Source organism: Schistocerca cancellata, chromosome 9 (assembly GCF_023864275.1).
Source record: "Schistocerca cancellata isolate TAMUIC-IGC-003103 chromosome 9, iqSchCanc2.1, whole genome shotgun sequence".
Taxonomy (NCBI): domain Eukaryota; kingdom Metazoa; phylum Arthropoda; class Insecta; order Orthoptera; family Acrididae; genus Schistocerca; species Schistocerca cancellata.
The window spans coordinates 181144788-181288966 of record NC_064634.1 but is presented as its reverse complement, the minus strand read 5'-3'; positions in this window follow the sequence as shown (position 1 = coordinate 181288966).

The following is a 144179-nucleotide window of genomic DNA, read 5'->3' as shown; positions in this document are numbered from 1 at the left end:
GTTAATTATTTCTATCCCAGGAAATTTTGGTGGCAGGACATGGTATTAAAGTTGTGAGTTATTGTAAAATGTTAAATGGTTGTATTTTACTCTGATTTATTTTTTTGGCCACTGTTTAAAAAGGTTAAGTTTGCCTTTCATTGGTGGGTTTTTAAAATTACGTGGCTTTAAAATTGTTAATTATTGTAAAAGGTGAATCACTGTATCTTTACTTTGATTGTTTTAATCTACTTGACACCCTTTGAAAATGCTAGTTCTGCTTCCCTGTTAATATCTTGTTGTGCCAAAGTTTAGAAGAAGTTAACTCCCTACATGTTCGGTAGCGAAATTGTATGCAAATTGGTTTTTTTGTGTTTCATTACTTGGAAAGTTTTAATTTTGTTATTAAATGCTTTATCAAAGTTTTAAGTAAAATGGCATGGCTATTAAAGGTAAAGTTTTTAATTTCGTTAATTGGAAAATTTTGATTTTTTATCAAATGTTTTATCAAAGTCGGTTTTAAGTAAAATGGCTTGGCCGTTAACTGTAAAGTAAATTGTTTTGAAAAGCCACTCATGCCTACTAGCTTTTTGGATCTGTTCCTGGTCAAGTGATTAAGAAATAACTTTTAATGGTTGAAGTAATCAATAAAGAAATCGTAAATTGCAACTCGACAGTAACCAACTAATTTTGGCCCTGTTTCCCAACTGGGGGTTTTCTACATCTACATTTACATTTATACTCCGCAAGCCACCCAACGGTGTGTGGCGGAGGGCACTTTACGTGCCACTGTCATTACCTCCCTTTCCTGTTCCAGTCGCGTATGGTTCGCGGGAAGAACGACTGTCTGAAAGCCTCCGTGCGCGTTCTAATCTCTCTAATTTTACATTCGTGATCTCCTCGGGAGGTATAAGTAGGGGGAAGCAATATGTTCGATACCTCGTCCAGAAACGCACCCTCTCGAAACCTGGACAGCAAGCTACACCGCGATGCACAGCGCCTCTCTTGCAGAGCCTGCCACTTGAGTTTGCTAAACATCTCCGTAACGCTATCACGCTTACCAAATAACCCTGTGACGAAACGCGCCGCTCTTCTTTGGATCTTCTCTATCTCCTCCGTCAACCCGATCTGGTACGGATCCCACACTGATGAGCAATACTCAAGTATAGGTTGAACGAGTGTTTTGTAAGCCACCTCCTTTGTTGATGGACTACATTTTCTAAGGACTCTCCTAATGAATCTCAACCTGGTACCCGCCTTACCAACAATTAATTTTATATGATCATTCCACTTCAAATCGTTCCGCACGCATACTCCCAGATATTTTACAGAAGTAACTGCTACCAATGTTTGTTCCGCTATCATATAATCATACAATAAAGGATCCTTCTTTTTATGTATTCGCAATACATTATATTTGTCTATGTTAAGGGCCAGTTGCCACTCCCTGCACCAAGTGCCTATCCGCTGCAGATCTTCCTGCATTTCGCTACAATTTTGTAATGCTGCAACTTCTCTGTATACTACAGCATCATCCGCGAAAAGCCGCATGGAACTTCCGACACTATCTACTAGGTCATTTATATATATTGTGAAAAGCAATGGTCCCATAACACTCCCCTGTGGCACGCCAGAGGTTACTTTGATGTCTGTAGACGTCTCTCCATTGATAACAACATGCTGTGTTCTGTTTGCTAAAAACTCTTCAATCCAGCCACACAGCTGGTCTGATATTCCGTAGGCTCTTACTTTATCTGTATCAAACGCCTTCCGGAAGTCAAGGAAAATAGCATCTACCTGGGAGCCTGTATCTAATATTTTCTGGGTCTCATGAACAAATAAAGCGAGTTGGGTCTCACACGATCGCTGTTTCCGTAATCCATGTTGATTCCTACATAGTAGATTCTGGGTTTCCAAAAACGACATGATACTCGAGCAAAAAACATGTTCTAAAATTCTACAACAGATCGACGTCAGAGATATAGGTCTATAGTTTTGCGCATCTGCTCGACGACCCTTCTTGAAGACTGGGACTACCTGTGCTCTTTTCCAATCATTTGGAACCTTCCATTCCTCTAGAGACTTGCGGTACACGGCTGTTAGAAGGGGGGCAAGTTCTTTCGCGTACTCTGTGTAGAATCGAATTGGTATCCCGTCAGGTCCATTGGACTTTCCTCTGATGAGTGATTCCAATTGCTTTTCTATTCCTTGGACACTTATTTCGATGTCAGCCATTTTTTCGTTTGTGCGAGGATTTAGAGAGGGAACTGCAGTGCGGTCTTCCTCTGTGAAACAGCTTTGGAAAATGGTGTTTAGTATTTCAGCTTTACGAGTGTCATCCTCTGTTTCAATGCCATCATCATCCCGGAGTGTCTGGATATGCTGTTTCGAGCCACTTACTGATTTAACGTAAGACCAGAACTTCCTAGGATTTTCTGTCAAGTCGGTACATAGAATTTTACTTTCGAATTCACTGAACGCTTCACGCATAGCCCTCCTTACGCTAACTTTGACATCGTTTAGCTTCTGTTTGAGAGGTTTTGGCTGCGTTTAAACTTGGAGTGAAGCTCTTTGCTTTCGCAGTAGTTTCCTAACTTTGTTGTTGTACCACTGTGGGTTTTTCCCGTCCCTCACAGTTTTACTCGGCACGTACCTGTCTAAAACGCATTTTACGATTGCCTTGAACTTTTTCTCTAATCACTCAACATTGTCAGTGTCGGAACAGAAATTTTCGTTTTGATCTGTTAGGTAGCCTGAAATCTGCCTTCTATTACTCTTGCTAAACAGATAAACCTTCCTCCCTTTTTTTATATTCCTATTAACTTCCATATCCAGGGATGTTGCAACGGCCTTATGATCACTGATTCCCTGTTATGCACATACAGAGTCGAAAAGTTCGGGTCTGTTTGTTATCAGTAGGTCCAAGATGTTATCTCCACGAGTCGGTTCTCTGTTTAATTGCTCGAGGTAATTTTCGGATGTGCACTCAGTATAATGTCACTCGATGCTCTGTCCCTACCACCCGTCCTAAACATCTGAGTGTCCCAGTCTATCTCTGGTAAATTGAAATCTCCACCTAAGACTATAACATGCTGAGAAAATTTATGTGAAATGTATTCCAAATTTTCTCTCAGTTGTTCTGCCACTAATGCTGCTGAGTCGGGAGGTCGGTAAAAGGAGCCAATTATTAACCTAGCTCGGTTGTTGAGTGTAACCTCCACCCATAATAATTCACAGGAACTATCCACTTCTACTTCACTACAGGATAAACTACTACTAACAGCGACGAACACTCCACCACCGGTTGCATGCAATCTGTCCTTTCTAAACACCGTCTGTACCTTTGCAAAAATTTCGGCAGAATTTATCTCTGGCTTCAGCCAGCTTTCTGTACCTGTAACGATTTCAGCTTCGGTGCTTTCTATCAGCGCTTGAAGTTCCGGTACTTTACCAACGCAGCTTCGACAGTTTACAATTACAATACCGATTGCTGCTTGGTCCCCGAATGTCCTGACTTTTCCCCGCACCCGTTAAGGCTGTTGCCATTTCTGTACTTGCCCGAGGCCATCTAACCGAAAAAACCGCCCAGCCCACGCTACACAACCCCTGCTACCCGTGTAGCCGCTTGTTTCGTTTAGTGGACTCCTGACCTATCCAGCGGAACCCGAAACCCCACCACCCTATGGCGCAAGTCGAGGAATCTGCAGCCCACACGGTCGCAGAACCGTCTCAGCCTCTGATTCCTTGATTAATCGTATCACCCGTCTCATTAACAAACATGCATTCGATTTCGAAGTCGAGTGTGACTGACGTAGTCAGTAGCAGCGCCAGAATCAGGAAAAAGTGTCCGGCTAAGATGTTCCGCAAACACGAATGTGTTCCCCGGCGATAGAATTATGTGACACAAGAATAGAGAGGTGGATCCCACAGAGTGAGAGTTGTCTTATTTCCGGAGTCCAGTCTACTGAGAGGCAGTTTATCGAGCGACGGCGTGCTGTGGTTAACACAATCTACTCGTAAAGATTTCCAGCTAACCAGCTGGCCTTATTAGGTTCCCCGAAGTTTCCGTACACGGCTTCAGGTGAATGCCGAGGTCGTTTGTTTGGGAAGGACCCAGTCGCGTTCCTTCCTCTCAAAACATGTGCTCCGTGTGTAAATATGGTACAGGTGATGGGACGTTATACGCCAAACTTACGTCTGTCCTTGACGTTAGCTCCGTTTGTTCCAGAAAGGTTTCCAAACGGCTGTGCTTGCTTTCGTTTACAGGCCTTCAAAAACTAACTTTCTAATTAATCCTCGTACGAAACTTGTGCCTTCATCTCACAAGTGTCAGTACATTGTCAGAAACTGCAGACAAAAGTAGTTGATTGACAGAGAAAAAGGCATTGGCAGTTAAATACTTCTAACCTTGGCTTTCACTTGAAGCGCCTAGCTACTTCCTCTTCGGAAAATACTTGAACAATAAAGAGAAAGAACTTACAGCGGCCTCTGGTACACGGACTGATTTAATTAAGTTTACGACCGTCGTAAAAACATTTTCTGAGCAGGGATCGACAGGAGAGAATTACACAATGTCAGGCAATAAGAAGAAAACAAAGGAGCGGTATGAATTAACCTCACAGTACGCTACGTACTTTTATACTCCTTTTCTGAATCCTCCATGATACATCTAAACTCAATGATTCATACAAAGAATAAATAGCAGCAGTTTATATCATTCCTGCATGCTGTATTTTGAGGAGTTGTTGGTGGGCTGCTAAATTTCTGATCTACTCCTCAGCGCCTTCTGATGAAAATTCCTTCATGCAAGTGATGAAAAGCTATTATGCGCTATCATATATAATTATTATCCAGAAACTCTGTTATATCATAAGCACCTGTGGTAGAAATAATCCGTTCAGATTCTTTTCATTGGCTCAAATTACAATGTACTAGATCCTGAGTAGATATGTCGACTACACGGCTTCTGTTAGAAATAGTTCTGTATTTTTCTGTATAGTGCTATACACGGGATTCTGCAAGTTCCTTTAGCCAGTAATGTGTATACCGCGCATGAATGGAGATGTTTATATTACAAAGATGACACAAATTCTTCATTTAAATCTTCTAGACTGAGATTCTGTAGTCAACATATATAAAAAAAATTAGGACAGAAAAGATGAGAATATTACGAAAACCTAAGATAGTAGTTCTTCAGAACCGGAAGGCGCTGCCGAATATTAATGCGGATAATAACATAATTGTCCTTAGCCGCAATCTTGAAGTGTTGGCTAATAAGAACGTATACAGTCATTGGGATCCGGTTACTTACACACATATTCTGAATGTTCAAATGAAAGTTTTAAGGTTTATCAACTGACTGGTAAAAGTGTCATCTTTCTCTCCGGCCGATGGGAAACAACATTGCAGGACAGAAGCTTATTTACCCAGACTGTATCGTTTGCCAAAAGTGCACAAACCAGGTTCCTTTGAGACCTATTGTTGTATATGGTCTCCACCATCAAAGTGCTCAGTTACATCATTTCCTCATTGCTGCAATTCTTCGTTAATAGAACTGAAAGTTCTCAGCGTCATTTATAGGAAAACTAAAAGATAGATCGCGTTTGATATTTTTTCCTTTATACACGATGATTTCTGAGGACGAAGTTACCTGGTAAGTAATAGATTTTTTCTAACAGATATAATAGATTTATTTAAATAATATCCCATCATAACTTATTTCCAGTTCAGCAATCAATTTTACAGGCACATTGAGAGATGGCCATGAACAGTCCTCTTCGTGCAGCTGTTGCTAACTTTTTTATGAAGAATTCTGAACAACAGGCACTACAGACACCCAATAAAAGACCAGTGAAGTGGCTCGGTTACGTGCATGATACGTTCGCAGTGAAGTTGGATATCTTCTCAGTACACTTCAGTAGTTTCGCCCGAAAAACTCAGTTTCGATGGAGAAAGCGACCAACGGGAAACTTAATTTTTTGGATGTATTAATAATCAAATGCGTGAATGGAATTATGGGCTATAATGTGTGCAGAAAGCTATGTTCTCTGATCGGTACCTCCATACGAACCTCAACCAACATCGAAGACAAAACAAAAAGAAAACATTAGAACGTTGTTGAACAGGACAAATAAATATAATTGCTAGTGTTCCGCGGCCAGAGTCAATCGATATAAAAGTTTTCTGTGTATGGTACCGCGTCATATTGTCCAGTAGACGCTGGTTTTCTCCAGCAGGAGTTTTATAAAATATGACGTGGTACCATACCCAGAAAGCTTTTGTGTCGAAGTACTAATAAAATTTTTGAGGCGGTTTATTTCTAACTTATGGTGAGCTCTCAACCAAAATGGTTATTCCAATAAGGAAGTGGATCGAATTCTCAGTGCAAGAGGAGAGAAGATCAGAACTAGCGAGAAACAACTCGAATTTTTTCCTCCTTTTCAATAACAAAGTTATCGATAGCATCTGAGAACTGTTGGCTAAATGTGGGATTGAAACGATCTCTTTCCGGCTGTACAGGATATACAGATATGTGAACTGCTGGTTGTGGTACAGAACCTGGTGCCGGCCGTGGTGGCCGAGTGGTTCTAGGCGCTACAGTCTGGAACCGCGCAATCGCTACGGTCGCAGGTTCGAATCCTGCCTCGGGCATGGATGTGTGTGATGTCGTTAGGTTAGTTAGGTTTAAGTAATTCTAAGTTTTAGGGGACTGATGACCCATAGTGCTCAGAGCCATTTGAACCATTTTGAACAGAACCTGGTAGCATTTACCGAATTATTATTGCGTTATTCAGAACAAGCTGCTGATTGCGACCAACACCAGTGGAATACAGGACGGCGGTCTACTGGACATGGTGACTAATGTAAAAGGCTCCATCCTTATCCTTACACGACTATCACGAACGACATTCAGTAGGTGCCCATAGCGCTGCCGCAGTGACACTCTAAAGCGGATAAGGTTACTATCGAATCCTGAAACTGCCGTACGATCCAATTTACAGGAAGTGCAATTGAGAAACCGGAAATCGTTAAAATTTCTTCCGTATCACCGGATCTACAACGCGAGTTTCCCGTAATTTTACTCGTTTTCTATTGTGATCCAAAGAAGCTAACTCCCGTGGTAGTTAGGTGAGCAGTACGTAACTCTCATCTCACTCATGTACATGTGCTGTGAGCTGTTTATCAGTTGCTACCATCGTTCGGTCATGGAACAACACATCACCATCATTATCATTAGTTATCATTATCTCTTCATTGTCGAAACCAGAAACCAACAGAAGGTCATCTTGGCACTGCTAAATACAGTAATGTCTCGTTATTTCTGCTCGAGTTATTGTTGTATGCTATTCCCTTTTAATGCCAACGACCTTGCCATGGTAGTAACACCGGTTCCCGTCAGATCGCTGTTGGGCTTGGCTAGCAGTTGGACTGGTCACCGTCCAGGTCTGCCCAGCGCTGTTGGCAAGCGGGGTGCACTCAGTCCTCGTGAAGTCAATCCGGAAGCTGTCTGATGGAGACTTAGTCGCTGTGGTCAGGAAAACAGACAACAGCCGGGAGAGAGGTGACCCTCCATACTCGCATCCAGTGAGGGCTGTTGTTGTTGTGGTCTTGAGTCCAGAGACTGGTTTGATGCATCTCTCCATGCTACCTTATCCTGTGCAAGCTTCTTCATCTCCCAGTAACTACTGCAACCTACAACTTTCTGAACTCCTGATAACTAAGTCCTCCTGAGTAGTCCCCGCCCAGAGATCCGAATGGGGGACTATTTTACCTCCGGAATATTTTACCCAAGAGGACGCCATCATCATTTAACCATACAGTAAAGCTGCATGCCCTCGGGAAAAATTACGGCTGTAGTTTCCCCTTGCTTTCTGCCGTTCGCAGTACCAGCACAGCAAGGCCGTTTTGGTTAGTGTTACATGACCAGATCAATCATCCAGACTGTTGCCTCTGCAACTACTGAAAAGGCTGCTGCCCCTCTTCAGGAACCACACGTTCGTCTGGCCTCGCAACAGATACCCCTCCGTTGTAGTTGCGCCTACGGTAGGGCTATCTGTATCGTTGAGGCACGCAAGCCTCCCCACCAACGGCAAGGTCCATGTTTCATGGGAGGGGCTATCGGAAGTAAATGACACTGTGGTTGTTCGGTACCGTTGAACCTTACGAAGAATGTTTGGACGGAGTTTTTCTTATTTTATTTTAATGTATCTGAATTTCAGACAGTCACAAGTTTGATGATGGTTCAAATGGCTCTGAGCACTATGGGACTTAACATCTGAGGTCATCAGTCCCCTATAACTTAGAACTACTTAAACCTAACTAACCTAAGTACATCACACACATCATGCCCAAGGCAGGATTCGAACCTGCGACCGTAGCGGTCGCGCGGTTCCAGAGTGAAGCGCCTAGAACCGCTCGGCCACACCGGCCGGCACAAGTCTGACGAATTTAAAGCTATATGCTGATGAGCTGCTAGCAAACCTGGTCGAACATACGAGTAAGGAGGGGAGGACGAAGGAAATGACATAAAGTGAGAGCTAAAAAAATGAATTCAAATATTTCTTCCACAGCTAAAATGAATCACAGATCAACGGAATACTTAATTTAATGTTACTGGTTTTCATGAGAAATTAAAAAAAGTACTATTAATAGATAGTCTAGATTTTCGTGTTTTGTTTCATTTTTTGTTACGGCGGAAAACTTTGAGCAAAATTCGGCACATAATAACTGAAATAGATCTGAAAATAACTGGAGTTAATACACCTTATTATCTTTTTACTCACAATACTTCCACACTCAAATATTTACAGAAGTGACATGGAATAAGTAGCCAGCTTTTTACATGTGTGTTATACTATCAGCAGGTGGATTTTAGGTTAATTCTAACGTTTGTCACTGTGCTGTTTTTCCTTTCGTCGGCGGTTTGGAATATAGTTATGCTTACGACAGCGTCTTTTACTTCAACGTTCTACCAAAGACGAACTAGATTTAAACGGATCCAAGAAAATGCTAGTATGCCGCTAAATCTGTGAAGTTTCTCCACAAGCCATACATGCAGACATAGCTGAAATACCACGGGAAAATAAACTTAACTTTTGTTTTCGTTACAACACATATTCACCTTCTTGCTGCAACGTGATAGTCACGATGCCACGCAATGTACAACCGCCACACTTATACATGCTGTACAAGACACGCAGAGGTCATTCTGCGCCTATATCTTGGCTTCTCGCTGGAATCGTCGCATGTCACCTCAGGCTGGGAAGTCCCCTGGACGCCGATTCACCTCGACGGAAAACAGCTTCCTTACTCCTACCCGCTTACAACAAGCTTGTCCTCTGGAATATAGGTGTGCGGTGTATGGGTTCCGCCTCAGATGTGAATGAGAGAGGACAAGTCCAAAGAAGGGTAGCTCGTTTTGTATTATCGTTAAGTAGGGGAGGCAGAGTGCAACAGTCATGATGCATGAATCGGGTCGGCAATCATTAGAACGAAGACGTTTTCCATTGCGGCACGATCTTTTCCTGGAATTTTAATCACCAATTTTCTCCTGCTATTGCGAAAATATTGTGTTCGAATTCACTTACATAGTGAGAAATTATCGTCATTAAAAAATAAGAGAAATCAGAGCTCGCAGAGAAAGATTTATGTGCTCGTTTTTTCTCGCGCGCCGTTCGAGAGTGGAACGGTAGAGACATAGCTTGAAGATGGTTCGATGAACCTTCTGAGAGACATTTAAATGAGAATTGCAGAGTAATCATGTAGATGTAGAAGTTGATGTACGCTATGACCTAGCCTATTGCTTTATGATGCAGCGCCACAGATCTGTGTTTGTATGATCGATCCTCTCCTTCAGCTTAGGCCTCGTGCTCTCCAAGGGCGTTTTATTACAAATTGCGTTCCTGCTGTCACTTTTGGTTTTACCTCCAGTTCTTCTGGAGTGTAGTAACGACTGAAGCTGTACAAAGATTAATGCACTGAATGCACTTTCAGGAGGATCTCGATTCGACGTCACTGATCTCTTTGTTTCGTAGGTTCGCTTACTCGCCTGAGACATAGGTTGGGATGACTCCTTGGTACGGGTCACAGCTGATTCTGAGCTTTAGCCCATGGATGGGATGCTGAAGAATAATCTTTCGCTTCTTTATATTCGTATAACAACTGCATGAACTTTCTTTGTGTCTGTCAACATTACTTCGGTTTCTTGTGCCCTTTTAAGGTACAACAAAATTTGGTCGTCTGACTTTTGCATTTACTTTTTCTCCACGATTTCAGGTAATTACGCATTAAGACCTTCACATTCACTTTTTCTCGTTTAGAAATTGTTTGCCAAAAAGGCGTTTAGGTCGCTTACATCTGTGGTGAAGCTCTCTCATAACATGAGTATGGAAACAAGGCGGATCTTTCCCATCCCTGACCACATCGTTTGTCACATACTAGTCTAAGGAGTTTTTTACAATGCATTAACCCCACTTACAGCACTGGAAAGGCATTGTCAGATCGGAGGGAGGTGACACTCAGACAAGGCAGGTGGTTAAATGTAAGATTTTAAAAAAAATGGTTCAAATGGCTCTGAGCACTATGGGACTTAAGATCCTCTAGAGCATGGAACTACTTAAACCTAACTAACCTAAAGACATCACAGACATCCAGGATTCGAACCTGCGACCGTAGCGGTCGAGCGGTTCCAGACAGTAGCGCCTAGAACCTCTCGGCCACCGCGGCTGGCTAAGATTTTCACAGAGAGTACTGAACGAGTTGGCAAAGAGCTGACACACTGGATTCATGCGCAGGAGGATGTCGGTTCAAACCCCAGCTTGCTATCCATATTTAAATTTTGTCCCTAAGCCTCTTAAGGCAGGTACCAGGATAGATGCTTTGAAAAGGCCTCGACAATTTTCTTCCCTATACTTCCCCAGAGGAAGCTTGTGATCCGTCTGTAATGAGCTCGTAATAGGCGGCGTCTTAAACCTTAATTTTGCTTCTGTCTCACATATAGTGATAATAGTCCGAACCACTTGTTCGACATGACGTAGGTACAGCAACGGAGTGGCTTGACTGACGACGATCGCTAAATACTGTCGTTTGTTTCTGCGCTATGAAATCCACCACGACGCCGTCCCACCTGTGGACTGGCCTTGCTATGGCCGCCAGGAAGGCCGCATCGTAGACGACCACATCACGATGGAGCTATGCAGGTGGGCAGCCAGCCAACTATGCACCACCCATAGCGCTGGACTTGTCATTTTATAGAGACGGTTTCAAATTCCCATCAGCCTATCCGCATTTTATTTGTCTGCAGTTTCTCTGAATCGTTTTAGGCGAATGCCTGGTTAGTTTTCTCAACCAATCCACAATCGATTACTTTCACTATCCTTATCCTCTGACATATTGTTTCGTTACAGATGAACTCGACGCCCATGATAAGCTAAATTCTGCCCTTCGTTGCACCATATTTCTTAAAGGAGGTCAATGGAACACAGATCTGTCAATTGAATCTCCGTTTACACAGCAAAAATATTGTAGATATGAATTTAGATTTCGAAAGCCAGGCCCCGTTATCTTTTATCACAGATACGTCAAGACCCATGTAATGTGCCGCAGCGACGCACGGATGCACGCCAAGACCGTAGGATCCTACGCAGTGCCGTAGGGGACCGCACCGCCACTTCCCAGCAAATTAGGGACACTGTTGTTCCTGGGGTATCGGCGAGGACTATTCGCAACCGTCTCCATGAAGCTGGGCTACGGTCCCGCACACCGTTAGGCCGTCTTCCGCTCACGCCCCAACATCGCGCAGCCCGCCTCCAGTGGTGTCGCGACAGGCGTGAATGGAGGGACGAATGGAGACGTGTCGTCTTGAGCGATGAGAGTCGCTTCTGCCTTGGTGCCAATGATGGTCGTATGCGTGTTTGGCGCCGTGCAGGTGAGCGCCACAATCAGGACTGCATACGACCGAGGCACACAGGGCCAACACCCGGCATCATGGTGTGGGGAGCGATCTCCTACACTGGCCGTATACCACTGGTGATCGTCGAGGAGACACTGAATAGTGCACGGTACATCCAAACCGTCATCGAACCCATCGTTCTACCATTCCTAGACCGGCAAGGTAACTTGCTGTTCCAACAGGACAATGCACGTCCGCATGTATCCCGTGCCACCCAACGTGCTCTAGAAGGTGTAAGTCAACTACCCTGGCCAGCAAGATCTCCGGATCTGTCCCCCATTGAGCATGTTTGGGACTGGATGAAGAGTCGTCTCACGCGGTCTGCACGTCCAGCACGAACGCTGGTCCAACTGAGGCGCCAGGTGGAAATGGCATGGCAAGCCGTTCCACAGGACTACATCCAGCATCTCTACGATCGTCTCCATGGGAGAATAGCAGCCTGCATTGCTGCGAAAGGTGGATATACACTGTACTAGTGCCGACATTGTGCATGCTCTGTTGGCTGTGTCTATGTGCCTGTGGTTCTGTCAGTGTGATCATGTGATGTATCTGACCCCAGGAATGTGTCAATAAAGTTTCCCCTTCCTGGGACAATGAATTCACGGTGTTCTTATTTCAATTTCCAGGAGTGTATAACAGATGTGCACAGATTCATGTAAATAATGGCTGATTTTTAGGCAGAGGCATTTAGAGTCCAGCAGCAGCTGCACAAGACCAGTGCCATACCGACTGGGCATCGTCAGCTGCGGTCATAGGCTGGGGACAGCGACCGGCCAGTGGCTCCCTCCGCTGAGCTTCATTGTGGGACTTGGCGCCGCAGCACCGCTGACCTGCCATCTGCGCCTACCGCCAGCCGACTCCTGCCAGCAGTCTGCTTTGCCTTCGCGGTAGACGTCGCCTTGCCTGAGACACGAAGGTGCGAGCATCAGCCAATGGAGAACGCCGTCTCAGAGCAACATGGAACGCCACTGACATCGAGGCTGTGGTCCGCTGTCAGGCCATAGGCCGACACTGTGCCCGACGTCATCATAGCACAGCAAAGACTGTTCCTTCTCTCCAGAGTGGAAACTGCCAGCTACGAACCTTCATCAGCCTAGGTTGCGAGAGTGGGCCGCATCTTCCTTACGCTGCTATCGACGTACTGAGTATCTGAAAGTAATAAAGTAAGTACTGTTTCTTGGTCATCCGTGTTTCTACAGGGCCCCATCAGCACTCATCAGTGCTTTGGAGATATACAGGGTGTGAAAATTAATACATAAAGCTGGACCAATGACAGTAACTATAAGTTGGCTAGGCATAAGATCTAACTGAACTGGGATGACAGATATGGCTACATCTCTGCACGCTGCTTCACCTTTATATCATCGTGCTGGCCTTGGCTACAACTCGAGTCCCGTCTGAATCGATCTAGGGCAGGGGCGGGCAGGAATTCTGCACGTGTGCGGTGCACATGCACGTGTGCAGTTAACAGGTGTTCTGCGCGCACACAGGGGCAAGCTGGCCACCCGCTTCTCTCCCCTCCCCGCCATACCGTCTCACCTCTTCTTCCTTTGTAATGCGTCTTGTTTCCTGGCCTGCTTTATTGAATGAAGGAATAAGGTTAGTAGGAGTGCTTGAAAGTAATCGTGGTTTGAAAGAATACCTATTACCTACGATACGTTTTAATTGTCACAGGTGGAGTTTACAATACGTTTAATGTCTGCAACAAAATTTCTACATAGAGACAAACGCAAACAGTTACGTAAATTTTCATTACTGATGTTTGCTCTTAACCGAGACTTTCATAACAGAAAAAAATCTCCCACAAACGTATGTCGAGCCAAACATTGACATTATCTTCATGGCTTCACGATGGAGACGAGGAAACTCTTGCTGTGGAAAATCGCGAAAAAAATCTATTACACGTCTTGCCAAAAGGAAATTGTCTCTCAGACGAGAATTACGCTGTAGATCTATTAATTCCATTTGCAAACTGGGATGAATATCATCTACAGAAACAGCAGATTGTCTCGAGAACTATTCAATACCTTGGGATAAGTAAGATATATCCCCAAATCGCTTGAGAAATTCCTCTTTTATTGCACCAAGAACGGCAACATACTGAAATTTATTATAATGGCGTTCAATATTAAACTTCCGCTGACCAGCCAGAATACTGTCACATATTATACATTTCCAATTTTCACGTTTTTGCACAGAGAAAAAAATGATTCTCCCATTCCTTTCTAAAAGATGGCATATCTCCAATTCTCCGTTTCCTTGATTCACTCTGCATTTTCCGGTTATTGATATAGAACGTTCACTACGTAGTGGTCGCTTCGCTTCAAGTCAGCTTCTTAGCCTGGTACTACACTGCCGCAACCTGCTGGCCGTCGCCACTGCCCCTGTCGACGATTGCACGCGAGCAGCACACGTGCAGCGCTGTGTGCTCATGAGCCGCGTGCAACGTTTGCCCGCCCCTGATCTAGGGTATGATAGTACGTGAAACATACGGATTCATGTTTCTGAAGTGCAACATGAAAATGTCTATGTTAAGACATGACGACTTGTCTTTACGTGTCAGAATTGTAAAGACTGCTATCCCAAACGCCATTTCCGGGAGCTAGACTTGGTTATCTTGTGCACCCAATGACACCACATACTATCACTCCAGTTACCGAGCCATATGATTATAATGACTGCATTAGAGCAACATTAGCTGTACTCGGAGCATCCACACAGGGATCCGCCCATTTTCAAGCCGTATACAGAACCGAAACTTGTTTAGAAGGAAGATGTGGTGCCACTGCTACATCCGGTGAACACCACTGACAATGTGCCACTCCCTGCTGTTGCGTCAACAGAAGAAGCAACAGCGGTCGCTGAGCTGGCAGCCGGTCAGGCTCTAAACTTGGTCGTGCTGTCTTTGCGGATACTTCTCTTGCTTGAGACAAGACCATTTCTTGATTGAAGGTACATTTCATTGGTGTATCATTCTGAATAGCCGATAAACAATATGTCTGTCCTCTTGGGCGCCAGTCAAGTCTGGCTGTTGTGAACCCACATGGCCCCTTCTAAAACCAACGATTCCGTTTTCACATACCAGTTGTGTGATTTCGATCAACACGAACAGCAACGTCTTGGAGCAACAAACTCTGTCTTCATATACCATGATATTGCCGCTGTCTAATTCCGACACGTGCGGGAAAACCTTACTCCTTCATACACGAGGCGTAAAACGACCATCATTCAAATGCGACTCCTGAATGAGGAACCCACTTTAACACATTATACTGATGGTATTCCTCCTGTCTGTCTCCTGAAGCTATGCTGAAATGCTACCTATTTCAATATCCAAACATACAGTACAAGTCATGTGGATTTGATGATTTTGCTTGTCATCTTTACGATGTTCGAATATTAATGACTAGCAGTGTATATGTGCGCATATTGCTTACAATGAAGACGACGTGACGTCTATATGACCTAGTGACGAAATACAGGGTGTCCGAAAAGTCATTCCCTGATTACATAAATTGATAACTCAGGCTAGAAGTAAGATACAAACTTGAAACTTGTGTCGAATTGTTTGGCCGGCTGAAGTGGCCGTGCGGTTCTAGGCGCTACAGTCTGGAGCCAGCGACAGCTACGGTCGCAGGTTCGAATCCTGACTCGGGCATGAGTGTGTGTGGTGTCCTTAGGTTAGTTAGGTTTAATTAGTTCCAAGTTCTAGGCGACTGATGACCTCAGAAGTTAAGTCGCATAGTGCTCAGAGCCATTTGAAACATTTTTTGTTGAATTGTTGACAACTATCAAAGATTTTTGTTTTACGTTCGCAGTACGTAAGTAGTAGATAAGGTGCAGTGCCCAAAAAGCCATGTTAACCAAACAGGAGAAGGCACAGTGTCTCCTGTGGTACCATGAGACACGATCACCAACCACAGTTAAGAGACACTTCCAGACAACATTTGGAAGGAATCCACCTGATGTCAAGAGCATTAAAGCCTGGTATGAGAGGTTCAAGAACACAGCATCGGTTGCTGACCTACCGAGGTCTGGTCGACCAAGAACCTCAGCAGACAGGGTAGAAGCTGTAAGGCAGTCTTTTCTACAAAGTCCGAAGAAATCGGTGCGCAGGGCCTCACGTGAATTACGGATGCCAAAAAGCTCTCTCCATGACATTTTACACAAACGTTTATTGTTTCGTGCATACAAAGTGCAAATTGTTCAGGACTTGTTGCCCAATGACAGCACACGTCGATATGACTTTGCGGTCGAAATGCTATCACGTGTTGAGGACGATGGTGGTTATCTCAGACGAACTGCCTTTTTCGATGAAGCGACCTTTTTCGTCAGTGGAGTGGTGGAGCGCCATAATGTGCGCATTTGGGGTTCACAACCCCCTAGCGAGGTCATGGGAGTGCACCAGAGGCAGTCCAACGTTGAATGCTTGGTGCGCGCTATTGCACGATTGAATTGTCGGGCCATTCTTCTTCTCTGAGGCTACCATCACATCTGCAGTGTATCGGGACCTGTTGCAACTGTATGCTGTTCCTCAGCTGCTTCAGTAACACCCCGATGTCTTGTTTTAGCAAGATGGTGCACCGCCTCATTGGGGTTTGGACGTCCGTCCCTATCTCGATATGACCTTTCCTGGGAGATGGATTTGTCGTGATGGGCCAACGGTTTGGCCTCCACCCTCTCCTGACATAACCCCATTAGACATCTTTTTATGGGGTTATGTCAAGGACGAGGTCTACCAGTTCTTGAAACCCTGCGGCAACGGATAACCACAGTCGTTGAATCGATCCCTCCAGTGATGTTGGCTAATGTGTGGACGGAAATTGAATATCGCCTAGATGTGCTACGTGCTACCAAGGGTGCTCATGTGGAAGTTTACTGATGCGTGAAAAAAACTTTAATAGTTTGTAAACAATTAGACACCAGTTTCATATTTGTATCTTACTTCTAGCCTGAGTTATCAATTTATGTAATCAGGGAAAACTTTTCGGACACCCTGTACTGTACGGTCCAGTCACATTATAGGCACCACTGTCTACGTTCAACATCAACGTGCAATAACTATTCTCAGATAGCAGGTGGCAGCACAAGCAATGAATATAAAAAGTATTGCACGCGGCATGTGTCAAACAGTGCAGTCGATGTCGTAATGCGGAAATGAAGCCATTTATCTATCGTCCAAAAGGGCATAATCACTGGCTTTCGGGCCAAGGTAGAAGCATTCACGAAACGTCGATGTTTGTATACTTTTCGTATGCTGCTATGGGTAAGGTATACCGTGCGTGGAAAGATGACGCTACCCAAAACTGGCGCCAAGACAACTGCGATGCACCATAGATGAAAGAAGTAAACGACGGTTGCGGGCAAGTGTTTGGGCGCATGGACTGAAAGTGTTGAGCATCTGAACGCCTAGATGAAACAAGGGGCTACCAACAATTTATCCTCAGGACCGTTCAGTACACACTACTGCATGCGGGCTTCCACGGCAGGAGTCTGGTTATGCACCGATGTTGACTGCTGTTCAGCGGCGAACAAGGCTGCAATTAACACTCCCATTCCGCAGCTGCACGACCACTGGGTGACGACAGGTGGCCTTTTCAGATGAATCACGTTTTATATCCCATTGGACAGATGGTTGACACCCTTCATCAATCGACACAAAGGTCCAGAACAGGGGAGAGGGCGTTACGGTCTGCTTCTTGTCGTTCTATAAATCACAATGAATGAACACATGCATGCCTCTGTCTTTGGGGCCCTTGTTCACCTCTACACGCAGTTTGTTTTCTCTCAGCGCAACAGCATCTACTAGCATGACAATGCAACGTGTCGCACAGATCGCAATGCATTTCCATGCTTCGAACCATGATGGGTTTACCATACTCCCCTGGCGACCAACCTCACAAGATTACAGCGCAGTCGAGAATCTGTGGGACCAACTCTGTTTGTGCCACGTATCGTAACCAAGGAATGTAATGCAGCTCTGTTTGTGTCCATTAAGTTAAATTTATGTGGTGGTGACATTACCAACGGTTCATAAAATTCATGATTAAAGCTAGATATGTACTGCGCCTGTGGATGGATGCTGGGGGTATTGGCCACTGTCTGTACACAGCTGGAAGCTGTGTTGGCCACGGTCTACAGGTTTCATGCTGCTGCCTGCGACATTTGGTCATCAGACAAGAATGGCGCCTCTGGAACCTGTAGCGTCACCTGGGATCGCTGATGCCTCCACGTATTCCGGTTTGTACGTCCCAGCTGGTCGCCACTAACCCGAAAGTGAACGGCTAGCTGTGCCAGGGTAACCAGTCTCTCAGCGAAAGGTGAAAATGGGTACCAGCCATACAGATGCCACCTTGCGTCCTCAAAACAGGTCTGAGGTATTGCAGCACAGGACGGTTCACCTGTTGGTACTGTTGCTGATCTTCCTGAGGGGTCCGAAAAGGCGCAGAGGGCTGGACCGCTTGTCCTTAGGAGCTCCAATGTTAGTCGAGTGATGGAGACCGTCAGGAAAATAGTGGCAGCTCAGGAAAGAAAGCCAGTGTCGACTCTGTTTGCCTCCCATGGTTCTTGTTCGAGATGCTGAGGAGGCTCTGCTGGCAGCGACGGAGCACAGTCGGTGCACCTGCCTACAAATCGTGCTCGTGTGAGCACAAATCACGCCTTCCGCCTTGGTACAGAGGCCATTCTCAGTTCAAAAAAATGGTTCAAATGGCTCTGAGCACTATGGGACTTAACTTCTAAGGTCATCAGTCCCTTAGAACTTAGAACTACTGAAACCTAACTAACCTAAGGACATCACATACATCCATGCCCGAGGCAGGGTTCGAACCTGCGACCGTAGCGGTCGCGCGGTTCCAGACTGAAGCGCCTAGAACCGCTCGGCCACTCCGGCCGGCATTCTCAGTTCCTACAGACTGTAAGGGGTTCACCACCCTACTGGAGCAAATGTAATTTTGATGCATTGCTCACGCGCTGCCTGCGGTAGAAAATATCTTTGCTGAAATAGTCGCAGGTCAGAGCAGTCTCGGCAGTTGTTGCAATCGCTCGCTGTTACGGAGTTGTTGCAGTCGCTCGCTGCTACAGTTCAGTTGTAGTCTGTCGCTGGTACAGCGCAGTTCATAGTCGTGTATTGTAAGGTAAAGCCGGCCGCGGTGGCTGACGGTTCTAGGCGCTTCAGTCCGGAACCGCGCGACTGCTACGGTCGCAGGTTCGAATTCTGCCTCGGGCATAGCTGCGTGTGATGTCCTTAGGTTATTTAGGTTTAAGTAGTGCTAAGTCGAGGGGACTGATGACCTCAGACGTTAAGTCCCATAGTGCTTAGAGCCATTTGAACCATTTTTGTAAGGTAAATTTTATTATTTTTATTGGCATACGCGTAGTTAAGTCACTTGTCTGAGATGTTAATATCAATTTGTTTCAACCTTTTTTTGTGATTCGTCAGCACCAGTTGACCCAGATTTGTAATATTCAATTTTTCATGTAATGGATTGCAGATCTTTATCAATAACGTAAAAGATTTTCAGAATATAATTTTTACCAGTCAACAAAAAAAAGGAAGGAATAATTTTGTCTTAAGTCATTTCCAGTCCCGATCCAGTAATTTATTTCAATTTAAATATTTCAGAAATTTTCTCATATCATAGTCACGTGTTCTTTAGCAATCAGACGACCAGCTGTAAGCAAAGTCAGTTTTTCTAATAAATCAGTTCTCAGACAAATGTTGTCCAGTATTTGTAGATAGGCCAACATTGCACTAAACTGTGCCATTCACGAACAGATATTCAGACAGCGTTATCCGGCGACACCATCATGAGGTAAGAATTTTTTGCCACTCGGGATTAGCCGAGCGGTCACGGGCGCTGCAGTCATGGACTGTGCGGCTGATACTGGCGGAGGTTCGAGTCCTTTCTCGGGCATGGGTGTGTGTGTTTGTCCTTAGGATAATTTAGGCTAAGTAGTATATAAGCTTAGGGACTGATGACCTTAGCAGTTAAGTCCCATAAGATTTCACACACATTTGAACATTTTTTAAGAATTTTTTAGTTTATTCAGATTGATTTCACAAGGCCATGGCGTAGTGCTGCTTGCGTCAAAATTTATCAGTTTTCATGAGTTAAGATATTAACAAAAAAATATCATTTTTTAAATTTTATACGCGAAGGTTACACTTGGCGTTATCCGGCCAGGATTGCTATTTTGAGAATTTTTTGAGAAATAGTCAACTATATATCTGCTCTTGAATGGCTCAGCTTAGTGCAGTGCGCCGGTCGGAGTGGCCGTGCGGTCCTGGGCGCTACAATCTGGAGCCGAGCGACCGCTACGGCTACAGGTTCTAACCCTGCCTCGGAAATGGATGTGTGTGATGTCCTTAGGTTAGTTAGGTTTAATTAGTTCTAAGTTCTATGGGACTGATGACCTCAGAAGTTAAGTCGCATAGTGCTCAGAGCCATTTGAAATTTGAAGTACAGTGCGGGGGGTATTATAGAACCATTACTTTTCACAATATATTTAAATAACGTAGTGAATAAAATCGGAAGTGGGATAACGCTTTTCGCGACGCTAGAAAATTGTAGTGAAAAGCAGGAAGACCTGCAGAGGGTCGACACCTGGTGCAAGGAGTGGCAATTGACAATCAACATAAATAAATGTAAAGTACTGCGAATTCAGAAAGAGGAAGATCATGCACTGTATGATTACATGATTACAGAACAGTCACTGGAAGCAGTTACTTCCATAAAATACCTAGGAAATCGAAAGAGCACATAAAATTAATCGCGAGTAAGGCAGGTGCCAGACTGAGATTCATTGGAAGAATCCTCAGGTAACGCAGTCCTTCAACGAAGGAAGTAGCTTACAAAACACTCTTTCGACCAACACAGTACTTAAGTATTGCTCGTCGGTATGGAATCCGTACCTTACAGGACAGACAGAAGAAATAGAGAGGAGACAAAGAAGAGTGACCTGTTTCGTAACAGGCTCATTACGTAAGCCTAAAGCGTCACAGAGATGATCAACCAGTTTCAGTGGCAGACGCTACAAGAGGCGTTCTGCGTCACGTCGTAGTTTTTTGGTAAAGATTAGAGAGCGCACATTCCTATAAGAGTCAACAAATAAATTGGTTCATCCCACACGTATCTCGCGAGACGCGCATGAAGATAAAATTATAGAGATTCAAGCTGACGCGAAGACTTACTGGTAATCGTTTTTCCCGTGAACTCTTCGCGACTGGGGAAGTAACGGCGGTACACAAAGGAACCCAACCACCCACCGAAAAGTATATATGCACACTATGTGATCGAAAGTATCTGGACACCCGGCTGAAAATGACTTACAAGTTCATGGCGCCCTCCATCGGTAATGCTGGAATTCAATATGGTGTTGGCCCAAACTTAGCCTTGATGACAGCTTCCACTCTCGCAGGCATACGTTCAATCAGGTGCAGATGCTGGAAGGTTTCTTGGGGAGTGGCAGCCCATTCTTCATGGAGTGCTGCACTGAGGAGAGGTAACGGTCGGTGAGGCCTGGCACTAACCCCGCGTTCCAAAACATCCCAAAGGTGTTCCCTAGGATTTAGGTCAGGACTCTGTGCAGGCCAGTCCATTATAGGAATATTATCGTCGTGTAACCACTCCGCCACAGGCCGTGCATTATGAACAGGTGCTCGATCGTGTTGAAAGATGAAGTCGCTATCCCCGAATTGCTGTTCAACAATGGGAACGAAAAAGGTGCTTAAAACATCAATGTCGGCCTGTGCTGTGATAGTGCCACTCAAAACGACAAGGGGTGCAAGCCCCTCCGTGAAAAACACAACCACACCGTAACGCCACCGTCTCCGAATTTTACTATTGGGACTACACACGCTGGCAGACGACGTTCACAAGGCATTCGCCATACCTACGCCCTGTCATCGGATCGCCACATTGTGTGCCGTGATTCGTCACTCCACACAACGTTTTTCCACTGTTCAATCGTCCTATGTTTACGCTCCTTACACCAAGCGAGGCGCCGTTTGGCATTTACCGACGTGATGTGTGGCTTATGAGCAGCCGCTCGACCATAAAATCCAAGTTTTCTCACCTTCCGCCTAACTGTCATAGTACTTGCAGTGGATCCTGATGCAGTTTGGAATTCCTGTGTGGTGGTCTGTATACATGTCTGCCTATTACACATTACACATTACGAGCCTCTCCAGCAGACGAAGTCGACATGTACGCTTTTGTACTTTACGTGTGCTTTCACCTTTCCACTTCACTATCACATCGGAAATAGTGGACCTAATGATGTTTAGGTGTGCGGAAATCTCGCGAACAGACGTATGACACAGGTGACACCCAATCAACTGACCACGTTCGAAGTCCGTGAGTTCCGCGGAGCGCCCAATTCAGTTCTCTCACGATGTCTAATGACTACTGAGGTCGCTGGTATGGAGTACGTAGCTGTATGTGGCAGTACAATGCACCTAATACGAAAAACGTATGTTTTTGGGGATCTCCAGAAACGTTTGATCACATAGTTCATATATAGTTGTGGACATCCCTATCGGTACCTTCCAGAAACTCAGTGACTCTCTTCCTATACCTCTCTCAGTAGTACACGCTGCCAAAGGTGGTTTTTCAGGCTCTTGACAGGTGGTCACATTAATCTGAGTGAATGCTGTATTTTTATTATTTAAAAGATGAACCAGCAGCTAAGTTTCTTTTTCTATTTTATTTTGATGTCATCTTGTTAATTAAGGCTAGCGAATGGAAATTAAAACGTATGGCGCGTGTTAGAGATTTTTTTCGAGAGGGTTTTGTTGTTCGGATTCTTTAGCCACACTCTTTTGCCTCTTGGGTAGTAGCACAGCAAGAACACATTTGTTTTTCTTCTCACAGTCGCCGTAATTAAAGATGCCGCATATGGCTGCATGTGCAGTACAGATACTAAATTTTCCTGTAATCTACCAAACTGACTTACAATAGGGAACCGCACTGCTTTCTTAATATTACAAAGTCCAGTCTTTGATTACTGAGCCGGTTTCGACTCGTTTCATTAAACTGACACTTACCAAGGACAGAACGATTCTCTGTCAGTGTGGAGCGCTTTGCCACAGACAGCTACTCGTATCTCAGACGTTGTTTATTGCGCTACACTCTTGGCAGTCGGGTTGTGTATGGCACGAGGTGTTGCGTTTATTTCTGCTGTAAATACTTCATATCAGCTTCAGTACATCTGTTACCTTACGCAAGTGTATCATATTCGCCATATGTGTTGCAGTAAATATGGTCTCGTACTATCGTGCAGGTTAAAGTAACTGTGCAAGTGAACGAGTGACAAACGACTATTCTGGTATTTGCTTACGTGCTTAGGATTTCACACAGCAGATAATACAAATCACTCAATTATCTAAGTGAGTGTTCACCTAACTGACAGTTTGGTTAAATTGTTTTATCGGACGTTCAGAACATTAGTTATCGACTGGATTTTGTACTCTCTTCGTAACATATATTAAGGCTCTTTAAAGCCTTCAATTTTGGACAGGTTATGCTAAACGTTTTCATCTGTTGAAAGCTCGTTAGCGTTAAGGGCTCGTTTTATTTCCATCCTTATGCCACCTCGCTACTATCCCAAGGGGCGCAATGGGAATCTCCTTCCCCCACCCTCCACCGCCCGAGTACTATTTCACCTAGCAGGCCACATCAGTACCACGTCTCACTGACATTTCTTTCAAAGCTATGCTGTGTCTCTCTGTCTCTCTCTCTCTCTCTCTCTGTCTCTCTCTCTCTGTCTCTCTCTCTCTGTCTCTCTCTCTCTCTCTCTCTCTGTCTCTCTCTGTCTCTCTGTCTCTCTCTCTCTCTCTCTCTCTCTGTCTCTCTCTCTCTCTCTGTCTCTCTCTCTCTGTCTCTCTCACACACACACATACATACACATACACATACACACATTTGTGAAGTATTATACGATAAGCCGATGTAAAAATATTTGATTTGGCAAGGAACTGTCATTCGTTAGCGTGATTTTTTTTTGCTGTTTATGAATTCTAGTGTCACTAAGAGCCGGCAAAGGTGGCCGAGCGGTTCAAGGCGCTGCAGACTGGAACCAAGCGACCGCTACGGTTGCAGGTTCGAATCTTGACTCGGGCAAGGATGTGTGTGATGTCCTTAGGCTAGTTAGGTTTAAGTAGTTCTAAGTTCTAGGGGACTGATAACCTCAGAAGTTAAGTCCCATAGAGTTCAGATCCATTTGAACCATTTTGTCACTAAGGCCACATAACAAGAAGTGTTAGAGATAGATACGTATGAAGTGTATGTAGTGAGCAACTTTCTTGTATTTTAAATTGTATAGTGGTGATAGTGGTGATTATGTCCTACATAAAGGTTACCCTTCCTACAAACATTAATAAGCTCCCAACTATCATGACGCAGTTTTACTACTCTGTTATCGTTATTCAGACAACGATAGATAAACAGCGCAAAGATGTTGTATTTGATACCTGAAACAATTTTGTATTGTCCGTTGTCCACCGGTTAGTTTTCAGTTCACTAAAACCAAGCTGAACACTCTTTAACGACATGTAGTTTTTCTCTAATTAGCGAGATCGAGATTTGTACATTCATATATAAAGCGATTATACTTCGTTATGGCGAGCTTGCAATACCATCATATCACAAACCATATAATTAGAATGTGCTGCAGCTACGTTCTCGAAGATCTCGAGCCGAACTTATCTTTCGTGACCTAAAAGCAGCTTAATAGGGCGAAAAGTGCCTTATTTCTGAACATTCGGTACGAGCAAATGCGATGCTGGGTGAAACATTAACTGAATTAGCCACGAAAACATTTAGTTACTTCCTCATAAGGCATTTGTGTAATTCCTATCACATCCATCATCTCACAAAAGCTGTACTTCACTCAACTGAATACATGAGTAGTATGGATTTGTAATAATGGCAAAAGATTTTCGTTAACTTAGGATTATTACTATTGTGCTTAAAGCATAGAATGGTTTACATAGCCCACATCAATTAAAGTTACCTGAAACACGCGCTGTCCTTAGCACACCCACACGAAGATTCGTTCTTCAACATACATTTGAAAATCATGTAAGACACTCAAATGATTTGGTGAATGAAACACCGACTTGCTCAACGGGATTACGAGACAAATGAAATTCATAAGCAGAACGCAAACTGCTCCGCTGAATCGTATTTGCGAGAGCCCCTCTGTGAAGCCGGTGCTGGGTTGTCGTGGTCTTGTCTTGACTGTAGATGTTTTACTGTGTGCTTCTCTTGGGCTCTGGCGTCCTCGTTTGTGCAGATCCCTACGTGAATCGTATATAATGTTGCCGGAGTATGCTAGCTCTTATTTTGTTTTGTTTCAATAATACGGCAATAAAGCTTCAATTCAGTTATTATACGCTGGTCACTTATAACAGCACAAATCAAGAACCTACACATCGTTTCAACAAGAAAAAGCTCGTTTACATTTCATTAAATAGTTTATAGCCACTGCGTGCGGTAGTAATTATACTCGAAACAGGACAGGCTGCGTCGACGTAATTATCTGGATACACGATTGATTCTGATTTTTAATTATAGGTTAGCAAGGTTTATTGTCTTCCTACTTTTTTCTTTACATAGGCCAATAAATAGTCATTAACAAGTCACCAAAATATTCCAGCTAGCTCAGTTTACGTCCGACCAGAATTCTAACAGTCTGTAGTACTGAAATTTCATACTAACGCTTGAAAGTCGATATCGATAGTGTTAACTTTTGTAGATATTGACACTAAAATGTTGTTAATTTCACCTTTTATTTTTCGCCTGATAATTTAATTTAATATCAAATATCACAAATCTAATCAGTAAAGAAACTATCTTCCTTCCTTTTTAAACAAATTCAAGTCCTGATTTGGCACAGGTAATACTTTTGTAAAACAATGGGTACACTTTTTAAAACAACTTGGGATATTTTCAGTATTTCACTCTACACAACACGCAGTGTCATCCGTCGCAACAACAGTAATAGCAGTAATTACAGGACAGGAATCTGAATAGTAATTAGAATAGTTACGTACATACATAGGCAAACACAAACTACGGTACTACAAATTTGTCCTCTTATAAATTCACGTTCTTAGTCATTTTATTTCCTTTTAATTCAATTTTTTCTTAAATATTTTGAATAATGCTAATTAAAAATTGTTATGAAAGTAATAATGACTTAAATATTTCCCTAACACTGACAGAAGTGCGAGAGTGGTCATATCTGTTACAACGCTCAATAACTGAATCAGATAAATCTCGGAAAGCCAGCATGGCTCACGGTACATTTAGTAATGCAAAAATGTTACCTTTTGTCCAGAGACGTCGGGTGTGAGGAACTTGGTTTCAATAAAATCTCTCTCTATCTCTCTCTCTCTCTCTCTCTCTCTCTCTCTCTCTCACACACACACACACACACACACACACACACACACACACACACACACACATACACATACACATGCTACTTGCAAAACCTGCACCAAATCCCGATTCGATTCCATCCTCACACGAAGAAGCAGTGAAAATAATCAAATCAGTTATAGACAACAGAGCACCTGGCGAAGATGGAAAACAAAGAAAAACGCAAAAGAATGGAAGAGCGGCTTGACGCACGCAGTCCACAGGCAAGGAGACAGAACGTATTCGATTAATTTCAGAAGAACCTCACTACTTCCAGCAACATATAAAATTTTTCCTAAAGGTTTGCTGAACCGACTCGAGCCGCAAGCAGTCACAGATTGGTGAGTATCAGGCGGCATTCAGGAAAGGCATATCCTGCACTGAACCTCAAAACCATACTAGACATCAAATGAAGCCGGATCTTTACAGTCACATTTATGGATTTCAAAGAAGCTCACAGTTCTGTTGACAGATAAACACTGTTTAATAGCCTAGAAGAATTGGGAGTCGATAGGAAGACCAGAGCCATCATTCACGAAATCCAATCAGGAACAACCCTAAAAGTGAAATTTCAAGGAGAAATCTGAAAATCATTCGAAATTCACACAGAAGTCCAAGAATGTGACGTCGTATCGCCAATCCTATAGAACATCGTGCTGGTAAGAATAAACAGAGCATGGGAAAAGCATGTAAAAGGTTCCAAATTGGAGAAGAGAAAGTAAAAAGAGGCAGTATTAAACGATTGGCCTTTACAGACGACCTGTCTATATTCACGAATATAGCACTGATAATTTACATCAAAACTCCTGTTAAAACTGGGCTCCAAATTTCCAACGAAAAATCTCAATATATTGACAGAAAATCAACCGCAAAACTCCTACTGAAAACACAGAATGAAAAAAATCTCACAGACCACCCACTTCAAGTACTTAGGAGAAACAGTCGAACCCACGTGGCTCAATATCCAACACAAAAAGAGAATTCAAACTGCAAAGGCGTACAAACTGACATGGACGCGCTACAACAAAAAGGCGATATCTCTTAATGCAAAAAAACTGCATCACAACACAGTTGTCTTACCAGAAGCATTGTATGTGGCAGAAATCACATTAATTAGAAAGATGACAAAAGTTCATTTCGTAGAGAAACAAGAACGAAAAATTCTTGGAAAAATCTGCTGCTCTATTCTCCGAGACTGAACTTGGGTTAGATGACCTGCAAAGGAACTCTACGAAAACAAAGACAACATCACAGATAAACTTAGGAAAAGATGACTACAGTTCTACTGACATCTATTTTGGAAGGATTCATTAAGAAAAAAATTAACATCGTCAATGGAAGCAAGTTAAAGACCAATTGAATGAAGAAACATAACAACTGAAAATTTCATGAGAATAAACTGAGGGCAGATAACAACTCAGAAGTAAAATTAAGAACAAGAACAAGCCTCTACGAAAAGAACAAAAGGAAGGAGACGGACAGACGAAAGGGAGACAAAAACACAGTGAATTAATAAAGAAGGATGGGAAGAAAAGAAAACAAGTGAAACATATATCACGGAGGTAATAATAATCCTGAGATGCCTCCTATTATAGTGTTGGACCTCCTTGAGCCTGGCTCAACAAGTTGTTGGAACTTCCCTGCAGAAATGAGCCGTCCGTCCATAACTGCGAAAGTGTTGCCGGTGCAGAATGTTTTGCACGAATTGTCCTCTGGATTATATCCCACGAATGTTCGATGGGATTTATGTCAGCCTGTCTGGATGACCGAACCATTTTCTCGAATTGCCCAGAATGCTCTTCAAACGAATCACCAACAATTGTGCCATAGTGACAAGACATCGGTGTTTGAGAACATGAAGTCCATGAATGACTGCCACAAGTAGCCGAACATGTCTTGTCAATGACTGGTTCAGTTTGACCAAAGGTCCCAGTACAGATCCATGTGAACACATCCAACAACGTAATAGAATCACCACCAGCTTGCACAGTTTCTTGCTGACATTTTGATCCATGGTATCAGGGGTTCTGCGCCACACTCGAAACCTACCGTCAGCCCTTACCAGATGAAATCGGGACTCTTGTGACCAAGCCACGGTTTTCCAGTCGTCTAGGGTCCAACCGATATGATCACGAGCCCAGGAGAGGCGCTGCAGGTGATTTCTGGCGTTCCCCAAGGTAGTGTTATAGGCCCTTTGCTGTTCCTTATCTGTATAAACGATTTGGAAAACAATCTGAGCAGCAGTCTTCGGTTGTTTGCAGATGACGCTGTCGTTTATCAACTAATAAAGTCATCAGAAGATTAAAACAAACTGCAAAAGATTTAGAAAAAAATATCTGAATGATGCGAAAAGTGGCAGTTGACCCTAAATAACGAAAAGTGTGAGGTCATCCACATGAGAGCTAAAAGGAACTCGTTAAACTTCGGTTACACGTTAAATCAGTCTAATCTAAAAGCCATAAATTCAACTAAATACCTAGGTATTACAATTACGAATAACTTAAATTGGAAGGAACACATAGAAACGTTGTGGGAAATGCTAACCAAAGACTGCGTTTTATTGGCAGGACACTTAGAAAATGTAACAGACCTACTAAGGAGACTGTCTAAACTACGCTTGTCCGTCCTCTTTTAGAATACTGCTGCGCGGTGTGGGATCCTCGCCGGCCGGTGTGGTCGAGCGGTTCTAGGCGCTTCAGTATGGAACCGCGTGACTGCTACGGTCGCAGATTCGAATCCTGCCTCGGGCATGGATGTGTGTGATGTCCTTAGGTTAGTTAGGGTTAAGTAGTTCTAAGTTCTAGGGGACTGATGACCTCAGATGTTAAGTCCCATAGTGCTCAGAGCCATTTGAACCAATTTTTTGGGATCCTTACCAGATAGGACCGACGGAATACATTGAAAAAAATTCAAAGAAGGGCAGCACGTTTTGTACTATCGCGAAATATGGGAGAGAGTGTCACAGAAATGATACACACATTGACATCTGTGGTTATTTCACGCAGTGTTGCTTTTCTGTTAGCACTGACAAATCTGCCCAATCGCCATTGCTCTGGGCCGTTAAGCGAAGGCCGTCGCCACTGGGTTGTAATGCCTGAAATTTGGTGTTTTCGGCAACTCTTGACAATATGGATCCCGAAATATTGAATTCCCAAGTCAAGTGATGCACGTGAAAAGGTTTCCGGCATGGTTATGGACGCACAATGGGAGTTAACATACTTTGAACGTGGAATGGGAAGTGGAGCTAACGCATGGGACATTCCAACTCAGAAAGCAAGGTCCCATGCGTTTAGCTCCTACTACCATTCCGCGTTCAAAGTCCGTGAGTATGCGTCGTGCGACTATAATCAGTTCGGAATCTCTTTCACACGAATCATCAGAGTATAAATGACAGCCCCGCCAATGCACAGTCCTTTTGTACTTCGTGTACACGCTACTACACTCTTCTGTATATATGCGTATCGCTATCCCATTGTCACCTCCAGCTCTCTCTTTCTCTCTCTCTCTCTCTCTCTCTCTCTCTCTCTCTCTCTCTCTCTCTTCCTAGGGATGTATAATTGCAGCCATGCTCAGTAACACATCATTCCATACAATAAGAAAGTACATCTTTTTTCTACCACAGCCACGAGCGGAATAGGAAGAAGAAAAGTTACAGCTCACCTTGGAAAATTGCAAAGCATGAATAATGACTGCCATCCAAGCACCTCATTGGATAGACCAGTCAGGCGCCAAAGGACCTCAACAGATACGCTACAGTAAAAGACATTGTAACGAAAGACGACCAGTAAGATAAGAGTAAACGTTGTTCATCGATTTTCGACATGGAACAAGGTGAATCTGTAGAAGATGGGAAATGTGCAAATACAACATTAACTATCAAATGTTGGATGGGAGGTGAAGTGAGACGCTTGCGGCTTTAGCAAGTCAAGGTGCGGCAGTGTTCAGCACTATGGACACGCATTGTAGAGTAGGGGCATCCTCTTTTACGTTTGCCATAGTTCTACTAAATCGCTCAAGGAAATGCTTGTTTTCTTTGAGAAGGACATGGCCGATTTCCTTCTTGATTCTTCTCTCCCTTCTTGCACTCCACCGCTAATGACCTGGCCGTCGATGGGACTTTAAACCCTGAACTTGCATTCTTCTGCATGACACTTCCAAAATGTTACAGATATATAGTGCTCCAGGGACAAATTGTGTTTCGTCACGAGTTTGTTTATTCAGCACATGAGCGTCACAGAAATTTTCAGTGACAAACGATACAGAAAAGACGTTGTATCTCACATAAAGAAATAATCTAAAAATTCTGAATCTGGGCTTTACAGATCATCTCCAGTACTTACCATGACGATATACTTAGGGAAATTCGTATTAATTTGGAACCATGAGTATTATTGTCGAATTCATACTAGCAGGAAGAGCATAAATTTGTACTGCAATAGCTCAAATATCACCTCAATACACACCTTATAGCATCAAGAGGATTTCAGTTGTAGGTATGAAATACAAGTTTCAGACTGCAGAGGAAGGGGGTCTCTTGAGAATGCGGAGGTGGACAGATCAACAATGAAAAAAAGAATGGATGATCAATATTGTTACTAAAACAGAATGTCACAAATTAATAAACTGCACCTGAAAGTGCATGCACAGACCGTGCTCTTTCCAATAAGCCACTGTTAGTTACTTTGTGTGTGAAGTCTTATTAAACAGTGTGGTTCTAAATAGGCAGTCACTTCATTATTCAATGAATTTCTTACTTATTGACCTTGCCAAGCATTCCATTCTCGAAACGAGAATACGAACTAGCCTGCATAACAAGGTCTCATCTTCCTTTTTTTCTGGCAAAGGTTCTTTGGCATCATGAAGTTGATTTTATGTGAGTGGGCGCATGTGAAGTGATGAACCCAACAACGAAAAAGAAACGGTAGAGGAAGAAGAAGATTACTGGTTGCTGCCCGTTGAGGACCAAGAACACGTAATTTCACATTTATGACCAACGAGTCTGTGGTTTCTGCGTTGCGTAACTTAGTCTGACAGATGAGCGTTGGTTAAGCTCGATTTCAGACAATTTTCATTAAGCGTAACTACTTTTGTTATCTCTCGCTCACACACACACACACACACACACACACACACACACACACACACACAATAAAGGAATCAAAAATTATTCTGAACCCTCGGTTCCGAACTAGGTTTTAAGGATGTGGCAACCTTCTACAGTTTATTCCCATTTCAGAACCCATCTGCCTTTGCCTGGTATTTGACTAAAACAACGAACTCTCGATTATGGGTGTACCCTGTCCCTCGTGATAGAGAAAGGAAAGTACAAGAAAAAAGTTGTAATGGATGCTCTGGTCTTCGAAAGCACTCTGCAAATGTCGATCAAATCACATATGTATTGTTCACGAACATACAAAGAAATTCACAGACATAAATAGACATAAGTAATTATGCCTAGGACTTCAGCTACCCGGTTTCGAACAAGGATGTCGAGGAGTCCACTCTACCCTTAAGGGCTAAAGATGAAGAGAATTTTAACAAAAGTAATAATGGACAGCACTCGGGATCAAACTGAAAATAGCAGTATTATCCCGGTTTCGATCGAAGCATTCGGAAGGCTTTCATTTTGTATCTTCTGAATACTGCTAATAGTGACCTCAAAAGTATGTTACACATATCGCCCAACGCCATTCTACTGAGCTATGAGAGTAGTATATTGTCACAAGAGAATACATGTTCCGGGGTTCTTTCAGACACAGTGCTGCATTTATGTACTAATTTCGGCAGAGATCTCCTCTGCCATTGTTAGTGGACGACTGTCGCTTTTTTTAATTTTTTTTTTATTTACTGATTCTCAATTCCTTCCGGAGGGGGCGGGCTGACAGCAGCTTAGTACGCTGCTCTACAGCCTACAGACTTTTTTTTAAAAATGGAAGAAGAAAAGAAACAAGAAAAACGGGCGATAAAACGGTGACTTAAAGTGTAAAATGGCGGAAAAATGCGGAAAGTTAAAACAGAAAGCAAAAGGGGTTGGCAGTGTTAATAAAAGACACAGGAATCAGACAAGTAACATAGTACACACACAACTAAAAAACATGGTGACAGTCTGGTTTCTGTTCGCAAGAGATAAAAAGAACACCCAGCGACAGTATGATGGCCGTTCGCAACACTTCCCAACAAAAAAAAAACAACAACACGGAACACTCACTGTAAAACACTGCAGGAAAATGGCGGCACAAAGATGACACTCCCGGTCCAAAGGCAGATGGGGGGGGGGGGGAGAACAAGGAGGGAGGAAGGAAAAAACGAAAAGGGGTGGGGACCAAAGAGGGAGAGGACTCATAAAGGGGGAGAGGGGCAGGGCAGACGTGAGAGGGAATGAGACTCAGGGAGAGAAGGGGGCAGAGAGAGGAGGTGGGGAAAAAAGAGGATGGAAGGGGGGAGAGGAAGCCCGGGATAAGGACAGAGGAAAGGAGGGGGAGTGAGGATCAGAGTTGATAGGAGGGATAAATGGAGGGAGAGAGTGCATCATCCGGGAGGGGGAGGTGATGGAAGCCACCTTGGGAAAGGAGATGGTGTAGAGATGGAGGGTAGGGGGGACACAACAGTGAAGACGTGGCAGGGGGCGGGAATGGGAGAGGGGAGGAGAAACCAGGGAGTGAGGGGGATCAAGGCGGCGGGAGGGTTAGAGGATGCGGATATGTTCGAGGAATAGGAGCAGATGGGGGAAAGGAATGAGATCATAGAGGATTCGCATGGGGGACAGAAGGCATATACGGAAGACGAGGCGGAGTGCATGACGCTCAAGGATCTGGAGGGACTTATAGAATTTCGGGGGGTCGTGTGGTTGTCATTGCCGTGATTATATAGCCGCGCCGTCGCTCGTGACGTCAGTGGTGCTCGGTCCTGCACCATATATGGTAATGTTTTGGCCGCGTGACCGCCGGTCCCGCTTCAACTCCCTCAACATCGTATCCCACTCTGTATTCAGCTGCAGTCCACCGTCTCTATTCCAATCTCTATGGCCTCGTTTATCACGCTATCCTAGAATCCATTAGTCCGTTAAATAATAGACGTCTCATCGAATGCAATCCTGTGTCCGTTTTCCAGAGCACGTTCTGCTACAGCTGACTTTTCGGGATAGCGCAGACGGTAACACCTTTCATGTCCTATGCGGCGCTGTTCAATAGTGCGAACAGTCTGGCCTTGCAAATTCCTGGCGTTCTGAGGCCTACATCGTCTTTCACAGATTTCATTAGTTGTCGGACCTTTGCCAGGGGCCTGAAAATTGTTTCTATTTTATGCCTCTTCAGGAGCCGACTGATCTTCCCTGTTGTCGAACCACAAGACGGTAAGAATGCAACCTGCTTGGTGTCTTCTTCAGAGGTCTCCTGCCTTTGAGGCTTGGATGACACTGCTTGTGAGATCTGTTTGTTGTTGTAACCATTTTCCTTAAAAACTTTGCTTAAGTGGCTCAATTGGCAAGTTTTCAGCGTCTGAGACGGTTTCAGCACGATGTACTAAGGTCCTCAGAACTGACTGTATCTGTGTAGGGTGATGGATACTGGTGACGTGCAGATACCGATCCGTGTGGGTGGGCTTGCGGTAAAGTCTATGACCTAGAGACCCATTGGGTTTACGGCGGACAAGCACGTCCAAGAGCGGCAGGAAAACTTCCATTGTGAAGTTGATGTGGATGCTGTTGAGGTGCTCCAGGAACTCTTCTATCTTTTCTTTGTCCACGTGGCCAAATGACGAAGCTATCGTCGATGTAGCGATAAAAACAGCTCGGCTTTGCAGGAATCGTGGCCGAGGCGATGTCTTCGAAATGCTCCATAAAGAGGTTGGCCACTACTGGAGCTAATGGACTTCCCATCGCGACGCCGTCAGTTTGGTTAAAATATTCTTCAACATGTAAGAAATACGATGACGTCAGAGTGTGCTTAAATAAATCCACGATGGTGTCGTCAAAGAGCTGGGACAGCAAGTCAATAGAGTCTGTGATGGGGACACACGTGAATAAAGAGACCACATCGAAGCTAACCGTAATATCCCCTTCAGCAAGTCGCAGACCTTTAATCCGATTGATGAACTCCACTGTATTCTTTATATTGTGTCCACAGTGTCCAACGTGCGTAGACAGGAGGCTGGCCAGATGTTTAGCAAGTTTATAGGTGATGCTGAGAGCATTAGATTAGGAAATGAGACATTTAAAGTAGTAGATGAGTTTTATTATTTGGGGGATCAAAATAACTGATGATGGTCGAAGTAGAGAGGATATAAAATGTAGACTGGCAATGGCAAAAAAAGCGTTTGTGAAGAAGAGACAATTGTTAACACCGAGTATAGATTTAAGTGTCAGGAAGTGTTTTCTGAATGTATTTGTATGGAGCGTAGCTATGTATGGATGTGAAACACGGACGATAAATAGTTTATACCAGAAGCCAATAGAAGCTGTGGAAATGTGGTGCTACAAAAGAATGCTGAAGATTAGATGGGTATATCACGTGACTAATGAGGGGGTACTGAGTAGAATTTGGGGAGAAGAGGAATTTGTAGCACAACTTGAATAGAAGAAGGGATCGGTTGATAGGACATATTCTGAAGACACGGAAGGAACTAGTAGTGCCACCACATCGAAAGAGACTACAAACGTGGTTCACTGGTGACCAGCGCCTCGAAAGGTGATGGAAGGCACCCTCTTGGCCGCACAGAAAATTAACTTCTTGGAATTCACCGAACAGATTCCGTTCTGGTGTCACAAGGAAGTTGGATCCCAGTGCAGAATCTCATGCATCATGCAGGACCTGGCAGAAGCTACAATCAGTGCACTTGAGATTACTAAGTTCTGATTGCAGTTTTCTAATATTTTTGATGTTTATATTTTGTTCTTAGTTAAGTTGCGTATTTAAGAGGTGTACGCCATTTTCTTGTAACTCGATAAATTAATAAATATTTCAGGAACCATTGGGAGCAGAGCTGGGCACAATTTTTTTGCTTAAAAAGTTCTTATCTATCATGTACTGAAATACTGACCTTTCTTCCAGTTGCATCTTGTACAACTTCATTTGTGTGTTGTCGATTTGCCAATCGAAGTGGCTGTTATTTAGGGCTTAGACCCCATCTATTTTACATATAATTTTTATTTTTATATCATTCTTTACATGGTTTGCAAACTTTTTCTTTGGTATTGTGTCGAACAAACATAAATGCTTCTTATAATGCTGAGTCTTCACCGTGAGAAGAAATACTATGTAGAATGTTTTCGTGGACGTCATTCCTAAGACTGATTCATGCAGCTCTACGCTAGTCTGTTCTGTGCAAGCCTCTTTGATCTCTGCACAACTTCTGCTACCCGCATCCATTCGAAACCGCTTGCAGTAGCCAAATCTAAGTCTCTCTCTACAATTTTTACCCCTCACCCTTCTTCATTCCCAGACTGACAATTGTTTGATACCTCATGTTATGTCCCATCATCTAATCCCTTCTCTTAGTAAACCTGTGCCATAAATTTCTTTCTGCCCCAGTTGGATTCAATACATCTTCATTAATTAAGCGACTTACTCACCCAAACTGCAGAACTGTTCTGCAGCACCATATTTCAAAATCTGTCTCCTTGCCTGAACTGCCTGTTGTCGATATTTCTCTTCTGTACAAGGATATTCCTTACACAAATAGCATTAGGATAGAGTTCTTAACAATTTATGCCCGTCTTTAATATAGTTCTCTTTTTCAGGAACTCTTTTCTTGCCATTACCAGTTCACATTTTATGTCGTCTCTCCTTTGGCCATCGTCGCTTAATTTGTTACCCAAATAACAAAACTGATCTACTATTTGTAGTGCTTCATTTCCTAATTCCGTTGCCATCGTCTTATGTAATTCGCCTACGTTCCTTTGTTTTTTTTTTATTATTGATTTTCATTTTATAACCTCTCTTCAAGACACTGCCCCCATTCAAATGACTATAGAACTGTGATGAGCCCTTTTCTCATTTTAGTACACCTAGTAACAACAATAATTAAAGAAGTTCTGGATGTATGAATTTCAGTGATGGTGTAACCATACGCTAGACTCCAATGATATTGTGCCTACTCCGCTGATTCCCTGTGTTCTGTACTTATCGTATGAACACGATATCTGCTATCACAACTTCAGTGTTAAGCCACTTATTCTTGAAGGGAAATTATTTTGCTTAGAATTATACGTCGGTACTCGAATATTTCGTTGTCGAAGAAAATGTTTGCTGGATTGAAACAAAGTGTTGTTGAAGTTTGGGTGCAATTCGTTCTTCTTGACGCCAGAACTGATTCTAGTGATCTATTTCACTAAAAAGGTCTTCCACTACGTCGAAGTTGTAACTGTTCCCCTTGACGAGTCTAAGCTGTAGCAGATTAAATTACTTTCATTGAGGAGATACCTGGGGATACGTTGATGACTTCACATATATTTTTATTTGCTCTTTCCTTTAGAAAGCCGCCACAGCTTTGGACCTACTAGCAGTGTGTTCTATTCCCAAGGACGTCATAATTTCTTCTTTAGTGCTCAGCTCTCTCCAAATGTACTTCTAAACGTTTTCATCTTTTTGTTAGTTGATTTCGAGTCCAGTAACGTTGTAGCATTTAATTTCTAACTGCCACGCTTTAGTTGTCACTTGATCCTTTTAACTTCATTTAATACCACCTTTAACTCTTTATTTTATTTACCGTGCCTCACGTGATTAGAGCGACGGCTCTTGTGTAACTAGTAGCTCTTCCGATCTGGCCTCCCGGTGGAGTAAACCGGCTCATCTTTATACTGCGTAACAACACTGATCTTATACGACATTGAGTTCACTATCGCTTCTGTCAACAAACGAACTTGTGTTAAACATTCTCGAAAGGCACAAGGAGTAATTCTTAATTAACTGGTAACTATTGTTGTCGTACTGAGCGGCTTGTTTAGTATTTTATAATAAAAATACGTCCACTACGCTCATTTTGCTTTGCCTAAAAATACTGAAACTTCGGTCACAAAGAGAAATGTCTCACCAAAACCAGGGGCACATTTTGTGAGTCCTTTCGTTGTACGCTAGCAGCGCAGTTGCCTGGCGGAAACGTTGCATAAGATTGTTGTTCCTGTATTCCTTGTATGACGCAATTACAGATCACTGACGTGATATGGTACTGTCATCCATTAACATGCTCTGCACGTGTCACTACTTAAAGTGTATCACGTAGTCAGTAGATGAACCTCTTGGTGTCACGTGTAACCAGGAGGAGGGGCGGATTAGTTTAATTTTAACTCATTTTAGAGGCTTCTGCTGCTACATTTACTGGGCGCTCCAAAACTTTATCATCCAATATGTAACATAAATGGTGGAGAACGTTAAATTCACTACCTAGGTAAGGTTATAATGATACGAAGTGAACGCCATCGGGGCTCAGTTCGAAGCGGGACTCATCACTGAAGACAATTCTGCTGCAATCAATGAGATTCCAGGCCGGAGACGTGTTGTCTGGAGACGATCCGGACAGCGGTGGATAGCAACCTGACTGCCACCATCCATATGGCCCAAGAACTGTGAGTGACGGTACGGGGTGCGTTTTCTTTTCATAGCAGGACTCCTCCTGTTGTCATCCGAGTCACACTTACGGCGGACCGGCACGTTGACGATGTTCTACGCCTCGTTTTGTTGCCATTCACGGCAAGCGATCGTGGTCTTACATTTCAGCAAGGTTAATTTCCTCCTGCACACGGCGAGAGTTTCTAATGCTTGAGTTCGGGCTTGCCAAATCTTACTTTAGTCAGCAACGTCGTCGAGTCTCTCCCCAGCTGAGAACTTTTGAACGAGAGCCCTCCAGGCAGCTCGGGATTTTGACGATCTAACGCGCCAATTGGAGAGAATTAGGCACGATATCCCTCAGGAGGACATCCAACAACTCTATCAGTCAACGCCAAGCCAAACAATTGCTTGCATAATGGCCAGATGTGGACCAACGTGTCATTGACTTGCTCAATTTGTGAAGCTCTTCCCCTTGAACTAATCATCAAATTTTTCTGAAATTGTAATCATTTCATTTGTCTGTACATATACACTCCTGGAAATGGAAAAAAGAACACATTGACACAGGTGTGTCAGACCCACCATACTTGCTCCGGACACTGCGAGAGGGCTGTACAAGCAATGATCACATGCACGGCACAGCGGACACACCAGGAACCACGGTGTTGGCCGTCGAATGGCGCTAGCTGCGCAGCATTTGTGCACCGCCGCCGTCAGTGTCAGCCAGTTTGCCGTGGCATACGGAGCTCCATCGCAGTCTTTAACACTGGTAGCATGCCGCGACAGCGTGGACGTGAACCGTATGTGCAGTTGACGGACTTTGAGCGAGGGCGTGTAGTGGGCATGCGGGAGGCCGGGTGGACGTACCGCCGAATTGCTCAACACGTGGGGCGTGAGGTCTCCACAGTACATCGATGTTGTCGCCAGTGGTCGGCGGAAGGTGCACGTGCCCGTCGACCTGGGACCGGACCGCAGCGACGCACGGATGCACGCCAAGACCGTAGGATCCTACGCAGTGCCGTAGGGGAACGCACCGTCACTTCCCAGCAAATTAGGGACACTGTTACTCCTGGGGTATCGGCGAGGACCATTCGCAACCGTCTCCATGAAGCTGGGCTACGGTCCCGCACACCGTTAGGCCGTCTTCCGCTCACGCCCCAACATCGTGCAGCCCGCCTCCAGTGGTGTCGCGACAGGCGTGAATGGAGGGACGAATGGAGACGTGTCGTCTTCAGCGATGAGAGTCGCTTCTGCCTTGGTGCCAATGATGGTCGTATGCGTGTTTGGCGCCGTGCAGGTGAGCGCCACAATCAGTACTGCATACGACCGAGGCACACAGGGCCAACACCCGGCATCATGGTGTGGGGAGCGATCTCCTACACTGGCCGTACACCACTGGTGATCGTCGAGGGGACACTGAATAGTGCACGGTACATCCAAACCGTCATCGAACCCATCGTTCTACCATTCCTAGACCGGCAAGGGAACTTGCTGTTCCAACAGGACAATGCACGTCCGCATGTATCCCGTGCCACCCAACGTGCTCTAGAAGGTGTAAGTCAACTACCCTGGCCAGCAAGATCTCCGGATCTGTCCCCCATTGAGCATGTTTGGGACTGGATGAAGCGTCGTCTGACGCGGTCTGCACGTCCAGCACGAACGCTGGTCCAACTGAGGCGCCAGGTGGAAATGGCATGGCAAGCCGTTCCACAGGACTACATCCAGCATCTCTACGATCGTCTCCATGGGAGAATAGCAGCCTGCATTGCTGCGAAAGGTGGATATACACTGTACTAGTGCCGACATTGTGCATGCTCTGTTGCCTGTGTCTATGTGCCTGTGGTTCTGTCAGTGTGATCATGTGATGTATCTGACCCCAGGAATGTGTCAATAAAGTTTCCCCTTCCTGGGACAATGAATTCACGGTGTTCTTATTTCAATTTCCAGGAGTGTAAATCACGTCTACCGATTTCCGTCTCATGCTGATGATTGCTTGGTGTCGCGTCTTCTTTTTTTTTGCGTTAGTGTGTACAACTGTTGCCTGTTGTAAAGCGAGATTATCAGCTACTGCTCTGTAGAACAGAACACTCTCTTCTGCATTCTTTTAAGTGTGCATTTCACGTTGTAGATGATGTGTACTTATTGATGATTTGACTGTGTGGACAGTTCTTTTCTTTTTCTGTGGACTCAATGATCTATCTTCTCAGAAATTTGCGTCCATAGAGGTATATTTTTTCCACTTAGGATGACTTAGGATGATAAAAGATTAAACTCTACGCACCCGAGAGGAGCTCACAGATCCTCATTGGATTGTTGTTACTCATCCACCTTGCAGTCCGGACCTCGCACCTTCCGACTTCCATCTGTTTAGGCCAATGAAGTAGAAGTAGTACGCAGTTGATGGCCCGGTTATTGATGCAGCAATATGTTCGCTTCAACGTCGACCAGTGGAGAGGTACCATGCGGGCATACAGGCGGCGTAAGACCGTCGCATTGAACGGAGATTGTGTTTAAAAACAGGATTTTGTGTCCAGAAGAGTGGGGATAATATGGTCTTTGGAATCCTGACTAAAACCAACCTGCCTTCTCAAAGAAAATGGGTAGCAATATTTATTGAACGTCCCTCGTAGATTTTGATGTTGTGACACCCCTACGATTATAATAATCAAAATATTCTCATACCCTCATGCGACTTTTGCACACAGTGTTGTCGAACGCAGACGCGTGGATCAATTATGTTACAACGTCGTGCCTAAACTACACTAATCTAATTTCCCCGCGGTGGATGCTCTATGCTGCTCCCTCTGACAGCTAAAAATAGAATCATTGCTGTGCCGGGTTGGGAAAACACTCATACAGTGAGGAACATAAATTCCTGGTCGATTCTGTATATTCTGGAATGAACTCATAAAATGGGCACACTGACATTATCATGTGATCCACGCTATTAATTATTTTCACTTCAGCCACGTAATCAGTTGAATCTTTTATATATACTATTTTTCAGGCTTCTGGGCACTACTACCTTCCGCACCATACTTTTAGAAGTACGTATGGAACGGCAGAGTGAAGTGGCCACTCTAAGAGGAACTAAATTTCTTTTATCTGAAGGCTTACATTGTGGCTAGCGTTACTCACTTAGGCCGGTAATGTAGCCAGTGTCAGCTCAACAGCATTCCATATTTGTTGTTCTGGTTTTCTACGCATCTTGATGCCCTAGTGCTTGAGACAATACCAAGCGGCTGGAGCAGACCGTTTTCTATCAGGTTTCTGTACTAGACCAAATACACCAGAGCAGAAGTTTTTAAAATAATACAAATCAATTCAAAATCATCAGAAAGGCATAGAATCACGGAAGATGGAAGCGCGAAGCTTACAGAAATTAGCACCGTCATACCATAGCAATAGATCTTGTCGAGAACCCGAGAAAATTCGGCGCCTAATTAAAATCGCTAACTGGGTCATAGGCTTCTAGCCAGCCACTCGTTGAATAGTCTGGTTTGGCGGTAGAATATGGTAAAAGTAAAGCAGAAGTTTTAAATTTCGCATTTAAGAAATCGTTCACGCCGAAGAATCGTACGAACATACCGTCGTTTAACAATCGCACAGACTCCCATATGAAGGACATAGTAACGCGCATCGCTGGTGCAGAGAAACAACCGAAAGAGTGAAAGCAAATAAGTTGCTAGATCCTAATGAAACACTATTTCTGTTTTACAAAGAGCACTCTACGGCACTGGCCCCTTGCTTAGATTGCATCTGTCGCGAGTCTATCACCCATAGCAAAATCCCAAGCGTCTGGAAATAAGTGCAGGTGAATCCTGTATATAAGAAGGGTTAACAGAACGAGCCAGCAAAATGACAGACCTATATCCTTAACATCGGTTTGCTGCAGAAATCTAGAATATATGCTGAGTTCGAAAATAATAACTTTCCTTGAGGGGAGAAGCTTCTGTCTACAAATCTGCACAGTATTTGAAAGCGTGCGAAGCTCGGCTTGCCCACATGAGATCTTGCGAACGATGGATGAATAGCAACAGGCCGATTCCATATTCCTAGATTTCCGTAAAGCATTCAAGACGGTTCCGCACTGCCGACAGTTAACAGAGGTACAAGCACGTGGAATAGGTTACCAGGTATGTGAGTAGCTCAAACACTTCTTAAGTGACAGAACTCAGTATGTTCTTCTCGACAGGGAGTGTGCATCAGAGACAAGGGCATCGTCAGGAGGGCCCCAGGGAAGTGAGCTGGAACCGCTGTTATTTTATGTACACCTAAATGATCTACCGGGGAGGATAAGCAGCACTATGTGGCTGTTTGCTGATGACTTCGCTAATGATGCTGTGGAGTGTGGAAAGATGTCGTCGGTGAGTGATGTAGGAGGGTACAAAATGACTTAGACAAAATTCTAGCAGGTGTCATGAATGACAGCTAGCTCTAAATGTAGAAAAATGTGAGTTAATGCAAATGAGGAGCAAAAACAAACCTGTAGTGTTCGAATACAGCCTTAGTAGTGCGCTGCTTCACACATAGTTATAAAATTTAAACATCTAGGCGTAACGCTGCAAAGCTTTATGAAATAGAATGAACGTGTAAGGATTGCTGTAGGGAAGGCGAATGGTCGATTTCAGTTTATTGGGAGAATTTTAGGAATATGCGGATCATCTGTAAAGGAGACCGAATAGGACACAAATCGAGCCTTTTTTTAGAACTGTTCGAATGTTTGGAATCTGCACCAGGCTGGATTAAAGGAAGACATCAAAACAATTCAAAGGCGGGCTCTTAGATTTTTCACTGGTTGGTTCGAACAACAGGTATTACCTAGCTGCTTTGGGAATCTCTGGAATGAAGGCGACGTTCTTTCCGAAGAGCGCTACTGAGAAAATTTAGAGAACCAGCGTTTGAGGCTGACTGCCGAACGATTCTACTGCCACAAAAGTACATTTCGCGTAAGGGTCATGACGATAAGGTTAGAGAGATTAGAAATTATACAGAAGCGTGTGGACAGTCGCTTTCCGTCGCTCTGTTTGCGAGTGCAACAGAAAAGGACAAGTAATGGTACAGCGTACCCTCCACCACACACCATACGGTGGCTTCCGGGGTATGTATGTTGATGTAGCTGTAGAAGCAGGTAGATTTTATATAAAAGGGTTTAGAAAACAGTCCGATCTGTAGCATTATGTGTGATTCATGGAAGTAACTAACTCTTATTGTGAAAACACCTCGCCCACTTACCCTGACGAATAAAGTGGCCAATTTTACTTATACGTTGTAATGTCGACATTGGTGGTTCACAGAACAAACTACTCAATGGAAAGAAACAACAATGAAATATGTTTACAGGAGAAAAGGCGTTGTTTAAAGATTGAGATGGTAAAAATAAATTACTGTACGTAAGAGTGAGGTAACAAGAATAATATAAATTACTTACCCTACATCAGACATTAAAAATAAGGAACGCTTTTGCTAAAAAATAAAACCAAACAGTGAAACTCACTGACAACAATGACGGTGTACAGTGGAGGTAGTTTGACCACTTATTGGGAGGTAGCAGCACTATTCAGGGCAAAAATGTGCAATGGCCGCTTTTCCCGCCCTGGACACTCTACCGTATGCATTAAACGACTAGCGATAAGCTCCACTGAACACAGCAGAAGCGATTGTGTGTACTAGGGGTACCTAGAAAAAATCAGGAATAACATTGCCGTGGACGGAGCTTGCGTAGAACGCATGCTAGGCGTGTATAGGGCAACTCATTGCCAGTTCAGTGCCATCTGTCGTTGTTGACGTGGCTTGTTTTGTTCATCTATTATGATTGTTTTGCTAGCTCTGTTTTGTTCTTGTTCCGTTTTTTATGATGACAAATTTGGTAAAAATGCTGCTGAAACTGTTTTAATGCTGAAAACAGCTTACCAAGATAACGCTACAGGACAAACTGAAATGTACAAGTGGTTTGCTCGATTTAAATATGGCGACATTTCGATTGATGAGGAACCTCGTTCTGGACGTCCATCAACTGACCCGGATTTTCTGTCAGAGGTCATTATTGGTGGTGAGTCATGGTGCTATGGTTACGACTCAAAAACAAAGCAGCAGTCAAACTAATGAAAGGAGACATCGTCACCCCATTAAAGGAAAGGTCATTAAGTCAAATCAAGACAATGGTGATTTGCTTTCCTGATGACAAGAGCATAGTTCATTCAGAGTTTGTTCCTCGAGGTCAGACCGTCAATCAAACATTTTACGTATTTGGAAGTTTTAAGAAGATTGCGCAACAGCACTCGACAAAAAGACTCGATTTGTGACAGACGGGCGACTGGCTCTTCCAGCACAGCAATGCGCCTGCACACACAGTCACTTCTGTTAGATACTTTTGGCTAAAAATGGCATGGTTGCGCTGCCACACGCACCCTTCTCGCCTGACCTGGCTCTTTGCACCTTTTTCTTATTTCCATGCATGACAAGGGGCATCAAAGGAGCCGCGCGGAGTGGCCGCGTGGTTAGAGGCGCCATGCACGGATTGCGCGGCCCCAACCGCCGGAGGTTCGTCCTCCTTCGGGCATGGGTGTGTGTGTGGTTCTTTGCATAAATTAGTTACGTTAGTTTAAGGGGTGTGTAAGTCTATGGACCTATGACCTCAGCAGTTTGGTCCCTTAGGAATTCACACAAATGGTTCAAATGGCTCTAAGCGCTATGGGATTTAACATCTGAGGCCATCAGTCCCATAGACTTAGAATTACTTAAACCTAAGTAACCTAAGAACATCACACACATCCATGCCCCAGGCAGGATTCGAACCTGCGACCGTAGCAGCAGCGCGGTTCCGGACTGAAGGGCCTAGAACAGCTCGGCCACAGCGGCCGGCAATTCACACACATTTGGACATTTGAACATTCCAGCATCAAATGACACCGATTTGACAACACTGAAGAAGTCAAGGAGAAAAACGAGGGAGGAGCTGTAAGAAATTTCTAAAGATGGTTACAAAAAATGTTTCGAACAGTGGAAGCACTGTTGGGACAAATGTGTTAACTGTAATGCAGAGTATTTTGAAGGGAATGAGGTTGTTTTGAAAGTAATTTAAAAATGTATAGCTTTTAAAAAATAATTTCATCTTTTTTGGGCACTCCCTCGTACTTATCACAGGTAACACTGTAAACATGTTTTAAGTAATAATTATTGAAAGGAAATTAGCTGTAAAGACAGATTTTTCTCAGTTCATGTAATTACTTTGAGTTTTCTACAATACTGGATTCCGTAGAACACTTTTCACAACGGCAAGTTAGCAAAACACTGTACACGTAAGCGAAATTTTCTTGCCCAAATATTTTTTTATATCTATATTTCGGGATTTTCAAGCAATTGAAATCGGATGTTTTGAAACTTAGGTAATGGTTATTCTAACATATTAAATTTTACAGAAATGATTAAAAGTACTCGCTGATGATAGCACGGAGTTGATGAAGCATGTATGCCGATTTATAAAAAAAAAACAGTTGTTTGCATAATAGTTGGACCTGAATTCCATAATTTTTATGTTCAAACAGGGCCACTTCTGCAGCTTTAAACCAAATATTGAATAGTATTCCTCAGTTCTCAAATATTTGAGGAAAATTCGTATTAGCTAACAACAGACTGCTTCAAGAAAATTCATTGTGGAGATTAATTTCCCTCAAAAAATTGTGTCGAATGGGCGGTTCGTTGCAGTTTCAGATCACAAAAAAATATTGTTGTGAACACACAACCGCGTTGTACCTGTTTTATATTTACTGCAGGATCTATTTTATATGATTTAAAGCAAATACGTCACCTCGAGGACTATATCTTCTTCATGAAAATGACTCCTGAAGGATATCCTACAGCCGTTCTCCGAAAAACTCAAGAAAGTCGAGAAAGGTGTTCACTTGAAGCCAGACAGAGATTAATAACTTGTTTTGACCAATATATCGTGTTATATGGATGCTGTTTTGCATACATATACAGCTAATACCCATCTCATTTTGAGTTCTTTATTGACTTAGTCCAGGATTTTATAAGCAGTGTACATTTCCGTATGACCACATGGCTCAGAAACGTAACACTCTTAAATTACTAAGTTAACAAAATTTTTTGCTGTGGATCTCAAGAAGTAATGTACTTAAGCCGAGGGTCTGAATCTCTCATGCTGCTCAGTACTGCACCTGGATTTGACTTCCTGATTTGTCACACCAACTGCAGACGTAAATTATACTAAAAGCGCCCTTCACAGAGTTTACTGTCTCCAGTACTAACAGGTATGGCAGACAACGACATACAGCAAATGGAGTTTCGATGCTGGCAACTCGCTTGTCGTAACCGTCTTCCGGGGAGCGGTTAATGACTTCCCAGAGCGCGTGATCGGCAGATGGCGTGTGCAGACAAGAACAAACACGCCGGGGTACTTCCCAGGCGTATAAACAAACAGACGTGTTCTTCACGTTACTCTATTCACTCGATTATCGCAAACGACATGACTTTGCACATTCGCATCCATATTGGCAGCATTATTACAAATGTGCCAGATTTACGAAGTTTATTTTACTAAATTATACTACAAGAAGACTTTTAAAATTCTAGTTTCAAAGAATCTAGGGACTAAGGAGCGTGAATGTTACAGAACCGTCAGTATGGTAAGTCGTATTCGCAAAATACTGACACGAATTATTTACAGAACAATGGAAACTCTAGTGAACGTCGACTTCATGCAAGATCAGTTTATGCTGTGGGGAAACGTAGGTACACGTAAAGCAAAACTGGCCTTACGACGTATTTTAACAGATAGACGAACAAAGGCAAGCTACTTTTATAACATTTGTAGATTTGGAGAAAGTTGTAGACAGTGTACACAATAGTCTTTGTAGGGACAATGTAAGGGAGTGAAAACGCATAATCTCCTCTGTTTTATTTAGTACAATGGACTTTCTGGAGAAGGTAGTCTTTCTGTTAATTCCAGAGGTTATCAGAAGTTTCACAGTATTCCAGATGCGGACATCGATACAGAATTAACAAAAACTGGAACTTTTCGTTGAACTGCATGTTTCAGACAATTATTGCCTTATACAAATTTAACATTCCTACAGTTATTACATTTTGTTTGATCTGTCGTTTTTATGATCCCGTAATGTTCAAATATTATTCACCCACGTACGCCAAGTATGTTTCGCATTCTAAAGTTAATATGAGTACGTAAGTTTCCTACAGTTTTAACTACATTATGTTGAAAAATCAATGCTGACTGCAAATTCAGTTTCAGGTACGTAATTAAATTTGTGTAAGGTCTGTCAGATAATATTGCAGAGAATTACGATAACTCACCCACACGAACAAAAATATAAGAATACGGGAACATTTTAACGAAGACTTGCAGAGGAAATGCATATGTCTATTTTATTACTTTTCATTTCTTTGAATCATCAGTCTTGTATGTTGTGGGCCGCTACGAATACCTCTGATGTGTTATGTCTTCATCTCAGATTAGCAGTTACACTGGGTCATTAAGTCTGTATGCGATCCAGTCTCTGTCGTCCCTTATAGTTTCTGCACTCGATACTTCCCTTTAGTACCATGGAAGTTACACTACTGGCCATTAAAATTGCTACACCACGAAGATGACGTGCTACAGACGCGACATTTAACCGACAGGAAGAAGATGCTGTGATATGCAAATAATTAGCTTTTCAGAGCATTCAAACAAGGTTGGCTTCGGTGGCGACACCTACAACGTGCTGACGTAAGGAAAGTTTCCAACCGATTTCTCGTACACAAACAGCAGTTGACTGGCGTTGCCTGGTGAAACGTTGTTGTGATGCCTCGTGTAAGGAGGAGAAATACGTACCATCACGTTTCTGACTTTGACAAAGGTCGGTTTCTAGCCTATCGCGATTGCGGTTTATCGTATCGCGACATTGCTGATCGCGTTCGTCGAGTTCCAATGATTGTTAACAGAATATGGAATCGGTGGGTTCAGGAGGGTAATACGGAACGCTGGATCCCAACGGCTTCGTATCACTAGCAGTCGAGATGACAGGCATCTTATCCGCATGGCTGTAACGGATCGTGCAGCCACGTCTCGATACCTGAGTCAACAGGTGGGGACGTTTGGAAGACAACAACCATATGCACGAACAGTTCGACGACGTTTGCTGCAGCATGGACTATCAGCTCGGAGACCATGGCTGCGGTTACCCTCGACATCACAGACAGGAGTGCCTGCGATGGTGTACTCAACGACGAACCTGGGTGCACGAATGGCAAAACGTCATTTTTTCGGATGAATCCAGGTTCTGTTTACAGCATCATGATGACCGCATCCGTGTTTGGCGACATCGCGGTGAACCCAGAATGGAAGTGCGTATTCGTCAACGCCATACTGATGTTATCACACGGCGTGATGGTATGGGGTGCCATTGGTTACACGTCTCGGTCACCTCTTGTTCGCACTGACGGCACTTTGAACAGTGGCCGTTACATTTCACATGTGTTACGACCCATTGCTCTAGCCTTCATTCGATCCCTGCGGAACCCTACATTTCAGCAGGATAATGCACGACCGCATGTAGGACACAGAAAATGTTCGGCTGCTGCCCTGGCCAGCACATTCTCCAGATCTCTCACCAATTGAACACGTCTGGTCCTTGGTGGCCGAGCAAATGGCTCGCCACAATACGCCAGTCACTACTCTTAATGAACTGTGGTATCGTGTTGAAGCTGCATGGGCAGCTGTACCTGTACACGCCATCCAAGCTCTGTTTGACTCAATGCCCAGGCGTATTAAGGCCGTTATTACGGCTAGAGGTGGTTGTTCTGGGTACTGATTTCTCAGGATCTATGCACCCAAATTGCATGAAGATGTAATTACATGTTAGTTCTAGTATAAGATATCTGTCCAATGAATACCCATTTATCATCTGCATTTCTTCTTGGTATAGCAATTTTAATGGCCGGTAGTGTATTTTGTGATGTTGTTGCACATGTCCTAATTCAGAATTATTAATGACACTAACAGCTGGCTAAAATCCGAAGTTGAAACTCTGCGATATTTAACGAGGCATGGAACGTACATCGGGAAGACGGATTAGACGCCATCGGAAGGTGAAAGGGACTGGGCTAGTGTGGGAGTCAGCACCGACATAAACAAGGAAGGAGAGAAGTTGCGATGGACGGTGACAGGAATTCAAAATGAACTGTATATAACACTTTCAGAATAATAGAGCTATTTATTTCTGAAAAGGAAAGAAACAAAACGTCTTGTTATGAAGTTGCTTGAAATGCTTCCTGTGCTTCTTGCGCCTCCTACATGCAGTTACATTTACTCTGTATTACCATTGGCAGAACGCAAGCTAAGTTTTCTCCTCCTATCACTCAGTGCTGGTGCTCTCGGAGTCTGCGACCGAACTGGGACGACCAGTGATGGGCGGCTGGTTAAATCAGCTTTGACAGGAGCACTGTCTTCCTGGAGGTGTGGCGCCGCCTACTCTTTCCGTTGTTGCGCGAGTCAGCGCCTGCTTGGTGCCGTTTGGCGGCGCTGCGCTGATCAGTGTGCTGTCGATGCTCTAGATTGCACAGGACGGGAGAGGGAGGGGGTTGTTCACTGCAGCTGACAAACATATTGTCTCTGAAACTTCCTGGAAGATTAAAAATGTGTGCCCGACCGAGACTCGAACTCGGGACCTTTGCCTTTCGCGGGCAAGTGCTCTACCAACTGAGCTACCGAAGCACGTTGATTTAGGAGTCGACGGCATTGAAGTTAACTGGTCGCCTATAACAGGTACATATGAAACCAAGGTAATTCTTCGATGTTTTTATCGATCGTCCGATTACGCTGTGACAGTTCTAGAGCCACTCAAAAAATGTGTATGATCAGTAGCATGCAAATACCCAGATCATAAAATAATAGTTGGAGGTGACTTCAACCTACCGAATTTCCGACTAATGGTAGGGCCGGCCGGGGTGGCCAAGCGGCTCTAGGCGCTACAGTCTGGGACCGCGCGACTACTACGGTCGCAGGTTCGAATCCTGCCTCGGGCATGGATGTGTGTGATGTCTTTAGGTTACTTAGGTTTAAGTAGTTCTAAGTTCTAGGGGACTGATGACCTCAGATGTTAAGTCTCATAGTGCTCAGAGCCATTTGAACCATTTGAACTAATGATAGGGGGGAGGGGGCGGGGGACACAGTCATGCGATGTACTTTTGAATACGTTTTCCGAAAACCGTCTTGAACAACTAGTTCGGTAGGCCAGAGTCAGCGGAAATATCTTGGACCTTGTAGCTACAAACACAGCGAACATAGCGTCAGTATGGAGAAGTGAATTATGATAATTCCATTATAGCAGCTGTAGTTACGTAAGTTAATAAATCAATCAAGATGGTTAGGACAGTGTTTCTGCTATAGGGAGCAGATAAGCAGTTGGTAACATCTCACTTAGAGAGCCACATGACCTGTGAATTGACATGTTGAAGGGTTGTGTAGCATGTAAGTTATTTATTGTCTTTGCACTATTGAAATATCCATGTGTTTTATCATGTTCTCTGAAACTTGCAATACCATCTTGGAAAACTGTGTTTATTGATATACCGTTCGAAACAACATGTGGAAATTAGTTCACTGTGATGTCATATGGAAAAAAATCTACGTATTTTCTTCTGTAATTGTGTATGTTGTCTACTATACTTTTGCAAATACAACTTAAGAATGCACTGTAACGCCCACAGGTGCGTTTCTGGTGTGTCAACATCGCAGTTAAAGTTCTTACATAACAACCAAAGCCCAGATGGTACATCTACGGCTACGAAATGTACGAGTGGTGATCAGAAAGTAATGCACAATAAGCTTTTTTTCCCCTGATATTGAAGGTGGAATGTTGAAGTTTCACGACGACATAGTTTGAAGTTTGCGCTGCAGGGGGTATTTTGTTTCATGTACAGCCTAACTACAGAAGCCTGTACTTCGAAACAAACATGGCGCGCATTTTACTGTCACAACTTGTGAAGAGTAGCGAGACGTTGTTCGATATTTGTGGGCCAAAGGGCAAACATCGAGTCGCATTCACAGGGACATGCGTGGCGTGTATGGGGACGACTGTATGGACCGTAGCAACGTCTATTACAGTTGCTGAGGGGGCTGCAATATGCTGAAAATTCCGTAGCAATGTCTCCCGGTGGTACGCTTTCTTCCAAGAGGGCTGTGTGAACCTTAGTGATTTGTAACGCTAAGAGCGACCGGTAACAGCTGCAACCCCGCAGAATGTCGGTGTGTGCAACTGCGGACCTTATCGTAGCAGTTCAACATTTCCTATGGTACGGTATACGATATTGCACATGACACGTTGAAATTTCGAAAATTTAGTGGCTATGAACATGACGGACAATCACGAGAGCCAGCGAATGACTACAAGCTTGAATCACTTAACGTGTTGCACACCAGAAGTGCATGGCTCTCTGAAAGGAATCACTAGTGACGAGTCGTTAGGGTACCGCTAAACGCTCGAAACCAGCCAGGCCTGTATAGAGTGGGAACAATATGGTTTCCCAGTTGAAAAAAAATAAAGTCACTCAGTCTGGTAGGAAAGTGCTAGTGACAGTGTTCTGGGATGTGAATGGTGTGTAACTGATGGACTTTTCTGAACGCGGTACCACTGTGGATGCTGCAGCCTACATTAAAACTATGGCTAAGTTGCGTCGCGCCCTTCGTGACAAACGCCACAGAATTAACGCTGACGGTGTCGAACTTCTTCATGACAATACTTACCCCCATGCTGCTGCTCCTGTTCGTAGGAAAACGGCAAAATTCTGGTGGGAGGTGCTCCAGCGCGCACCATACAGTCCGGACATCGCACCGCCGGACTTTCATCTGTTTGGCCCCATGAAGAAATTCCTGGCCTGTCAACGTTTTGCGACAGATGAACAAGTGAAATCAGTAGCCCGCAGATGGCTATGCTGCAACGAAACGAGCGTCTACGAACAGGGCCTATTGAAACTGGTACGGCGATGGAAGAAACGTGTCAAGAATGTTGTTGACCATGTCGGTGAAAGATGTAATTTCACTGGCGACTTTTTTGTTTGTTTTGTTACTACCTGTTTGGTAGTAACATTATTGTCCCTTATTCCCTCGTAATTGTCATAGTAAAAACTGTCTCGATTTTGCGAAGAATGGTCATTATAAATACCATAAAAAAGAGAAATAACTTGTTTTTTTTGTTTCGTACTTTTATGGAAACAAAAATAACTCATTCATCTCTACTGCGGAATAAAAACTTCGCACGAAGATGGGTGAAGACTGGGATGGGAAATAATGAATCAGCATCTGTCGGTTTATTGCGATAATGAATGACAACATTACTGTGGTACGTTAATAAAACGACTGAAGCACTTGGACGTGAGTGAACATCAGGTTTTGATTTTACAGCTTTTATGGCTCTTTTGTCTCGACCGGAAAAGCACAAGTTATGGCGCCGTCTAGTGTTCCGCGGGACTTCCCAGTTAACGCGCAGGGGCATCCCAACGCCTCGGGCTAGGCCTGGCACGTCTCGCAGTGTATCTTACAGCAGACTCTGTGGGAGGGGGGCGAGGCAGATACTGCCCAAGGTGAGGCCTGACGAAAGGAGGGTATCACCTATCGCAAGGAATCTCCAGCTTTGGTGCAAAAAGAGACCACCAACATGAGCGCTCCTTCGATTCGTTACAGAGTAAACATCCACCGCTTTGCATTCCGAATATGTATTTCACGAAAAGCGACACCTGCCAACGAAAACAGGTTTATACGTATTACATAGCCAGACCAGCGACTGGAATGAGGATTTCTAAACAGGTAAAACGTAACCTGTTACGCTGCATGGGCTGCAATCCACCGATAACGATAGATTTGTGCACAGGAAAAGATAGCGAGGAATATACTTATACAAAAATTCTACAACTCTGCCACATATAAAATCACGTGAGTTAAGTCAAGTAAGATGAAAATACATACATACTGCATGCCAGTAAAAGCGAACCAAACCTCTTGATATTGACTAATACCCGTAGGCTTCCGAAAACACCAAAGCAAATCAAACACATTTGTGAACTACATGCAGCAGGCCCTTTGACCATTTTTATATTCCTTTGTTTCAGCAAGGCTTTTGATAACTCTGATATACACTACTGCCCATTAAAATTGCTACACCACGAAGATGACGTGCTACAGACGCTAAATTTAACAGACAGGATGAAGATGCTGTGATATGCAAATGATTAGCTTTTCAGAGCATTCACTCAATGTTGGCGCCAGTGGCGTCACCTACAACGTGCTGATATGACGAAAGTTTCCAATCGATTTCTCGTACACAAACAGCAGTTAGTCAGCGTTGCCTGGTGAAACGTTGAGACGGCTCGTGTCAGGAGGAGACTTTGATAAAGGTCGGATTGTAGCATATCGAGATTGCGGTTTATCGTGTCGTGACATTGCTGCTCGCGTTGGTCGAGATCCAATGACTGTTAGCAGACTCTGGAATCGGTGGGTTCAGGAGGGTAATACGGAACGCTGTGCTGGATCCCAGCGGCCTCGTATCACTAGCAGGCGAGATGACAGGCATCTTATCCGCATGGCTGTAACGGATCGTGGAGCGACGTCTCGGTCCCTGTGTTAACAGATAGGGACGTTTGCAAGACAACAACCATCTGCACGAACAGTTCGACGACATTTGCAGCAGCATCGACTATCAGCTCGGAGACAGTGACTGCGGTTACCCTTGACGCTGCATCAGAAACAGGAGCGCCTGCGATGACTCAATGACGAACCGCGGTGCACGAATGACAAAACGTCATTTTTTCGGATGAATCCAGGTTCTGTTTACAGCATCATGAGGGTCGCATCTGTGTTTGGCGACATCGCGGTGAACGCACATTGGAAGCGTGTATTCGTCATCGCCATACTGGCGTATCACCCTGCGTGATGGTATGGGGTGCCATTGGTTACACGTCTCGGTCACCTCTTGTTCGTTTTGACGGCACTTTGAACAGTGGATGTTACATTTCAGATGTGTTACGACCCGTGGCTCTACCCTTCATTCGATCCCTGCGAAATCCTACATTTCAGCAGGATAATGCACGATAGCATGTTTCAGGTCCTGTACGGGCCTTTCTGGACACAGAAAATGTTCGACTGCTGCCCAGGCCAGCACATTCTCCAGATCTCTCACCAACTGAAATCGCCTGGTCAATGGTGACCGAGCAACTGGCTAGTCACAATAGGCCAGTCACTACTCTTGATGAACTGTGGTATCGTGTTGAAGCTGCATGGGCAGCTGTACCTGTACACACCATCCAAGCTCTGTTTGACTCAATGCTCAGGCGTATCAAGGCCGTTATTACGTCCAGAGGTGGTTGTTCTGGGTACTGATCTCTCAGGATCTATGCTCCCAAATTGCGTGAAAATGTAGTCATATGTCAGTTCTAGTATAATATATTTGTCCAATGAATACGCGTTTATCATCTGCATTTCTTCTTGGTGTAGCAATTTTAAGGCCAGTAGTGTATTACTTACGAAAACAAAAAGCTGGAATTTTCAAACTGTGTGATGCAGTGCTTCTGCAGTTATCTTAAAAAAAAAAAAAGATATCAACGAGTCTGGTTGGAGATGCTATCGTGGAAACCTGCGCCCTCGGGAGTACCTCATGTTTCAGTCCTTGGTCAACTATTTTTTTCACTGTATATCAATTATATTTCAATTGTGTTACATTGTTGGAAGAACAACACGTACGTACTAACGACATTCATTTGTACGAAAGCACCAGCTCTAAATACATTGCTGACGCCGTAACAGATATAAATGACAATTTCTGTTCAGCATCATGATGAGTTCAAAATCTGTGTCTTATACTCCTAACATCCCCCCCCCCCTCACCCTTGTTACATGTATGTAACGTAAGGTTTATGTGGATTTTGCTGGTCTTTAGTTTGTGCAAGTTCTCCCACTGCCCACTGTTACACATTTGTACAGGCCATGCAGCGCATTCTGTGAGGAATAACTGGAAATTTTGTTGACTTTAGCGCCGTGTTGGCGCATCAGTGCAGAAATTGGTTGCCATCATGTCGCACAAGGTATGTGAAACACTTTATTCATGCGGGTGGTATGATGTTATCAGCACATATTAAAATTTTTATTAAATTTTATATATAAATAAATATTAAAATAAATAAATAATAAATAAATATTAAAAATTTTCTCTGTAAGTAAGGACTAACAGACCAATTATTTGAATTCTTTTGGTTCTGTGTATTGAAATAGACAAGAAATTTTGAAATGAACTCATGTTACATATCCAGAATGAGATTTTCACTCTGCAGCGGAGTGTGCGCTGATATGAAACTTCCTGGCAGGTTAAAACTGTGTGCCCGACCGAGACTCGTACTCGGGACCTTTACCTTTCGCGGGCAAGTGCTCAAGTGCTCTACCATTCTGGAAACATCCCCCAGGCTGTGGCTAAGCCATGTCTCCGCAATATCTTTTCTTTCAGGAGTGCTAGTTCTGCAAGGTTCGCAGGAGAGCTTCTGTAAAGTTTGGAAGGTAGGAGACGAGGTACTGGCAGAAGCAAAGCTGTGAGTACCGGGTGTGAGTCATGCTTCGGTAGCTCAGATGGTAGAGCACTTGCCCGCGAAAGGCAAAGGTCCCGAGTTCGAGTCTCGGTCGGGCACACAGTTTTAATCTGCCAGGAAGTTTCATGTTACATATGTTAAACAGTGGACTTTTAGGGTTATGTTTATGAATGTTCGTCTCTTTGACGTTCAGGTATTTGCTTTTATATTCAGTTAACATTTGATGACTTTCTTGAAGTTGTAAAGGTGATTTATCTCAACTAGATAAATAAGAAATACGACAAATTGTCAGCAACTTCTACGACGGCAGAGAAACTTGTTCTATCGCAGAAGTGTTGCAGTAGTCAGTAGTTTTTCATTCAGTAAATCCTGAGTATGTTCTACAAGATACAGAGTTGTCATGGATCGATTGTGACTTTACTCTAGAAATTCATCCGTTTGCACATCTTCCATCAGACGAACCTGAAGGTGTGGTCATCCCATTGCTGTTCTTCAGATCACGGAATGTCTTCAACAAGTTACTATTTATAGCGCTCAGAATTTGGGTACAACTATTAACATTACTATGACCGAGCTAGAGGAGTTTTCACGAATGTTTGCAAATGGGCTTGGCTCAAATGCCGAATGTGCGATGATACTGGGAAAAAAAATAAGACGTACAATTTTGTTTCCGATATAATGGCTCGAAACCGCTTTCTGAAACTATTATCTCTGTTGCATTTTCAAGGCAGTCTTCGTGTTTCTGAAATGAAAAAAAGAAAAAAGTATGGAAAATTCGACCTTGGCTTACTATGTTCTCACAAGTTTGCCTATGAAAATTTCCTTATCAAGATCAGTGCGTTGACGAAATAATGGTCCCTTTTAAAGGACGCAATAACCTTCGGCAGTATATTGAAAACAGATCAACAATACATGGCTTCAAACTGCAGAATAGATACGGTTCCTCAGGGTATTTGTATCATTTTGACGCTCATCAAGGTGCAACTTCTAGGACAACAGAGTAAGTACATGAAAAAGGTCTTAGTTACTATGACGCGATAAAGCTAACTGAAGCGCTGGAAAACAATAACCTTTAGGTCTCAAGCACACATTTTCTTCACATCGTTCCATGTTGCTCAGAGCTATTGAAGAGAAAACCTGGAAGACTTAAGCAATGTACTCTTCCTGACGAAAAGCATAATAATGAATGCACAAGGTCGTGGTACTATGGCACAACAGGCAAGTTCGTCAGTGCGAAATGGCATGATAACAAATGGGTTAAACTGATATCTTGGCTAACAGGCGGGGAGACAAAGGGCATGGCACAAGACTAAGAAATAGCATATTCTTCTTCCAAGATTATCCATTATTCAAATGTACAGCTGCAATATGGGAGGAGTAGGTCTTCATCACGTATTGACATCGCTACACAAACATTCCATAAAGTAAAGACTGTAGTATCGCTATATCTTTTGGCACACAGTAAATAGTCGTTATCAACAGGTGGCTGGAATATGCATGAAAAGCATGTTTCTCTCAGGGAGTTTCAAGCTAATCTTGCAGGTGCATTAATATCCAGAATGAGATTTTCACTCTGCAGCGGAGTGTGCGCTGATACGAAAGTGCATTAATATCTGCTGGGCAAGGTAAATTCAAGAGGGGAAGTCCAGGCACTGAAGACGTGCCTAAAATTTAAAGATACCTGCTACTACAGTAACTCCAATGTTAGAGTGCAAAAAGGATAAAATTGATCGATTTTCTCGTTGGAATAAAAATAGACGACGATGCAACATTTGCGAGAAACAGTTTTTATCCAGTGTCAAAATTGCAAAGTTCTTCCGCGCTTCAACACAAAGACTGAGACTGCTATAGAAGATTCCATTACTAAAATGAAAGTATGTCAATAACTTTACTATCCATTATTGAATGCGCTATTGTGACGAACGATTTAGAACGCATAGAATATATATAATTGACCTAGTAGATAGCGTCGGAAGTTCCATGCGGCTTTTCGCGGATGATGCTGTAGTATACAGAGAAGTTGCAGCATTAGAAAATTGTAGCGAAATGCAGGAGGATCTGCAGCGGATAGGCACTTGGTGCAGGGAGTGGCAACTGACCCTTAACATAGACAATGTAATGTATTGAGAATACATAGAAAGAAGGATCCTTTATTGTATGATTATATGATAGCGGAACAAACACTGGTAGCAGTTACTTCTGTAAAATATCTGGGAGTATGCGTGCGGAACGATTTGAAGTGGAATGATCATATAAAATTAATTGTTGGTAAGGCGGGTACCAGGTTGAGATTCATTGGGAGAGTCCTTAGAAAATGTAGTCCATCAACAAAGGAGGTGGCTTACAAGACACTCGTTCGACCTATACTTGAGTATTGCTCATCAGTGTGGGATCCGCACCAGATCGGGTTGACGGAGGAGATAGAGAAGATCCAAAGAAGAGCGGCGCGTTTCGTCACAGGGTTATTTGGTAACCGTGATAGCGTTACGGAGATGTTTAACAAACTCAAGTGGCAGACTCTGCAAGAGAGGCGCTCTGCATCGCGGTGTAGCTTGCTCGCCAGGTTTCGAGAGGGTGCGTTTCTGGATGAGGTATCGAATATATTGCTTCCCCCTACTTATACCTCCCGAGGAGATCACGAATGTAAAATTAGAGAGATTAGAGCGCGCACAGAGGCTTTCAGACAGTCGTTCTTTCCGCGAACCATACGCGACTGGAAGAGGAAAGGGAGGTAATGACAGTGGCACGTATAGTGCCCTCCGCCACACACCGTTGGGTGGCTTGCGGAGTATAAATGTAAATGTAAATGTAGATATTTGACTATAGATTTATCCCTCCCACGGCAATATCGTTACCTTAAATATGAATGTTACACATGTGAAACACATCGTAAAAAGGAGTTAAAAATGAAAAAAGATAGCAGCTTTTTATTTCTTCATGACCACTCGAAGTAGACGAGACAGCACAAGAATGAAACTTGAGAGACGCTGCAGTAGACTCACTTGCCTCAAGTAGTCAACTGAGACAAGAGACAAGAAAGTCCATCGTGAAAATGGGACTTAATGACCGGGTGTGGGGGGGGGGGGGGGGGCTGCCGCACAAGGCTATGTTACTGACGGCAGCCGGCACCCTTGGGCGCAGAGTGTGCTGAGTCACACTGCCGTCTCTGGGCGGCAAAACGGCCCGTACGAGAGTCGCTGGAGAGAAGCGGCTCCCCCGAAGAAAACCAGAGGCCCTACTGATCAAAGACACCTAGTTCTCTCCATCTGGCATCTATGGTGGCACTACTCTTAAGTCGCCAGGGTGAGACTTACTGTCTCATAAAAGCGGCTAGGCACGTTGAAACGGTACAGTAGTTTCCGTTCTATAAGCAGCAGGTTTCGCTGCTCGCTCGCACCGGGAAATAGAAACAGAGGCGGCTCCGCAGCCAATTTTATTACACGACGCGGCCGGCCGCGGGTGCAACAGAACACATGTGGACGGGTGGAAAGAAATGTGTCAGGCTTTTTAATACGTATTTATATGTGTCGTGTATTATGCATTTCTTGTACGTGAATGTGAATCTGCACATGAACTTTCCTAATCCTCCTCACACCTCTCCGTAAAGCGTGGCCAAATCTTTGTTGGGAAGTAGTTCTGTAGTATAGTAGCGCCAACCTTACTCCTGGGTAGGGGATTAGAGAGACAGCACAGGCAGGTAAAAGTCAAAGACTTTCCAGTGTCACAAGAGGTGGAGAGGTTGGTCGCGGCCAAGTGGTTCGACCACCCCCTCCACCGGGGCCCAGGAAGACCTCCGGGTGCCCGCCATATTCTTGAGGGGTGACAGAAGACGGGTAAGTGAGCAGACGTGCCCTCAGTGCGTCTGTCTCAATGTTCACGCATGGAAGAGAGGTATTTGAATATTTTTACTAATTCTTTTATTTCCAGCTTCGGATTGTGTAAGGAAATGAATGATTTCGTTAATTTAGGAAATTTGACCCCCTGTGTTAATGTATCTGGTCCCCGGTTTGCCCGTTATCCTCCTCACATAGTGGATGTCCTATGTAAAATATTGGGAGACTTTGGTGGTATACATAAATACGTAATCAATTGTCACCAATCTTTAACATACCTTAAAAATCACATAGGAATCCAGTTAAAGGAATTCATTTAAAAATAGAAGATACAGAATGCAGGGACCCAAACATCAGCGTGTGAGCCCTCCGGCCCCTTTCCTAGTATCGTACAGAAAGGGCACGCTCTCTAGGTAGCGCTCTCAAGCTCCCCTCCCCAGTTATCCGTTGCGGAATTTTTCATTCAGGGCTTGACGACATCAACTTTCATCTGGCGTTCCTAGGTAAAGGGGTTAGACGGTAAACTTTCAACCTAGAGAAACAGATGGTGGACTGACGTAAGTCCCTCCCCTTGGCTGGTTGGCTGCAGACTGACATAGCTACACTGTAAAATGACCAACATCAGTAAGAGAGTGATCCATGCTTGTTATGTCCCTTTACTTGTTTCTTCATCATAGTTCATAACATTACTGGGGATTGAAAATGGTGAAATCAGACCATTCCACTCGTAGCTGTATTTTTGCTGTGTCCCTAGTTCATTGCCTTGGGTCGCCCAGCTCAGTTGTGGGGTCAGGTAACAGGCTCGTGGTGCGTCATACCGTGACATCAGCGGTCCCTCGCCGTTGAAATTCTGCTCTGTCCATATGGCTTGATCTGTTTCCCTCCACTTCTTGTATGCCAAATAAGGTGTCGGAATTTTGCTTGGTAGTATAAAATATATTATTTTGCAATGCAATCGTGTCAGGCCCTCATCATTTGTCCTTGCACACATTATAAAAAAAAGAGTCTAAAAACCAGAACTGAAGGACATACGCCAACGGAAGAAGTAGCAGCTGATGAGAGAAATGTGTGGAAAAGTCTACGTAGGTGAGAAGGCGCAATAACACTAGCGTGCTTTTACAACGTAATTATTCCACTTTTTTGCATAAAATGCAAGTCAAAGAACTAAACGTACGTTACCAAGGTCAGCTACAAAGATGTTAAACGCACATACATATGCATTGTCTTCCGGTTTGCAGTTTCAATCACTGAATCGATCTTTCCAGGTCGTTGCCTCAATAATGTAATTAACAGTAATTAACATTTTAGCTGAGGTAGCACACAATCTACATGTCACCAACAGGAAACTTGAATGCGCGAATGGCATCAGCCAAATGAGTATTTTGGCAATATTGCATTACATACTTTTCACATTTTATTCATTCAACAAATTCATGTCATTGTCTTTAAAAATCGATTAAGTTTATCTGAAAGACGTATACTGCCGCCTGATGCTAGGTTTTCACGCAAAATTTTGTTTATGGATAAAGCGTTGTCTAAAAAACCCTGGGTAAATCAATCTTCGCATTATGCACAGTTGCAAGTCCACGCTGACAGAGAGAAATGTCTTTTAAAGGTTGGTGCAGTCTTCTCACGAATCGCTTCATTGAGCCTACGTTTGTCGATGGAATTCTAAATAGTCGTAAGTATGTACAATTACTGATGTCTGGCCACAGCTATTAGAACACATGCCACTCGACATAAAATCTATGTGATACCTATACGACGGATGTCCATGGCAGGCCTAATCAACAGAACAATTGGAAATTGTTAGACCAGTCATCTGAGTAACATCAAATGGCTGTAAGCTCTCCAGTCATGCCATCTCTGTAAGGAAAAGTAAAACAAGAGATTTACAGAGAAACGCCAACGATTAGTGTCTGTTCTGCGATAAGACAAGATGAAGTTCGACATGCTGTATTATCTATCCAGAATCGCGTTATAGTACGTATCAATCCTCAAGGTCAACATTTTGAGCACTTGATAACCAGTCATAATAATAAACACACAAACGATAATTGAGCGTAGGTCTACCAGTACAAAATCATTAATATACATGCAAGTAATTACAATTTCAACGTATCTGACTTATTCTACTGTCACAGAGATTTCTCCGTTTTCAATTGGTAACTTAAATGTATTAGTAATTCTTTTGAAATGATTATAGTATTCGGTAATAAGCACAGCTTAATCTCTTTTAACGTATGTATAATTAAAAGAAATTATTTGTCTATAAATTCTTTTACAGTCCTATCTAGGGTTTCTTTTACGGTGAAAAGTTGCTTAAATGCTTTAAAAGCTCGCAGTGCGAACTGTATATCACACCTTGGTATTCGTTTATTAGCGGAAAATCTATCCCGACTGCAGCAGTTCAATATTTAAGATAAACGGATGTTAACAGTAAAACATTTCTGTCAACGTTATTAAACCAGCAGGAGTAGCGAAAACTACTTACGTAAACTTTTATCAATAATATTTTCACCCAGCGAAAATTTTCTTCTTTTGTTCGGTAAAATTTATCACCGCCTCGCAGAGATTAAGCTGCGAGTCAGTGATATATTCTGGTACCCACATTGGCTTACTGTTATTTCCTGTTATGAAAATATCTGTTTTCTTTTGTTTCTTATCTCTTGAAAAATGCAGTTAGCTTTGTAATATCTATGACATTATCCGAATATAGCTTTGAATTTCAAGTTATTATCTTTTATATGCACATTTTTCTTTCTTCTTTAGACGAGTTAGTCGTAATGTAATGTTGCGTTATATTTAATGCGATTACGACAACCTCGGGCATCTTAAAAATCTTTGTGTTCATTTAAATGAAAACATTCTAACTTTTATTTCTCATTTATCTTTAGTCTTAGACTGACAGAAGTCAATCAAGAGTAATTTACCTCAACTGTAAGTCGGCAAGCCAATATTAGTTTAAGTACTGGAACTTTGTTTTCCTTTTATCTATAATATCATGTACAGCAAATGCACCGAAAGTGTAAGAGTACCAGCAAATACTCTTAGTCCTTACTATCACACTTATCTATACATAAAATTTTATGGAACCATCATTTTGGTACAGAAAATTAAACAATTGAAACAAAGTTCAGTCCTCAATCTCTAACTGAAAAGCTCACTCAACCCTGGTAAATCAGAATTGATAGTTTTTCTCTTCAAGTGCCTCAATAATTGATACTCAAAATGACTGATATCTCTCTTACTATTTCAGAGCACGTGCCCATCTTCGTTGTAGGTACAAGATAAGTTTCCACTATCCAGCCGCGCGGAGTAGCCGCGCGGTTTGAGGACCCTTGTCACGGGCTGCACGGCCTCTCCCGCCGGAGGTTCGAGTCCTCCTTCGAGCATGTGTGTGTGTGTGTGTGTTGTTCTTAGCATAAGTTAGTTTATGTAGTGTTTAAGTCTAGGGAGCGATGATCTCAATAGTTTGGTCCCATAGGAATTCACACACATTTGAACATTTTTTCCGCTATCCTTTGCTAGGATCTGTCACCGTAAGTACCGTATACTTGAGGCTTTACCTCTCTCGAGACCAAAATTCCACCTATACACAACCAGCAACAAAGTCAATTAACTTAAAGTGTGCTACCAGAACTTCTAGAAACACTTCTCTGAAGAGTAGGGATACCAGCCCACTACCAAAATTCAACAATTCACGATCACAATCATTAACACTCGTTGCTTACATCCCCTAAAAATATTATTATAACAATGAATAATCACTCTTGCCCGGTAAACAAAAACATTACAGAAGATCTCTGTAATTGTGTTAATCACGAAACCTATGTCTCCACAACATTATCTAGGACGGATGTGCAAAGCGATGAATTTCGGCTGTAGGTTCTTCCCATTGCGACTTACCGCACCCACCAGCTCGCTCCCGACAACAATCTTTGCTAAGACTTCCTTTCAAGACTCGAAACGAATACTAGCTCGGCTGAGATGGTACTGCCACCTGGACCATGTTAAAACTGATTGGAATCATTCATTTTGGCACATGCACAGTGACATTATTTCTTTTAACACTTTTAATATCGTTGATGACGGTCGTCGGCTGAATTCTCAGCGGCCAGCTCTGAAGGTAAGCAGAAACTTCTCTGGATGGCATGGTGACAAATCGAAGGGCACCGAAGAAATTCTTGAGCACTTGCATACAGTATTTCGAAATTATGACTTCTGCAACCCAAGTACAAATAGGCCTACATATAATAAAACTTTTACAAGCATTTTTTTCATATTTCCTTGGATACGAAAAATACACTCCTGGAAATTTAAATAAGAACACCGTGAATTCATTGTCCCAGGAAGGGGAAACTTTATTGACACATTCCTGGGGTCAGATACATCACATGATCACACTGACAGAACCACAGGCACATAGACACAGGTAACAGAGCATGCACAATGTCGGCACTAGTACAGTGTATATCCACCTTTCGCAGCAATGCAGGCTGCTATTCTCCCATGGAGACGATCATAGAGATGCTGGATGTAGTCCTGTGGAACGGCTTGCCATGCCATTTCCACCTGGCGCCTCAGTTGGACCAGCGTTCGTGCTGGACGTGCAGACCGCGTGAGACGACACTTCATCCAGTCCCAAACATGCTCAATGGGGGACAGATCCGGAGATCTTGCTGGCCAGGGTAGTTGACTTACACCTTCTAGAGCACGTTGGGTTGCACGGGATACATGCAGACGTGCATTGTCCTGTTGGAACAGCAAGTTCCCTTGCCGGTCTAGGAATGGTAGAACGATGGGTTCGATGACGGTTTGGATGTACCGTGCACTATTCAGTGTCCCCTCGACGATCACCAGTGGTGTACAGCCAGTGTAGGAGATCGCTCCCCACACCATGATGCCGGGTGTTGGCCCTGTGTGCGTCGGTCGTATGCAGTCCTGATTGTGGCGCTCACCTGCACGGCGCCAAACACGCATACGACCATCATTGGCACCAAGGCAGAAGCGACTCTCATCGCTCAAGACGACACGTCTCCATTCGTCCCTCCATTCACGCCTGTCGCGACACCATTGGAGGCGGGCTGCACGATGTTGGGGCGTGAGCGGAAGACGGCCTAACGGTGTGCGGGACCGTAGCCCAGCTTCATGGAGACGGTTGCGAATGGTCCTCGCCGATACCCCAGGAGCAACAGTGTCCGTAATTTGCTGGGAAGTGGCGGTGCGGTCCCCTACGGCCCTGCGTAGGATCCTACGGTCTTGGCGTGCATCCGTGCGTCGCTGTGGTCCGGTCCCAGGTCGACGGGCACGTGCACCTTCCGCCGACCACTGGCGACAACATCGATGTACTGTGGAGACCTCACGCCCCACGTGTTGAGCAATTCGGCGGTACGTCCACCCGGCCTCCCGCATGCCCACTATACGCCCTCGCTCAAAGTCCGTCAACTGCACATACGGTTCACGTCCACGCTGTCGCGGCATGCTACCAGTGTTGAAGACTGCGATGGAGCTCCGTATGCCACGGGAAACTGCCTGACACTGACGGCGGCGGTGCACAAATGCTGCTCAGCTAGCGCCATTCGACGGCCAACACCGCGGTTCCTGGCGTGTCCGCTGTGCCGTGCGTGTGATCATTGCTTGTACAGCCCTCTCGCAGTGTCCGGAGCAAGTATGGTGGGTCTGACACACCGGTGTCAATGTGTTCTTTTTTCCATTTCCAGGAGTGTATTTCTTGATGCTGAAACAATACATGAAGGCGATACCAAAGAAATCATGCGTTTACGACTTACCACAGCACAGTTAGTAACGTAACCTGATTTCAGAGATATCAAATGTCGTAAGTCTGTTGTACAGTAATAAGGAGTGTCATTTACCTGCACAAGTTTCATAAGCTGATATATTTCCAGCAATTGTTCAAAGCGGCGTCCTCCAGCGTCCAGCGTCAAAGCAGACATGTCATTTTCACTTTAAGCTCTATCGTATCCGTTATAATGTCCCAGAGTCATTTGAACAGTGTTGCAGGTAGAGATAATTCGAGGAAGGAGTTCCTCTTCACTCTCGACAGGCATCTCGTACATAAGATTTGTAACGTGACCCCGCATGAACAAATCAAGTGAGATGATATAAGGTGAACGTTCTGTCAGGAAATGTGTGGTCCATGTGTTCACGAACATTCAGTCCAAAGTGAGGTGCGGTTCCATCCGTTGACGAATAACGAATGGAATATGTCCCATGATCCTGGGTAGTATGTCTCTGAAAAATACTGTGTATAATGGTGCCTTTAAGAATGGCAGAAGAGGAAACGGACCTGGTACGAGGTCGTTGTCTAAGACTGCCAACATACTGACTGATAATCTGTCTTGGTAGCTCTTCACAACTGTCGCTTGGTGTTTCTCATTGGCCCACACACACTATTGGTACTATTTAACATTCCGTCTCTGGTGAAATAGGCTCCATCCATGTAAAGTACACGCGCAGGAAAGCGACGATCGATTGTAGGGCGCTGCAAGAACCATTCGCTGAACACGGCTTGAGGTCCGCAGTCAGCAGGAGTCAAAGCATCCACTTCCTGTGGATGATAGTGGTGTAACCACATTTTCCGTAATACTCGCCACACAGTTCTCTGCGATACATTCCTTTCACGTGCATATGATCGAGTGCTGATGGCAAGCGACTCATACACTCGAGCCAGCACTGCATCTTCTAAGTTGGGAGTCGAGAATCGTTCTCCTTGAACGTTGTAATGTGGTACCTATTTCCCTGCTTCGCTTAATCACTCTAACAGTCTTGGAAACATGGTGTGAGGGATGTCTTCTACGCAGATATTTGGTCCTGTGCAACTTTTACCGTTCTCAGCTGCTTCCATTTGCTTGCACATATACGAAAATCATGTCTGTAAGTTTCGTCAACCTAGTACAACTCCTTTTGGTTAAGGCTGATCTATGTTCAACGTGAAAAAAAAAGCCGACGGCAGTCTACTAAGTAGACATTGTACCCCAAGAGTGGTCATGTCAGTACACAGTAGACCATATGCATTGGATTAGTTGCTATTGCAGCCTTTACACCTATGTGCTTTTAGGGATTGTCTACCCTACAATCACAGTAACAACAGTACCGGAATATGTGGTACGCTATTAGAGGCCGCGCGGGCTACAGCCGTGAGGTATAGGGCGCCTTGCCAGGGGTCGCGCGGCTACCCCCGTCGGAGATTCGAGTCCTGCCTGGGGCGTGGGTGTGTGTGTTGTCGTTAGCCTAAGTTAGTGTAAGTTAGATTAACTAGTGTGTAAGCCTAGGGACTCATGACCTCAGCAGTTTTGTCCCATAGGAACTAAACACAAATTTGCAAAATTTCCACTAATAGAGGCATCAGAAATATTTTCGCTTATCACTTTCGGCTCCGTCCTTTCTGGAGCACGGTCTCTTCCCTCAAAATGGTGCATTTACCCATCATCCTGAAAGTGCGTAACATTATCACACACTCGCTCTATACAGGTTAAAATTCATTGCTTACGCTAGAAATTCGACACAGTGGCTGCAATAATTTACTGAAAACCTCACTTCATATATGTACATGCTCTAATATATTTTAAGCAGTCTGTCTTAGATGCCTCACTGTGTAGACCATTCTGGAATATTCTGGTTGTGGCGAAGTAAATGTGATATCATATCAGTCAAAAAGAAAAAGTCTGTCATTCAGCTAACCATCAAGAGGTTTGCATAAAAATCTTTATTATAAACAAATCTGTGTTTTCTTTCTCTTTAGGAGCACCATGTAGAATTCGTGGTATCGTTAGTTATTAGTGCAAACAGCCACATGATTACCCGGAACGTAGAAGTAAGCACCTGATTCTCCATAGAGAAGAGATGTCAAGCTACAAAGGTAAACTTGTGCCGTCGTTTGGCTAGACGTGACTTCATTCAGTGCTGCCTACCGTTATTTGTGTCGCAGGCACTCTTGCGACACTGTGGCAGCGACCTCCAGAGACGCTAACAGCCAGCTAGCTGTTGCGCCTCCATGTTTGGACTTTCTGTAGCCGGATCGTGGAAAGTGTGAACTGGTGGCAACCGCAAACACCTCCTCCGCCAGCTGATCGCCTCTATGCCGCAACGCAGTCTGCACTTTGTCCTTAGCGTCCTCGCAAGGCAGTCTCGCCGTCAAACTGTCGTCTGGACGTGTTAACACTCGCTCATGCTCAGAGGCTCGGTGTTAGCGGAGTTGTTCTGCCAGCGGATGGAAGAGAGTAAGATTGGGTTTAACATCCCGTCGACATCGAAGTCATTAGAGACCGAGCACGAGCTCGGATTGGGTCAATGATTGGGAAGGTGTAGTGGGACGAAATTGAAGCGTCACCCATCCACCAGTGTCAGCCCAGTTTGCAGGTGAATATAAGTTTAATTTAGTTTTTGTTTATGTATTTTTGTAATATTTTGTAATGGTTGTGAATTGCCTAAAGTTTTGTATTTTTTTTATGTTTCATGTACGGAGAGGGCGGCGCAACGAACGGAGACAGCATCTTCGCTGCCGCGACCAGAGAGAAAATTGCTGGCCACTATACGTCGCGGGTCGACAGCCAAAGAGCAACAGAAGATCCTGGAACCGAGTTGTTGCGTCGTGCTTCTAAAAATTGATAAATGAAAATATGTAATTTTTTTTGTACAACAATGATATCATAGGAAGTTTAATCTTATTGAAAATGTTAGTCCTATCTTGTCAAGGCTCAGGTTCACGTCTGTATGTAGGAAGATAATAAACTGGTGGATGCTATTAAAGTTGAAATACGTGTTCTGAGGATTTATTTATGAAGAATTATGTGAATGAATTAATAATATATTTGAGAGATTATTGAATTTTGACAGTGTTCATCGCGACTTTGAATCTCAAAGTTTATTTAATGTGGTTCTAATATCGATTAAATCAAGATAAAGTGTATCAATATAATTTCTGAGGAGAAACAAACGACGTCTAAAAATTGAAAAAAAGTTCACGCAAACCAATTGGCCCGAGTGACGTAATTCTGTGCATACGACTCAAATGATGTTTTACAGTTTCGTTCAAGAACCATTCTGAGACAATTTAAAAAGAATATAAATAATTTTGGAGTGCGTTGTAACTGACGTAGGTGACGAAGTCTGCACATAGTCATATGTCGAAAGAAAATCATTTATAAGAAACTTACGTCGTTACACCACAAAGGAAATCAGTCCTGCCCTTTAAAAGAAAATTTCCCGGCATTTGCCTGGAGCAATTTAAGGAAATCACGGGTAACGTGAATGTGGATGGCCGGAAGCGGGTTTGAACCGCCGTCCCCCGACTGCATGTCCAGTGTGCTAGCCACTGTGTCGGATTGTTCTGCCACTACAGGGCGAACTACGAGACCTTATCTACACCGTCTTCCTGGCTGAGCGGTTCTAGGCGCTTCAGTCCGGAACCGCGCTGCTGCTACGGTCGCAGGTTCGAATCCTGCCGCGGGCATTGATGTGTGTGATGTCCTTAGGTTAGTTAGGTTTAAGTAGTTCTATGTCTAGGGGACTGATGACCTCAGATGTTAAGTCCCTTAGTGCTTAGAGCCATTTGAACCACTTTTTTTGCCCCGTCTTCACAACTACGTGCCTATTAAGATTGGTTGGTTGGTTTTGGGGAAGGAGACCAGACAGCGTGGTCATCGGTCTCATCGGATTAGGGAAGGATTGGGAAGGAAGTCGGCCGTGCCCTTTCAGAGGAACCATCCCGGCATTTGCCTGGAGTGATTTAGGGAAATCACGGAAAACCTAAATCAGGATGGCCGGACGCGGGATTGAACCGTCGTCCTCCCGAATGCGAGTCCAGTGTCGGCTACTAAGAATTGTAGGGCATAAACTGAGGTGACGAAAGTCCTGGGATAGCGACATGCACACAAACAGCTGGTGTTAGTATCACGTACACAAGGTGTAAAGGGGCAGTGCATTGACGGAGCTGTCTTTTGTACTCAGGTGATGCGTGTGAAAAATTTACCGACTTGTTTATGGCCGCACGACGGGAATTAACGTCGTCGAATCCGGAATGCTAGTAGGAGCTACATGCATGGGACGTTCCACATCGGAAATCGTTAGGGAATTCAAGATTTCGCGATCCACAGTGTCAAGAGTGTGCCGAGAATACCACATATCAGGCATCACCTCTCACTACGGACAAGCAGTGGCTGACGGCCTTCACCTAACGACCGAGAACAGCGCCGTTCGTGTAGAGTTATCAGTGCTAGCAAATAAGCAGCAGTGCGGAAAATGACCGCAGAAATCAATGTGGGACTCAAGACGAACTTATCGGTTAGGATGGTGCAGCGAAATTTGGCGTTAAGGGGTTACGGCAGCAGATGACCGAAGCGAGTGCCTTTGCTGGCTGCATGGCAACGCCTGCAGTGCCTCTCCTGGTCTCGTGACCATGTCAGTTGGACACTAGACGACTGGAAAACCGTGGCCTGTTCAGATGAGTCCCGATTTCAGTTCGAAAGACCTGATGGTGGGTTTCGAGCCTGCAGCCCCCACGAAGCTAAGGACGCAGGTTGTCTTCAAGCACTGTGAAGGCTGCAGGTGGCTCCATATCATTAGTTCGAGCTATATTTATAAGGAACTGACTGGTTTCCTGTGGTACAGCTGAATCGATCATTGAATGTAAATGGTTATTTTCGGCTACTTGGAGGCAATTTGCAGCTATTCATGAATTTCATGTTACCAGACAACGATGTCATGTCACCGGTCCAGAATCGTTAGCGATTTCTTTAAAGAATATCCTCGACAATTCGAACGAATGATTTGGCCGCCCAGATAAAAAAATGTTCAAATGTGTGTGAAATCTTATGCTACGGTCATCAGTCCCTAAGCTTACACACGACTTAACCTAGATTAGCCTAAGGACAAACTCACACACCCATGCCCGAGGGAGGATTCGAACCTCCGCCGGGACCAGCAGCGCAGTCCATGACCGCCCAGATCGCCGGACATGAATCCCACCAAAATGTTATGGGGCATAAATGAGAGGTCCAGTTGTGCACAAAATCATGCACTGGCAACATACCTGCAATTACGGACGGCTATACCGGTAATATAGGTCATTATTTTTACATAGAATTTCCAATGGTTTGTTGAGTCTATGTCACGTCTAGGTGGTGCTGCAGTACACCATACAAAGGCAGTTCAGACACGATATTAGGAGGTATTTCATGATATTTTCCACCTCAGTGTACACCGCATTATGCATGGCAATGTGGTTTTCTTGTTTTCATATTTTTGTACACCCCCGGTATGTGCAGATGGGCGTCGTCTATTCCAACTGCCTTATAAAGTTCTCAGAACATCCCGTGTCGCCCTATTCACAAATAAAAGTTTATCTATTATCTACAGATGACGTAAGACGATTCTAGCGTCTCTGATTGCACTTGGTAGAATTTTACAGCTCTTCTGCAATAACAACATACACATTCGTTTGTTTAACTTTTGCTCAGTTATTGGTGTCTTTGGGGATTTTGCCTACTTTGTGTTGACAAGCGCTTGTTTGTGCTAACTGATGAAAAATGATAAAACGGGCTGAATTAAATATTTCACTTATTTCTATGCATATTTAACTGTCTGTACGTGGTCGGATCTGTTTGAAACTAAAAAGTGGACTGTAAAATTTTTTGTGTTATATTTTTGTTGGCTGCACTTACAATACATACGAGTAATTCACGTAATATACTGTAAAGTAAGGGACTCTCTTATTTGTCCTAATCTACTGTTTCCGAAATCAAATGATTTTATAGTCATCTCTATTTTAGGAATGACAATGGAGGAAGTAATTTTAGGAGTTTGTGCATCACAGTTACAAAATGTGTAGTAATGAATGTGTAGTAATGATCTAAGAGTAGTTATAATTACCACCAGGCAAGTTTATTTTATGTCATTATGTAAACCATTCAATCGGTATTGACGACACCTACTGATAAAAGAATTCGAACTGGATCTTGAAAGTTGTAACGTTACAAATCCCTTTGAATCTACATCATTATAGCTGTTACTTATCAAGGTGGAAGACACAAAAAAGAAAAACCGAGGGTTCACTCATTTATGTATCAAGCACGAAGAGCGAGAACTCCCCACGGATTCTAAGAGAAACGTTATGACGTTCATCGCGAAAAGGTGCATTACGACAGAATTTGAGAACTTTTAGCAGTTCACCTATGTTGCGTATACAGCCCCCATCATCAGCAACCGAATGGAACGGAATGTAGAAATTGCAGTTTCAGAATAACTGTTAGGCATCCGAGTAAACATTGAAAGACATAAGCAATGTTAACTTTAAATGAGTTATGGAGAAACAAATGAGAAATAGATGATTTTCCTCGACATAAATAAAGCTTGCGATAAAGTACATTGGTGAAATGTGAGGAGCTACGGAACAATGTAGCAATTACAATGGTCAAAGACAGACAAGGAACCTGTACGAGAACGGTAATTATTATTATTAGCAGTAGAATGACACACGAAGAGCCACAGGTTCGGAAAATAGTCCGACAGGACCGTGCACCATCACAGTTTATTTTTAATCTGTAAGTTGGCAAACAACTTGGAAAAATTGTAACTTCTTAGAGACAGGTATACATGATAAAAGCTTATTGAAGCTGAAATAGGTTAATGACTTAGTTGATTAGGTCAAATCCCAGAAAGGTTAAGGAATTTTTAACTAGAACTAATAACGTTTTTGGAGAAGAATGTAATACGAACGGATGTACACATGAAACATGAAAGGTGGAACTGTGCAAAGGAAGACAGCGTAAAATTCAAGGAATAAGAAGTGATGTGCTGCTTGAACTAATTGCCCTACTGCACAATCTAGTCAACAGTATCTGAACACCTCCTTATAATGCGGAATCGACAACTAGATGTCACCAGAGGCGCACTCGTCAATTTAAAGGAAGCGGCGAATAGCGTGTTTTCAGTACAGAAGCAGCAACAACGGAATGGTTAGGCAGGAGAGCTCATTGACTTCGACCGTCGACTGCTCGTTGGATGTCATCTGAGTAACAAATCCGTGGGGGCGTTTCAGCACTTCTAAAGAAGCCCAAGGCGACTTTTGGTAATAAGACTGTGAAGCTGAAACACGAAGGAACAATAGCACCTAAGCCAAGACTAGGCAGGGACGTTGATCATTGCAGAGTGGCATAGTAAAATATCTCAAAAAAATTAACTTAAGGAATCACTCGTGCGTTCCAAAGTGCTGCTAGGAATCCAGGTAGCATAATAAGTGTGCGTATGGAGTTAAATAAATAGGGTACAGTTGTCGGGCTGCTACTCATAAGCCACGCACTTTTGCAATGAGTGCTGAATGACGTTTGAGGTGGAGTAAACAGCGATTCCACTTTACACTAAATGACTGGAAACGAGTGATTCGGAGTAATGAAATGCGCTATGCCGTGTGGCAATCCGATGGAAGGGTTGAGGTTGGCAGATGCTTGGAGAATGTTACGCGCCATCGTGTGTGGTACCAACAGTGAAGTACGAAGTAGGTGGCTTTACGGTATAAGGGTGTTTTTCTTGTTGGGTTGTGATCCCCTTACTGCTATTAAGTAAAACCTAAATTGGAAGGATATCAATGCATTTTACAGTATTGTATACTGCGTACATTAGAGGAACAGTTCGAAGATGATGATCGTATTAGCTTGACATTGCACCATGTCATGAAGCAACAACTCTGAGCAATAGTTTGTGGACAGTAGCATTCCCGAAATGGAGTGGCCCACCCAGAGTACCGAACTGCACCCAATGGAAGGCTTTTGGTATGCGTCAGAACGTCGATTTTGCTGCAGACGAAGAAAGTGCTGCTGTCCTCCGCTGACATTCAGTCGCCTCACTGAAAGTGTATCCATCAGAGTTCAAGTCGTCATAAGGGCGAAGGGTGGACACAGCCCACAGTAATGTCCACTTATAAGTGTCCGGGAACTTTTGATCAGATAGCGTATCTGTCGTAACCTCTTGGCTATTGGGAGACACGGTAAGTTATTAGCAATCTTGCAGCCATTTTTCAACAACAAATGCTCAAATGGTGATTAGTTACTTCACCTAAATTACACTGAAAGACTTGCAAACACGTTGGTCACAAAGAGGAAGTAAGATTATTGCAGATGGACGGGGTGAAGCAGTTGTGACAATCATAATTACCTAAGCTGGAATTGGCATTAATGAAGTCAAGAAGATATCAGCATCAAAAAATAAATTTGGAAACCAGGATATGGTTTCTAAAATTATAAAAGTATTTTTTTTTTTCCTGTGAGATGTGGTAGAGTGAGAAATGAATTTGTTAGACATGTACTGTTACAAATGTATTCCGAAAGTGAATTGGATTAATAAAATGCGAAACGACAAATTTAGTGTTGGTGAAAAGACAAGTTCGTGGAAATCTGTTGTAGAATGAAGAGTACATATTATGGGGCATATGTTGCGGAATGATGTTCTACTAACGACTATTTTATGAAAAATTGGTTTAAATGAAGAACAAGATTGAAGTATAAGTATATTAATCAAATGATGAAAGGTGTTGGATTTATGTCAATTCATCATTGAATGGTAAAAAGACGTTAATAATGGAGAACTGTTGTTGGCGGCCAAACTGGTGTCAACCAGTTCTCCAGCTGAGCACAAACGAATGTCTCACGCAGGACGAAACAGCACTAAATGTGTGACGCGACTCGTATTGAGGAAACTCGTAACGTATGAAGGTACGTGTTAGTACACACAGGCTGGCTGTTCACTGTTCACATACACTCAAATAGGTGATAACACACGTGAAAAGTTACGTTTGAAGTCATATATTTATAACGATGCCCCTTGATGTTATGCTGTGCTAAAACAGCAGTTAGTTACAACTCAGATAGCGGACGTCAGCTATTTTACAGCATTACACAGCGTACGTGCCCTGTATAAAAGTCGAACGGGCACGACCTTTTCTTCGCGTAATCTAGTTTTCTCACACGTCCTTCAGCTGTCTCGTGTAGTTAACACAATCATTCGAATCGCATTCTAGTGCATTCAGATGAAGATCTTATTTCTCTTCATGGTAGTTGTTTTCTAATATCTTTGCGATATGTCATTGCTTCACTTCACACACTGTGGGCACGTGCCGTAGTTTGATGTGACGTTAATTTTATTTGTGACAGTTCTCGTTGCACAATGTGTCCTCGTTGTAAGTCCACACGTGGCAGTGTCCAAGGAGATCGATGTTGCGCGTCACTTATCAGCGCAACAGTGTACAAGGTTCAAATGGTTCAAATGGCTCTGAGCACTATGGGACTCAACTGCTGTGGTCATAAGTCCCCTAGAACTTAGAACTACTTAAACCTAACCAGCCTAAGGACAGCACACAACACCCAGCCATCACGAGTCAGAGAAAATCCCTGACCCCACCGGGAATCGAACCCGGGAACCCGGGCGTGGGAAGCGAGAACGCTACCGCACGACCACGAGATGCGGGCAGTGTACAAGGCCATCGCGTGACGAAATTACCGGCCAGTTAAGTTACTTTTAACTTAAAAAGTATTTTTGATGTAAAAAGTAGTGTTAATGGCAGCAGCAGCTCTATTCTTACCAGTGATAGAAAATCAGTCTACAGCTCTCAACTGATACACAGATAAAACTACAGAGCGGAATGTTAAATGTTAATCTCTTTCTGTGTTTTCCTCGTAGTATACTTACTACATTTCTTGCGAGTTTTTCTGCGTAAGATGTTTAATCCCGCATATTTGTAAGCAGTTATTTTTCACTGAACAGCCAACTACATAGCTCATTAACGAAACAACACTAAATGTGTGACGCGACTCATATTGAAGAAACTCGTAACGTATGAAATCATCGGTGACAGCAAGTTGCATATCTAGAATTCTCTCTGCTTTTATAGTTTACTTCTTCAGTTAGTCTTGCTAGGATGGCTACGATGTGTGCATGATTTATGCGGACGCAGCAGGAGCTAGCCGCAGTTTGCGAACAGCTGAATGTGCTTTCGGCTACGGTCAATCACCTTCAGGCGGGCGCCTCGGGGTGTAGAGGTGTCGCATGGGACGCCTCGGATGTAGCTATTTTTGCCCATGGGCTCTGAAACCCGAAGTGGAACGCTCTGGGATATCTATCGAGTCGTGGAACGAATGTCGAAAAGACAGATTAGAGGTCATAGGAGGAGGAATGTTCATTGCAGTTGACAAAAATATTCACTGTATTGAAGTAGAAATTGAGAGTGACAGTAAAGTTATCTGGACGCGTGTAACAGATGTTGGTGAAACCCAGTCAATTGTTAGATGTTTCTTACCGGCCAACCGATTCTGCTGTGACAGTTCTAGACAGTTCTACGGTCAATAGCACGTAAACCGTGCAATACTAGGTGGAGGTGGCTTTAAGCTGCCGAGTATAGGATGGAATGTCTGTGGGTACATTGCGGAAGGTAGACAGTCATGCGAAATACTTTTGAACACGTTTTCTGAAAACTGTATTGAGCAGCTAGCTAGGCAGCCCGCATGCAATGGAAATATCTCAGAACTTGTAGCTACAAATAGGCTGGACTTATCGAGAAACGGGGATTAGGGATCATAATGTCATTATAGCCACTATGATTACGAAAGTTAATAAATCAGTCAAGAAAAGAAGGCCAGGAAAGTGTTTCTGCTAGACAGAACAGATAACTAATTATTAGCATCTGACTTATTTCGAGTAAGATGGATGTAGAGGAATTACGGGCAAAGTTTAAGCAGGTCTGGAGAGTTATGTGCCTAGTGAGTGGATAAAGAATAGAAGAGACCCACCATGGTCTGATAGCGAAATTCGGACGATGCTGAGGAAGCAGAGACTGTTGCACTCTCGGTTCTAAAGGGAACTCACAAATGACGACATGCGAAGGTTAGTAGAGATTCGTGTGTCTGTGAAAATATACAGTATATGCGCGAAGCATACAACATCTACATCCATCACGCATTAGCAAAAGTTCAGGTAGATACCTCGAGAAAATTTTCATGTAAAATCGCCAAGCGGGTCTTAGGCTTCCATTCAGTCCCTAGTTGACCAGTCTGGAATGGCAGTTAAAGACAGCAAAACGAAAGCATAAGTTTTAAATTTTACGTTCAAAAAATCATTCACACAGGAGAATTGGACAAACATACTGTCATTTGACCATCGGACAGACCCAAGTATGGACGACATAGTAATAAGCAACCCTGGCGCAGAGAAACAACTGTAAGATTTGAAAGAAAATAGTTCACCATGTCCGGTTGGAATCCCAGTTCGATTTTATAAATGATACTCTACTTATCTAGCCTGCATTTTATCGTGCATCTCTCGCCCAGCACAAAGTCTCAAGCGACTGGAAGGAAAGCGCAGGTAGCTCCAGTGTATAATTACGGTAAAAGAACGGACACGCAAAATTACAGAGCATTGTTCCTAACTTCTGTATGCAGCAGAATCCTTGAACATATTCTCTGTTCGAATGTGATAAATTTTCTTGAGATTGAAAAGCTTATGATCACGAATCAGTATGGTTTTAGAAAGCATCGCTCGTGCGAAACTCAGCTTGCCCTTTTTTCACATGATATACTGTGAACTATGGATGGCAACAGGCATGTAACATATTTCTAGATTTCCGGAAAGCATTTGACAAAGTGCCCAATTGCAGGCTGTTAACAAAAGTACGAGCATATGGAATAAGGTCAAAGATATGTGAGTTGGTCGAAGATATTTTAAATAATAGAACCGAGTATGTTCATCAGAGACAAGGGTACCATTAGGAGTGACCCGGGGAAGTATGACAGGACCGCTGTTGTTCACTATATACAGAAATGATTTTGCGCACAAGCTGGGCAGCAGTCTCCGGTTGTTTGCTGACGATGCTGTGATGTACGGTAAGGTGACGAAGTTGAGAGACTGTAGGAAGACACGACTTAGAGAAAATTTACAGTTGGTGTGATGAACGTCAGCTAGTTCAAAATGTAGGAAAATGTAAGTTAAAGCGGATGAGCAGGAAGAACATACCTGGAACGTTGGATACAGTATGAGTAGTGTGCCGGAACGGAGTGGCCGTGCGGTTCTACAGTCTGGAACCGAGCGACCGCTACGGTCGCAGGTTCGAATCCTGCCTCGGGCATGGATGTGTGTGATGTCCTTAGGTTAGTTAGGTTTAAGTAGTTCTACGTTCTCGGCGACTGATGACCTCAGAAGTTAAGTCGCATAGTGCTCAGAGCCATTTGAACCATTTTTGAACTAGCAGTGTCCTTCCTGATACTTTCAAGTCGTTTAAATATCTGGCCCTAACTGTGAAAAGCGATATGAGATGAAACGAGCGGGGGAAACCTGTGGCGGGGAAGGCGAATGGTCGACTTGGGTTTACTGGGAGAATTTTAGGAAAGAGTGGTTCACTTGTTAAGGAGACCGCATATAGGACAGTGGTGCGACCTATTCTTGAGTACCGGTCGACTGTTGGCGGTCCGTAGCAGGTCAGATTGAAGCAAGACATTGAAGCAATTCGGAGGCGGGCTGCTAGATTTTTTACCGGTAAGTTCGAACAACACGTAAGCGTTACGGAGATGCTTCGGGAACTCAAATGAGATTCCCTGAGGGAAGGCGACTTTCTTTTCGAAAAACGCTATTAAGAAAATTTAGAGAACCAGCATTTGAAGCTGACTGCCGAACGATTCTACTTCCGCCAACATACACTACGCATAATGTACACGAAAATAAGACACTAGAAATTAGGATTCATACGAAGGCATATATATATAGACGACCGTTTTTGCCTCGCTCTATTTGCTAGTGGAACAGGAAGGGAAATGACTAGTACAGGTACAGGGTACACTCCGCCACCCGCTATACGGTGGCTTGCGGAGTATCTGTGCAGATGCAGAAAAGACTTACTGTCACTTCATCCCATCGTAAAATGCAGAAACAAATAATAGGTAACTAACTCAGCAGCCAATTTATTAAGGCTACGAATTCGTATGCACGAAGAACTGGATATAAATACCCAGTAGATCATTTTGATTTTTCCTAAGACCATGCCACACAAACACTGGATTGGTTATTTTAATAAACTACTGCCCAATGCCTTCTGAAATCTTCCTTTAGTTCAGCCAGTCTTTCTAACGGCCTCTATATTGGCGACCTCTAAAATTATCGCTATGTGTTCTTTCATTAGTCCTGCGCTACATTTCTTTCGGGAGTGTGGAATTCTTTAAGTAAATGAATAACTTTTTCTTTTTGCACATTTAAAACTCTTCACATTTTTGCCCCATAACAATTGATCGGTGTCTTCTTCCACTTTGCTGTGTCTTTTCCATCAAAGTTTTCATGAACAAGTAAGATGCAGGCAGAAATTACCATCTGTAGGATCGTCGATATCGTTACAGAGCCGAGTGTAAGGCCTAAACAGAGGTTCAGACGGTTCTACGACCGTGTAGGCTGCAGATTCCTCGATTTGCGCCATTGGGTGGTGGATTTCCGGGATCCAGTCAATACGTCAGCGGTCCACCAGACACAGGTAGCGGCTGCACGGGTACCAGGGGCTGTGTGGAGGGGACTGGGCGGTTTTTCGGGTCAGAGGGTCTCCACTAACTACAGAATGAGCGTTAGCCTAAAAGGGTGCAGGATTAAGACAAGAAGATAGACCTAGCAGCAATCGCTATTCTAGTTGTCAATTGTCGTTGCTCTGTTAGAAAAGAACCAGAGCTCCAAGCACTAATAGAAAGCACTGAAACAGAAATCGTTATTTGTACAGAAAGGTACCTAAAACCGAAAACAAAATCAGCCGAAATTTTTGCAGATGACGTAACCGCTCGCAGAAAGGATAAAATTATATTAAATACGGTTGTTGTTGGAGTATTTGTTGCTGTCAGAAATAGTTTACCTTGTGGTGAAATTGAAGTAGATAGTTTCTGTGAGCTAGTATCGGTGAAAGACTTGACGACCGGTATAAATTAAGAATTTTACAGTATGTTTATAATTTTTACATTTGGACTGCCTAACTACAACTTGATGGAACACAATATTTATTCGATAACCAACGAAAGGTTAGTGTTCCACGAATCGGGTGTGGATTGTGAGATATTTGAACGTGGTAGAGAAACTAGAAAATCTCAAAAGGGAAATATTAAGGCTGAATGTAGATATAGTGGGCATCAGTGAATACGGATACTAAAGTACCAAGGAATGAAGAAAGAAGAAGTTACGTGAGGCTATAGGTACTACGATAAGGAAAATCTCAGTAGGCAGTTCTGTTGAAGATGAATTTACATCTCTAAAAAGAGCAGTCACGGGAGTTGGAGGAAAAAACGTAAGTGCAAGGATGGTAACTGCAAAGAAACCATGTGTGACAGAAGCAATACTTCAGTCGATCGACGAAAGAAGTAAATGCAAACACGTACACGGAAATTCAGGAATACAGAAATACAAGTCACTTAGCAATGGGGTAAACTGGAAATGCAGGGAAGCTAAGGCGAAATGGCTGCATGATACACATGAGGGAACTGGAAAGGAAATGGTTATCAGAAAGAGTACAAGCATATATGAAACTCAAAATAACCTTCAGAAAATTAAAAGCAAGGGCGGTAACATTGAGAGTGCAATGGAAATTTCACTGTTAAATTGAGAGGAGAGAGAGGATGGGTGGGCCGCTATGAGGGGGAGGACTTACCAGACGACGTGACTGAAGAAGAAACAGGAATCGTAGGGGATCCAGTATTAGAATCAGAATCTGGAAGGGCTTTGGGAGACTTGAGATCAAATTACGCAGAAGCAACAGATGAAATTCCATTAGAATTTCTAAAATCATTGGGAGAAGCGGCAAAAAAACGATTATTCACGTTGATGTGTGAACTGCATTAGTGCGGCGATATAGAAACATCATTCACACAATTCTCAAGCTTGCAAGAGCCGACAAATGCAATAATTATCGCATAATCTGCTTAACAGCTCAAGCATCAAATTTCTGACAAGAATAATACACAGAACAATGGAAAAGAAAATTGAGGATGTGTTAGGTGCTGATCAGTTTGGTTTAGATATGGTAAAGGCACTAGGGAAGCAGTTCTGACGTTGTGATTAATAATGGAAGAAATATTGAAGAAAAATCAAGACACGTTCATATGAATTGTCGACCTGAAGAGAGCGTTCGATAATGTAAAATGGTGCAAGATGTTCGAAATGCTCAGAAAAATAGGGGCAAGCTGTAGAGAAAGATAGCTAATACACAATACGTACAAGAACCAACAGGGCACAGTAACACTGGAAGACAAAGAACGAAGTGCACGGGTCAAAAAGGCTGTTCAATCTATACGTCGAAGAACCAATGGCTGAAAAAGGAGAAAGTCTCAAAAGTGGGTGCAAAATCACGAACAATTCGGTCTCGCCTCGAGGACCCAATCAAAACCCTGATAAACTTTTTCTCTCCACTCACAGTTTCTGTAGGAGGTTATCTGGGCACTTAGGATTAGCATTACTAAGGCGAAAGGAAACAGAATGGTAATGTTACCGTAAGCTGAAAGGATACGCGAAACACCAAAGAATTCAGTTAAATTGCACCTTTACTTTTCTTCCACTCTATGATGAGAACAGGTAAGAAGTATTGTAGACCTTGACACAGTGCAACATCGAGCACTGCTTGATTCAGGTAATTCCCCGCTGTAGCACTAATGTTCAGCCTCTCCCGGACGTCACCGAAGTTAATATGACGCAGGAAATTTCATTCCACGTTATTTATTGGTAGCTTTATGTATCAAAATGACTCTGTGTACTATGGGACTCAACATCTGAGGTCATCAGTCCCCTAGAAATTAGAACTACTTAAACCTAACTAACCTAAGGACATCACACACATCCACGCCCGAGGCAGGATTCGAACCTGCGACCGTAGCGGTCACGCAGTTGCTGAGTGCAAATTTATACGCCAATCTGGTAATTGGACCTGTTGTGCTGCCATTGATGAACAGCGTTCCAGGGGGTGTTCTCCAACAGGAAGACGCGCTCCCCGACACCGCTGTTGTAACCCATCATCCTCTACAGAGCGTCGACACGTTGTGTTGACCTGTTCTATCACCAGATATGTCTTCAATCGAGCACATATGGAACATGACAACTCAAGTGCTACCCGCAGCCAGCATTATCCGTCCCTATGTTAACCGACCAAGTACAACATGGGTGGAACGCCATTCCGCAAACTGACTTCCGGCACCTGCACAACACAATGTCTACACTTTTGCATGCCAGCATTCAACATTCTGGCCATTACTCTGGTTATTAACGTACCAGCATTTCATATTTTCAGTGACTTATTTCGCGCTGCCGCTTACATTAACTGTGACGTTAGCGGTAAACGCAACGTCAAAAGTTGGGACAATGTAGTGGATGAACTGAAGTTCTGCTACATTGGACACAAAATAATGCGTGGCGGAGAAAGCAAGGAGTGATTTAGATATGTTACCTAGAGAAATGTATCCCCTAAATTTCATTACTCTAAGTTAATTATTTTTTTCCGTCACATAAAACAAATGACGTCCAGAAAATAAAAATTACAGATCAGAAAACGGTCCATGTTCTATTAAAACGGTGATAACGTACTACAAGAAATCCTACGATTAGTTTCGGATGAGGGACCGTTCGGATGTATTTACGAATCATGTTAGACAAAATGCAAATCTGTGCAGTAACTGTCAGAAACAGACTACCTTTCCAGCTAATCAGAATACGTGGCACCCCATATTAACACTTCGATTCTCTTCTTCTCTGGTTTTTCTCAGTCAACGATTCTCTTCCGTTCACTTCTTTGCTTCGAACGTGTATCCTCTCAAATTTCTTCCTTAAGGCCTCTCACTAATGCTAGTCGATTGTTTTTGGTGGGGAATGGTCTCTTTTCCTGTGTTACCCTGCTTTTTTCATATTCGTTGCATCGTCCGTAACACATTATTTTGTTTCTCAGGTAGCAGAATTTCATATCGTTCACTTCGTTGTACCCACTTTTGATGCCGTGTTTACTGATATCTCACTACAACTACTGCTCAGTGCATTTAAGCCTTCATTTGGTTTACTGTTATTAGATGTTCTGTGATCAGTAAACCACTCATTCTCATTCGGTTGGTTGTGTACTTCCGTCTCACTTTCATAGAGTTACAACCATGTCATCAAGGAATCTTGCAACGGGTAATCTATCACAGTGAGTTTTAATCACACTTATCATCAATGAGGCGAATTTTGCGTTGCACCAATAGTTATGGGTCTATTCACAAGAGAACTCCTACAAACATGGACATCAACGTTATAAGACTCAGGCACAGACATGGCGCTCTGGTGCAAATGGCTCTGAGCACTATGCGACTTAACATCTGCGGTCATCAGTCCCCTAGAACTTAGAACTACACTACTGGCGATTAAAATTGCTACACCACGAAGATGACGTGCTACAGAGGCGAAATTTAACCGACAGGAAAAACATGCTGTGATATAGAAATGATTAGCTTTTCAGAGCATTCACACTAGGTTGGCGCCGGTGGCGACACCTACAACGTGCTGACATGAGGAATGTTTCCAAACGATTTCTCATACACAAACAGCAGTTGACTGGCGTTGCCTATAGAGGTCGGATTATAGCTTATCGCGATTGCAGTTTATCGTATCGCGACACTGCTGCTCCCGTTGCTCGAGATCCAATGACTGTTAGCAGAATATGGAATCGATGGGCTCAGGAGGGTAATATGGAACGCCTTGCTGGATCCCAACGGCCCCGTATCACTAGCAGACGAGATGACAGGCACCTTATCAGCATGGCTGTAACGGATCGTGCAGCCACGTCTCGATCCCTGAGTCAACAGATGGGGACGTTTGTAAGACAACAACCATCTGCACGAACAGTTCGACGACGTTTCCAGCAGCATGGACTATCAGCTCGGAGACCATGGCTGCGGTTACCCTCGACATCACAGACAGGAGTGCCTGCGATGGTGTACTCAACGACGAACCTGGGTGCACGAATGGCAAAACGTCATTTTTTCGGATGAATCCAGGTTCTGTTTACAGCATCATGATGGTCGCATCCGTGTTTGGCGACATCGGGGTGAACGCACATTGGAAGCATGTATGCGTCATCGCCATAATGGCAAATTACCCGGCGTGACGGTATGGGTTGCCATTGGTTACACGTCTCGGTCACCTCTTGTTCGCATTGACGGTACTTTGAACGGTGGACGTTACATTTCAGATGTGTTACAATCCGTGGCCTTACCCTTCATTCGATCCCTGCGAAACCCTACATTTCAGCAGGGTAATGCACGACCGCATGTTGCAGGTCCTGTACGGGCCTTTCTGGATACAGAAAATGTTCCACTCCTGCCCTGACCAGCACATTCTCCAGATCTCTCACCAATTGAAAACGTCTGGTCAATGGTGGCCGAGCAACTGGCTCGTCACAATACGCCAGTCACTACTCTTGATGAAATGTCGTATCGTGTTCAAGCTGCATGGGCAGCTGTCCCTGTACACGCCATCCAAGCTCTGTTTGATTCAATGCCCAGGCGTATCAAGGCCGTTATTACGGCCAGAGGTGGTTGTTCTGGGTACCGATTTCTCAGGATCTATGCACGCAAATTGCGTGAAAATGTAATCACGTGTCAGTTCTAGTATACTATATTTATCCAATGAATACCCATTTATCATCGGCATTTCTTCTTGGTGTAGCGGTTTTAATGGCCAGTAGTGTAATTAAACCTGACTAACCTAAGGACATCACGCACATTCATGCCCGAGGCAGGATTCGAACCTGCGACCGTAGCGGTCTTGCGGTTCCAGACTGAAGCGCCAGAAGCGCTCGGCCACACTGGCCGGCCAAGGCGCTCTATGAACATGACGTTCAACGACCAATAACATACCGAAAACTCAGAATTCCAAATTCCAAATTGCATAGTACTTGAGGTGAACAAAAGCCTGCAGGAGTGGGTGCCAGATAACTCATAAGGTAATCTCCAGAAATAAGGGAGGTTGTGTGGGGGAGGAGACCAGACAGTAAGGTCATCGGTTTCATCGGATTAGGGAAGGATGTGGAAGGAAGTCCGCCGTGCCCTTTCAACGGAACCATCCCGGCATTTGCCTGGAGCGATTTAGGGAAACACGGAAAATCTAAATCCGGATTTCCGGCCGCGAGATTGAAGCGTCCTCCTCCCGAATGCGAGTCCAGTGTGCTCGGTCACAAATAAGGTATTTACACCAGGGTATTAACATTACTTTACTCGACGCCTATAGGTACATCTCTATAAATGTGTTGAACTTAATTCATTTACATGTAATGCACGTAAACCGTCAAATGAATTACAAAAGCTGTAGTAACTTGTTAAAATTTTCAACAACGAAACACGAGCATGTAAAATACGCTTGCTGGGTAATTAGCAACATGTTAACGTACGTCACCTTCGGTTTGCTTGTAATGCATGACACTGCACATTCTTACATTTCTGAGACATTGTCGATCATTGTAGAGTACATTTATATGTAGGCGCCGTTAATTTGCTGTGTCATTTTGCAGCTGAAATGTCACAGTGCAGGATCTCCGGCAAAAGGCCGCATTCCTGTCGCTACGGCAGAAAATTTACGGCCATGTTGTCCCTGCACAGTCATCCTCCGTCACCAGAGAAATGAAATGCCCGGAGTTTTAACTGCGTACGATCCATTTTGCTCACTGCGTTTAACAACCGCACGCAAGGTAGGACAGAACAGCGCACTGGTATATCTGCACAAGCACTGGAGTGTCGAGGTGAAAATCTGTGACGTTTTAACGAGTGATTTAGATTTAGTTATTCAAGAGCCAAGAGGGAAGACGGGAAGGCTAAGAGCGGATTACTCATATTGAGAATGGTGTAAGACAGGGTGTAATCTTTCGCCCCTAATGTCCAGTCTATAAATGGTGGAAATGAAAGGAAAGGATCAGGAGTAGGATTAAAATTCATGGTGGAAGGATATCAGTGATACGAATCGCTGATGACATTTAGTTTCATGAAGGTTTAATGTAAAACGTAAATAATCTGGTAGTTCCAGAATGAATTTTCACTTTAGAGGCAGTGTGTGCAACTTCATGGCACATTGTGTGATAATCTGGGATTAGAACTTGCCTACTGAGTTATCCGAGCACGACTTACGACTTGGCCTTACGTATTTAAATGGCTCAAATGGGTCTGAGCACTGTGGGATTTAACTTCTGAGGTCATCAGTCCCCTAGAACTTAGAACTACTTAAACCTAACTAACCTAAGGACATCACACACATCTATGCCCGAGGCAGGATTCGAACCTGCGACCGTAGCACTCGCGCGGTTGCAGACTGTAGCGCCTAGAACCGCTCGTCCACCCCGGCCGGCAGTGTCTATGGTGCACTATCGTATTATTAGTAAGTAACTGAGATACGGACCATGTCCCGACAGCTAGAGTGTAGCTCTCTTGATCGGAAGGAAGTATGTCATTCTTGTCGTTACTTTTACGAGGGTTAAATGAATGGTAATTCCTCCACATTCGTTAATTGGATTAGGATGGGAATATTTTAATAAATCAAAGGCAGAAATAATGCTTAGAATGTGATCTTTAATCACCAATATTCACTATTCGACATAATCATCAGCCAATTGGATACATTTCTGCCAACGATGAGCAAGTTTTCTGAAGCCGTCACGGAAGAAGTCGACACTCTTGTTTCCACAACCACAGTCTCACAGTTCTCTCAACGTCTTCATCAGAAGCATAATACTGTCCCCGCAGATCGCCTTTCACCATCGGGAACAGATGGAAGTCAGACGGTGCTAAATCTGGACTGTATGAAGGATGCCGTGCGGTGGTGACATTCAGTCTGTGAAGTTCTGCTGTGGTGGCACGTGAAGTGTGTGGTTTCTCATTGTTAAGCAATAACGTGACCCACACGTTCTTGTACAATGCCAATTGTGCTTGCAGTTTCTCTGTGAGTGATACGGCGACAGTCATGAATCAATCTGTTAACATTTTGCTTGTGAAACTCCTTGGTTGCTGTCCAATTCTTTGTTCGTCACGCAAGTCAGATGTCCCCGCCTGAACATCTTTAAACTTACTCGCCCAACAACGCACAGTACTGACATCAACACAATCCCCATAAACTACTTTCATTCTCTGATGAATCTCCTTTTGGGTGACACCTTCTTCTGTCAAGAATTCAATGACTGCAGTTGCTTAAATCGCATTGACTGACGGTCTGCGCAGGATTCCATACTTTGCACTGTAACAACACAACTATTCAATGCTAAGGCTTCCTGCCAACAGGAGCTGTAGAGAAGAGGCTACGGAACAAGCCAGTACCTGCCAGGTACCAATACTGCCAACTGTTGAAGCGTTACGAAGGTGGAGGCATTACTTTTCAGTCAACCCTCGTATGTCAGGAAGGAACTGGTAGGTTCTTCTCCCTGTTGTTGCCCTGTCCCAGATTTCTTGCCATTCTCTATCAATGCATATCTTTATTTCCTTATTCGATACAGTTCTTGTGCTCAGCATCTCCTTCACCTTATCACATTCGCGATTTTTGAGCCAGTATTGTTCAGCTCTTTTCTTATAGGTCTAGAGGTGCACGCTTAATATCACCAGCAGCGCCTCCGTGTTATTATATACGCACGTGTCAGGCGCAAGAGAATACTTCTCTGTGTTCGCCACACAACCTTCTGTTTTTGGCTCTATGAGCGCAAACGGTCGATTCGCAGCCTACAATAGCGAGTAAGACTACGTTGTGGTACGCTGTCATTGACCTCAGTGGAAAATGAAACCTTGTCTTATTAGATTATAGATTAGATTAAATTAATACTTGTTCCACAGACAGTGAATACAACACTTAGTAAAGATATACGGTGTGTCAGTTTAACAAATGGTTTCTTTACATGCCATACTTAATTTATTTTATTTTGGATTTTAATGTGTCTATGGCAGAAGAGTTTTACATGTGCATGAAAGTTTTGCTTTTCGCCAATGTTAATTCCTAGGTAACTACATACCTCTTTACATTTAACAGGTTGGTCATTTATTCTGACTGTAGGAGTTCTCGTTCTTGACAGTGTTGCCTTTAGTGATATATGACTCTGTTTCGGGCGCTGATGTCGTTGGTTTGTTTTCTGCACACCAGTTGCTTAGCCTTTCAAGAAGTATCGTGGGGTTCTGAAGTGGAACATAGATCGGTGTCCTTTCTTCCTTATGCTGGAGGCATATGGTTTAAGATTGGAAGAATTTAAAGGAATTTTAACATTAAGAGAGTGTTCCGTTCACCTTCTAAGATTAGGGCACTACTCGGCAGTGTGAAAGATGATTTGAGGCTTAAGAAACCCGGTGTATACAAAATTCCGCGTCAATATGGGAACGCTTACATTGACCGTTCGATTCGCACAATTCATGACAACTGTGTGGAACATCGTCGTCATACGAGACTGCAACAGCCGGGAAATTCGGCAGTAGCAGAACACTGCTTAAATGAGGGGCACGGTATGAAATTTAACTGTGTTTTTGAAACAGCGTCTATAAAGAGGCGATTGAAATTAGGTTGGCAGATAATTTAATTAACAGAGCAATTTGTTTCCTCTTAGCAGGACGTGGAATCCTATACTATATATACCGCATCAAAATTGAACGTCCTTCGGTGCAGCCCTCAGTGCGGTATATCGTTGCCGCCAGTGTTCTACAAAGGGCGGCGCCACCTCCCAGTCTTGGAAGGCAGCAACCGTGATGGGCGGAGCATGCGCCATGTACTGAACGGTGGCCTATATAGGACGTCGATTTGCAGCCTAGCGTCAGTTCTCAGCGGGACTCATCAGCAGAAGCAGCATTCTCCTGAAGATGGCGACAAGTTAGATCGCCGAAATATCGTTGATTTTAGGATCCGGCAGCAAAGCTGAAGAGACTTTCAAAACTATCGTACTGTTTTCGTCAAAGTTAGCCCTTGTGTTAGCAGAGGCTGTAATTAACAGATCCTCTATGTAGGATAAAGTATAGTATAAAGCTGTTTAAGAAGTGGCTCTACGCCAACAGCACAGAACTCTGGACCACAAACAGAGTCCTGTGGGCAGTCTTTGGTCGTGTCTTTCCATGAGACTGTTGTAGAGACACCTGTGATAGTCCAGTTCGGTTGATATCCTTATCTTGAAACCATGCTGCAGGGGGCGCATGCCTACTACCTGTCTGCAGTCCCTCAGATAGCAGCACAGAAGCTTTTCCTTTTCTTTGGCTGTAAGAGTTCGATTCTCTGAAGTCTTTGTCTTCTCCCGATTCTGGACAGCCGACTCTACGAAAGACATTCGTTCAATAACACAGTTATATATGGCACAATTTGGTCCACTAGCTAATGCAAAAGTTCTGTCAGTAGTCTATCATATCCTGTTGCTTTCTTCTTTTTTATCTTCATTATTGTCAGTCTCACTTCTTCCTGGGCAAATGGAATCACAGCACACCGAGCAAGGTGGTGTAGTGGTTAGCATACTGGACTCGCATTCGGGAGGACGATGGTTCAATCCCGCGTCAGGCCATCCTGGTTTAGGTTTTCCGTGATTTCCCTAAATCTCTCCAGGCAAATTCCGGGATGGTTCCTTTGAAAGGGCACGGCCGACTTCCTTCCCTAATCCGATGAGACCGATGACCTCGCTGTTTGGTCTCTTCCCTCAAACAACACAACACAACACAACACACAAACACACCGAGCAAGGTGGTGTAGTGGTTAGCATACTGGACTCGCATTCGGGAGGGCGACAGTTCAAAACCGCGTTCGCCCATACAGATTTACATTTTCCGTGATTTCCCTAATTCGCTCCAGGCATATGCCAGGGTGGTTCCCATGAGAGGGCAAGGCCTATTTCCTTCCCCATCCCGGACACAATCCGAGCTTGTGCTCCGTCTGTAATGATCTGTCGACAGGACGTTAAACCCAGTCTCACGTCACCTTCCTCGTACTCTGCCATCATATTCCAACTCATTCCCTAGAAATAACTCATACACACCCAGCTTGAAATTCGCCTAGAAATCTACCTATACTTTAATCTTAACAGTATTTTACCTTTTCTCTCTTGCCTCTTCTGTGTTCTCTTCTCGTTTCCATTTCATGACTTTGATCTGAGATTTTCTTCCCCTTCATTTCCATCACACTCCCTTTCCCAGTCCCTCCTTTACAAGGTCCCATACCAATCATTGTTTGCTCCATCTACAAAATCAACACATTCCATTTCTGAATTATCAGTATTATCTAATGGTCATAAAATCATGCACCATAAGCATCAGCACTAATAATGTAAATTCAATGGGCGATATCGTTTTGTCCTTACCTTGAAAGAATTGAATGAAAGTGTCTCCAGGTGCCACAATATTTGTTTTTTCTTCTTATTCATTTTTTATCGAATGCAAATAGAAAAAATGTAGCTGCGAAACCTTGAATATTAGTCCTGCTCTACGTACTCACGCTTCAGTATGACACAGTTTTCTCAACGATGGCTACCCTGACGGAGATCTTGATTTTAGATGCCTGCATTTGGCTTTTCCGACAGGTTGTCAAAAAGAAACAGGAATTTGGGAAAGACATCATAGTTGCACCCAGGCTTATAACACATAGAGGGGAAGAGATAAAGCAGGTCTGAATTGACTGGATTTGTCAAAAGGAGTGAAAATACGGAACAGAAAGATAGACAACAAATGCCTTAATTGTGTTATAATGGAAGGCAAATATCAGAATCGTTTAGAACCGACAGAGGGATTCGGCAAGGAAGTGTACTCTCGCCAGTGCTTTTTAATATAGCCATGGGCAACAGCATTAAGAATGTTCACAAAGAGTCAATAGAAGGGGATATAAAAATAAAATCATGTGCAAACGATGTTATGATTTGGAAAGAAAACTAGCAGAAGTTGAAAGACCAGCAAAGTAACTGGCTGGGGGTAACTGAAAAAGCAGGCATGGAAATAAGCTTAACAAAAAGTGAAATAATGGAAAACAGCAGGAAAAATGAGGAATCTGAGCTGTAATCGAAAAATTTAATAATATATGGGAAGTAAAGTAACCAAGAAAGGAAACATCAAGCATGAAATTTCTAAGAGAATAGAAAATTGTTCGTAACTTTATTATTGTGTGTCGGACTTAATTACAAAATAGAAAAAAAAAACACCAGAGCAAAGGTATACGATTAACAGTATCCACCAGTTTTGACCAGTGGATCAGAATCCCGGACTTGAACAAAGCAAAATCTGAGAAGAATACAAACAACAGAAATGCGCTTTCTACGAGGGATCCGGAACTGGAAAGACTTCCAAGATGAACTCTACAATGGACAGAATCTGGACGAAGACCAGCTGGAAGACCACGAAGAAGATGGAGAGACCAGGTGAAGGATAATGTGAATTGACGAGGACTGAAATGGGAGAAGATGCTCGATGATAGAGGCTCGGAGCACTATGGGACTTAACATCTTAGGTCATCAGTCCCCTAGAACTTAGAACTACTTAAACCTAACTAACCTAAGGACATCACACACATCCATGCCCGAGGCAGGATTCGAACCTGCGACCGTAGCAGTCCCGCGGTTCCGGACTGCAGCGCCTAGAACCGCAAGACCACCGCGGCCGGCTTCGATGATAGACTGTGGGGGGAAAGCGAAGATGGGAAAAGGCTCTGTGCACGGCATGTATAAGCAGAAACGTTTCGGAAAGAAGAGGGAAATGTTCCACCTCGAAAATCACATCGCAGACATTATGGAATTGCCTCTCATTCTCTGGTTGGTTCAGCCGAAAGAAAATAAAGATAGGGGGAAAGGGACGTGAGCTAAAATTTGACAGCTCGAAGGAGCAGCGTATGACTCTACCTGGATCGTAGTCGTGGAGCTGAGACGAACCCTTGGACGGTTTCCCTGCCGCTCTTAGTCCCGATCTGGGTCTTAGTGGTCGCGCAGAGGCACCATATCTCGGATTGCGCAGACCCTCCAGCCGGAGGTTGGAGTCCTCCCTCGGGTATGGATGTGTGTATGTTGTTCTTAGCATAAGTTAGTTTAAGTAGTGTGTAAGTCTAGGGACCAATGACCTCAGCAGTTTGGTCCCTTAGCAATTCACACACATTTGAACACGGTTTCCCGCGACGATTCGTGTAGACAGACGTCCGCAACCACTTCAGGAGGTTCGATAGTTCGCCCATTACGAGCATAATCTATTAGCTCCACACAATGGCAGTCCCAAAAAGCCCTCACCATCACTTTCCCTGCTAATCCTTGGGTATTCACCTTTTTCCGTGGTGACGAATCAAAATATTTCCACTGCTTGTTTTGTTCCTTGATCACTGGTGATACACCCATTAATCGTCTGTGGTGATTAGGTGGCTAAAGAAGTCATTTGGATTGGCTTGACACAGCTGCAACATTTTTCCTCCTGCCTCGGTTCGGGGAGCTCCTAGAATGGATGTGAACAGTCGCTAAACACGGAATGCAACTGCCTCCGTCATGTTCAAAGATTCTGAAAATTGACCCATGACTGGACTTCACTTTTTCTTCTGTCATGTCGATTATGGATCTCCGTTCTTCCAGCAACTGGCTTTCCTTTCATCTTGCGAACCTAGTTATTCAAAGAGATGTGGTGTGCTGCTTCGTTCTTCATCAGTCTGATTTGTTTGACTACACTGGAAGCGTCTGTGCCACATATTGCCATATGGTGGCATATTGCTGCCAGATACTTCTACCATCTCAGTACGGTGTGTGGCAGCGTTTTTGTGCTCAAAATGCAGAAGACACATTACTACACGGCCGTTCGCCTCATCAACGGGTTTCACCATTCTGTTTTGGCTCGTCTCGAGACTTGCTGTGGGTTGTGGTGAGGGCATTTCAATGTCTACCAGAACTGCTGACATGCGTCTGCAAACGAACAGAAGATTAATTTTGTATACACGTTTCTTCGAGGCCACCCAATTAATTTATATCCTCTGTGTTCCTTCCATTCCAGTCGTCGGCACTCTTGCCAACCAACTATCATTTATATCGTTGGCATAACGTTAACAAATGAAAAAAAGTGTTTTCATGCCTTGCTCGTCTGTCTTTCGGCTATGCTTATTACACGAATATTTCATTATTTTGTATATTATAATTAGCATTGAAAACTATTTAGTACCTGCGTATGTAAAGACACTTGGTATTTACAAGGCGAATGAAAACAATCACCATCATAAAAAATAATTGAAGTGTAGTAATGAATTTCGGGAATACATTTGCCTAGGTAACATATTTAGATGATTAACATTGCAAGGATGTAAGCGTGAGACAAGCCATTGCAAATGTGAAATGTTGGTTCATTAAAAACCGGTGTGACTGCCAGAATGTTGAAAGCAGGCATACAAAGTGCATTCTGTTGTACTGGTGCCAGACGTCAATTTGTGGGATAGAGTTCCATGCCGCTTGCACTTGGTCGTTCCATATATGGGGTTAATGCGGGTTGTGAATGGCGCTGAAGTTGTCATCCAACGATGTTTCGTATGTGCTCGATCGGAGACAGATCTGGTGATAGAGCAACCAAACGCAACATGTTGACAATCTTTAGAGCATGCTGGGTTATAATAGCGGTGTGGAGGGGAGCGTAACCCTGTTGAAGAACACTCCCTGGAATTCTGTTGATGAACGGGAGCACAACAGGTGAAATCACCAGACTGACGTACAAATTTGCAGGCAAAGTGGCGTAAGATAACCACGAAATGCTCCTGCTGTTAAACAAAAGCACACCTGAGGCCACAATCGTACGTCTAGCTCTACTTTGTCTAGCACGCAGATAGGGTGGTTGCAGGCCCCGAACTGTACTAACTAGCACATTGTCATCACTGGCTCCGAGGCAGCACTAACTTTCATCAAAAAGCACAACAGATCTCCATCCAGTTCTCCAACAAGCTCTCACTTGACACCACTGAATTCGCAAGTGGCGACGGTTTGAGGTCAGTAGAATGCACGCTGCAGGGCGTCTGGGTCGGAGCTGTCCTTGAAGTAACCGATTTGCAAAAGTTCTTTGTGTCACTGTGCTTGCAACTGTTGCTCGAATCTCTACCGCAGATGCAGTACGATGCGCCAGAGCTCTTAACCTAACACGATGGTCGTCCCTCTCGGTACTGCAAGATGGCCGTCCAGAGCACAGTCTTCTTGCGGCCTCAGTGTCTCGTGCACCCATGGTCTAGAGGTCGCTGAAAGCCAGACTCGTCGGCACGGTAGCTCAGCGTGTTCGGTCAGTGGGGTGGCTCCCCTCAGTAATAAAAAAAACTGAGTTAATGGAACAACGACGAACTTAAACGGGTGTCTTCCGACGTCCGCCCCGAACAGATACAACGAACGAAAACGAACAAAATGAGATTAAAAAAAAGAGAGGTAGTGTCTTTTACTAGTAATCGAAACGTGCTCTGTCCCAGGTTCGAAACCCGCTACAGCTTAGATTTTGATTAATAGTGGGCATTGGCAGCCGAAGGTCACTGGCATAGGAAATAATCCTCATTCTGCTAACGGCCTTGTCAAAGAGGGCGGAGGAGCGGACAGAGGTTCAGGGAACTTCTTTGTCCTTCGGGTGGCAAACTGCCCCTAAAGGCGGAACGATCAGCAATGATCAACGGCGTGAGGATGCAGAAGGCAATGGAAGCTACATAACGTGAATCCACAGGACATATTGCCGGTAATTGAAGAAGTGTCATGATGATCTCTCCATTGGCAAAAGATTCCGAAGTAGTTCCTCATCGGAGCTCTGAGACGGGACTGCCGAAGGGGAGGTGACCATGAGAAAAGATTGAGTAAGCAACGAAAGTGTATCGTTCTACGACTAGGGGCGTGGCGTGTCAGAGGTTTGAAAGTGGGAGGAAACCTAGACAATTTGAAAAGGGAAATGCGAAGATTCAATCTAGATATACTAGATTAGATTAGATTTTCGTTCCATAGATCCGTGCTGAGGAGATCCTCGTGGATGTAGAACATATCAATTTTTTTTAAAGCTGAAATAACAATACCAATAGCATGAATATATAAAATATATCATTTCTTTCTATTAAAAAATTCGTCAATGGAGTAGGAGGAGTTGGCCACTAATAGGTCTTTCAGGCTCCTTTTAAACTGATCTTTATTTGTAACTAAATTTTTTATGTTTGCTGGCAAATTATTGAAGGTCAATGTTCCTGAGTAGTGGACCCCTTTTTCAACTAAAGTAAGTGCTTTTAAGTCCATGTGCAAATCATTTGTGTTCCTGGTATTGTGTGTATGAGCTGAGCTGTTTGTTGGAAAAAGAGATACACTCCTGGAAATTGAAATAAGAACACCGTGAATTCATTGTCCCAGGAAGGAGAAACTTTATTGACACATTCCTGGGGTCAGATACATCACATGATCACACTGACAGAACCACAGGCACATAGACACAGGCAACAGAGCATGCACAATGTCGGCACTAGTACAGTGTATATCCACCTTTCGCAGCAATGCAGGCTGCTATTCTCCCATGGAGACGATCGTAGAGATGCTGGATGTAGTCCTGTGGAACGGCTTGCCATGCCATTTCCACCTGGCGCCTCAGTTGGACCAGCGTTCGTGCTGGACGTGCAGACCGCGTGAGACGACGCTTCATCCAGTCCCAAACATGCTCAATGGGGGACAGATCTGGAGATCTTGCTGGCCAGGGTAGTTGACTTACACCTTCTAGAGCACGTTGGGTGGCACGGAATACATGCGGACGTGCATTGTCCTGTTGGAACAGCAAGTTCCCTTGCCGGTCTAGGAATGGTAGAACGATGGGTTCGATGACGGTTTGGATGTACCGTGCACTATTCAGTGTCCCCTCGACGATCACCAGTGGTGTACGGCCAGTGTAGGAGATCGCTCCCCACACCATGATGCCGGGTGTTGGCCCTGTGTGCCTCGGTCATATGCAGTCCTGATTGTGGCGCTCACCTGCACGGCGCCAAACACGCATACGACCATCATTGGCACCAAGGCAGAAGCGACTCTCATCGCTGAAGACGAGACGTCTCCATTCGTCCCTCCATTCACGCCTGTCGCGACACCACTGTGGAGACCTCACGCCCCACGTGTTGAGCAATTCGGCGGTACGTCCACCCGGCCTCCCGCATGCCCACTATACGCCCTCGCTCAAAGTCCGGCAACTGCACATACGGTTCACGTCCACGCTGTCGCGGCATGCTACCAGTGTTAAAGACTGCGATGGAGCTCCGTATGCCACGGCAAACTGGCTGACACTGACGGCGGCGGTGCACAAATGCTGCGCAGCTAGCGCCATTCGACGGCCAACACCGCGGTTCCTGGTGTGTCCGCTGTGCCGTGCGTGTGATCATTGCTTGTACAGCCCTCTCGCAGTGTCCGGAGCAAGTATGGTGGGTCTGACACACCGGTGTCAATGTGTTCTTTTTTCCATTTCCAGGAGTGTATATTATTTAGGACAAATTTCATTGAGCAGTAAATATACTGAGAGGCAGTAGTTAGTATACCTAGTTCTTTGAAGAGATTTCTACAGGACGTCCGTGAATTTACTCCACAAATAATACGTATTACACGCTTTCCTGAAGAGGGGCAGCAGCCTTTTCAGTAGTTGCAAGGGCAACAGTCTGGATGATTGACTGATCTGGCCTTGTAACAATAACCAAAACGGCCTTGCTGTGCTATTACTGCGAACGGCTGAAAGCAAGGGGAAACTACGGCCGTAATTTTTCCCGAGGGCATGCAGCTTTACTGTATGATTAAATGATGATGGCGTCCTCTTGGGTAAAATATTCCGGAGGTGAAACAGTCCCCCATTCGGATCTCCGGGCGGGGACTACTCAAGAGGATGTCGTTATCAGGAGAAAGAAAACTGGCGTTCTACGGATCGGAGCGTGGAATGTCAGATCCCTTAATCGGGCAGGTAGGTTAGAAAATTTAAAAAGGGAAATGGATAGGTAAAGTTAGATATAGTGGGAATTAGTGAAGTTCGGTGGCAGGAGGAACGAGACTTTTGGTCAGGCGAATAAAGGGTTATAAATTCAAATTCAAATAGGGGTAATGTAGGAGTAGGTTTAATAATGAATAAAAAAATGGTAATGGGGGTAAGCTACTACAAACAGCATAGTGAACGCATTATTGTGGCCAAGGTAGACACGAAGCCCACGATTACTACAGTAGTACAAGTTTATATGCCAACTAGCAGATGACGAAGAAATTGAAGGAATGTATGACGAAATAAAAGAAATTATTCAGATAGTGAAGGGAGACGAAAATTTAATAGTCATGGGTGACCGGAATTCGGTAGTAGGAAAAGGGAGAGAGGGAAACGTAGTAGGTGAATATGGATTGGGGCTAAGAAATGAAAGAGGAAGCCGCCTGGTAGAATTTTGCACAGAGCACAAATTAATCATAGCTAACACTTGGTTCAAGAATAATAAAAGAAGGTTGTATACATGGAAGAAGCCTGGAGATACTGACAGATTTCAGATAGATTATATAATGGTAAGACAGAGATTTAGGAACCAGGTTTTAAATTGTAAGATATTTCCAGGGGCAGATGTGGACTCTGACCACAATCTATTGGTTATGACCTGTAGATTAAAACTGAAGAAACTGCGAAAAGGTGGGAATTTAAGGAGATGGGACCTGGATAAACTGACTAAACCAGAGGTTGTACAGAGTTTCAGGGAGAGCATAAGGGAACAAATGGCAGGAATGGGGGAAAGAAATACAGTAGAAGAAGAATGGGTAGCTTTGAGGGATGAAGTAGTGCAGGCAGCAGAGGATCAAGTAGGTAAAAAGAAGAGGGCTAGTAGAAATCCTTGGGTAACACAAGAAATATTTAATTTAATTGATGAAAGGAGAAAGTATAAAAATGCGGTAAATGACGCAGGCAAAAAGGAATACAAATGTCTCAAAAATGAGATCGACAGGAAGTGCAAAATGGCTAAGCAGGGATGGCTAGAGGATATATGTAAGGATTTAGAGGCATATCTCACTAGGGGTAAGATAGATACTGCCTACAGGAAAATAAAAGAGACCTATGGAGAAAAGAGAACCACTTGTATGAATATTAAGAGCTGAGATGGAAACCCAGTTCTAAGCAAAGAAGGGAAAGCAGAATGGTGGAAGGAGTATATAGAGGGTCCATACAAGGGCGATGTACTTGTGGACAATATTATGGAAATGGAGGAGGATGTAGATGTAGATGATATTGGAGATACGATACTGCGTGAAGAGTTTGACAGAGCACTGAAAGACCTTAGTCGAAACAAGGCCCCGGGAGTAGACAACATTCCATTAGAACTACTGACGGCCTTGGGAGAGCCAGTCCTGAAAAAACTCTACCATTTGGTGAGCAAAATGTATGAGACAGGCGAAATACCCTCAGACTTCAAGAAGAATATAATAATTCCAATCCCAAAGAAAGCAGGTGTTGACAGATGTGAAAATTACCTAACTATCAGTTTAATAAGTCACAGCTGCAAAATAGTAACGCGAATTCTTTACAGACGAATGGAAAAACTAGTAGAAGCCGGCATAGGGGAAGATCAGTTTGGATTCCGTAGAAATAAGGAAACACGTGAGGCAATACTGACCTTACGACTTATCTTAGAAGCTAGATTAAGGAAAGGCGAACCTACATTTCTAGCATTTGTAGACTTAGAGAAAGCTTTTGACAATGTTGACTGGATTACACTCTTTCAAATTCTGAAGGTGGCAGGGGTAAAATACAGGGAGCGAAAGGCTATTTACAATTTGTATAGAAACCAAATGGCAGTTATAAGAGTCGAGGGTCATGAAAGGGAAGCAGTGATTGGGAAGGGAGTGAGACAGGGCTGTAGCCTCTCCCCAGTGTTATTCAATCTGTATATTGAGCAAGCAGTGAAGGAAACAAAAGAAAAATTCGGAATAGGAACTAAAATCCATGGAGAAGAAGTAAAAACTTTGAGGTTCGCCGATGACATTGTAATTCTGTCAGAGACAGCAAAGGACTTGGAAGAGCAGTTGAACGGAATGGATAGTGTCTTGAAAGGTGGATATAAGATGAACATCAACAAAAGGAAAACGAGGATAATGGAATGTAGTCGAATTAAGTCGGGTGATGCTGAGGGTATTAAATTAGGAAATGAGGCATTTGAAGTAGTAAAGGAGTTTTGCTATTTGGGGAGCAAAATAACTGATGATGGTCGAAGTAGAGAGGGTATAAAATGTAGACTGGCAATGGGAAGGAAAGTGTTTCTGAAGAAGAGAAACTTGTTAACATCGAGTATAGATTTAAGTGTCAGGAAGTCGTTTCTGAAAGTATTTGTATGGAGTATAGCCATGTGTGGAAGTGAAACATGGACGATATTTAGTTTAATCAAGAAGAGAATAGAAGCTTTCGAAATGTGGTGCTAGAGAAGAATGCTGAAGATTAGATGGGTAGATCACATAACTAATGAGGAGGTGTTGAATAGGATTTGAGAGAAGAGTAGTTTGTGGCACAACTTGACAAGAAGAAGGGATCGGTTGGTAGGACATGTTCTGAGGCATCAAGGGATCACCAGTTTAGTATTGGAGGGCAGCGTAGAGGGTAAAAATCGTAGAGGGGACCAAGAGATGAATACACCAAGCAGATTCAGAAGGATGTAGGTTGCAGTAGGTACTGGGAGATGAAGAAGCTTGCACAGGATAGAGTAGCATGGAGAGCTGTATCAAACCAGTCTCAGGACTGAAGACCACAACAACAACAACAACACGCTTTTGGACTCTGAAAACTTTTGTTTGACTTGAAGGGTTACCCCAAAATACTCGTATTATACCATATGACATTATGGAATGAAAGTTGGCAAAGTATGCAAGCTACCTGCCCGATTAAGGGTTCTGACATTCCACGCTCCGATCCGTAGAATGCCAGTTTTGTTTCTCTTGATAAGGACGTCCTCCTGAGTAGTCCCCGCCCGGAGACCCGAATGGGGGACTATTTTACCTCCTGAATATTTTACCCAAGAGGACGCTATCATCATTAACCATACAGTAAAGCTGCATGCCCTCGGGATAAATTATGGCTGTAGTTTCCCCTCGCTTTCAACCGTTCGCAGTACCAGTACAGCGAGGCTGTTTTGATTAGTGTTACAAGGCCAGATCGGTCAATCATCCAGACTGTTGCCCTTGCGACTACTGAAAAGGCTGCTGCCCCTCTTCAGGAACCAAGCACTTGTCTGGCCTCTCAACAGATACCCCTCCGTTGTGGTTGCACCTACGGTACGGCTATCTGTATCGCTGAGGCACGCAAGCCTCCCCACCAACGGCAAGGTCCATGTTTTATGGGGGGGAGGAGGGTAATCATAGAAGTTGGAAAGAAAAACATAGCTTCAAGAAGGTAACGGCAAAGAATCCATGAGTAACAGAACAAATACCTCAGTTGATCGATGAAAGGGGGAAGTATAAAAGTGTTCAGTGAAATTCAGGAATGGTCAAATACAAGTCACTGAAAAGCGTGAAAAATGTGAAGAAATTGAAAAAGAAATGATTTTCGGAAGGACTGATCCAGCATATAGGAAAGTCAAAATAAACTTCGGTCAAATTAAATACAACGGAAGTAACACTACGAGTGCAACGGGAATTCCACTGTTAAATGTAGAGCAGAGAGCGGATAGGTTGAAAGAGTACGCTGAAGGCCTCTGTGTGGTGGAAGATTTTTCTGATGTTATAAAAGAAGAACTGGAGTCCATTTAGAAGAGACATTGGATCCAGTATCAGCAACAGAATGTAAGAGAGCTTTGGAGGACTTAAGATCAAACAAAGCAGAAGGGATAGATAACAATCCATCAGAATTTCTAAAATCTGTGGGTCATATGGTAACAAAGCGACTATTCACCCTGGTTTGTAAAATATATTAGTCCGTCGATATACATTCTGACATTCGGAAAAATATCATCCACATGAATCCGCAGACTGCAAGAGCTGACAAGCGCGAGAATTATCATACAATCAGCTTAACAGCTCATTCGTTCAAATTGCTGACTAGAATAACATACAGAAGAATGGAGAAAAAAATCGAGGATTTGTTAGAAGACGAACAGTTTGGCTTTAGGAAAGGTAAAGGTACCAGAGAGGCAATTCTGACGTTGTGGTTGATAATGGAAGAAAGACTAAAGAAAGATCAAGACACATCCATAGGATCTGGCAACCTGGAAAAAGCGTTCGACAATATAAAATAGTGCAATATATTCGAAATACTGAGAAAATACGGATATGCTACAGTGACAGACAGGGAATATAAAATATGTGTAAGAGTCGAGCTTGAATAATGAGAGTGGACGATAAAGAACCAAGTGCTCGGTTTAAAAAGAGTGTAAGACAGGGATGTATTCTTTCGCTCCGAAATTAAAGTTCAATTTAAAAGGATATCAACGGTAAGATTCACTGAAGACATTGCTATCCTGAGTGAAAGTGAAGAAGAATTACATGATTTGCCGAATGGAATGAACAGTGTAATGGGTAGAGAATATGGACTGAGAGTGATCGAAGAAAGATGAAAGTAACGAGAAGTAGCAGAAACGAGAACACCGGTAAACTTAACATCGGGATTGATAGTCAAGGAGTGGATAAAGTTAAGGAGTTCTACTACCTAAGGAGCAGAATAATCAACAGAGCAAGGGGGACATCAAAGGCAGAATAGCACTGACAAAAAGAGCATTTCCGGCCAAGGGAAGACTTCTGTTATCAAACATAGGCCTTAATTTGAGGAAGAAATTTCTGAGAATGTACGTTTGGAGCACAGCATTATAAGTTAGTGAAACATGGACTGTGGGAAAACTGGAGCAAGAGAGAATCGAAGTATTTGATATGTGGTGCTGTAGACGATATGTTGAAAATTTGGTGGACTGATAGAGTAAGGAATGAGGAGGTTCTGCGCAAAATCGGAAACTAATGGAATATGTGGAAAACACTAACAAGGAGAAGAGATTGGATCGTAGTACATCTGTTAAGACATCAGGGAATGACTTCCATGATACTAGAAGGAGCTGCAGAGAGCAAAAGCTGTAGAGGAAGACAGGTTGGAATACATCAAGCAAATAATTGAGGACATATTTTGCAAGTGCTGCTCTGAGATGAAGAGACTCACAAAGGAGACGAATTAATGGCGGGCAGCATCAAACCAGTGCGAAGACTGAATACTCAAAAAAAAAAAAAAAAAAAAAATTCTTGTGATCACCGCTGCCTACAGTCATGTAGAGTAGCTACATTCCTGCCATGCGGTTCTGCAGTATCGCAGAAGGAACATCCAGTTTCTCTTAGACCTATTACATGACTTCGTTGAAATCCAGTGACGTGTTGATAATGGCCTCTTTCGTATGACTGCCTAGTGTCTGATGTTCGGACATGTCCGAAAGAACAGACATCACGCTATGACGTAATTGATTCGCCTCGATGGGCAATGGGTCCACGTGATTCAATGCGGATGCTCAATTGCGTCCGATTCCCCGCAGGAATCTCTAAGTAACTGGCATGGAGGACATGGACAAAGCCTGTGGATAGGTGGCGGTTATGGGGAATGTGAGTCGGCCGGGAGGTGTGCCGAGATAATACACGCAGTTGAGAGAAACACTGTGCCGGGTAGCGCCGTGGCTAACGCAGCTGCCTAGAAAGCAGGAGTTCCGGGGTTCGAATCCCGGTCTGGTACACATTTTCACTCTCCTTCGCTGATGCCGCACGAAGTCCTGGTGCAGCTGATGACTATAATCCCTTCCCTTTCCTTTTCTTTCTCCCCCGACCCTCCTTCCTCCTTCAGTTTACATAAAATGGCGTCTTGTTAAAGGTATTCTTGATTATCATCAAGTCACCACGTTCATGGAGAGTATGCAGATTATGTAAAGCAAAAGTGTTTTGCATCCTCATATGCGACTGTCGCGACATTTAAGAAAACATCATCTTTTAGAAATAGAAACGCGGCTGTCTTCCCTCCGTTGTTGTTTTTGTACACGTGAAACGTCCCCTTAGAAAAATTAATTAATTACTGTGCTGATGAACCTCTTACATTATTTGATTTTTCAAACAGCTGAGCAGAACTGAACGCACTCAGACATTTCGCTCTTTACCTATTCTGATCAACACTAAACTGACACACAATATTTTTAGCGCAACGCAATCTGACTTTCAAAAATCCCTACAAAAGAATGGCCCTGACTAACATTAACCTATACCTTTCACAAATCACTTACCTCACAAAAATCTTCATTACTCGAACTACTGCAATACAGCGAGCGCCACTACTGCCAGCTAAATAAAAGATTCAAACTACGGAAGGCACTAACTACTGATACGGGTAGTTAGCAAATGAAAGATTTTAATAGAGAACAAACAATGTATTTACCTTAATAGTCATAATATATATGGCAGTTCATGACAAATTACAAAACTCCGCCATATCTCTCCCCACATCCACCACTGCTGGCGGCTCACCTCCAACTGCGCAACGCTACGCGCTGTTCACATCCAGCTGCCCAACACTACAATGGCAAACAACAATGCAAAATAGCCACAGACTGCACACAGCACAGCCAGTGATCATCATACAGAGCGCTACGTAACATTGCCAATAAGAAAACATAAACAGCCTACTTACACACGAAGAGTGAAACTCTTAAGTCTGTCAACCTCATGTCGTTTTATCGTTTGAATGCAGATTTTATATTTAATGTTCAGTTTCGATAACAACCTATGTTTCTCTGCACGCCACCTTACGGCGATGTGTTGTTCGTAACTCAGGCGGCTGCAATGGGACTCACAGTGGCACATATAAGTGTAATGTGCAGTACAGGTTTTGAAGAGATACATTCCATCTATTGTTACTTTAATTTGGTCCGATAATGGCTATGACTGTAACGTTTCAGAAAGATTAATAAACAGATCATGATCTAAATTCTGTGCTAAGAGTGACAGCTGACTTCTGTAAGGATTTCCTTTCCTGTAGAGTTGAATAAAGTCAACTGTATTTTAAGTGGTAAAACTGTTGCAGTTTCAACTCAATTTTAATATTTTAAAACCATGTCAGACATTATTTCCCTGACCAAAGAGCAGCCGGCCACGGTGGCTGAGCGGTTCTAGGCGCTTCAGTCCGGAACCGCGCGACTGCTACGGTCGCAGGTTCGAATCCTGCCTCGGGCATGGATGTGTGTGGTGTCCTTAGGTTAGTTAGGTTTAAGTAGTTCTAAGTTCTAGGGGACTGATGACCTCAGATGTTAAGTCCCATAGTGCTCAGAGCCATTTGAACCATTTGAACTAAAGAGCAGATATATTGTTTTACTGGTGACAATCAAATGAATCCATCCACCAACCAAGAGTGACGAGAGAGATTGAATAAAAAAGAAATATAAAAATAAGTTACGGCGTCACACTGCAGATGTAATGCGCAAAGTTGAAAAAACTTTCATAGCTCAAGTGTGCGTCGGCGAGAGGATTTCAATGCGTACCAGGACTGCTGAGATGTGATTAGGTTTGGTGTCACATTCTTATGTATTCACTGCTATAACAGTGTGTTAAACCGTGATACTTGTGATTTTATCCACGTATTAACAATCTGTTTATTGTTATCATTGCTTCAAGATATCGGAATCTGCTTTTCTGCAAGCGGCATTACGGAACGAAGCAATGAATTTGCTTTGTGATTAATACTCGTCATGTGATTCTTGAGTTTCTCCCGGCGTATTTGATAATCAAAATATCCACAGGTGTGCTGCCGGTCTATAGTGTCCAACAGTGCCCGTTGGACACTATAGACCCGCAGCACAACCGTGGATATTTTGAATACTCGTCATGTCTACGTGTCTGCCCTGCTACAGAGGAAGAACCTCCATCTTTTTCAATGAACGACAAGAGTTCTAAACAGAAGAGCAGAAGGTATAGTGCTATTAATATCTGTAGCACAACCTTCCTAGAAAACGCACGGACCTACCGTCAGATATAAAAATCAAAACACTACCCTTCAGTTACTGTGTAACACATGCAATACTACTGCCTTGCATGAGCCCAGAAATACAGATTGGACAGATCATCTTGCCTTGCAAGAAATTTCACCCAGGCCCGCTGTACACGAACGAGTACCAGCCGTGCGTGCTCGCTGCGAGAATTTTTGGGAATACACTCATGCTCATAAATTAAGGGTAATGCTGATACATGGTGAAACAACGCTCTGGTGGGCGGTTTGAGAGTTTAAATCACCTCGGGGTATGACCATGCAGTGCATTTGACCTGCGGTCGTCGCACGGTGTCGCTGGCAGCAGTCCACATACGCAGAGGTGTGTTGGTGCATGTCAGAGTACGGTGCAGCGAGTAAGTGTGCAGACGTTTTCAGACGTGCTACTGGTGGCTGTGTGTGGAAAATGGCTCAAAGAACACATATTGATGACGTTATGAGGGGTAGAATACTAGGATGACTGGAGGCTGGTCAAACACAGCAGGTCGTAGCACGGGCCCTCCGTGTGCCACAAAGTGTGATTTCAAGATTATAGCAAAGATTCCAGCAGACATGAAACGTGTCCAGGCGCTACATTATGGGACGTACAGAGTGTACGACACCACAAGAAGACCGATATCTCACCATCAGTGCCCGCAGACGGCCACAGGGTAAAGCAGGTAGCCTTGCTCGGGACTTTACCGCAGCCACTGGAACAGTTGTCTCCAGAGACACATTCTACAGACGACTGAACAGACATGGTTTATTCGTCCGGAGACCTGCAAGGTGCATTCCAATGACCCCTGGTCACAATAGAGCCCGTAAAGCCTGGTGTCAAGGACACAGTACATCGTCATTGGAACAGTGGTCCAGGTTCACGGACGAGTCCAGGTATAATCTGAACAGTGATTCTCGCCGGGGTTTCATCTGGCGTGAACCAGGAACCAGATACCAACCCCTTAATGTCCTTGCAAGGGACCTGTATGTAGGTCTCGGTTTGATGGTTTGGGATGGGTTTATGACTGGTGCACGTACACCCCTGCATGTCTTTGACAGAGGAACTGTAGCAGGTCAGATGTACCCGGATTTCAATCAGGACTAGTACGTCCGCCTTTTCAGGGGTGCAATGCACGGCCCCACCGAACTGCCATTGTGGAGGAGTGCCTTGGAACAGAAGATATCAGGTGAATGGAGTGGCCTGCTTGTTCTCCAGACCTAAACCCCATCGGGCACGTCCGGGGTGCTCTCGGTCGACGTATCGCTGCACGTCTTCAAACCCTTAGGACACTTCAGGAGCTCCGACAGGCAGTGGTGCAAGAATGGGAAGCTATACACCAGCAGCTGCTCGACCACCTGATCCAGAGTATGCCAACCCATATTGCGCGGCCTGTGTACGTGTGCATGGTGATCATGTTCCATACTGATTTTGGCGTACATGCGCAGAAAAATGTGGCGTTTTCTAGCACATGTGTTTTGGGACCGTTTTCTCAACTTATCACCAATGCCATGGACTTACAGATCTGTGTCATGTGTGTTCCCTTTGTGCCTATGCTATTAGCGCCAGTTTTGTGTAGTGCCACGTCGTCTGGCACCACATTCTGCAATTATCCTTAATTTATGAGCATGAGTGTAGTTTCAGTGCACAGGCGGCGCCGTCGCAGCGATAGTCGCTCAGAAGTACTAGAATGGATGCCAGTCAGTACGGACATATGGACGAGAAAGCAGGCAGCGTTTGCTTATTTCTTTTATGAATGCTTGAAGAAACGCGAGGTTTTGTACTCACCCACTGGTTAATCCCAGCTGCTGAAAGGAGAGTTCGTGACATTGTTTATGGATTTCAGATAAGATGAAAATAAATTCTTCATTTTCGTCCAGCCGTTTGATGAATTAACAGTACAACAACAGCTGTAGCGTGAGCTGTTCGTCTTTTCGAGATATCTGGGCAGCGACTGCTCGCTAGTTACCCTGCACTATCAAGACAGAATCAGCCACACTACACTGTGTAAAATAAAAAGTATTGTTTGTAAATCGACGTGGGCAGTCTTGCATAAAAATTACATACCGAAATTCACACAAGAAAGCTGGCTCAAAAGTACGAGAAGATTTGGAAAGCATTCTTGTGATGTGGACTCGAAATCCGATCAACCCAAGAAGGATGTTCACATAACAGCAGAAGAAATGTCTTCTCTAATTACTTTACATACAATGCATGCAAAGCACTGTGCCGAGACAAATGAATCTAAATCTGGTCGGTAACAATCGTAGCGAACACTGAATTAATTTATTTCCGAACGAGAAAGGCGACTGAATTTATACCACTATTGAAATGTCTGCAGCAATGTACTTTGTGGCTGCAATATAATAAAGCATTGATTACATTGAAACCGTTGAGGTAACAGAATTTACTTTAAACTGTTATTTTTAATTGAAGATTTCATTATTCAGATGAAGGGGTTCTCACTCGGGAGCAAATTATTTCAAGTTTTAAATGGCCACATTCGATCAAAAACTCGACCTCTAGAATACAAACACAAAAGAGTTCAGTCATTTCTCCACTTATTCGGTTTTGCAGCAAAACTCTCACAAAACTTTACACACGCTTGAAGCCATGTGGTTCCTGCTTTATGCTATCAATGATATCTTTGCGAGATATGTCGCATATTTCAGGATATTTTTTTCCAGCCCTTCAGTTAACAAAACGACATCCGAAGAGGCTGCATCCCTGGCAGGCTGGCAACAGCTGTTGCCGGGGTTGTGAACGCTGCCCCGTTCCCTTACTACGACTGGTGCATCGTGGCGATATGCGAGAACCCTGCCATGTGGCAGTGACTGGTGACCCCGAGTCTGCAGCAGGCGGGCTGCTATTACACTATCCCATTTTTTTACAAAATAATATGATCAATTATTCGCCAAATTTCTTTGACAGTGATATTTGACGTGGTGCTAAAAATGGGTATTAAACTGTCATCATATTTTTCGTCAAAGTTCAAGACGGCGGACAACAACCACTTGTCATAATGGGCTGCAGTTGCTTGTACCACAGTCGCATTGTGTGTGCATTTTTAAGAGAAGCTGCGGAAAAAAAGGGAACATACCTGGCGAAGCCGTGAGTTTTACGTCGAGATATTAAAAGGATTCAGCAAAATTTGTTACGGGAGTTGTAATGGAAGACGTCAAATCTTATATAAATTACTAAGTAATGGAACAGACTGTATTTCAGTATTTGCTCAGCAAAGTGTCTGCTCATATTACAAAGCAGAATACTCATTGGAGAAGTGCTATATGTGCAGAAAACAGGCTCACCGTAAAAATACGATTTCTTGCTACGGGGGAGAGCGACGTTAGCTTACAAAACAGCACTCAAATATCAAAGTGCACATTAACCAAAACAATTCGAGATACGTGTAAAATGATGTATAAAGCACTGAAAGAGGAATATCTGAAGAGAAATAAATGCTTAGTAAGCTGTATGGACATTACAAACTATTTTTATTTTTGAGTAATTTAATTAATATAACCAGTGTTCCAATAACTACAAAATTAATAAAAATCACGAAACATTTAAAGCATTTTTTAACTTTTGGCTTCCAGAGTTCAAAAATAGACAAAGTATAATGGAGAACTGATATACAGGGTGTTACAAAAAGGTACGGCCAAACTTTCATGAAACATTCCTCACACACAAATAAAGAAAAGATGTTATGTGGACATGTGTCCGGAAACGCTTAATTTCCGTGTTAGAGTTCATTTTAGTTTCATCCACCTACGCTCAATGGAGCACGTTATCATGATTTCATACGGGATACTCTACCTGTGCTGCTAGAACATGTGCCCTTACAAGTACGACACAACATGTGGTTCATGCACGATGAAGCTCCTGCACATCTCAGTCGAAGTGTTCGTACGCCTCTCAACAACAGATTCGGTGACCGATGGATTGGTAGAGGCGGACCAATTCCATGACCTCCACGCTCTCCTGGCCTCAACCCTCTTGACTTTCAATTATGGGGGCATTTGAAAGCTCTTGTCTACGCAACCCCGGTACCAAATGTAGAGGCTCTTCGTGCTCGTATTGTGGACGGCTGTGATACAATACGCCATTCTCCAGGGCTGCATCAGCGCATCAGGGATTCCATGCGACGGAGGGTGGATGCACGTATCCTCGCTAACGGAGGACATTTTGAACATTTCCTGTAACAAAGTGTTTGACGTCACGCTGGTACGTTCTGTTGCTGTGTGTTTCCATTCCATGATTAATGTGATTTGAAGAGAAGTAATAAAATGAGCTCTATTCCGGCTTGCTGAAAAGCTGTCTCGAAGTTTACAGATGTAGAGGTGGATGGTTTAGACCGTATCATCCTCTATTCCGGCTTGCTGAAAAGCTGTCTCGAAGTTTACAGATGTAGAGGTGGATGGCTCTTGCTGTGACTATGGGTTTGAAGTCGCCATCCTACATGCCCATCAGAACACATTTAATAGCATGCGTTGTGCCCTTTGCTCCCCCCCCCCCCCCCCTCTTTAATCGAAGCAAGGTTATAACTTTTGTTCTTTGGATCCTGCAGTGCAAAATATGTCTTTTAATGACATCGTTATTGTGAATAATAGCCAGCTACACTGCTATGTAAATTGTTTATATTTTACATCATTCTCGATGAGCCCATTTCGGCATATTGCCATCGTAAGGTGCTCTTTAAATACGTAAGAGAGCGATGGTGTTAAAACAATGGTCTTGTAACTATGGTAAGAAAAGCTATAAACTTCATTAGGTGTTTTTACCTTACATGTAACATCGTTGCTGTCATCTCCTGTTTTTTTAGGATCGTTACTTTCTCTTAGGAGAGTAATTTTAGAAGTATTACTTTCTCGTAGGAAAAAGTAATAATTCTAAACAAGACTGGACATGACAGAAACGATGCACATGCAACGTAAAAACACCTAATGATGTATTATAGCTTTCTATATCATAGTTACAAGAACATTATATTAAGATCATAGCTTATTTATTTATTTACAGAGCACCTGACGATGGCAATGTGCCGGAATGTGGCCGGAACGATACAAAATGTGAACAATTTACGTAACAGTGTTACTGGCTATTGTTCATAATAATTATAATAAAGAGTTGAAGGAACATACCAACTAAACTTTGCAGCCATGCTTACGAATACTCTATTGACGTCAAAAAGGCTGTAGCGATGCCAGCGGTCCAATCTGTTACATTTCACGTTGGAATGAACAGAAGACGAACGAATTTTATGATGAAATCTGCGGCGAGGCCCTATATCTGATCATATTTGTTTGAGGAAATGCGAGCTTTGACAAAGTTTCCTATTACACTATCAAATTTCTATAACATTAATGTTTGACATATAAACTTTGACAAAGAAATATGATAGTGTTGAATACCAGCCTCACCGCCGGTAAGGACTGCGATACAGGAGAGAGATTTTTGCTCTACGACAGTTTGGTACTTTCAGATAGTACTCGCTGACCTGTTTCTAATAGGAGCGAATTTTCGCTGTTACTGTCTGATAGTTCCTTGCGAGTACTTTCCGTTAGCGTCTGCGAGTCTTGAGACTGCAAATGTCGGAAGTGGTTACACACAGGACAGCGAGAGTGTGTTGACAGCTGAGAAATCACTTGCTGCAAGATTCTTCTGTTGTTCTTTGCGTGAAGGACGAGGTTACGACGGAAGAAAGTCGGGTTGCAGCTGCATTTTTAACACTTGTAGTGCAAAGAAAAAATCTTAAACGACATTGTCCGTGTTGGACAAGAGAACGGATCAGGCGGCGGAATGATTCTGGAGCATGCAAGCACCTCATTGTAGAGCTTGAGATGGAAAATCTACAATATCCACATTTTACGAGAATGACAACGATGGAGACGGAATAAATACTATTTTTAACTGGAACCAAAATAGCCAATTTGTATAACATTATGAGTAAATCCATTAGAGATGAAGGCAGACTGCTGGTGACATATTTCTGGTCTGAGTTACTTTTAATCTCTTTAATATTTGATAAAGTAAAAAATATAATGAAATAACATTACACCAGTTTCATCTCGATAGCCATAAAAGTTCAAAAGCCTAATAGGGCTAATGTCTGATAAATGAAGCATTTCTGGTCGTACATTTATTTGAGCGTTTTTATGAGTTTTGACTTAAGGAGCCACTCGTAAATTTCTGTAGGCCTGTTCTTCAACACCCAATATAATAATATTTTCAATCAATACCACGTCATATAAAATTGTAGATACAGCTGTAGTACTTGAACTTAAATGGCAAATTTTCCGAGTTCCAAAACTATTGCTTTGAAACATAACTTCATTTGTTTCTCTTTGTTAATTAATGTACGCTATAAAACTGCTTGCCCTGATACCTTGAATTTTGGACATTGAGGTAAATTTCTTCTGTGGAAATGTTAAAAACTGTAGCCATCTCAGCCAACAAGCTTTGTTTCCTATCTCAGTTCCTGTAGTCCAGTAACTATACATTCCATAACGCTGGCCTTTCCTCCCATAAACTTATTGAATGCTCAATTCCGTCTAGAGTCCACTTCCTGTCAGCTTTCTACATTACTTTTTCTTGTTGACACATCGATGGCGTTCACTCACAGTGCGTATCCATCGCGAGTCTCATTTTTCCGAGGAAACATTTTTAAAGCCACATACTGCAGTATTGACGTGGAGCACTGGAATGGATAGCGCGCTAGCTTGCCATTCGTAAAATCATATTAACATGATATCGAATCTCTCCAGTGAGGTTTCTTCTATTTTCATTTTTTAATTGTATATAGTTGGGCTACGATGTTTTTGTATGTTATTTACAGCACAACAATTTACAGCAGAACTTTCGAAACTGGCTAACTGTTCATGCTGTTCATTCATGAGGTAAAATGGGCGATATATTCGCTCAGAAACATGCCACGTGCACATATTGTGGCTCAAAACATACAGTTCCGTTGATCTTTTATTTAATGCGTGCATGTATTGCCAAGACGTGGAGTGTACAAAATGTGAAATACGGCACAAATCTGGGGCGCAATATGGCCGCTCAGTACTCTCCGAGTAGTTTCAGCTCTCCAGACAATGCCGGTATAGTTTTTCTTGTCTGAGAGCCACGGAGAGCAGTTCTCGAGAGATGGAGGCTGCCGTTTTCGCGAGAGGCCTCAAGTAGCAGAGAGCGGACGTCCGAAAACTCCCCCCACTTTCTGACACTGCCGACGAGCTAATTTCCGCGCTGTTTGCAAGACACATATTACTACCAAAATCTGTCTTAGAGTGAAAATCTCTCACGTGTATACCTAGATTAATGTGCGTGGTTCCTATGCTTTACACGCACTGATGGAACGCGAGAGGATATAACGCTGCGAGCTATCGTAGGATTTCAATAACTACTGTTTCTAAACCTCACGGAGTCTTTTATGAAACTACGTCAAAAAGAGAGTGTATTTGGTATGTCGAGCGGTAAACAATTGCTTACAGATGGTAACCAAACAGTAAGTTTTTACTTCTTTGCATATCTGCGTTTTCATATCTTGACTGAATATCGATAATTTCGTGAACCGGGTAAATCATACTGAAATTCCAGATGAGTTGATTATAAGGTACTGTAAAACAAAGGTAAGTGTGCGGTGCAAGCCTGTGACCGAATATGCCAGTCTTTCTCTCCGCCGGCAGCTGTGGCCGAGCGGTTCTAGGCGCTTCAGTCCGGAACCGCGCTGCTGGGTCGCAGGTTCGAATCCTGCCTCGGGCATAGACGTGTATGATGTCATTGGGGTAGCTAGGTTTAAGTAGTCCTAGATCTAGGTGACTGAGGACCTCAGCTGTTAAGTCCCATAGTGCTTAAAGCCATTTGAACCACCTTTCTCTCCGCTGCGGCACTAGCAGAGGGATCGAGGGGGGTCCATAGGCCCGACCGCGTTTTACCCTTGGGACACATCCCCTCCACTCAGTTACAACAAGCGGAGTTGACGTGGAGGGACTGGAGCGAGGGAAAAATCGCCGTCTCTAATGGGCACTGAACCGATGTCCTCCAGGGCCGGAGTCTAACACTCTAACCGCTAGAGGACTCTGATAAAAATAATATGCGTAAATTCTCTACAACACTAAATGTCTTGCTTAGGAAATTTTTCGAAGTAAATGTTTACATAGTATGTAGAATTCAGAATAGTACCTTGCCATAGTGGCCTGGACGTTTCGTGAATTACTTAATGAGTTCTTTTTACTCTATTTGCTAATGTAATGCGGCAGCAGGAAACTCGGAAAGTAGGATGTCCTCCAAGGACATTAACACGAGTTAAAATAAAACAAGGTCTCTCTACTCCAACCACATCATCTTACGCTACCTTGAGATCTGTGACAGTGCTGCAAATGCCAAGATAATTTTTCATGTAAAAAAACCCATGAACATGCATGTCTTGATACACAATCTGTGAGCACGTCAGGCTGCAAGTTACAAGTCGGACAAGGTCGATAAAAAAAAAATAACACGTCTGACTTAATGCAACCAGTCTATGATGAGACCTGTCAACAACCTGTATCAAGGATGGCAGGATAAGTCGTTTTGAGAGGGAGCCTAATGGCAACAAGTGTGTCAACCAAGACAGTTGCTACCTGCGACTGCCACAGTAAGACAGCCTTATATGCTTCCGGTAGAGTCATGAGTCATGATCAAGCATCGTCAGCGAACATCATGCACGGGCGTAGCTTGTCACTGTGGCATAATTCACATGAATTCACCCTTTATCAGTGTTTAAAAGATCGGTAGGAAATATTCGATCATTTTGTTTCCTCAACATAGCTGCAGTACATTCTGCAAGCGGTGCATTCTTTTAAGGAAATGGTTTCACTAATGCCAAGGAAACCTGACGTTTGTGCCTTGTAATATACTCATTAATGACCCACGTAATTCACTAATAAATGCAAACTAAGTAACCAAGTAACTGAAAGTTAACTGAGGAAGACACAGTTACAATAATCGGGCAACAGGTAAGACATAGCAGGCTTAGTGTGAATATCCATGATTCATGAAGATGTGTTCGTAAACAGTACGAAAAATCAGTATGTTAGTGATAGGTTGTGAACTATTGGATAGATACATTTCTGTAGAAATATGTATAGCGTCTCTCGGAGCAGCATCTACGTCAAAACTCGCCTTACACTTAGCTATAATATTCCTGCAGAAAACGGGAATACGTAATATTTCGAATAGGAGCTATTATCTGAGATGTGAAAAGTTACACGTTACCTCACAGAGAGAACACTACAAAGGTGATATCTGTAGTTCTGACAGTCAAGGGAAGGCAGGATTCGGTTACGATTGTGGACGGGGCCGCAATCAGTTACTATTGGTTGCCTTTTTCAGTAACACACATTTATTTTTAAAACAGTAATTCCAGATTCAACAATAAATAAAAAATATCACACGTTATTAATGAAGGAATAAACAACTGTGTAAATAACAGTGTTTTCAGTGCGTTACAATTTAGCAAATTAGCATAAAATATAGATAAAGATAACGTTTGAAAAGAAAAATACAAGCCACCGTGATGACGGCTGAAGGCCTTACACGCCAAGAACGGCAATTATATAAAAAATTTAGAAACCTGCTGTAACACAGCAAATACAAGCAAAGGTTAATTAAAAGAAACAAGCAACTGACCACCAAACGCGTGAAATAAGATGATGGTAACATTGTAACACAACCCTTACATTCTTAAATTTATTCCAGAAGGCGACCAGTACTGCTAACTAGACATACATAACCTTTAATGTAGGCGTTACAAGGTATGGTAATAAATAATACAATACTAAAATACAGGCGCCAGTCACAGACGGTGCTCCATGAATCGGTCTCTGAGAAGGTCCAGCAACAAACACTTCCGCGAGCGATGAGATAGGCAGCCAAGAGCTGCATTCACTTCACAAGATGGTAACTCAGACTAGTGGCAGTCTAACTAATGACTAATGATAATCTGGCTGAAGCTACGTCCGATAAACCAAATGCAAGAATGGAACAACACGCCAAAGCTGGAACCGGCGGACTGCACTATGCCCCCAGAATATTGTCCTTAGAGCGCCTGGAACGAGAAAGGAATCACTACCACCAATGTAGAAGAATCACAAACGGCCTACAATCAAGAAAGCTGTCAAAACCACACGCCTTACTTGACAGCAGCAGAAAGCCGAGGAAGCGTACACTGCCGTTACATACACTAACCCCCAGTGCAGGTAACTGGGGCGTCAGCGGCCACCAGGCAGGAAAAACACCGCTGGTTGAACTTAACCAATTGTAACAAGTTGAATGCAGTAAATAGTAATAAGATGTCGAGGAAAGCTAATCAGATCCGTTTTCCCCAAGCACTCCACTCGCTGCTCTTCATCTCAGCGACACTACGAGTAGCAACACGAACCCAAGTCACTGGAGACTCGCGAGATGTCAGAATGGTGCAGGTTTCTCTACTTGAAATGCGCTCATCCTAAAGCCTGTAGGATCTGGTTTACGACGAGGCCGTGCACCCTCGTGACCACAGCCCTTCCATCCGGCAGTCCATGCGCGCCACCAGCGGTCCCGGCATGTTTTCGCTCTGTGCGGACCTGGCTCCTCCTGAGTCCCCAACCGAACTGCCACACTCACATGACACGGGAAAACGACAGCGTCGTTCCAAAGATAGGGCAACAGTTACTACATATCGATAACCGCCGCTGCTGCCACTAGCGGACAGGCAGTGCTTGCGAAACAAGTGGCGCCAGTCAGGACGAGAAGAAGACAAACAACCGGAACCATACCAACTAAAGGATACGGTCTGGCCTCCAACACAGGGCGGAAACCTAGAAACAGTACCAATGCGAGCTGCAGAACGGCTCAGTAGTCGATACTGGTGTAATATCAGCTCTGAATAGCTTCTGCAGGGACTAATTTGTGGAAGAAAGTGAAAATGTAACTGAAAATTGAAAGTGGCTATTCAGCAAGTAGCATTACACTCGTCGATCTAGCTGCGAAACGAAGCCAGAGGCAAGAGGCTAACATCAAGGTGGCGGCCATACATCAGAGTTTCGAAGTTCAGAATCTATGTGTGATTTTGAAGAGCGAATCTGTGTGAGGTTTTGAAAGGCAGAATCACTGGAAGTGTGAGAACGTCGCTACGTGCCGGTAGACATTTGACTTTGGTGACTGTCAGACTGGTCCACTACAAGTCTACGAGAGAAATTAGAGGTCCATGGAACCCTGTGTGAAGTGCAAAAGTTGTGAACAGGATGAACTCACAGTGATATAAGTGATAATTTCTCTAGCTGGTGCTGAAATAGTTCCCGATGTTAAATACAAAAAGTTTCAAGGCAAGGGTGAAGCCAGAATTGTTTGAATGCTTTATAAAAGTATCCGACACATCCTGAGGAAAATCCGATTGCGTTATTTCATTCCATGGCTCGGTGTAAAAGCTAATCGACGAAGACCCAAATCGCAGGCTACTTTTCGAATGGGCTTAAGAGACGGTTACACGTGGAACACTACGCGGAAGATAAGTCTGAATTTTCTTTGATTAAATGTGTCGTGTGGTTTGTAGCATAAAATATTTTCCTTTCATAGATAACGTAACAGGAAAAAAGCACTTCACAATGCTTGGTGATCACATTTTCCCTTCCATTCGGCCAACGTACAGCAATGGCAGGCGTCTCTACAAACAAGATGCCTTGCCTCCCTATCTTAGGGATATGTCAGCATGCCTGGACCAAAATGTGCCACGCCAGTAAATACGACGCAGACGACTAATCGAGAGTCCTCCACTCTCTCCAGACATAATGCTACACTAAATTTCCTTAGGGTACACAGAAAATGAAGAAGCATATCGCCGTAAATCATGTACTCTGCATAGTGTCTGAGATGGGAATGAGGCGGTGAGCACAAATATTCCAATGGATACTTTGGTGGGAGCTACAGAGTGTCGTGACTCGTGCTCAGCAATGTGAATATTTGCTTTAGCCTCCATTTTTGGAATTAAGTTTAACCAGAAAGTACACTTATAGACACGAAAATAACTTTTTAAGACAGTTTAAGTAGCCAGAACGAGATTTTCACTCGGCAGCGGTGTGTCTGCTGGTATGAAATTTCCTGGCAGATTAAAACTGTGTGCCGGATCGAGACTCGAACTCGGGACCTCTGCCTTTCGAGGGCAAGTGCTCTACCACTGAGCTACCCAAGCATGATTCACGGCCCGTCCCCACAGCTTTTACTTCTGCCAGTATCTCGTCTCCTACCTTCCAAACTTTACAGAAGCTCTCCTGCTTAGTATGTCGCACACAAAAATCTGAAGAGAACCTGTTGACCTGCACTTCTAGAGCCGGCCGAGGTGGCCGAACGGTTCTAGCCGCTACAGTCTGGAACCGCGCGACCGCTACGGTCGCAGGTTCGAATCCTGCCTCGGGCATGGATGTGTGTGATGTCCTTAGGTTAGTTAGGTTTAAGTAGTTCTAAGTTCTAGGGGACTGATAACCTCAGAAGTTAAGTCCCATAGTGCTGAGAGCCATTTGAACCATTTTGCACTTCTAGAAGACACAACGAACTACAAGTTCCAACATACACTAAAAAAAACTAAACTCCTCTCGAACAGGCCATGAAGGCCCAACGGTACCGAACAGCTGCCATGTCATCCACAGCCCACAGGCTTCAGTGGATGCGGATATGGAGGGGCATGTGGTCAGCACACCGCTCTGCCGGCCGTATGTCAGTTTCCGAGACCGGTGGCGCTACTTCTCAGTCAAGTAGCTTCTCATTTTGCCTCACTAGGGCTGGGTGCACCCCCTTGCCAACAGCGCTGGGCAGACCGCATGGTCACCCATCCAAATGCTAGCCCAGCCCGACAGCGCTTAACTTCGGTGATCTGACGGGTGTTACAATGACCGGTGTTACAACTGTGGCAAGACCGTCCAAAATACACTAACAGACAAAAAAAAAGAAAGAATAAAAAGACGCACCACAAAGGAATTATCTAAACTAGACGGCAGTTGGTAATTGTGATGTTCGTTTACAGACAAAGAAATGATGACAGTTTCAGAAAAACTGCATCACTCATTTAAGAGAAAGAGCTTCACAAACTGCGAAAGTTGAAACGTCCCCTTAGAACAATTTATTCACGACTGTGCTTAACCTGACACACAATATTATTTAGCGCAACGCAATCTGACTATCAAAGATCCCTGCAAAAGAATGGCCCTGAGTAACATTAAACTATACCTTTCAGAAATCACTTACCTCACAAAAATCTTCATTACTCGAACTACTGCAAACAGCGAGCGCCACTACTGCCAGCTAAATAAAAGATTCAAACTACGGAAGGCACTAACTACTGATAGGGATAGTTAGCAAATGAAAGATATTAATAGAGAACAAACAATGTATTTACCTTAATAGTCATAATATATATATAGCAGTTCATGACAAATTACAAAACTCCGCCATCTCTCTCCCCACATCCACCACTGCTGGCGGCTCACCTCCAACTGCGCAACGCTACGCGCTGTTCACATCCAGCTACCGCTGCCCAACACTACAATGGCAGACAACAATGCAAACTAGCCACAGACTGCACACAGCACAGCCAGTGATTTTCATATAGAGCGCTACGTAACGTTGCCAATAAGAAAATATAAACAGCCTACTTACATAGCCCCCATGCTCCCCACAAAAAATTTTACAAATTTTTTTGGGCAGTGGCCAATAATGATTTGATAAAATTTTTCATAATTACAATAACCAAGAAATCAAATGCACACACTTATTGATACAATGTTGGTCAAAAGCTAAAATTTTCTCACAGCCCATAAAGACAGTCCAGATTGTTCATCACAGTAAAATTTCAGTGTCTTTTTTTCTTTTTTCAAAGTCTGAGCAGTAAAAGACAATGCACACGGAAGTAGTGGATTTCCATGCAGTCTTGAAGAAGTAGTGTTGTCCTTCCAACTGAAAGACAGTGCTGACTCTTGACATGCTGACAGGTAATGGGCCACAACAGAGCAAACCCACAGCAGAGTCATTCGACGTTTTGAAGAATATTGGTAGGTAGGTCATCACAGAGCAGACCCACTGTAGTCCCGGTAGAGATTACGGTATTGGTGGGCCACCAGAGGTGCAGACCCACTGCAATCCTTGTAGAAATAATGGTATTGGTGGGCCATCAAAGATGCAGACCCACTGTAGTCCATGTAGAGACGTCCAGCAGCCATCTGTTGTGACTGTGCGGGTGCACAATCACCATCGAAGAGTCTTGCAGTTAATAGAGCAAGTCCATAACCACCACTTGTGCACTCACAAAGTTTTTGGAATTGTCCTTAGAACCAGCAATGCTGTTATCCAGTCCCTTGCTGAATTATCAACACACATGTAAACACTAAGAGCCCCAACTTCTCACATATTGTCCATATACTATGACCAACAGAAATGTGTGCAGTGAAATGTAACTTACAAGTTACTTAATTTGATGAACTGGTGTCAATTACAATTTTATAACATAAAAATACAATTACAAAGGTACAAAAGAACATAACAATACAGATAACATTTGTAGTAATACAGGCTTTACAAAAGAATAGAAATAGACATATACATCATTGTTACAGGAATTATGACATGAGTACATACATAAAAGATCAGAATAATTATTGAAACATCAACTTCACACATGAGCATTAAAACAAAACAGAATAAATCATGTCTAAACATCTTTACAAGGTAAATAACATATTATTAATGCCAATTATATTTGAGGATAACAGTATTCCTCATCATAGTGAATATAGCTTAGTATTAGAAGAAGAAAAAATTCTATGAAACTACACAGAGACAGGAAGAAAACAAATACACAAGGATACACAAACACATAGTGAGTTAACACAAAAGGAAAGGACAGGGTTTGTTTTCAGTGTAACATTTGGTACTGCAGTCCAACCCAAAACTTCATTCCATATATCGTCCCTCTTATTTCAACATTTGCTCCAGCCAAAAAAACATCCTATCCAAGCATGCTTTCTGTATTCTGTTCACATCCTCTTTCAAAAATAGTTTTTCTCCACTGTGCACTACTTTTTTGGCCAAACTATTTTCTTATAGCTTCTTAATGCATTTCGTCCAATTCATCATAGTTAGTTTCTTATATAGTCTACCCCCTCTTAAGCTAACTTAAATCTACTGAGCTCAGATGCTAAACTAAGGGACGAGGCAATGCAGCAGCATAAAACAATTAACACGAACATCAAGGACAAAAATTTTAAATAGGCAAAGCAATTGCAGCACTACAACTAATATAAGGCACTGTGCAGGAAACAAGAAAAATAAATTAGTAGTAAAACTGGCTTAACTGTGTAATACAACGTCAAATTCAGTAACACTATGCCTGGCAAACAGCAGCAGCAACTTATATCTAAACATGACATAGCTCAAGCAAAAAAAAAACATTACACTAAAGACAACAATGCAGACAAGGGAAATGCATATTCACATCTTAATGTCTATGTAATTAAAGTGGTGCACCACAACTTATTCTACGAAAAATATTACCAAGTAATTGAAAAGAAAATTATGTATGCAGTTACTGTTATTAGTCCCTTATTATTTTTCTTTCCATTCCAAGAGCTCCTTTATCGAAGAATGTGGGTCATAAAATAATTATTTAATAGATCTGTTGACAGAAAGTGTTCACATTAGCAAATGCATCGAAGTTTATTTTATAAAACTAACGCTGCAACACAGCTGGAAACCAGATATTAAATGAAATAAGCATTTACGCAAATCAAAACATAAAAATATCATTCAGTAGTCATGTGACATTTCATAAGTTAGTAGAAATTCTCTCAACTCTCGTAGAAAGACGCTTGTCATAATCAGGTGTGCAGATGTAAGTATCCTTCCAAGTAATGAGGGTGTTGCATTTGAAATGTTTTCTCTAAAGGAATGTCAATGGCGAGGATAATGGCCTCCCTTTTTTTTCACCTAATGGCTTTCTTTTGTCAGACGACTACCTCTCAGCTGGGCGCCCAAAACGCATTACGTGCAGGTGGTCACTCAACTTTCTTATGGAAATATTTACGACAGCAGTTTCCGCTACAGTGACAGTCTCATTTAAAAATATTTCACAGGTCAAGAATTTGCGTTGCAAATGTGTAGAAGCGAAAATCTTACAGCATAATACACATCGTCGTCGTAAAAATATCATAACATTTCAGTCAATTCTCAAAATCGTCGTAGCTTCCTCCAATAATTTCAAAACCTAAAAAAATTCTCTGCTCATGTCAAAAGTGTCATCTGCCTCAAATGTACTTTAAAAATCGTGATCCCATACCAAATATATCATTCAAAGATCTCGTAATATCACAATGGGTCCGAAAAAATATGAACAGTTTACAAAGTGCAGACAAAATACAATTTCGTAAGTGTGAAGTTATCCAACGGTGTAATCACGTAAACATCTGTCACTGATGTAATAAAAAAGTTTGTCTCTCTCAGTTAAATGATCAGATAGCTGTGTAATTTGTGTTAGAGAAATATGGTACCGATGTGTAAAGTTGTATAAGCAAATACCATATTAGCTAGGGCTCCTTGTGCTTGCCAAACTCATGGTACACAAAGTAGGCGTGTACCCCCCTGAGGATTAATGTAATTATACCCTCAGGTGTTACAGATTACCACAATGGAATGAAATGTATCACAGAAAACTTTCTTTGTATTTCAAAAATCTTTAAAAATAAATATTTTAAGTACAAAATTAATCACTCAAATACGCGTCCTGTAGCGCTGGATGTGCGTCTTGCTGTAAGATAATCTCTGTGGAAGTGTAGTTATCGTCCTCCAAACGCTAAGTTCTGCAGAAGTCAATGCACTTACCTCATGATAAACAAAAGTGAAATGCTTTGCGTATAGATATCTTAGTTATTACGCTTATTGTTGTGATGAAGAAATTACTGTACTGTAACGTATCATTGTGCTACGGAAAAGGCTGTCTCATTGTAGCTATACCACAAAAGTTACTAGTAAACATGTTTTACTTTGCAAAAGAATTCAGAAAAACTGTGCCGATATAAAACAGATACACCGCAAAAGCAACATTGTAAATTGTCACTCATTAGTAACGTCGTGATATAATCGTGTAGCTGTCACATAAACTAACCACTGTGTCATCTGGTATCTCTCAGAAAGTACTTTAATTCAGAATGTATTTTCAAGTAAACCAAAATGTTGCATTAAAATCTCATTAGCAGTACTGGTAAATGTTCTAAGTATGTGAGCCTTATAGTCGTTACGTAATCGTGCAACTAACAAGCAAGAATGTACACACACAATAACACTGTGTCGTCTGTTCGCAATAACAATGCATTTGTAATTTCTGTTTGAATAAGTTTTCTTGGTTCTTGACTGGATATTTAACTTTAAACATTGTTGCATGGTAACAGTTTCTAAAGCATACTAGTAACGTGAAGTGAAAAGTTTTATAGCAAAGACTAAATAAAAAAAACAGTTTATCTCTCAATAAATGGTTTTACATGTGAGATTTGGTGTAACTCTTTGCTCTTCTCAGTACGCAGAGTTTCAACTTGAATGCAATTATCATGTGGTATATGTCGGTAAAGAATACTGGAATTTTTCTCAAGGTTAGTGTCTATGTTATAATTTCCCTGAGCCAGCGGGCGCACGCGGCAGCCTGCGGTGCGAGTCATTGTCTGTTCCTTTGTTGGCGCGCGGTGTTATTGGGATTAGGAGACCTAAGTTCTACAAATTCGCCTTGCCGAGAGGACCCAGCTCTGTTTAAATCCCGCCAGTTCTGATGAAATTCACGTCTGTCGTTTTGTCGGTAGTTTACATAGTTTCTTGTCTGTCGGTCATGTGGTGGAGAATTTCTCCCTGAATTACCACTGCACGGTGGACCGTTGCATCTGAGGTTATTCTGTCTCCCGTGATAGTAACTGTACTGGTTGCCAAATTGTCTGTTTCTATGAGTGTCTCTGTCATATTCATTACTACGGAAATGCGATCTCTCTCTGTAACTATTACTCTGCCAGTGGTTGTCATACGGGTGGTGTCTCTTTTGGTCACGACTTACGTTGTAAGAATAGAATTGTCGTGTCCAGTTATTGTTTCTGTCGTCACGGAATTGTGACGGATGCGACCTGTAGTGATTGTTTTCCTGTTTTCGCATCCCGCGACTGTCTGCGCCAATTTCTAATTCTTGTAAGAGTCCCTGAAAAGCTTTAATGTCGTCTTTGCAACGTCCTGCCAAAATAATATGCCGTAATAGTTCAGGTAATTTGATTAAGCAAATGCGGATGAGTTCTGAGGGGGTGTATGGGTTTGACAGGTACTGATTCTTGTGCAACATGTCTTCAAAATATTTGACAAGACTGGAAAATTCAGATTGTTCAAAGTGTTTCATCATCATGATGCTATGTTTTACTCGGTCTTGTGTAGCTTATGACCAATATGCTGAGAGGAATGCATGGTAAAATTCTCCTTCACTGTGACAATCGTGAGTGACCGATCGCATTCTTACAGCTGGTTCATTCTCCAAGTAGCCACACATAAATTCTAACCTGTGCTCCAATGACCAGTTGGGAGGAAAAAAATGAGAGAATTGATGGAGCCACGTTTGTGGATGAATGTCGTTGGCAGAATTCTTAAACGTTTTGAATTTACGTGTAGTAATGAACAGGTTATAGTCAAAATCATCGTGTCGGCGAGTAGCATGTCGGTCATTGTTACGTCGTGTCGGCGGTTCCATCTCAAAATTTGGTGCACATTGCCAATTTCTTTCATAACTTCCGAAATGCCCTGTGTTATTATTTTGTGGCTGTTCCGTATTTCTATGTCCCTCTTCCCGTATTGGAGCGTGAGTGTCCTCTGAAATACGTAATTCTTGTATTACCTGTGTCAGCTGATCTTGTACTTCCCGGATTCCTCTTTGATGTTGCGTATTAATTTGATTCAGATTTTGTTTCAGTTTCCTAATTTGTTCGCACTCTTCTGTGTCATTAAAGACTACTGGTTTTGTCTCATTCAGATTATCATCTACCTTCGTAGATAAGTCAGTGACCTGATCCGAAAGTTAGGCTACTTTCTCTGATAATGAACTAATTTCCTCCATGTGTCTTTCTGAACCAATTTTCGGAGTATCTACTGTGTCCTTTAAGTTTTCCGGAGTTTTTGCAAGTTGCGTAACCGAATCGGTAGATGCAACTGAGTCCATTTTAGCTTGCAAGGTCTCATGATTTTCATGAACAATAGTTTGCAGTTCTTTTATGGCTGCTTCGTGATTCTGTAATGCATTTTCATGACGCGAAAAAATAGGTTAGAAATGCTCACAAATTTGTGTTTTTACGTCATTACAGACTTTTTGACATTTCGATTCAATGTTATGTAACTCAGTAGTTCGGTGACCATTGTTGGGCCTCCCTTTACAGCAGGATGTTGGTCGCCAGCGGTCGTGCTCCCAACAACTTTGCACACAGGAGTGTCACAACGTTGTCTTTCCACGCGATTCTAGGTTCTGCGCACAGCGTTACATCTATATGGTTACACTACAGTTCACAGTTAAGTGCCTAGCAGAGGGGCCATCGAACCAACTTCATCTCTCTAACGTTTCACTCTCGAACAGCACGCGAGCAAACAAGAACACCCCGGCACCAATAAAATATTTTCGAGTTCGGAGGAGGAAGTTGGTATGTTCAATGAGAAGGCCCTAAATGTGTGTGTGCGGCTACTCCGTGCGGCTGAGAATGTCCTGCCACAACGAAAAGTTGTTTTAACAACTGCCACTCCAGTTCGCGTATCATATTCGTGGTACTTTGTCCCCTGTTTTGATATATTAAAAAACTAACCACCGTTCTTTGAAATTTTACGATGTTCTTCGTCAGTCCTATCTTATCCGGGACCTACACTGCGCAGCAGTACACCAGAAGAGGGGGGACAATCCTTTTTAGTAGACCTGTTACATTTTCTCCATGTTCTCTCAACAAAAAAAAAACGCAGTCTTCGGCTCGCTTTGTCCAAAATATATAATACAATAGTTGGTGAGGTGCATAATGGTAGAATTTATAAACATATCTTGTAAACTGTTGCACTGGTATTATAAATTGCACCACTACAATTTTTTTCAATTATAGCAATAAATACAGAAATTTGGTGAGTATGACCAATATTTTGTTTTAATTTTTAAGACATGGGCAAACAAATTTGAACCCTTATCTAATATATTACGCTACTTTTGATCTTACACCGAACAGTTTCAACGTTAGATACTGATTCAGGCTTGCGGGTATCACAATAAAATACTCTGTTCTTCGCATGTACTTTTGAAAAGCAAGAAGTAGGAATGGATCAATGTAGAACACTTGAGGAACTTAACCATTTCCTCCTGCTGGTTAGCTGCGCAGATCTTACAGAACCAGCTTGAAAAGGTATTGCTAGATTTCGTTTAGCAGTCTTTAATTTCTTTAGACCTACTTATGTTTTCATCATATTCTTTATGAAGGATAAGCCTTTTTAAGAATTTGCGGTGATCTCAACAGCAGACTGTGTTGGTCTGCTTAGTATTCTTGTTTGTAATTTTGAGACAAGGGAGACATCTTGTCGGCCTACCGACACTCACCTCATTAAAATTTGTTTTGTGGGAGTAGAAGAATTCCGTTGGGTTGTCTTGATTTTCCTGGGAGTCCTTGATTTGTTTGTTCGCTCATTTCTTCTTCCCCATTTTTGGCTTCTGATTGGTTTTAGACGTCACGAAGTTCGAATCCTGAAAAATATGTGGATTCAGTTGCCAGATTCCAGTTTTGGAGAAGCCGCTTATGTGCCTGCTCTATCCAACACACTGGAACTGTATCGCATGCCCACTGGCCCACTAAGTCACTGAATTTACATTCCATAGAAAATGTCTGGAAGTACACGGCCCAGTCCCATTAATGTGACCACCGCCTAAGTTCGATGTCAACGTGCAGTAAACGCTCACAGAAGGCAGATGGCAGCACTGACAGTGGAAGTACACTTAAGAAACTGGTGTAGGTATATGTATTAAATAACGGGGATATGGAAACAGGCAGAATACGGCGCTGTGGTCGGCAATTCCCGTATCAGACAACAAGTGTCTGGCGCAGTTGTTAGATCGGTTACTGCTACTGCATCGGCAGGTTATCAAGATCTACTGAGTTTGAACGTAGTGTTATAGTCGGCGCACGAACGATGGGATACAGTATCTCTGAGGTAGCGATGAAATGGGGATTTTCCAGTAACCCCATTTCACGGATGTAACGTGAAGATCAGGAATCCGGAAAACATCAAATCACTGATATCGCTCCTGCCGGAAAAAGATCCTGCAAGAACGGTACCAACAGCGACTGAAGAGAATCATTCAACGTGACAGAAATGCAACCCTTCGGCAAATTGCCACACATTTCATTGCTGGGCGATCAACAAGTGTCAGCGTGCGAACCATTCAACGAAACATCATCGATAAGTGTTTTCGGAACCGAAGGCTCGCTGGTGTACCCTTGGTGACTGCAGGACACAAAGCTTTGTGACTCGCCTGGATCAGTCAACACCGACATTGGACTGTTGAAAAGTGGAAACATGTTACCTAGTCGGACGAGTCTCGTTTCAGATTGTATCGAGAGGACTAACATGTGCGGGTGTGGAGACAACCTCACGAATCTATGGACCTTGCATGTCAGCAGGGAATTGTTCAAGCTTGTGGAGGCTGTGTAATTGTGTGAGGCGTGTGCAGTTGGAGTGATAAGGGACCCAACTCTGACCGGAGACACGTACGTAAGCATCCTGTCTGATCACCTGCATCCATTCGTGTCCCTTGTGCGTTCCGACTCACTTGGACCATTCCAGCAGGACAATGCGATACCCTACAAGTCCATAACTTCTACAAAGTGTCTCCAGGAATACACTTCAGAGCGTAAACGCTTCCTCTGGCCACCAGACTCCCCAGCCATAAACAATAGTGAGCATATCTGCGACGCCTTGCAACGTGCTGTTCACTAGAGATCACGCCCTCGTACTCGTACGGGTTTATGGACAGCCCTGTAGGTTTCAAGGAGTCAGTTTCCTCCAGCACTTCTTCAGACATTAGTTCAGTCCATGATTATGAGGGAATGACAGGGTGACGGACGAAAATATTGCTAAAATTCAGGATTTTTTTCCCTCCGTATTGGAACGTAGTAGACAAGTGGGGTTTGCTGCAGTGAGTAATGTATACATTGATGTTTTTATTAGCATTTTTTTGAAAACTATTAATATCTGCACTCTGTAATAAATATTTTGCGAGGCAGTTCTGAAAAGAGGCAGACTGACGGTAGTCGCTGTCACTCTCATGTCTGAAACATGAAATTTACTTATCACTCTGATCCTGACAGATGTAATTTTGGTTCAATGTAAGGATATGCAAAAAAGACGAAATTGTAGGTACGTCAAAAAATGGTCATTTATGGACACCTCTTTTTTGCCCGAAAAAGATACGAAATATCACCATAAGAAATCGACTACGAAGAACTGAAGAGAATTGAGTTTGCTTCAAGACAGACCAAAATTCATTAAAATCCGATGAAAATTGTAGCGTGGATGACGACAAACATGCCGAAAAACACGGTTGTGAGAAAAATGCGTTTAAAAATTGGCAAAAAAAATGGGGACAAAGCTTGAAAGTTACGGGATATCATCGACTCCTGATCCCTAACAACTATCAGCCCCGCTAGTGGCTGGCCGCTTTACACTATTTTGACTTAATAACTCCTCATTTTCGTCCTCAAAGACATTTTCGTCGCAGAGCGCATTGCCACTGGCGTCTCTGTCTCCACTGAATTGGCGCATTTCATCGCCGATTTTCTTTTGAAGTGCAATTCATGTAGTATGGCCTATATTGAATTGGTATATGGCAAAATTTGAAGTGATGTTGACAGTTTCGCTTCAGCTGGATGTTATTATTGGAGCGTGTCTCCAAATGAGACAATTGAAACTTTCGCTTACATTTTGAGTAAATCAATCCAAACAACGCTCCAGAAAATCAGTTTTACTCACATTGATATAAATAGGGGTGAAGGCATCGATAATAAGTATGCACACTCGGCTTTAAACGCTCACAGAATCGTGCCTTTATGAAGTTCGAGCATAATATTTTGGGGAATAGTTCTCAGTATATATAAATTGTAATTCCGCAATAAAAAATAAAAGTATTCGGGTTGTCTCCACCGTCATCTTGTGTGTTTACTTCATTAGGGCATACACGAAAAAATTCTGTTTATAAACCTATATTCTATAGGCCTCAAAATAAAAGGACCATAAACTGTTTCTGATTGAAGAACTACTCGTTATCAACAAGTGTTAAGTAAAAGAAGCAATGTATTGAGTAGATTAAGGCCAATGCTTATTAAAGAAATTACTTCTTATAGTATAGTCAATGCGAAAATCTGTGCGGATGTGTCTGACATCACAAAAAACGAAAGAAACGACTATATTTCATAAAAACATTTGCTGCAAAGGAATACTATAGACTGTTAGTTGAGAAAGAGCAGGTCATTACCAACGCACAGGCAGGATTTGAAAATTTGTTTCAACACAAAATATGGGAAAAATCAGGATACAATGGGGAGAGTTGGAGGATATGGGATATCTACATGCTCTGTAAATATTAACTGAGGGTGATGATATTTCGATGTAATTGTCAGAAATGATGGTGTTTACTACTGTGTTAGGTGATATACAAAAGATCTGTTTATAGGCCTCCACTGCTAATTTGAATGTGCTTCAAAAGACTGAATGTATTGCATAAGCATGTAGTGGAATGGATGATGTAAATGTTGTTACTCTATATGTCTCAAGAAAATAAACCACCATAAATTGCTACTGTTCCCACAGATATTCTTATTCCATATAAAAAGTAGACGATATCTAGCTAGGTCAGCTCTTAATATGACAAATATGATTACTGTTTTTAAGTAAAGTCATTCCACTTTATGCTGCTAAAATATTATTTATTACGACAGCAACTGCGACACATGCTCATTTTCAAGGATTGTGGGATGTTATAACACAGTCAGTAATTTAAAGTTATGATACGCTGGAGCATTGTTTCCAGCGGTGTGAACACAAATACAGATGGTAGTGTAAATTCATTCACTGTTCCATACATGATGCAAGCACACTTTTGGTGAAATGATAATAGATACGATAAACACAAAGGTCAATATTTTCGTGTAATGTGTGTGGTAGATGGATCACAATTGTGGTCACACCCATTTTAATTGATTTCAATTACCAATCAAGGTTTACTTTGCAATAACTACAAACAAGGCTCAATATGAGAGATATGGGAAAAGAGGAGATGGAAATTGAAAGGGAGGGTGAGGAAATGGCAGTAAGAGAGGGAAAGGGGAGATGGACAGATGAGGTAGGCTGAGAGAAAGGAAAGAAGGAGATGGGTAGGGAAGAGGAGGAGGACATGCAGCGATGGAGGAGATAGAGGGACAGATGGGAGAACTGATGGATGGACAGAGAGAGAGGGAAGGATGAGGAGATGGACATATTTCCAGCTCCAGTAGATATTAAACATTTGTAGCGCTTTGCTGGATTTGCCAGTAAATTATACCAGTAACATGACAGATCGTTAATATAACTGACAAGAAATAAGGAAGCTAGGCCAAGTTCAAATGCCTCTGAGCACTATGGGACTTAATATCTAAGGTCATCAGTCCCCTAGAACGTAGAACTACTTAAACCTAACTAACCTAAGGACATCACACACATCCATGCCCGAGGCAGGATTCGAATCTGCGACCGTAGCGGTCGCGAGGTTTCAGACTGTAGCACCTAGAACCGCTCGGCCAACCTGGCCAGTAGCTAGGCCAAGTGGCTGACTTTTAGAGAACAATAGACCCTCATCACAAAGTAAGTGGAAGGAAGATGGTGAGGAGGAGGATGGTAGGGGAGGGATAGGGGAAGAGAGAGTAGGTGGTGGGGAGCTGGAGGAGTAGTACAGGAGGCAGTGGGAGGGGAGAGGGATGGAAAAGGATAAGAAGGGCAGGCGAGAGTGAGGGGAAGTACATGGGAGAGGGAGGTAGGAGGAAGGGAAGAGGAGGGAGGACATGGACCTTGCAGGTAAGTCACACAACTGCGTCGTAACAGAGTATGTTGACCTTGGAGATAATAAGGTCCACAATTGCTCGTGACTGGCTGAAGAACATTTAGAACAATTTGAGTGAATGATTTGGCCTCCCAGATTGCCCAACATGAATTCTATAGAACGTTTATGCGATATAATCCAGAGGTCAGTTCGCGCACAAACTCTTGCAGCAATTATGGAAGGCTATAAAGACAGCATGGCCCAAAATATCTTCAGGGGATATCCAGCGTCATGTTGCTGCACTGAAGAGGCAAAAACGACATCCGAAACGATATTGGGTAGCATCCCATGACATTCGTCACTTCAGTTTACTGCAGCTCCCTGAGTATAGCTCCTGTAGGGGCACAATGACAACCTTTTCCTAATTATATCACCCACAGAGGTGTTTAAACAAAAACCTTTTCCCCTTCTCGATACATTGAAACGGGGAGAAGCTCTAATCAGTGTCACACTGAGAAGAACTCTGTGACATGAACTTCATAGTGATTTGACTAGTGCGGATTTGTATTTAGATTGTCTCCGTGAGAAATAACTTTGACTGTTCGCCGTTGTCCCGGTCTGCCAGACTGTGAACGGTTCTTGAACCCTGAGTAGCGGTTCCGTCTTAACGAGCAAAAACTGCTACAAGCATACTGTGAGGACAGCTGGTGACGTAAAATGCGCTCGTGTCTCCAGGTAGACAAGGAGTTCTCACTTGTTTAACTCACACATACAAGGAGACAATTATTGCACTACATGAAAAAAACCTAAATTAGTTACAAATTACGGCCTGCTCACACTTTATTCAACATGTAAACACCACTACAGATATTCGGATCTAGGTTATAACATATTAGATATGCCTGCCATTATCGGCGATGATATGGCGCAGACGAATAGCGAAATCCTGCATGACTCGCTGAAGTGTCGGAACATCGATGCTGTCGATGACCTCGTGAACGGCTGTTTTCGGCTCGGCAATGGTTTTGGTGTTTTTGCTGTACACCTTGTCTTTAACATAGACCAGCAGAAAGGAGGCGCATGTGTTCAGATCTGGAGAGATAGCGGTCAATAGAGGCCCATGCTAGTGGCCACTGGGTATCCCGGAGGCAGAACGCGATCCCCAATGTGCACCTCAAGGACATCAAACAGTCTCCTTTTCGATGGGGTCGAGCTCCATCTTGCATGAACCACATCTTGTCGCAGTCAGGGTTACTTCAGATAATGGGGATAGAATCATCTTCCAAAACCTTCAGGTACCGTTGGGTAGTCACCTCGCCATCAAGGAATATCGCACCGATTATTCCGTGACTGGACATTTCACACTAGACAATCACCGTTGAGGGTGAAGAGACTTCTCAATCACGAAATGTGGATTCTCAGTCCCCCAAATGAGACAATTTTGCTCATTGATGAACCCATCGAAACGAAAGTGAACTTCGTCGCTAAATTAAATTATGCTTGCGCAGACTAATTCCCATCATGCCCCGCGGCCAGCCGTGCAGTTTGAACGTCCTAACTCAAACCGTTAAGAAGCTATGACGATTTTATTTCATATATTTCAATAATTGTCACCCTCTACTTGTTTACACGATTCACTAGTAGCTGCTCACGCGCCAGTAATTCTGTACACAGAATTGTCTGAACTGAAATGCATTTCTGCGCTGCCGCTTCTTTAATACTTTTAACGATAAGTGCTGTGTAACATGAGATTATTAATTACGTGGATTTTAACAACCAGTACTCTACTCATGACAATCATCTGACAGAGAGGTGTTTGCTCAATCAGCAAAAGCTGGCGCAGCTATCCCACTGCAGTCTTAAGCTCACATGTATCTTGACACATAATGAAATATGCTGCGTGATAATAATTATATCGATCTCTCGATGGCTATTGTGAAGTGTTACAGTTATTTAAAAAAGAAAACATTCTATGAAAATGAAACACACGGAACATTTCGTTAATATTATATCAGGCATCATGAGCAGTTACTATCTTTCCACCAAGCGAATAATTAGCAATGAAAACAGTTGACTGAACTGAATTATTGCATTGGAATTACTTAACACTGAACTTGTACTAATTTGTATAATTTCAAATAGAAATGGCTTTTGCTGACAAAAATTTTTGGTTAATTGAAATTATACTTCTGTACCTGGCCTAACCACACCTTTAAAATTATTTCGCTTTAGAAACGCAATAGTAACCACGGTTACCTGGTTTCATGGTCAAAGTAGCGTCATAGCACAACTACACATAAACTCATTTCTTTAATTTAGGGAAAGATAAACTTTCAGCCAACACGTGCTCAGTATTATTACCACGGAAGTACACTATTTGAATCATCTGTGAAATTTCGTCGTCATTACAAAAGGAAGCGACTTACTGTGGTAATTACTATTGGTTTAAAAAATCATCACACGGAGAGGGCAAAAAAATAGTTTACACAAGTTGTTATTGGTCTAATACGTAAAATATAAGAGAGTTCTGTCTTACAAAATACAACAGTACTTAGGTGTGTATTTTGAGTGCGGCAATGTCGAGCTGAATAACTATCAGTTGGCAGAAAAAAAAAATGGAACTTCGATGCCTTCCTCCCACGTTAAGTTCAAAATATTTAAAAAGTTTTTGTAATCTATTTATTCACCATTCTATATCGATTCTTCTCGTAATTTGGAAGCAGTTGAAATGGTACCCGCTATGTAATTCTTACTCCAGGATGGGATCGTAGTAAGTCCGCTAGTAATCAGTACTGTCAGAGCAGCGGGTGGTTCGCAATAGAGATCTCTTACTCGCGTGTGCTGTCGCAACACATTGCCGTACTGATCTGTTCTCGATAAATATATGACCGGTTTGTTCCTAGAACGACCCTTGTAAGTAGCCTGTTTATGTGTTAGTATGTGGGCAGCGCTATGTAGCGCTCTGCATCAATAACTCTGACAGCGCAGTGTGCACTCTATAACAGACTCTGTGGCTGGTCGGACTCTCAGTTGGAGGTGAACAGCCAGCAGTGATGGAAGTTGGGAGTGAGTAGTCAATAGTGATGGAGGTGAGAGGTTAATAATTAGCAGTCTTGGAGGTTTGCAGTATTAGCGCGAGCGGCCGGTCTGAATGTGTATCCGTTATGGAGATTTATTACTGATGATAATATATATTTTTTTGAACTGGTTGTCACTTAAGATAAAATCTGGTAAATACATTGTCTGCTCTGCAACAAAATCTTTCCTTTGCTAACCACACGCCTATTAGTAGTTAGAACCTACAGTAGTTAGAATCTTTTATTTAGCTGGCTTTATTAGTGTTTGCTGCATTGCAGTAGTTCGTGTAATGAAGATTTTCTGTGAGGTTTGTGACTTATGAAATGTATGGGTTATTGTTGGGATTTCTTATAATTCAGGGCCATTCTTTTGTATTAAGATTTGAAGTCAGGTTATCATTTTTGAGCAGTCAGATTGCGTTGCGCCAGGATATTGTGAGTCAGTTTTGAGATGATAAGAATAAGTAAAGAGAAAGTAGGCTCAGTACGTTCAGTTTCACTCAGCAGTTTCATAATCAAATAATGCAGAAGTTTCACCGTCTCAGTTATTCCCATTTAAGTAAAAAATTTTATTAAATTAAGAAGTTTCACCCTTACATAATTACAAATCAGATATTTACAAATGTTTTTCTTTTGTTACTTCTAATCATATTACTGATTTTGTTGTACAGAGTCCGATTTTGAGTGCATAGGGAATGTAAATACAGTATTTTGCGTCGAGAATATTCACAGGGTCATTTGCACTTAAAATGGTGGAGCTGTCATACAAGTGTCTTACTTAACTTCCTATTGAACGTGCATCTGTTTGAACGGACCCATAAATTTATTTATCACAAAATGAAAATTTTCGTAGACAGTATATTATTGTTAATACTGTTTCGTAAAAGTAGGCCCTACACACAAAACGCTTCTAACTAGTTCGATGAAGCACCGATGACGAATTGGCAGAGGTGATAAAAATGAGTCCATCCACTTGCACATAAACAGACATGTCGAGAACCGCCACTTATTTTGGTAGTGAAGTTTCGAGAGATGACGCCACACATGTCTGTTGATTAGCGTGCACAGATTGCTCCAAAACAGCGGTGTGGCCAACTGAATTACTTCGCAGGGAAATTGAGGCAGTTCGCTCATGTCTTTAGTTCTCTTTGTTCTGTGGGAGTATCCAGCGTACACCTTAAACGCTTTGTCATAATAACTGTGACGAAGTGCCCACCCCGCTGCAAGCAGCTGCCTACTGACGATAACCGTTAAGTGACTTGTTGCTAAGCGTCGTTGAACATAATGGGTGCCATATGACCAACTTACTGCGTTTCAACGACCTTCGTGATTGCCGTAACGTGAAATTACAGCCATTACGGTGGAAGACGTGGTCCGAGGACTCGAACAAGTCCTAAACCCTGCAGTGGGTCACGAAGCGTGACGCCAGCGCGGCGATCTAGCCAACGTCTGAATTTCGAGTACACGCCTCTGCGAGCACTAAAGAGGTTATTCAAGAAGTAGCACATCAGTCACGTTAATAACGACCACTACTGACTTAATTTTTTTTATGAAAACGTACTGCTCTTTCAAAGGGGGACCAACTCTTTAAGTTTTGTAGATTCTCGTTCCAGGTAGGCGGCCAAGCAGTAACGTTCGGAGAGTCATCAAGTATTAAATTCTCATCCGGCTGTTCGGATATGAGTTTCGTAATTCGTTTAAAGCAAATTCAAGATGACTGCCCTAAACGGAAACGCCCGACTTCATTCCACATAGTTCTCATATCCGGGCTCGTGCTCCATCTCTCATAATCTCATCGTCCATGAGACTTTAAACTTAGTGTTCAATACGTTTGTTAGGAACTGCCCTATATGATACAGAGCTGTACTTATTATTTAATTTAGACCATCGCTTTTGGTCAAACTCTTCAATTGGGTGCTCCACAACTGCAATCACTAATCATCCTGAAATATAATGTTTAAGTGTAACACGCATTACAAATATGTCTTCTGTTCTGTAACGTAACATTAACTAAGAATGTCTAACTGAAACTGCACAGTTCATTTAGACAGGAAATTGTTTCTAAATATAGCTCAAGAATAAATTATTTTTATGGCCTACAGTTTCAGTATTAAATTCTAGGGAAAATTATCTAGCTTGAAACTTTTTTTCCAATGCCTTTTGAGAGAGTATGGATATTGGGTGAGCAGCTGAATTAGTTGTGTTTCTTCGTACTTGTGAAGCGGATTTTAATAATCTATAATTAGAGACATGTTTAAACAACGTAACTGCGTCTTAAAAATTTAATAGTTGACTGTGATTTTAAGCTACGCCCGACCACTGATCATCGTTTGTTTAAAATGGCCAGTAAACAGGCTACTGAAATTCGTGTTTCTGTATTATCAATATCACAAGGTAAAAACGCTACTCCTGAACCATAGTTCCACTTCCGGTTGTCACGAGCGTAGGTAACCAAGAGGCGCAAGGAAGGAGGGACACTGTGGTAGTTCAAGTACTTGATTATCTCACATATAAACACAAGAAGGCCGCGAATTTAAAAGGAAAAAATAGGTAATTGAAGAAAACTCACGTTGTCATAATAAAGAGACACTGAATATTTTGTTTCCTAAGTTAGCAAAAGTAACTAAAGACGAAAGAGAAAGGCACTATTTCGAATATTATTGTACGTTTTACGAGTTGGACTCGAGTATATAACAATAGGTGGCTCTGCTACAGTCGTGCATACATATTTACAGAATTACAGATATATATGTCAAGATAGAATAAGTTATCTCTTTTCTCTGTTAACAAATATGTCACATTAATAAGTATTTCTTTAAAAATTTCCGGTGGGGATATGTATTCTATTTTTACATATGATATATTCCATTGTCTCCCAGAAAACCGGAATAATACTAGAAAATTTCGGAGGCAACTATATTTAGACATACTGTAGTACTACTAATATTATTTCGGTGTGAATTTTTTAATATTCCAGTTACTGAGAAGTGGAACATGTGTAAAAGGTACCCGTTTCTTTCAGTAGCTTCCCTGAACTTACCTGTTTCGTTGTTACTTGTTTCATTACTTCACACAGGTCTTAAGTGCCTTGATGGTTTCACATTTTTTTTCTTATGCACCAAAATGTGCCATAAAAATAATTCTCTTATACGTCCACGTTCTCTTTCTTTCAGCGTTACGTTCACAGATGAGATACGCTTTACAGATCTTGCATTTTAAGAACATCGGATAATTATGTGTTCTCTGGACATTTTTCTGTTAATTCGGTTTAGATTAAAAGATTTAAAAACTATAGTGAATGAAGAGGATTAAACGAGCTTAAATATTGGTACGAAACATACTTTCCGCTCCCACATTTGCGCCTTGTTTTATGCACCTGTAGGAGCGACTGTGACGGAAGACAAAGAACATCATCCATTACGAGAACGGAAAAACTTCTCTGTCGTTGACGCTGGGAAATTACGTGGAACTCCTCTTCAAAACAGCGTGGTAGCAAAAACATGATGGCCATAGACAATGAGGCTTCAGAGAAAGACAACAGACACGAATCTCTCTGCATCACTTTATTCCTCTTTCTGTGGTCGCTGATGCATTCTGCGACGTGAATAAAAATTCGCCATCACCGAAGGCCGCGCACCCGATGTAATGAGACAACAGGGGCCCAATCAGTCCTCCCGTAATATAGAGCTACATAATGGAAGTAAACAACGTAACATGTAATTATGTATTGTAAACTATTTATTTTTGCAGTTTTCCATACTTGCAGAAAAAGAGGGGAGGGGGGAATGTCTGTAATATCTAATTTTAATTATATTTGCTTTACTTGCGAACATCGCTTGTCGAGAGTGAGTGGCAGCTGTTCATCATTGTTCTCACGAAAACATAATGTAATTTTGTGGGGCCGATAGTGCATAGACCATATGCAAATGAACGGACGAAGAATTCTTACGTATTTTAGCCGTGCCATTAACTAAAAATTCAGTCATAATATAGTGACTGTATAACAATAAGTCATCCAGTGTTATTCTTTACTCTTTTTCCGGGTTGCTCCTATTAATTACATCAAGGTTACCTTAGTGTTTCAACTTGTGCAGCTAAAGGTGAACAATTCAGTATTTGGAAGGTTGTATCCTCCGTCTTGTGGGTCTTCTGTCTTGTAAAACAGCATAAGAATAAAAAGTGAAGTATCAAGGCTGGGAAGGTCTAGTGAGGATTTCACTGGACAGACATTGCAATAACAAATGTAACAGTCATAAAGTAAAATGAAACAAAATAAACTTATTTGAAGTTCACTATTTTTACTACCACTCATCATGCTTACCAAGTGACACTAACCTTTTCTCTGGAAGAGCACAACAGGATTTAGCCATGAACGATGATGTGCTCTCACTGCTATGGATGCAGAAAAATGCGTCCGTTAAGATACATATAGCCACAAAACAGCAAATTCCGCATATTATACAGCTTACAGCTTGGAGAATGTAGATAAAAACTGTCTTAAATTTATTTAGGCCTAGAGTATATCATTGTGGATGGCACATTATAGTCACTTACAACTTCCACCAATGTTAAAAATTTAACGAAAAACACATTGTCGAAAAATAGCATAGTTGGACAATTAGCAGTGGCATAAGAGACACTCAGTTATCTTCTTTACGTAATAGTCAAATGTAAATAAAATAATAACATAGTCATTCAAATCTTTTTGTCCATCACATTATTATTTTCTGCATAGTTTGAAGAAGACATCAATTCCAAAGAGCAATTTACTGTTCAATATGTACAAATGTATTTCGAATCATTTAATATGAAACATTCATAAAATTTTCTGCTTTTAACGTATTACGTAGGTCTGACAGCTTCCTCAGTTGTGGGCATTAAATACAATCGGAATGACTGATAATGAATTTAAGTGATACAATGGTGCTAGTATAAAACTGATTAGGGGCACACCAACAATGTAATCCAATTACCTAGTGATTGTGCCCATTGATTAGGAAAAGTAATAAACAGAGATACAAGAACTACTTTTGTGATATCATACGACAACTAACACTACACTACTAACCCACTACGGTATTTTATTAACTGTACAGTAAGTTAGTAACCATTCCAAATAGATCCTGGCAAGTGTCTCACTCCGCTGCAGAGTGAAAATCTCATTCTGGAAACGTCCCCCAGGCTGTGGCTAAGCCATGTCTCCGCAATATCCTTTCTTTCAGGAGTGCTAGTTCTGCAAGGTTCGCAGGAGAGCTTCTGTAAAGTTTGGAAGGTAGGAGACGAGGTACTGGCAGAAGTAAAGCTGTGAGTACCGGACGTCAGTCGTGCTTCGGTAGCTCAGTTGGTAGAGCACTTGCCCGCGAAAGGCAAAGGTCCCGAGTTCGAGTCTCGGTCGGGCACACAGTTTTAATCTGCCAGGAAGTTTCATCTCAGTTTTATCACTAACGGTGCAGTTTTCATTTTCACTGTGTATTTAGGTTTTTAACATTCCAAAGAAATTAGTTCTGTGGCTCTGATATCACTTCCCTAGTACTTAAAGATTATTTTCTATGCAACCAAATAACTATTTTCTTATGATGTGAAATTTCCTTGCAGTGATCGTGTACGAATTAAGGCTTCTGGGCACTTACAGGATGATATTAATACTTCAATAACTGTCTCATTTTCTACAATAAAATCCAGGCCTATTAAACAAGAGTGTAACACGAACGAAACTGTGTCATACCAATCATGCTGAAGAAATCTAAAGAACTTGTGACAAACATGATCGGAAAGAAGTACTTAAATGAGGCCTCAGAAAATGAGTAGTCTGAATGAAGAAAATAATAAAGCATGTCTAATGGCTAGGTACGCTACTTAATTTGGGAAACAGTTAAAAAAAAGTCCAAATACGGCACAGCATGGTGTTCATTGACCTGTAAGAAGCCTCAACTATTGTACAAAATAGTCTAAAACATGTCCACAGTGCTCACAGGGAAGATATGGAAGTAAGCTTCCCGTACTTATTTCATGTACGGATGCGATAGAATCGCAAAAAAAACGAAAAAAGAGAGATAAATCATGCTCACAGACTAGTGACTTCCGTATGCCGTAAAACCTAGGGTATGATGATAAATTTGCTCATGTTGTAGAGAAATAATTAGAGATCTACCTCACTCAAAGGAAATATAGTATTCGCTGGTATCTTTTCCAAATGAGTTTAATGTAAGTATGACTGAGAATTATTTCATTTAGTTTACAGTTTGCTCGATAATCAGATTTTATTAACGATAGAGAAAAATAAATGTTTAACGAATGATTAATAAATGGCCCAGTCATAATAATGTGACCATCACCTATGTTCGACATCAACGTACGATAACCACTCACAGACTGCAGTTGGCAGCACTGGCAGTGGCAGGTATATAAAGCGTGTCGGGGGATGCGGAATACTATTCATTGTCGTAATACGGAAACGGAACGATTTATCTGACGTCCACAAGGGCATGATCATTGGCTTTCGGTGGAACCATTTCCCAAATTTCGAACTCTACTGAGTGTTAGCATGCCGCTGTGGTTAAAGTATACCGTGAATGGCAAACTTGAATCCAGAATCGGCACTGAGGCAATTGTGGTGCATCATGGGCCGTAGATAATACGGCTGAACGACGGCTGCCAAGATAAGTATGTTCGAATAGACGTACGTCTCTTGAGTAACTGACTGCCCAGGTAAGCGAAGGGGATACCAATGATGTTTCGTCAACGATCGTTCAGCGAACATTGTCACGTATGTACCACCGCAGCAGGCGACCTGTTCATGCACCCATTCTGACTGCTGTTCATCGACAACAAAGGCTGGAACATGCACATCAGTACTGCAACTGTACGACCACTGAATGGCGACAGGTGGCCTTTTCAGTTGAATTACGTCCTATGCCCCTTCGGACAAATGGCCTTTGGCGTTTCCGACGCGACAGCAAACTCCCTGTAAGAATGGTCGGAAGGGTCCAGATAGGAGGTGGGAGCGTTATCGTCTGCGGAATGTATTCGTGGCGTTTTCTGGGCGTATGAATACATCTATCCTTGGGGACCATGTCAACCACTATATCCAGTTAATTTTTCCTCTACGTTACGGCATCTACCAGCAGGACAATGCAACGTGTCACACAGCTCGTAATGTGCGTGTACAGTCAAAGGAGCATCAGGGTGAGTCTACCGTACACTCCTGGCCACCAAACTTCCCCGCTTTAAACCGAATCGAGAATTTGTGGGACCATCTCGATTGGGCTTTACGCATCGCGGATCCTCACCGAGAAACCGAGCGCAGCTGGACACGACACTGGAGTCGGAATGGCTCTACATCCCTACCGGTACCTTCCAGAACCTCTCTGACAACCCAATCTGCACGTCTCGCAGCTGTCAGCGCTCCCAAAGGTAATTATTCAGGCTTTTGGCAGGTGGTCACATTAATGTGACTGGACAGTGTAGGCGAAAAGATAAATACAAACAACCAGCTTGAAATAAAGGAATATTCTACAAAAGAAATGCAGGAATTCTGCTTCTGCAAGAAAATCACGCAAATTGTCGGAATCAAGGAACGTGTAAACCAAAGGCTGACAGGTGCAAGAGCATAGCGATCCTTCTGGATGAAGTAAGATAGTGTCATAATGTGGACATGTGCTGCGGCATCCACGGGCAACCAGTTCTGCAGATGAGCAAATTGGAGTAACTGCAGTGAAGTAAAGTAACTCGTACACTTTACTGCTGAGCATACAGAGAGGACAAAATGATCTGGAGCAGTGAACGTACTCAAATGCTCAGATGAGAAGAATGTGGCGGACTGCCTCTGTATGACTAAGGACTCAACTGACTATGAGCCTATCTACGTTAAGGCCATTGGTCTTTGGCTGTTCGTCTCTAATTTTTACTGGAGAAGAGAACAAAGTATTTCTTATTGTAACTAACGTGGCACTGAGTCAAAAGTTTCTTGGTAATCTTCTTTCAAGCGGTTTGCATTGAAGACACAAAGTCATCAACTGTTTGTGCTATAGGTCCATGTTGGGCAAGTTACCTACAAATCTCATGTCAGATACATTCAACGAGCAACATGCTGAGCGAAGATGCCACCGAGGCAAGTAATGGCAGATACCGTACTTCGAAGAATCCCCTGCGCTCCCTTCTCCGCTGCAAGTGATCCACAATTTTTCTTCCTAAAATGTAGAAACGGCAGAAAATCGCTCTCTAAATCCCCCACCCACTAGGGGTTGTAATTACTGCTCTGGCTTTTAACGACACCTGTTGTGGTCTTCAGTCCAAACGCTGGATTGATGCTTTTCTCCATGGTACTCAATCCTGCGAAAGCCTTTTCATCTCTGAACAACCCAAATCCATTTGAACCCTCTTACTGTACTCCTCTGTTTGCCTCCCTCTGCAATTTTTACTCCCCATGCTTCCATCCGGCATTAAACTAACCGTTCAGTCTCAGGGTGTGTCCTATTAACTGGTCTCTTCTTTTGGCCAAGCTGTGCCATAAATTTTTTTCTGCATAATTCCGTTTAATATCTCCTCAGTAGTTAAGCGATTTACCCATCTACTCTTCTGCATTCTTCTGTAAAAACACATTTCAAAACCTTGTAATCTCTTCTTAATCGAAATGCTTATTGTCCTCTTCCGTACAAGACTACTCACCAGATAAATATCTCCATAAAAGATTTCCTATCACTTAAATTTATTTTCAACATTGACAAATTTCTCTTCTTTAGGAACTCTTTTCTTGTCATCGACACTCCGCGTTTTATATACACTCTGCATCGGCGACCAAATGTTATTTCACAGCTCAAATAACAAACGCCATCCCTTTTAGTGTCTCATCTTCTAACCCACTTCCCTCAGTATCGCCTGATTTAATTCGATGCTTTTGCATTTGCTGATCCTCTTTTCAAAGAACCGTATATTCCGTTCAACCGCTCATCCAACTGCTTTGCTGTCTCTGACAGAATTACAATGTCATGGCCAACCCTCAAAGTTTTCGTTTCTTCGCCCTAAATTTTGATTCTCCTTTAAAATTTTTCTTTGGTTTAGTGCTTGCTTAACGTATAGATTGAATAACATCGAGGACTTGCTATTGCCCTGCCTATTCTCTTCTCAATCACTGCTCAGCTGCTGCCTGGTTTCTGTACAAGTTGTGAATACACTATGTGATCAAAGCCATCCGCACACCTCCATGCACACATGCACATTAGGTGCATTGTACCACCACCTGCTGCCAGGTACTCCATATCAGCGACCTCAGGAGTATCGTGAGAGAGCAGAATGGGTCGCTCCGCGAATTCAAGCACTTCGAACGTGGTCAGGTGATTGGGTGTCACTCGTGTCATACGTCTGTACGCGAGATTTCCACACTCCTAAACATCCCAAGGTCCATTAATTCTGATGTGATAGTAAAGTGGAAACGTGAAGGGACACGTGCAGCACAAAAGCGTACAGGCCGACCTCGTCAGTTGACTGACAGAGACCGCCGACAGTTGAAGAGGGTCGTAATGTGTAACAGGAAGGCATCTATCCAGACCATCACACAGGAATTCCAAACTTCGTCAGGATCCACTGAAAATGCTATGACAGTTAGGCGGGATGTGAGAAAACTTGGATTTCATAGTCGAGCGGCTGCTCATGAGACACGCATCACGCTGGTAAGTGCCAAACGACGCCTCGCTTAGTGTAAGGAGGTTAACATAGGACGATTGAACAGTTGAATAACGTTGTGTGTAGTGACAAATCACGGTACACAATGTGGCGATACGGTGGCAGGTTGTCGGTATGGCGAATGCCCAGTGAACGTCATCTGCCAGCATATGTAGTGCAACAGTAAAACTCGGGGGCGGTGGTGTTATGGTGTGGTCGTGTTTTCGTGGAGGGGGCTTGCACCCCTTGTTGTTTTGCGTGGCACTACCACAGCACAAGACTACATTGCTGTTTTAAGTACCTTCTTGCTTCCTACTGTTGAAGAGCAATTCAGGGATGACGATTGCATCTTTCAACAAGATGGAGCACCTGTTCATAATGCACGACCTGTGGTGGAGTAGCTACAGGACAATAACATCCCTGTAATGGACTGGCCTGAAACCTGAAATGTTTTGGAACACCTGCTTCATTTCAGGTCTCACCGACCGACATCGATACCTCTCCTCAGTGCAGCAATCCGTGAAGAATAGGCTGCCATTCACCGAGAAACCTTGCAACACCTGATTGAACGTATGCCTGCGAGAGTGGAAGCTGTCATCAAGGCTAAGGGTGGGCCAACACCATACTGAATTCCAGCATTACCGGTGGAGGGTGCCACGAAATTTTTAGTCATTTTCAGCCAGGTGTCCGGATACTTTTGATCACATAATGTAGTTATTCCCTCCCTGTACTTTACCCCTACTGCCTTTAGAATTTCGAAGGTTGCACTGAAGTCAATCTCAAAAGCTTTCTCTAAGTCTACAAATGCCGTGAATGTGTACGTATCCATCATTTATCTATCTTCTAAGAAAAGTCGTGGGGTTAGTATTGCCTCGCATGTTCCAGCATTTCTGCGGAAACCAAACTGATATTCTGTGAGGTAGTCTTCTACAAGTTTTTCATTCTTTTTGGATATTGAATCTCAGTATTTTGTGACCATGACTTGTTAAACCGACAATTCCATAATAATAAAACCTTGTTGGGTTTCAAGCCGCGTCAAGTGGTTTACTGCCCACGAGCTTTCGGCAGAGATCTCCTCTGCCATTGTCAAGTGGATGACTTGAGAATGGCAGAGGACATCTCTGCCGAAGGTTCGTGGGCAGTAAACCACTTGACGCGGCTTGAAACCCGAGAATATTTTATTAACGGATATCGCCGTGAAAGTATGCATTCGTACATAATTCCATAATATTCACACACGTCGGCTTCTGCTTTCTTTGGAATGAGAATTATTATATTCTTTTTGAAGTCTGAGTTGTTTCCTCTGTCTCTAATATCTTGGACACTGTGTGAAGTGTTTTAGTCATATCTGGGTCTCCCAAGGCTCTCAATAGTTTTAATGGAATGTCGTCTACTCCATGGCCTTATTTCGACTTAGGTCTTTTAGTGCTCACAGGTAGTATGGAGCAAAATAAGTAAAAATATCTAGGATTCTAATGTGGATAAATTAAGAGCAATGGGCACTTGTTCAATAGAAGATATATGTTTTGACAGTAGTAAAGATAAGTTCTTAAAGTACTCGTTTTAGAGCCTATATTTACGAGAAATCCTTTCCTTGTTTTGGTTTATACTACATCCTCCAAAATATGGAAAGCAGAGAGATTATAATAGAAGAGAGATGTTTCAAAGTATCGGAGATAAACTAATGCTCTTGGCTCTTAAGCCACCCATTTGAGAGACCATGTTTGACAGACATATCCTTCTTGTTTTGGTGTAAGGAACATGTCCCCAATGTCTGCAAAGGGAATTTAGTTACGTACTACATATTCTTTCCACCTAAAAACTCTCCCTTCTTTGATTAGTACTAGATTTGTACATGAGGTCTTCATATTCATACAGATGCTTCTCTTTTCTGTAAAGTCCTCTTTAATTTTTTGTAGGCGAATTTTATCATTCCCCTTCTTATACAAGCTTCTATAGGCTTACAACTGTCCTCAAGCCATTTCTGCTTAGTCCACTTCCTGTCAATCACATTTTTATACATTTTTATGCCCTATTGCCTGGCCCATTTTCTGCATTTTTTTTCTTTCTTTCATCAAGTAGATTCTGTGTCGCATGTGATATACAA